Consider the following 144,179-nt stretch of genomic DNA (forward strand, 5'->3'; position numbering starts at 1 on the left):
CGAAATCTCCAAATGCAGACCACCCTTCCTACAGCGAACACATGCATGGGACAGCCACAGGATGCTACCCCATTGGAACGGGAAAAAAACATGAAAAGCCACCTCATCTTCTCATATCCTGGTGCTCGGTTTCAAGCTTTCAGCCGCTTTTCTGAAAATATCCCCACTTGGGGAAGTCAGCACTTTCAAAACACCCTTTCTTATAGCTTGGAATTGGTTCCATGGATGAACTACAACGGGGAAGAACAAGAGACGATGGCTATACATTTGGACAGGCACATGGTGCTCTAATTTCAAATGCTGAACAAGAATTGACCCAAGTCTAAGCTTGCTCTCAGAAGGAAAATTGGGCTTGAAAATTTCCTGCTGCTTTGGGAGCAGTTCCCAAAGTGGGAAGTTGAGCAGGGGATCTCAGGGAGCCTATAATTCATGGCCCTGCAGGATGGTAAAAGGCACCTAATGTGGAAAAATGACTTGGGTTGAACCAGAGAAAAGAACTTGAGAGGAAGGCAGAATTGCAAAACTGGGATTTCAAGAGGGAGATGCGTCTCGCCTGGTAAGAACCTAGAATGTGGCAGTACTTCTTCAACTATGCCTGTGTCGAAAATGGGTGTATGCCTTTATCCTGAATATATTCAGGATAAAGGCATACACCGTTCTTGGGCAAGCAGGCAGAGGGTCGGTGCAAATCAACACAACATAATGCTATCACTTCCCATCAAAACAAAGGGTCATGTACGAATAGTGTAAAGACCAGAAATGCAGGGTAACGTGGAGGTAAATCATACCCACATTTTGTGGATTGTGGGATGACCAATTGCAATCGGCACCCTGGTGAAGTCTATGGTGTATTCGAAGATAAAGTAAGAAACAAAGCTACAGCACATAGGACACTTCCACTCAAGGACGTATATTTTCAGGAAAACCAAAGAACCTCAGGTCACAGGCAACCCAACCTTTACTGCTGCTCTCTTTACAAAAGCCTCGACGAGGATACAATCTAAATTTCCTTGGACGGAAAACAGGGATGAAGAATATGTGATTCTTATGTACAATGATATATTACTGAGCCAGGAAATCAATGAAATAACGTCACTTGCTGCCACTGGAGTGTTCTTAGTTAAAATCATTCTCAGGAAATTTAGTCACATAGAAAAAAGTGGTTTATCAAAGATATGAGGTACAAGTGGAATATAAAATTGCGTCCCTTGAACGAAATTGCAGTCAACAGAAAGAATTACACATTTAGCAAACACACTTATGCCTGTAGGAGCGCAAAGGGCACTTGACGTGAGGAAAAACCAGGTGTTTTCAATGAGCACAGATACCATTCCATATAGACCAAAGAGGGAATCAAGACAACTTACTCTAAACCTCAAAGGACTGAACTCAGCCCACTTTACACACCAGAAAAGATTATTTACTACTGGTTAGAATTTGAAAAACTATTTATCGATGTCTCTCTAGAAGAGAATCAAGTGGATGCACAGCAGCAAGCAGCATAGCACTGAAAATCGGCTACACCCCGTGAGAAAAATAAACTGCAAAATAAAGGCAGTGAGTGACAGATAAATTCTTGGAGACTTTGTTCAGGGGCTGTCATTGAAGTTGTTTTGAGCATATATTAACACACAGAAGGATCGGACCTAACGGAGGACACTCGTGGGTCTGAGTGTCTTCATGAGCATGAGTCAGCAAATGCAGCCCTTGTAGAATAACACTGCCTTTTCCTGATTCCATGGACCCGAAATCTCCAAATGCAGACGACCCTTCGTACAGCGAACACATGCATGGGACAGCCACAGGATGCTACACCATTGGAATGGCAAAAAACAAGAAAAGCCAACTCATCTTCTCATATCGTGGGCCACGGGTTCAAGCTTCCAGCCACTTTTCTGAAAATATCCCCAATTGGGGAAGTCAGCACTTTCAAAACACTCTTACTTATAGCTTGGAATTGGTTCCATGGATGAACTACAATGGGGAAGAATAAGAGACGATGCCTATATATTTGGACAGGCACATGACGCTCTAATTTCCAAGGCTGAACAAGAATTGACCCAAGTCTAAGCTTGCTCTCAGAAGGAGAATAGGGCTTGAAAATTTCCTGCTGCTTTGGGACCAGTTCCGAAAGGGGGAAGTTGAGCAGGGGATCTCAGGGAGCCTATAATTCATCGCCCTGCAGGATGGTAAAAGGCACCTAATGTGGGAAAATGACTCGGGTTGAACCAGAGAAAAGCACTTGAGAGCTAGGCAGAATTGCAAAACTGGGATTTCAAGAGGGAGACGCGTCTTGCCTGGTAAGAACCTAGAATGTGGCAGTACTTCTTCAAACATGCCTTTGTCGAAAAAGGGTGTATGCCTTTATCCTGAATATATTCCGAATAAAGGCATACACCGTTTTTGGGCAACCAGGCAGGGGCTCGGTGCAAATCAACACTACATAGTGCTATCACTTCCCATCTAAACAAAGGGTCATCTACGAAAAGTGTAAAGACTAGAAATTCAGGGTAGCATGGAGGTAAATCGTACCCACATTTTGTGGATTCTTGGATGACCAATTGCAATCGGCACCCTGGCGAAGTCTATGGTGTATTCGAAGATAAAGTAAGTAACAAAGCTACAGCACATAGGACACTTCCACTCAAGGACGTATATTTTCAGGAAAACCAAAGAACCTCAAGTCACAGGCAACCCAACACTTACTGCTGCTCTCTTTACAAAAGCCTCGAATAGGATACAATCTAAATTTCCTTGGACGGAAAACATGGATGAAGAATATGTGATTCTTATCTACAATGATATATTACTGAGCCAGGAAATCAATGAAATAACGTCACTTGCCGCCACCGGAGTGTTCTTAGTTACAATCATTCTCAGTGAATTTAGTCACATAGAAAAAAGTGGTTTATCAAAGATATGAGGTACAGGTGGAATATAAAATTGCGTCCCTTGAACGAATTGGCAGACGACAGAGAGAATTACACATTTATCGAACACACTTATGCCTGTAGGAACGCAAAGGTCACATGAGGTGAGGAAAAACCAGGTGTTTTCAATGAGCACAGATACCATTCCATATAGACCAAGGAGGGAATCAAGACAACTTACTCTAAACCTGAAAGGACTGAACTCAGCCCACTTTACAAACCAGAAAAGATTATTGATAACTGGTCAGAATTTGAAAAACAATTTATCGATGTCTCTCTGGAAGAGAATCTAGTGGATGCACAGCAGCAAGCAACACAGCACGGAAAATCGGCTACACCCGGTGAGAAAAATAAACTGCAAAATAAAGGCAGTGAGTGACAGGAAAATTCTTCGAGACTTCGTTCAGGGGCTGTGATTGGAGTTGTTTTCAGCATATATTAACACACAGAAAGATGGGACTTAAGGGAGGACAATCGTGGGTCTGAGTGTCTTCGTGAGCATGAGTCAGCAAATGCAGCCCTTGTAGAATAACACTGCCTTGCCCTGATTCCATTGACCCGAAATCTCCAAATGTAGACGACCCTTCTACAGCGAACACATGCATGGGTCAGCCACAGGATGCTCCCCCATTGGAACGGGAAAAAACATGAAAAGGCACCTCATCTTCTCATGTCCTGGTGCTCGGGTTCAAGCTTCCAGCCACTTTCCTGAAAATATCCCCACTTGGGGAAGTCAGCACTTTCAAAACCTTCTTTCTTATAGCTTGGAATTGGTTCCATGGATGAACTACAACGGGGAAGAATAAGAAACGATGCCTATATATTTGGACAGGCATATGGTGCTCTAATTTCAACTGCTGAACAAGAATTGACCCAAGTCTAAGCTTGCTCTCAGAAGGAGAATAGGGCTTGAAAATTTCCCGCTGCTTTGTGATCAGTTCCAAAAGTGGGAAGTTCAGCAGGGGATCTCAGGGAGCCTATAATTCATGGCCCTACAGGATGGTAAAAGGCACGTAATGTGGAAAAATGACTTGGGATGAACCAGAGAAAAGAACTTGAGAGCAAGGCAGAATTGCAAAACTGGGATTTCAAGAGGGAGAAGCGTCTCGCCTGGTAAGAACCTAGGATGTGGCAGTACTTCTTCAAACATGCCTTTGTCGAAAAAGGGTGTATGCCTTTATCCTGAATATATTCCGAATAAAGGCATACACCGTTTTTGGGCAACCTGGCTGGGGCTCGGTGCAAATCAACACTACATAGTGCTATCACTTCCCATCTAAACAAAGGGTCATCTACGAAAAGTGTAAAGACTAGAAATTCAGGGTAGCATGGAGGTAAATCGTACCCACATTTTGTGGATTCCAGGATGAACAATGGCAATCGGCACCCTGGCGAAGTCTATGGTGTATTCAAAAATAATGTAAGAAACAAAGCTACAGCACATAGGACACTTCCACTCAAGGACGTATATTTTCAAGAAAACCAAAGAACCTCAGGTCACAGGCAACCCAACGTTTTCTGCTGCTCTCTTTACAAAAGCCTCGACTAGGATACAATCTAAATTTCCTTGGACGGAAAACATGGATGGAGAATATGTGATTCGTATCTACAATGATATATTACTGAGCCAGGAAATCAATGAAATAACGTCACTTGCCGCCAAAGGAGAGTTCGTAGTTACAATCATTCTCAGTAAATTTAGTCACATAGAAAAAAGTGGTTTATCAAAGATATGAGGTACAGGTGGAATACAAAATTGCGTCCTATGAATGAAATGGTAGACGAGAGAAAGCATCACACATTTAGCAAACACACTTATGCCTGTAGGAGCGCGAAGGTCACTTGAGGTGAGGAAGAAACAGGTGTTTTCAATGAGCACAGATACCATTCCATATAGACCAAAGAGGGCATCAAGACAACTTACTCTAAACCTCAAAGGACTGAACTCAGCCCACTTTACACACCAGAAAAGATTATTTACAACTGGTTAGAATTTGAAAAACAATTTATCGATGTCTCTCTGGAAGAGAATCAAGTGGATGCACAGCAGCAAGCAACACAGCACTGAAAATCGGCTACACCCCGTGAGAAAAATAAACTGCAAAATAAAGGCAGTGAGTGAGAGATAAATTCTTCGAGACTTCGTTCAGGGGCTGTCATTGAAGTTGTTTTGAGCAAATATTAACACACAGAAGGATGGGACCTAAGGGAGGACACTAGTGGGTCTGAGTGTCTTCGTGAGCATGAGTCAGCAAATGCAGCCCTTGTCGAATAACACTGCCTTTTCCTGATTCCATGGACCCGAAATCTCCAAATGCAGACGACCCTTCCTACAGCGAACACATGCATGGGACAGCCACAGGATGCTACCCCATTGGAACGGCAAAAAACATGAAAAGCCACCTCAACTTCTCATATCCTGGTGCTCGGGTTCAAGCTTTCAGCCGCTTTTCTGAAAATATACCCAATTGGGGAAGTCAGCACTTTCAAAACACTCTTACTTATAACTTGGAATTGGTTCATTGGATGAACTACAACGGGGAAGAGTAAGAGACGATGGCTATATATTTGGACAGGAACATGGCGCTCTAATTTCCAATGCTGAACAAGAATTGACCCAAGTCTAAGCTTGCTCTCAGAAGGAGAATTGGGCTTGAAAATTTCCTGCTGCTTTGGGACCTGTTCCGAAAGTGAGAAGTTGAGCCGGGGATCTCAGGGAGCCTATAATTCATGGCCCTACAGGATGGTAAAAGGCACGTAATGTGGAAAAATGACTTGGGTTGAACCAGAGAAAAGAACTTGAGAGCAAGGCAGAATTGCAAAACTGGGATTTCAAGAGGGAGAAGCGTCTCGCCTGGTAAGAACCTAGGATGTGGCAGTACTTCTTCAAACACGCCTTTGTCGAAAAGGGGTGTATGTCTTTATCCTGAATATCTTTAGGATAAAGGCATACACCGTTTTGGGGGAACCAGGCAGGGGCTCGGTGCAAATCAACACTACATAATGCTATCACTTCCCATCAAAACAAAGGGTCATGTACGAAAAGTGTAAAGACCAGAAATGCAGGGTAACGTGGAGGTAAATCGTACCCACATTTTGTGGATTGTGGGATGAACAATGGCAATTGGCACCCTGGCGAATTCTATGGTGTATTCGAAGATAAAGTAAGAAACAATTCTACAGCACATAGGACACTTCCACTCAAGGACGTATATTTTCAAGGAAACCAAAGAACCTCAGGTCACAGGCAACCCAACGTTTACTGCTGCTCTCTTTACAAAAGCCTCGACGAGGATACAATCTAAATTTCCTTGGACAGAAACATGGATGAAGAATATGTGATTCTTATCTGCAATGATATATTATTGAGCCAGGAAATCAATGAAATAACGTCACTTGCCGCCACTGGAGTGTTCTTAGTTACAATCATTCTCAGTGAATTTATTCACATAGAAAAAAGTGGTTTATCAAAGATATGAGGTACAGGTGGAATATAAAATTGCGTCCCTTGAACGAAATTTCAGACGACAGAAAGAATTACACATTTAGCAAACACACTTATGCCTGTAGGAGCGCAAAGGTCACTTGAGGTGAGGAAAAACCAGGTGTTTTCAATGAGCACTCATACCATTCCATATAGACCAAAGAGGGAATCAAGGCAACTTACTCTAAACCTCAAAGGACTGAACTCAGCCCACTTTACACACCAGAAAAGATTATTTACTACTGGTTAGAATTTGAAAAACTATTTATCGATGTCTCTCTGGAAGAGAATCAAGTGGATGCACAGCAGCAAGCAACACAGCACTGAAAATCGGCTACACCCCGTGAGAAAAATAAACTGCAAAATAAAGGCAGTGAGTGACAGATAAATTCTTGGAGACTTCGTTCAGGGGCTGTCATTGAAGTTGTTTTGAGCATATATTAACACACAGAAGGATCGGACCTAAGGGAGGACACTCGTGGGTCTGAGTGTCTTCGTGAGCATGAGTCAGCAAATGCAGCCCTTGTAGAATAACACTGCCTTTCCCTGATTCCATTGACCCGAAATCTCCAAATGCAGACCACCCTTCCTACAGCGAACACATGCATGGGACAGCCACAGGATGCTACCCCATTGGAACGGGAAAAAAACATGAAAAGCCACCTCATCTTCTCATATCCTGGTGCTCGGTTTCAAGCTTTCAGCCGCTTTTCTGAAAATATCCCCACTTGGGGAAGTCAGCACTTTCAAAACACCCTTTCTTATAGCTTGGAATTGGTTCCATGGATGAACTACAACGGGGAAGAACAAGAGACGATGGCTATACATTTGGACAGGCACATGGTGCTCTAATTTCAAATGCTGAACAAGAATTGACCCAAGTCTAAGCTTGCTCTCAGAAGGAGAATAGGGCTTGAAAATTTCCCGCTGCTTTGTGATCAGTTCCAAAAGTGGGAAGTTCAGCAGGGGATCTCAGGGAGCCTATAATTCATGGCCCTACAGGATGGTAAAAGGCACGTAATGTGGAAAAATGACTTGGGATGAACCAGAGAAAAGAACTTGAGAGCAAGGCAGAATTGCAAAACTGGGATTTCAAGAGGGAGAAGCGTCTCGCCTGGTAAGAACCTAGGATGTGGCAGTACTTCTTCAAACATGCCTTTGTCGAAAAAGGGTGTATGCCTTTATCCTGAATATATTCCGAATAAAGGCATACACCGTTTTTGGGCAACCTGGCTGGGGCTCGGTGCAAATCAACACTACATAGTGCTATCACTTCCCATCTAAACAAAGGGTCATCTACGAAAAGTGTAAAGACTAGAAATTCAGGGTAGCATGGAGGTAAATCGTACCCACATTTTGTGGATTCCAGGATGAACAATGGCAATCGGCACCCTGGTGAAGTCTATGGTGTATTCGAAGATAATGTAAGAAACAAAGCTACAGCACATAGGACACTTCCACTCAAGGACGTATATTTTCAGGAAAACCAAAGAACCTCAGGTCACAGGCAACCCAACCTTTACTGCTGCTCTCTTTACAAAAGCCTCGACGAGGATACAATCTAAATTTCCTTGGACGGAAAACAGGGATGAAGAATATGTGATTCTTATGTACAATGATATATTACTGAGCCAGGAAATCAATGAAATAACGTCACTTGCCGCCACTGGAGTGTTCTTAGTTACAATCATTCTCAGTGAACTTATTCACATAGAAAAAAGTGGTTTATCAAAGATATGAGGTACAGGTGGAATATAAAATTGCGTCCCTTGAACGAAATTTCAGACGACAGAAAGAATTACACATTTAGCAAACACACTTATGCCTGTAGGAGCGCAAAGGTCACTTGAGGTGAGGAAAAACCAGGTGTTTTCAATGAGCACACATACCATTCCATATAGACCAAAGAGGGAATCAAGGCAACTTACTCTAAACCTCAAAGGACTGAACTCAGCCCACTTTACACACCAGAAAAGATTATTTACTACTGGTTAGAATTTGAAAAACTATTTATCGATGTCTCTCTGGAAGAGAATCAAGTGGATGCACAGCAGCAAGCAACACAGCACTGAAAATCGGCTACACCCCGTGAGAAAAATAAACTGCAAAATAAAGGCAGTGAGTGACAGATAAATTCTTGGAGACTTCGTTCAGGGGCTGTCATTGAAGTTGTTTTGAGCATATATTAACACACAGAAGGATCGGACCTAAGGGAGGACACTCGTGGGTCTGAGTGTCTTCGTGAGCATGAGTCAGCAAATGCAGCCCTTGTAGAATAACACTGCCTTTCCCTGATTCCATTGACCCGAAATCTCCAAATGCAGACCACCCTTCCTACAGCGAACACATGCATGGGACAGCCACAGGATGCTACCCCATTGGAACGGGAAAAAAACATGAAAAGCCACCTCATCTTCTCATATCCTGGTGCTCGGTTTCAAGCTTTCAGCCGCTTTTCTGAAAATATCCCCACTTGGGGAAGTCAGCACTTTCAAAACACCCTTTCTTATAGCTTGGAATTGGTTCCATGGATGAACTACAACGGGGAAGAACAAGAGACGATGGCTATACATTTGGACAGGCACATGGTGCTCTAATTTCAAATGCTGAACAAGAATTGACCCAAGTCTAAGCTTGCTCTCAGAAGGAAAATTGGGCTTGAAAATTTCCTGCTGCTTTGGGAGCAGTTCCCAAAGTGGGAAGTTGAGCAGGGGATCTCAGGGAGCCTATAATTCATGGCCCTGCAGGATGGTAAAAGGCACCTAATGTGGAAAAATGACTTGGGTTGAACCAGAGAAAAGAACTTGAGAGGAAGGCAGAATTGCAAAACTGGGATTTCAAGAGGGAGATGCGTCTCGCCTGGTAAGAACCTAGAATGTGGCAGTACTTCTTCAACTATGCCTGTGTCGAAAATGGGTGTATGCCTTTATCCTGAATATATTCAGGATAAAGGCATACACCGTTCTTGGGCAAGCAGGCAGAGGGTCGGTGCAAATCAACACAACATAATGCTATCACTTCCCATCAAAACAAAGGGTCATGTACGAATAGTGTAAAGACCAGAAATGCAGGGTAACGTGGAGGTAAATCATACCCACATTTTGTGGATTGTGGGATGACCAATTGCAATCGGCACCCTGGTGAAGTCTATGGTGTATTCGAAGATAAAGTAAGAAACAAAGCTACAGCACACAGGACACTTCCACTCAAGGACGTATATTTTCAGGAAAACCAAAGAACCTCAGGTCACAGGCAACCCAACCTTTACTGCTGCTCTCTTTACAAAAGCCTCGACGAGGATACAATCTAAATTTCCTTGGACGGAAAACAGGGATGAAGAATATGTGATTCTTATGTACAATGATATATTACTGAGCCAGGAAATCAATGAAATAACGTCACTTGCTGCCACTGGAGTGTTCTTAGTTAAAATCATTCTCAGGAAATTTAGTCACATAGAAAAAAGTGGTTTATCAAAGATATGAGGTACAAGTGGAATATAAAATTGCGTCCCTTGAACGAAATTGCAGTCAACAGAAAGAATTACACATTTAGCAAACACACTTATGCCTGTAGGAGCGCAAAGGGCACTTGACGTGAGGAAAAACCAGGTGTTTTCAATGAGCACAGATACCATTCCATATAGACCAAAGAGGGAATCAAGACAACTTACTCTAAACCTCAAAGGACTGAACTCAGCCCACTTTACACACCAGAAAAGATTATTTACTACTGGTTAGAATTTGAAAAACTATTTATCGATGTCTCTCTAGAAGAGAATCAAGTGGATGCACAGCAGCAAGCAGCTTAGCACTGAAAATCGGCTACACCCCGTGAGAAAAATAAACTGCAAAATAAAGGCAGTGAGTGACAGATAAATTCTTGGAGACTTTGTTCAGGGGCTGTCATTGAAGTTGTTTTGAGCATATATTAACACACAGAAGGATCGGACCTAACGGAGGACACTCGTGGGTCTGAGTGTCTTCATGAGCATGAGTCAGCAAATGCAGCCCTTGTAGAATAACACTGCCTTTTCCTGATTCCATGGACCCGAAATCTCCAAATGCAGACGACCCTTCGTACAGCGAACACATGCATGGGACAGCCACAGGATGCTACACCATTGGAATGGCAAAAAACAAGAAAAGCCAACTCATCTTCTCATATCGTGGGCCACGGGTTCAAGCTTCCAGCCACTTTTCTGAAAATATCCCCAATTGGGGAAGTCAGCACTTTCAAAACACTCTTACTTATAGCTTGGAATTGGTTCCATGGATGAACTACAATGGGGAAGAATAAGAGACGATGCCTATATATTTGGACAGGCACATGACGCTCTAATTTCCAAGGCTGAACAAGAATTGACCCAAGTCTAAGCTTGCTCTCAGAAGGAGAATAGGGCTTGAAAATTTCCTGCTGCTTTGGGACCAGTTCCGAAAGGGGGAAGTTGAGCAGGGGATCTCAGGGAGCCTATAATTCATCGCCCTGCAGGATGGTAAAAGGCACCTAATGTGGGAAAATGACTCGGGTTGAACCAGAGAAAAGCACTTGAGAGCTAGGCAGAATTGCAAAACTGGGATTTCAAGAGGGAGACGCGTCTTGCCTGGTAAGAACCTAGAATGTGGCAGTACTTCTTCAAACATGCCTTTGTCGAAAAAGGGTGTATGCCTTTATCCTGAATATATTCCGAATAAAGGCATACACCGTTTTTGGGCAACCAGGCAGGGGCTCGGTGCAAATCAACACTACATAGTGCTATCACTTCCCATCTAAACAAAGGGTCATCTACGAAAAGTGTAAAGACTAGAAATTCAGGGTAGCATGGAGGTAAATCGTACCCACATTTTGTGGATTCTTGGATGACCAATTGCAATCGGCACCCTGGCGAAGTCTATGGTGTATTCGAAGATAAAGTAAGTAACAAAGCTACAGCACATAGGACACTTCCACTCAAGGACGTATATTTTCAGGAAAACCAAAGAACCTCAAGTCACAGGCAACCCAACACTTACTGCTGCTCTCTTTACAAAAGCCTCGAATAGGATACAATCTAAATTTCCTTGGACGGAAAACATGGATGAAGAATATGTGATTCTTATCTACAATGATATATTACTGAGCCAGGAAATCAATGAAATAACGTCACTTGCCGCCACCGGAGTGTTCTTAGTTACAATCATTCTCAGTGAATTTAGTCACATAGAAAAAAGTGGTTTATCAAAGATATGAGGTACAGGTGGAATATAAAATTGCGTCCCTTGAACGAATTGGCAGACGACAGAGAGAATTACACATTTATCGAACACACTTATGCCTGTAGGAACGCAAAGGTCACATGAGGTGAGGAAAAACCAGGTGTTTTCAATGAGCACAGATACCATTCCATATAGACCAAGGAGGGAATCAAGACAACTTACTCTAAACCTGAAAGGACTGAACTCAGCCCACTTTACAAACCAGAAAAGATTATTGATAACTGGTCAGAATTTGAAAAACAATTTAGCGATGTCTCTCTGGAAGAGAATCTAGTGGATGCACAGCAGCAAGCAACACAGCACGGAAAATCGGCTACACCCGGTGAGAAAAATAAACTGCAAAATAAAGGCAGTGAGTGACAGGAAAATTCTTCGAGACTTCGTTCAGGGGCTGTGATTGGAGTTGTTTTCAGCATATATTAACACACAGAAAGATGGGACTTAAGGGAGGACAATCGTGGGTCTGAGTGTCTTCGTGAGCATGAGTCAGCAAATGCAGCCCTTGTAGAATAACACTGCCTTGCCCTGATTCCATTGACCCGAAATCTCCAAATGTAGACGACCCTTCTACAGCGAACACATGCATGGGTCAGCCACAGGATGCTCCCCCATTGGAACGGGAAAAAACATGAAAAGGCACCTCATCTTCTCATGTCCTGGTGCTCGGGTTCAAGCTTCCAGCCACTTTCCTGAAAATATCCCCACTTGGGGAAGTCAGCACTTTCAAAACCTTCTTTCTTATAGCTTGGAATTGGTTCCATGGATGAACTACAACGGGGAAGAATAAGACACGATGCCTATATATTTGGACAGGCATATGGTGCTCTAATTTCAACTGCTGAACAAGAATTGACTCAAGTCTAAGCTTGCTCTCAGAAGGAGAATAGGGCTTTAAAATTTCCCGCTGATTTGTGACCAGTTCCGAAAGTGGGAAGTTGAGCAGGGCATCTCAGCGAGCCTATAATTCATGGGCCTGCAGGATGGTCAAAGACACCTAATGTGGACAAATGACTTGGGTTGAGCCAGAGAAAAGAACTTGAGAGCAAGGCAGAATTGCAAAAATGGGATTTCAAGAGGGAGAAGCGTCTCGCCTGGTAAGAACCTAGAATGTGGCAGTACTTCTTCAACCATGCCTTTGTCGAAAAACGGTGTATGCCTTTATCCTGAATATATTCCGAATAAAGGCATACACCGTTTTTGGGCAACCAGGCAGGGGCTCGGTGCAAATCAACACTACATAGTGCTATCACTTCCCATCTAAACAAAGGGTCATCTACGAAAATTGTAAAGACTAGAAATTCAAGGTAGCATGGAGGTAAATCGTACCCTCATTTTGTGGATTCCAGGATGAAAAATGGCAATCGGCACCCTGGCGAAGTCTATGGTGTATTCAAAAATAATGTAAGAAACAAAGCTACAGCACATAGGACACTTCCACTCAAGGATGTATATTTTCAAGAAAACCAAAGAACCTCAGGTCACAGGCAACCCAACGTTTACTGCTTCTCTCTTTACAAAAGCCTCGACTAGGATACAATCTAAATTTCCTTGGACGGAAAACATGGATGGAGAATATGTGATTCTTATCTACAATGATATATTACTGAGCCAGGAAATCAATGAAGTAACGTCACTTGCCGCCAAAGGAGTGTTCGTAGTTACAATCATTCTCAGTAAATTTAGTCACATAGAAAAAAGTGGTTTATCAAAGATATGAGGTACAGGTGGAATACAAAATTGCGTCCCATGAATGAAATGGCAGACGAGAGAAAGCATCACACATTTAGCAAACACACTTATGCCTGTAGGAGCGCGAAGGTCACTTGAGGTGAGGAAAAACCAGGTGTTTTCAATGAGCACAGATACCATTCCATATAGACCAAAGAGGGCATCAAGACAACTTACTCTAAACCTCAAAGGACTGAACTCAGCCCGGTTTACACACCAGAAAAGATTATTTACAACTGGTTAGAATTTGAAAAACAATTTATCGATGTCTCTCTGGAAGAGAATCAAGTGGATGCACAGCAGCAAGCAACACAGCACACAAAATCGGCTACACCCCGTGAGAAAAATAAACTGCAAAATAAAGGCAGTGAGTGAGAGATAAGTTCTTCAAGACTTCGTTCAGGGGCTGTCATTGAAGTTGTTTTGAGCATATATTAACACACAGAATGATCGGACCTAAGGAAGGACACTCGTGGGTCTGAGTGTCTTCGTGAGCATGAGTCAGCAAATGCAGCCCTTGTCGAATAACACTGCCTTTTCCTGATTCCATGGACCCGAAATCTCCAAATGCAGACGACCCTTCCTACAGCGAACACATGCATGGGACAGCCACAGGACGCTACCCCATTGGAACGGCAAATAAACATGAAAAGCCACCTCATCTTCTCATATCCTGGTGCTCGGGTTCAAGCTTTCAGCCGCTTTTCTGAAAATATACCCAATTGGGGAAGTCAGCACTTTCAAAACACTCTTACTTATAACTTGGAATTGGTTCCATGGATGAACTACAATGGGGAAGAATAAGAGACGATGGCTATATATTTGGACAGGAACATGGCGCTCTAATTTCCAATGCTGAACAAGAATTGACCCAAGTCTAAGCTTGCTCTCGGAAGGAGAATTGGGCTTGAAAATTTCCTGCTGCTTTGGGACCAGTTCCGAAAGTGGGAAGTTGAGCCGGGGATCTCAGGGAGCCTATAATTCATGGCTCTGCAGGATGGTAAAAGGCACGTAATGTGGAAAAATGACTTGGGTTGAACCAGAGAAAAGAACTTGAGAGCAAGGCAGAATTGCAAAACTGGGATTTCAAGAGGGAGAAGCGTCTCGCCTGGTAAGAACCTAGGATGTGGCAGTACTTCTTCAAACATGCCTTTGTCGAAAAAGGGTGTATGCCTTTATCCTGAATATCTTTAGGATAAAGGCATACACCGTTTTTGGGCAACCAGGCAGGGGCTCTGTGCAAATCAACACTACATAATGCTATCACTTCCCATCAAAACAAAGGGTCATGTACGAAAATTGTAAAGACCAGAAATGCAGGGTAACGTGGAGGTAAATCGTACCCACATTTTGTGGATAGTGGGATGACCAATTGCAATCGGCACCCTGGCGAATTCTATGGTGTATTCGAAGATAAAGTAAGAAACAATGCTACAGCACATAGGACACTTCCATTCAAGGACGTATATTTACAGGAAAACCAAAGAACCTCAGGTCACAGGCAACCCAACGTTTACTGCTGCTCTCTTTACAAAAGCCTCGACTAGGATACAATCTAAATTTCCTTGGACGGAATACATGGATGGAGAATATGTGCTTCTTATCTACAATGATATATTACAGAGCCAGGAAATCAATGAAATAACGTCACTTGCGCCACCGGAGTGTTCTTAGTTACAATCATTCTCAGTGAATTTAGTCACATAGAAAAAAGTGGTTTATCAAAGATATGAGGTACAGGTGGAATATAAAATTGCATCCCTTGAACGAAATGGCAGACGACAGAGAGAATTACACATTTAGCAAACACACTTATGCCTGTGGGAGCGCAAAGGTCACATGAGGTGAGGAAAAACCAGGTGTTTTCAATGAGCACAAATACCATTCCATATAGACCAAGGAGGGAATCAAGACAACTTACTCTAAACCTCAAAGGACTGAACTCAGCCCACTTTACACACCAGAAAAGATTATTGACAACTGGTCAGAATTTGAAAAACAATTTATCTATGTCTCTCTGGAAGAGAATCTAGTGGATGCACAGCAACAAGCAACACAGCACGGAAAATCGGCTACACCCGGTGAGAAAAATAAACTGCAAAATAAAGGCAGTGAGTGACAGATAAATTTTTCGAGACTTCGTTCAGGGGCTGTGATTGGAGTTGTTTTCAGCATATATTCACACACAGAAAGATGGGACCTAAGGGAGGACAATCGTGGGTCTGAGTGTCTTCGTGAGCATGAGTCAGCAAATGCAGCCCTTGTAGAATAACACTGCCTTGCCCTGATTCCATTGACCCGAAATCTCCAAATGTAGACGACCCTACTACAGCAAACACATGCATGGGTCAGCCACAGGATGCTACCCCATTGGAACGGGAAAAAACATGAAAAGGCACCTCATCGTCTCATATCCTGGTGCTCGGGTTCAAGCTTCCAGCCACTTTCCTGAAAATATCCCCACTTGCGGAAGTCAGCACTTTCAAAACCTTCTTTCTTATAGCTTGGAATTGGTTCCATGGATGAACTACAACGGGGAAGAATAAGACACGATGCCTATATATTTGGACAGGCATATGGTGCTCTAATTTCAACTGCTGAACAAGAATTGACCCAAGTCTAAGCTTGCTCTCAGAAAGAGAATAGGGCTTGAAAATTTCCCGCTGATTTGTGACCAGTTCCAAAAGTGGGAAGTTGAGCAGGGGATCTCAGCGAGCCTATAATTCATGGGCCTGCAGGATGGTCAAAGACACCTAATGTGGACAAATGACTTGGGTTGAGCCAGAGAAAAGAACTTGAGAGCAAGGCAGAATTGCAAAAATGGGATTTCAAGAGGGAGACGCGTCTCGCCTGGTAAGAACATAGAATGTGGCAGTACTTCTTCAACCATGCCTTTGTCGAAAAACGGTGTATGCCTTTATCCTGAATATATTCCGAATAAAGGCATACACCGTTTTTGGGCAACCAGGCAAGGGCTCGGTGCAAATCAACACTACATAGTGCTATCACTTCCCATCTAAACAAAGGGTCATCTACGAAAAGTGTAAAGACGAGAAATTCAGGGTAGCATGGAGGTAAATCGTACCCACATTTTGTGGATTCCAGGATGAACAATGGCAATCGGCACCCTGGCGAAGTCTATGGTGTATTCAAAAATAATGTAAGAAACAAAGCTACAGCACATAGGACACTTCCACTCAAGGACGTATATTTTCAAGAAAACCAAAGAACCTCAGGTCACAGGCAACCCAACGTTTACTGCTGCTCTCTTTACAAAAGCCTCGACTAGGATACAATCTAAATTTCCTTGGACGGAAAACATGGATGGAGAATATGTGATTCTTATCTACAATGATATATTACTGAGCCAGGAAATCAATGAAATAACGTCACTTGCCGCCAAAGGAGTGTTCGTAGTTACAATCATTCTCAGTAAATTTAGTCACATAGAAAAAAGTGGTTTATCAAAGATATGAGGTACAGGTGGAATACAAAATTGCGACCCATGAATGAAATGGCAGACGAGAGAAAGCATCACACATTTAGCAAACACACTTATGCCTGTAGGAGCGCGAAGGTCACTTGAGGTGAGGAAAAACCAGGTGTTTTCAATGAGCACAGATACCATTCCATATAGACCAAAGAGGGCATCAAGACAACTTACTCTAAACCTCAAAGGACTGAACTCAGCCCGGTTTACACACCAGAAAAGATTATTTACAACTGGTTAGAATTTGAAAAACAATTTATCGATGTCTCTCTGGAAGAGAATCAAGTGGATGCACAGCAGCAAGCAACACAGCACACAAAATCGGCTACACCCCGTGAGAAAAATAAACTGCAAAATAAAGGCAGTGAGTGAGAGATAAGTTCTTCAAGACTTCGTTCAGGGGCTGTCATTGAAGTTGTTTTGAGCATATATTAACACACAGAATGATCGGACCTAAGGAAGGACACTCGTGGGTCTGAGTGTCTTCGTGAGCATGAGTCAGCAAATGCAGCCCTTGTCGAATAACACTGCCTTTTCCTGATTCCATGGACCCGAAATCTCCAAATGCAGACGACCCTTCCTACAGCGAACACATGCATGGGACAGCCACAGGACGCTACCCCATTGGAACGGCAAATAAACATGAAAAGCCACCTCATCTTCTCATATCCTGGTGCTCGGGTTCAAGCTTTCGGCCGCTTTTCTGAAAATATACCCAATTGGGGAAGTCAGCACTTTCAAAACACTCTTACTTATAACTTGGAATTGGTTCCATGGATGAACTACAATGGGGAAGAATAAGAGACGATGGCTATATATTTGGACAGGAACATGGCGCTCTAATTTCCAATGCTGAACAAGAATTGACCCAAGTCTAAGCTTGCTCTCGGAAGGAGAATTGGGCTTGAAAATTTCCTGCTGCTTTGGTACCAGTTCCGAAAGTGGGAAGTTGAGCCGGGGATCTCAGGGAGCCTATAATTCATGGGCCTGCAGGATGGTAAAAGGCACGTAATGTGGAAAAATGACTTGGGTTGAACCAGAGAAAAGAACTTGAGAGCAAGGCAGAATTGCAAAACTGGGATTTCAAGAGGGAGAAGCGTCTCGCCTGGTAAGAACCTAGGATGTGGCAGTACTTCTTCAAACATGCCTTTGTCGAAAAAGGGTGTATGCCTTTATCCTGAATATCTTTAGGATAAAGGCATACACCGTTTTTGGGCAACCAGGCAGGGGCTCTGTGCAAATCAACACTACATAATGCTATCACTTCCCATCAAAACAAAGGGTCATGTACGAAAAGTGTAAAGACCAGAAATGCAGGGTAACGTGGAGGTAAATCGTACCCACATTTTGTGGATTGTGGGATGACCAATTGCAATCGGCACCCTGGCGAATTCTATGGTGTATTCGAAGATAAAGTAAGAAACAATGCTACAGCACATAGGACACTTCCATTCAAGGACGTATATTTACAGGAAAACCAAAGAACCTCAGGTCACAGGCAACCCAACGTTTACTGCTGCTCTCTTTACAAAAGCCTCGACTAGGATACAATCTAAATTTCCTTGGACGGAATACATGGATGGAGAATATGTGCTTCTTATCTACAATGATATATTACAGAGCCAGGAAATCAATGAAATAACGTCACTTGGGGCCACCGGAGTGTTCTTAGTTACAATCATTCTCAGTGAATTTAGTCACATAGAAAAAAGTGGTTTATCAAAGATATGAGGTACAGGTGGAATATAAAATTGCATCCCTTGAACGAAATGGCAGACGACAGAGAGAATTACACATTTAGCAAACACACTTATGCCTGTGGGAGCGCAAAGGTCACATGAGGTGAGGAAAAACCAGGTGTTTTCAATGAGCACAAATACCATTCCATATAGACCAAGGAGGGAATCAAGACAACTTACTCTAAACCTCAAAGGACTGAACTCAGCCCACTTTACACACCAGAAAAGATTATTGACAACTGGTCAGAATTTGAAAAACAATTTATCTATGTCTCTCTGGAAGAGAATCTAGTGGATGCACAGCAGCAAGCAACACAGCACGGAAAATCGGCTACACCCGGTGAGAAAAATAAACTGCAAAATAAAGGCAGTGAGTGACAGATAAATTCTTCGAGACTTCGTTCAGGGGCTGTGATTGGAGTTGTTTTCAGCATATATTCACACACAGAATGGTGGGACCTAAGGGAGGACAATCGTTGGTCTGAGCGTCTTCGTGAGCATGAGTCAGCAAATGCAGCCCTTGTAGAATAACACTGCCTTGCCCTGATTCCATGGACCCGAAATCTCCCAATGTAGACGACCTTTCTACAGTGAACACATGCATGGGTCAGCCACAGGATGCTACCCCATTGGAACGGGAAAAAACATGAAAAGGCACCTCATCGTCTCATATCCTGGTGCTCGGGTTCAAGCTTCCAGCCACTTTCCTGAAAATATCCCCACTTGCGGAAGTCAGCACTTTCAAAACCTTCTTTCTTATAGCTTGGAATTGGTTCCATGGATGAACTACAACGGGGAAGAATAAGACACGATGCCTATATATTTGGACAGGCATATGGTGCTCTAATTTCAACTGCTGAACAAGAATTGACCCAAGTCTAAGCTTGCTCTCAGAAAGAGAATAGGGCTTGAAAATTTCCCGCTGATTTGTGACCAGTTCCAAAAGTGGGAAGTTGAGCAGGGGATCTCAGCGAGCCTATAATTCATGGGCCTGCAGGATGGTCAAAGACACCTAATGTGGACAAATGACTTGGGTTGAGCCAGAGAAAAGAACTTGAGAGCAAGGCAGAATTGCAAAAATGGGATTTCAAGAGGGAGACGCGTCTCGCCTGGTAAGAACATAGAATGTGGCAGTACTTCTTCAACCATGCCTTTGTCGAAAAACGGTGTATGCCTTTATCCTGAATATATTCCGAATAAAGGCATACACCGTTTTTGGGCAACCAGGCAAGGGCTCGGTGCAAATCAACACTACATAGTGCTATCACTTCCCATCTAAACAAAGGGTCATCTACGAAAAGTGTAAAGACGAGAAATTCAGGGTAGCATGGAGGTAAATCGTACCCACATTTTGTGGATTCCAGGATGAACAATGGCAATCGGCACCCTGGCGAAGTCTATGGTGTATTCAAAAATAATGTAAGAAACAAAGCTACAGCACATAGGACACTTCCACTCAAGGACGTATATTTTCAAGAAAACCAAAGAACCTCAGGTCACAGGCAACCCAACGTTTACTGCTGCTCTCTTTACAAAAGCCTCGACTAGGATACAATCTAAATTTCCTTGGACGGAAAACATGGATGGAGAATATGTGATTCTTATCTACAATGATATATTACTGAGCCAGGAAATCAATGAAATAACGTCAATTGCCGCCAAAGGAGTGTTCGTAGTTACAATCATTCTCAGTAAATTTAGTCACATAGAAAAAAGTGGTTTATCAAAGATATGAGGTACAGGTGGAATACAAAATTGCGACCCATGAATGAAATGGCAGACGAGAGAAAGCATCACACATTTAGCAAACACACTTATGCCTGTAGGAGCGCGAAGGTCACTTGAGGTGAGGAAAAAACAGGTGTTTTCAATGAGCACAGATACCATTCCATATAGACCAAAGAGGGAATCAAGACAACTTACTCTAAACCTCAAAGGCCTGAACTCAGCCCATTTTACACACCAGAAAAGATTATTTACAACTGGTTAGAATTTGAAAAACAATTTATCGATGTCTCTCTGGAAGAGAATCAAGTGGATGCACAGCAGCAAGCAACACAGCACTGAAAATCGGCTACACCCCGTGAGAAAAATAAACTGCAAAATAAAGGCAGTGAGTGAGAGATAAATTCTTCGAGACTTCGTTCAGGGGCTGTCATTGAAGTTGTTTTGAGCATATATTAACACACAGAATGATCGGACCTAAGGAAGGACACTCGTGGGTCTGAGTGTCTTCGTGAGCATGAGTCAGCAAATGCAGCCCTTGTCGAATAACACTGCCTTTTCCTGATTCCATGGACCCGAAATCTCCAAATGCAGACGACCCTTCCTACAGCGAACACATGCATGGGACAGCCACAGGACGCTACCCCATTGGAACGGCAAATAAACATGAAAAGCCACCTCATCTTCTCATATCCTGGTGCTCGGGTTCAAGCTTTCAGCCGCTTTTCTGAAAATATACCCAATTGGGGAAGTCAGCACTTTCAAAACACTCTTACTTATAACTTGGAATTGGTTCCATGGATGAACTACAATGGGGAAGAATAAGAGACGATGGCTATATATTTGGACAGGCACATGGCGCTCTAATTTCCAATGCTGAACAAGAATTGACCCAAGTCTAAGCTTGCTCTCGGAAGGAGAATTGGGCTTGAAAATTTCCTGCTGCTTTGGGACCAGTTCCGAAAGTGGGAAGTTGAGCCGGGGATCTCACGGAGCCTATAATTCATGGCCCTGCAGGATGGTAAAAGGCACGTAATGTGGAAAAATGACTTGGGTTGAACCAGAGAAAAGAACTTGAGAGCAAGGCAGAATTGCAAAACTGGGATTTCAAGAGGGAGAAGCGTCTCGCCTGGTAAGAACCTAGAATGTGGCAGTACTTCTTCAAACATGCCTTTGTCGAAAAAGGGTGTATGCCTTTATCCTGAATATCTTTAGGATAAAGGCATACACCGTTTTTGGGCAACCAGGCAGGGGCTCTGTGCAAATCAACACTACATAATGCTATCACTTCCCATCAAAACAAAGGGTCATGTACGAAAAGTGTAAAGACCAGAAATGCAGGGTAACGTGGAGGTAAATCGTACCCACATTTTGTGGATTGTGGGATGACCAATTGCAATCGGCACCCTGGCGAATTCTATGGTGTATTCGAAGATAAAGTAAGAAACAATGCTACAGCACATAGGACACTTCCATTCAAGGACGTATATTTTCAGGAAAACCAAAGAACCTCAGGTCACAGGCAACCCAACGTTTACTGCTGCTCTCTTTACAAAAGCCTCGACTAGGATACAATCTAAATTTCCTTGGACGGAATACATGGATGGAGAATATGTGCTTCTTATCTACAATGATATATTACAGAGCCAGGAAATCAATGAAATAACGTCACTTGGCGCCACCGGAGTGTTCTTAGTTACAATCATTCTCAGTGAATTTAGTCACATAGAAAAAAGTGGTTTATCAAAGATATGAGGTACAGGTGGAATATAAAATTGCGTCCCTTGAACGAAATGGCAGACGACAGAGAGAATTACACATTTAGCAAACACACTTATGCCTGTGGGAGCGCAAAGGTCACATGAGGTGAGGAAAAACCAGGTGTTTTCAATGAGCACAAATACCATTCCATATAGACCAAGGAGTGAATCAAGACAACTTACTCTAAACCTCAAAGGACTGAACTCAGCCCACTTTACACACCAGAAAAGATTATTGACCACTGGTCAGAATTTGAAAAACAATTTATCTATGTCTCTCTGGAAGAGAATCTAGTGGATGCACAGCAACAAGCAACACAGCACGGAAAATCGGCTACACCCGGTGAGAAAAATAAACTGCAAAATAAAGGCAGTGAGTGACAGATAAATTTTTCGAGACTTCGTTCAGGGGCTGTGATTGGAGTTGTTTTCAGCATATATTCACACACAGAAAGATGGGACCTAAGGGAGGACAATCGTGGGTCTGAGTGTCTTCGTGAGCATGAGTCAGCAAATGCAGCCCTTGTAGAATAACACTGCCTTGCCCTGATTCCATTGACCCGAAATCTCCAAATGTAGACGACCCTTCTACAGCAAACACATGCATGGGTCAGCCACAGGATGCTACCCCATTGGAACGGGAAAAAACATGAAAAGGCACCTCATCGTCTCATATCCTGGTGCTCGGGTTCAAGCTTCCAGCCACTTTCCTGAAAATATCCCCACTTGCGGAAGTCAGCACTTTCAAAACCTTCTTTCTTATAGCTTGGAATTGGTTCCATGGATGAACTACAACGGGGAAGAATAAGACACGATGCCTATATATTTGGACAGGCATATGGTGCTCTAATTTCAACTGCTGAACAAGAATTGACCCAAGTCTAAGCTTGCTCTCAGAAAGAGAATAGGGCTTGAAAATTTCCCGCTGATTTGTGACCAGTTCCAAAAGTGGGAAGTTGAGCAGGGGATCTCAGCGAGCCTATAATTCATGGGCCTGCAGGATGGTCAAAGACACCTAATGTGGACAAATGACTTGGGTTGAGCCAGAGAAAAGAACTTGAGAGCAAGGCAGAATTGCAAAAATGGGATTTCAAGAGGGAGACGCGTCTCGCCTGGTAAGAACATAGAATGTGGCAGTACTTCTTCAACCATGCCTTTGTCGAAAAACGGTGTATGCCTTTATCCTGAATATATTCCGAATAAAGGCATACACCGTTTTTGGGCAACCAGGCAAGGGCTCGGTGCAAATCAACACTACATAGTGCTATCACTTCCCATCTAAACAAAGGGTCATCTACGAAAAGTGTAAAGACGAGAAATTCAGGGTAGCATGGAGGTAAATCGTACCCACATTTTGTGGATTCCAGGATGAACAATGGCAATCGGCACCCTGGCGAAGTCTATGGTGTATTCAAAAATAATGTAAGAAACAAAGCTACAGCACATAGGACACTTCCACTCAAGGACGTATATTTTCAAGAAAACCAAAGAACCTCAGGTCACAGGCAACCCAACGTTTACTGCTGCTCTCTTTACAAAAGCCTCGACTAGGATACAATCTAAATTTCCTTGGACGGAAAACATGGATGGAGAATATGTGATTCTTATCTACAATGATATATTACTGAGCCAGGAAATCAATGAAATAACGTCACTTGCCGCCAAAGGAGTGTTCGTAGTTACAATCATTCTCAGTAAATTTAGTCACATAGAAAAAAGTGGTTTATCAAAGATATGAGGTACAGGTGGAATACAAAATTGCGACCCATGAATGAAATGGCAGACGAGAGAAAGCATCACACATTTAGCAAACACACTTATGCCTGTAGGAGCGCGAAGGTCACTTGAGGTGAGGAAAAACCAGGTGTTTTCAATGAGCACAGATACCATTCCATATAGACCAAAGAGGGCATCAAGACAACTTACTCTAAACCTCAAAGGACTGAACTCAGCCCGGTTTACACACCAGAAAAGATTATTTACAACTGGTTAGAATTTGAAAAACAATTTATCGATGTCTCTCTGGAAGAGAATCAAGTGGATGCACAGCAGCAAGCAACACAGCACACAAAATCGGCTACACCCCGTGAGAAAAATAAACTGCAAAATAAAGGCAGTGAGTGAGAGATAAGTTCTTCAAGACTTCGTTCAGGGGCTGTCATTGAAGTTGTTTTGAGCATATATTAACACACAGAATGATCGGACCTAAGGAAGGACACTCGTGGGTCTGAGTGTCTTCGTGAGCATGAGTCAGCAAATGCAGCCCTTGTCGAATAACACTGCCTTTTCCTGATTCCATGGACCCGAAATCTCCAAATGCAGACGACCCTTCCTACAGCGAACACATGCATGGGACAGCCACAGGACGCTACCCCATTGGAACGGCAAATAAACATGAAAAGCCACCTCATCTTCTCATATCCTGGTGCTCGGGTTCAAGCTTTCAGCCGCTTTTCTGAAAATATACCCAATTGGGGAAGTCAGCACTTTCAAAACACTCTTACTTATAACTTGGAATTGGTTCCATGGATGAACTACAATGGGGAAGAATAAGAGACGATGGCTATATATTTGGACAGGAACATGGCGCTCTAATTTCCAATGCTGAACAAGAATTGACCCAAGTCTAAGCTTGCTCTCGGAAGGAGAATTGGGCTTGAAAATTTCCTGCTGCTTTGGGACCAGTTCCGAAAGTGGGAAGTTGAGCCGGGGATCTCAGGGAGCCTATAATTCATGGGCCTGCAGGATGGTAAAAGGCACGTAATGTGGAAAAATGACTTGGGTTGAACCAGAGAAAAGAACTTGAGAGCAAGGCAGAATTGCAAAACTGGGATTTCAAGAGGGAGAAGCGTCTCGCCTGGTAAGAACCTAGGATGTGGCAGTACTTCTTCAAACATGCCTTTGTCGAAAAAGGGTGTATGCCTTTATCCTGAATATCTTTAGGATAAAGGCATACACCGTTTTTGGGCAACCAGGCAGGGGCTCTGTGCAAATCAACACTACATAATGCTATCACTTCCCATCAAAACAAAGGGTCATGTACGAAAAGTGTAAAGACCAGAAATGCAGGGTAACGTGGAGGTAAATCGTACCCACATTTTGTGGATTGTGGGATGACCAATTGCAATCGGCACCCTGGCGAATTCTATGGTGTATTCGAAGATAAAGTAAGAAACAATGCTACAGCACATAGGACACTTCCATTCAAGGACGTATATTTACAGGAAAACCAAAGAACCTCAGGTCACAGGCAACCCAACGTTTACTGCTGCTCTCTTTACAAAAGCCTCGACTAGGATACAATCTAAATTTCCTTGGACGGAATACATGGATGGAGAATATGTGCTTCTTATCTACAATGATATATTACAGAGCCAGGAAATCAATGAAATAACGTCACTTGGGGCCACCGGAGTGTTCTTAGTTACAATCATTCTCAGTGAATTTAGTCACATAGAAAAAAGTGGTTTATCAAAGATATGAGGTACAGGTGGAATATAAAATTGCATCCCTTGAACGAAATGGCAGACGACAGAGAGAATTACACATTTAGCAAACACACTTATGCCTGTGGGAGCGCAAAGGTCACATGAGGTGAGGAAAAACCAGGTGTTTTCAATGAGCACAAATACCATTCCATATAGACCAAGGAGGGAATCAAGACAACTTACTCTAAACCTCAAAGGACTGAACTCAGCCCACTTTACACACCAGAAAAGATTATTGACAACTGGTCAGAATTTGAAAAACAATTTATCTATGTCTCTCTGGAAGAGAATCTAGTGGATGCACAGCAGCAAGCAACACAGCACGGAAAATCGGCTACACCCGGTGAGAAAAATAAACTGCAAAATAAAGGCAGTGAGTGACAGATAAATTTTTCGAGACTTCGTTCAGGGGCTGTGATTGGAGTTGTTTTCAGCATATATTCACACACAGAAAGATGGGACCTAAGGGAGGACAATCGTGGGTCTGAGTGTCTTCGTGAGCATGAGTCAGCAAATGCAGCCCTTGTAGAATAACACTGCCTTGCCCTGATTCCATTGACCCGAAATCTCCAAATGTAGACGACCCTTCTACAGCAAACACATGCATGGGTCAGCCACAGGATGCTACCCCATTGGAACGGGAAAAAACATGAAAAGGCACCTCATCGTCTCATATCCTGGTGCTCGGGTTCAAGCTTCCAGCCACTTTCCTGAAAATATCCCCACTTGCGGAAGTCAGCACTTTCAAAACCTTCTTTCTTATAGCTTGGAATTGGTTCCATGGATGAACTACAACGGGGAAGAATAAGACACGATGCCTATATATTTGGACAGGCATATGGTGCTCTAATTTCAACTGCTGAACAAGAATTGACCCAAGTCTAAGCTTGCTCTCAGAAAGAGAATAGGGCTTGAAAATTTCCCGCTGATTTGTGACCAGTTCCAAAAGTGGGAAGTTGAGCAGGGGATCTCAGCGAGCCTATAATTCATGGGCCTGCAGGATGGTCAAAGACACCTAATGTGGACAAATGACTTGGGTTGAGCCAGAGAAAAGAACTTGAGAGCAAGGCAGAATTGCAAAAATGGGATTTCAAGAGGGAGACGCGTCTCGCCTGGTAAGAACATAGAATGTGGCAGTACTTCTTCAACCATGCCTTTGTCGAAAAACGGTGTATGCCTTTATCCTGAATATATTCCGAATAAAGGCATACACCGTTTTTGGGCAACCAGGCAAGGGCTCGGTGCAAATCAACACTACATAGTGCTATCACTTCCCATCTAAACAAAGGGTCATCTACGAAAAGTGTAAAGACGAGAAATTCAGGGTAGCATGGAGGTAAATCGTACCCACATTTTGTGGATTCCAGGATGAACAATGGCAATCGGCACCCTGGCGAAGTCTATGGTGTATTCAAAAATAATGTAAGAAACAAAGCTACAGCACATAGGACACTTCCACTCAAGGACGTATATTTTCAAGAAAACCAAAGAACCTCAGGTCACAGGCAACCCAACGTTTACTGCTGCTCTCTTTACAAAAGCCTCGACTAGGATACAATCTAAATTTCCTTGGACGGAAAACATGGATGGAGAATATGTGATTCTTATCTACAATGATATATTACTGAGCCAGGAAATCAATGAAATAACGTCACTTGCCGCCAAAGGAGTGTTCGTAGTTACAATCATTCTCAGTAAATTTAGTCACATAGAAAAAAGTGGTTTATCAAAGATATGAGGTACAGGTGGAATACAAAATTGCGACCCATGAATGAAATGGCAGACGAGAGAAAGCATCACACATTTAGCAAACACACTTATGCCTGTAGGAGCGCGAAGGTCACTTGAGGTGAGGAAAAAACAGGTGTTTTCAATGAGCACAGATACCATTCCATATAGACCAAAGAGGGAATCAAGACAACTTACTCTAAACCTCAAAGGCCTGAACTCAGCCCATTTTACACACCAGAAAAGATTATTTACAACTGGTTAGAATTTGAAAAACAATTTATCGATGTCTCTCTGGAAGAGAATCAAGTGGATGCACAGCCGCAAGCAACACAGCACTGAAAATCGGCTACACCCCGTGAGAAAAATAAACTGCAAAATAAAGGCAGTGAGTGAGAGATAAATTCTTCGAGACTTCGTTCAGGGGCTGTCATTGAAGTTGTTTTGAGCATATATTAACACACAGAATGATCGGACCTAAGGAAGGACACTCGTGGGTCTGAGTGTCTTCGTGAGCATGAGTCAGCAAATGCAGCCCTTGTCGAATAACACTGCCTTTTCCTGATTCCATGGACCCGAAATCTCCAAATGCAGACGACCCTTCCTACAGCGAACACATGCATGGGACAGCCACAGGACGCTACCCCATTGGAACGGCAAATAAACATGAAAAGCCACCTCATCTTCTCATATCCTGGTGCTCGGGTTCAAGCTTTCAGCCGCTTTTCTGAAAATATACCCAATTGGGGAAGTCAGCACTTTCAAAACACTCTTACTTATAACTTGGAATTGGTTCCATGGATGAACTACAATGGGGAAGAATAAGAGACGATGGCTATATATTTGGACAGGCACATGGCGCTCTAATTTCCAATGCTGAACAAGAATTGACCCAAGTCTAAGCTTGCTCTCGGAAGGAGAATTGGGCTTGAAAATTTCCTGCTGCTTTGGGACCAGTTCCGAAAGTGGGAAGTTGAGCCGGGGATCTCACGGAGCCTATAATTCATGGCCCTGCAGGATGGTAAAAGGCACGTAATGTGGAAAAATGACTTGGGTTGAACCAGAGAAAAGAACTTGAGAGCAAGGCAGAATTGCAAAACTGGGATTTCAAGAGGGAGAAGCGTCTCGCCTGGTAAGAACCTAGAATGTGGCAGTACTTCTTCAAACATGCCTTTGTCGAAAAAGGGTGTATGCCTTTATCCTGAATATCTTTAGGATAAAGGCATACACCGTTTTTGGGCAACCAGGCAGGGGCTCTGTGCAAATCAACACTACATAATGCTATCACTTCCCATCAAAACAAAGGGTCATGTACGAAAAGTGTAAAGACCAGAAATGCAGGGTAACGTGGAGGTAAATCGTACCCACATTTTGTGGATTGTGGGATGACCAATTGCAATCGGCACCCTGGCGAATTCTATGGTGTATTCGAAGATAAAGTAAGAAACAATGCTACAGCACATAGGACACTTCCATTCAAGGACGTATATTTTCAGGAAAACCAAAGAACCTCAGGTCACAGGCAACCCAACGTTTACTGCTGCTCTCTTTACAAAAGCCTCGACTAGGATACAATCTAAATTTCCTTGGACGGAATACATGGATGGAGAATATGTGCTTCTTATCTACAATGATATATTACAGAGCCAGGAAATCAATGAAATAACGTCACTTGGCGCCACCGGAGTGTTCTTAGTTACAATCATTCTCAGTGAATTTAGTCACATAGAAAAAAGTGGTTTATCAAAGATATGAGGTACAGGTGGAATATAAAATTGCGTCCCTTGAACGAAATGGCAGACGACAGAGAGAATTACACATTTAGCAAACACACTTATGCCTGTGGGAGCGCAAAGGTCACATGAGGTGAGGAAAAACCAGGTGTTTTCAATGAGCACAAATACCATTCCATATAGACCAAGGAGGGAATCAAGACAACTTACTCTAAACCTCAAAGGACTGAACTCAGCCCACTTTACACACCAGAAAAGATTATTGACAACTGGTCAGAATTTGAAAAACAATTTATCTATGTCTCTCTGGAAGAGAATCTAGTGGATGCACAGCAGCAAGCAACACAGCACGGAAAATCGGCTACACCCGGTGAGAAAAATAAACTGCAAAATAAAGGCAGTGAGTGACAGATAAATTTTTCGAGACTTCGTTCAGGGGCTGTGATTGGAGTTGTTTTCAGCATATATTCACACACAGAAAGATGGGACCTAAGGGAGGACAATCGTGGGTCTGAGTGTCTTCGTGAGCATGAGTCAGCAAATGCAGCCCTTGTAGAATAACACTGCCTTGCCCTGATTCCATTGACCCGAAATCTCCAAATGTAGACGACCCTTCTACAGCAAACACATGCATGGGTCAGCCACAGGATGCTACCCCATTGGAACGGGAAAAAACATGAAAAGGCACCTCATCGTCTCATATCCTGGTGCTCGGGTTCAAGCTTCCAGCCACTTTCCTGAAAATATCCCCACTTGCGGAAGTCAGCACTTTCAAAACCTTCTTTCTTATAGCTTGGAATTGGTTCCATGGATGAACTACAACGGGGAAGAATAAGACACGATGCCTATATATTTGGACAGGCATATGGTGCTCTAATTTCAACTGCTGAACAAGAATTGACCCAAGTCTAAGCTTGCTCTCAGAAAGAGAATAGGGCTTGAAAATTTCCCGCTGATTTGTGACCAGTTCCAAAAGTGGGAAGTTGAGCAGGGGATCTCAGCGAGCCTATAATTCATGGGCCTGCAGGATGGTCAAAGACACCTAATGTGGACAAATGACTTGGGTTGAGCCAGAGAAAAGAACTTGAGAGCAAGGCAGAATTGCAAAAATGGGATTTCAAGAGGGAGACGCGTCTCGCCTGGTAAGAACATAGAATGTGGCAGTACTTCTTCAACCATGCCTTTGTCGAAAAACGGTGTATGCCTTTATCCTGAATATATTCCGAATAAAGGCATACACCGTTTTTGGGCAACCAGGCAAGGGCTCGGTGCAAATCAACACTACATAGTGCTATCACTTACCATCTAAACAAAGGGTCATCTACGAAAAGTGTAAAGACGAGAAATTCAGGGTAGCATGGAGGTAAATCGTACCCACATTTTGTGGATTCCAGGATGAACAATGGCAATCGGCACCCTGGCGAAGTCTATGGTGTATTCAAAAATAATGTAAGAAACAAAGCTACAGCACATAGGACACTTCCACTCAAGGACGTATATTTTCAAGAAAACCAAAGAAACTCAGGTCACAGGCAACCCAACGTTTACTGCTGCTCTCTTTACAAAAGCCTCGACTAGGATACAATCTAAATTTCCTTGGACGGAAAACATGGATGGAGAATATGTGATTCTTATCTACAATGATATATTACTGAGCCAGGAAATCAATGAAATAACGTCACTTGCCGCCAAAGGAGTGTTCGTAGTTACAATCATTCTCAGTAAATTTAGTCACATAGAAAAAAGTGGTTTATCAAAGATATGAGGTACAGGTGGAATACAAAATTGCGACCCATGAATGAAATGGCAGACGAGAGAAAGCATCACACATTTAGCAAACACACTTATGCCTGTAGGAGCGCGAAGGTCACTTGAGGTGAGGAAAAAACAGGTGTTTTCAATGAGCACAGATACCATTCCATATAGACCAAAGAGGGAATCAAGACAACTTACTCTAAACCTCAAAGGCCTGAACTCAGCCCATTTTACACACCAGAAAAGATTATTTACAACTGGTTAGAATTTGAAAAACAATTTATCGATGTCTCTCTGGAAGAGAATCAAGTGGATGCACAGCCGCAAGCAACACAGCACTGAAAATCGGCTACACCCCGTGAGAAAAATAAACTGCAAAATAAAGGCAGTGAGTGAGAGATAAATTCTTCGAGACTTCGTTCAGGGGCTGTCATTGAAGTTGTTTTGAGCATATATTAACACACAGAATGATCGGACCTAAGGAAGGACACTCGTGGGTCTGAGTGTCTTCGTGAGCATGAGTCAGCAAATGCAGCCCTTGTCGAATAACACTGCCTTTTCCTGATTCCATGGACCCGAAATCTCCAAATGCAGACGACCCTTCCTACAGCGAACACATGCATGGGACAGCCACAGGACGCTACCCCATTGGAACGGCAAATAAACATGAAAAGCCACCTCATCTTCTCATATCCTGGTGCTCGGGTTCAAGCTTTCAGCCGCTTTTCTGAAAATATACCCAATTGGGGAAGTCAGCACTTTCAAAACACTCTTACTTATAACTTGGAATTGGTTCCATGGATGAACTACAATGGGGAAGAATAAGAGACGATGGCTATATATTTGGACAGGCACATGGCGCTCTAATTTCCAATGCTGAACAAGAATTGACCCAAGTCTAAGCTTGCTCTCGGAAGGAGAATTGGGCTTGAAAATTTCCTGCTGCTTTGGGACCAGTTCCGAAAGTGGGAAGTTGAGCCGGGGATCTCACGGAGCCTATAATTCATGGCCCTGCAGGATGGTAAAAGGCACGTAATGTGGAAAAATGACTTGGGTTGAACCAGAGAAAAGAACTTGAGAGCAAGGCAGAATTGCAAAACTGGGATTTCAAGAGGGAGAAGCGTCTCGCCTGGTAAGAACCTAGAATGTGGCAGTACTTCTTCAAACATGCCTTTGTCGAAAAAGGGTGTATGCCTTTATCCTGAATATCTTTAGGATAAAGGCATACACCGTTTTTGGGCAACCAGGCAGGGGCTCTGTGCAAATCAACACTACATAATGCTATCACTTCCCATCAAAACAAAGGGTCATGTACGAAAAGTGTAAAGACCAGAAATGCAGGGTAACGTGGAGGTAAATCGTACCCACATTTTGTGGATTGTGGGATGACCAATTGCAATCGGCACCCTGGCGAATTCTATGGTGTATTCGAAGATAAAGTAAGAAACAATGCTACAGCACATAGGACACTTCCATTCAAGGACGTATATTTTCAGGAAAACCAAAGAACCTCAGGTCACAGGCAACCCAACGTTTACTGCTGCTCTCTTTACAAAAGCCTCGACTAGGATACAATCTAAATTTCCTTGGACGGAATACATGGATGGAGAATATGTGCTTCTTATCTACAATGATATATTACAGAGCCAGGAAATCAATGAAATAACGTCACTTGGCGCCACCGGAGTGTTCTTAGTTACAATCATTCTCAGTGAATTTAGTCACATAGAAAAAAGTGGTTTATCAAAGATATGAGGTACAGGTGGAATATAAAATTGCGTCCCTTGAACGAAATGGCAGACGACAGAGAGAATTACACATTTAGCAAACACACTTATGCCTGTGGGAGCGCAAAGGTCACATGAGGTGAGGAAAAACCAGGTGTTTTCAATGAGCACAAATACCATTCCATATAGACCAAGGAGGGAATCAAGACAACTTACTCTAAACCTCAAAGGACTGAACTCAGCCCACTTTACACACCAGAAAAGATTATTGACAACTGGTCAGAATTTGAAAAACAATTTATCTATGTCTCTCTGGAAGAGAATCTAGTGGATGCACAGCAGCAAGCAACACAGCACGGAAAATCGGCTACACCCGGTGAGAAAAATAAACTGCAAAATAAAGGCAGTGAGTGACAGATAAATTTTTCGAGACTTCGTTCAGGTGCTGTGATTGGAGTTGTTTTCAGCATATATTCACACACAGAAAGATGGGACCTAAGGGAGGACAATCGTGGGTCTGAGTGTCTTCGTGAGCATTAGTCAGCAAATGCAGCCCTTGTAGAATAACACTGCCTTGCCCTGATTCCATTGACCCGAAATCTCCAAATGTAGACGACCCTTCTACAGCAAACACATGCATGGGTCAGCCACAGGATGCTACCCCATTGGAACGGGAAAAAACATGAAAAGGCACCTCATCGTCTCATATCCTGGTGCTCGGGTTCAAGCTTCCAGCCACTTTCCTGAAAATATCCCCACTTGCGGAAGTCAGCACTTTCAAAACCTTCTTTCTTATAGCTTGGAATTGGTTTCATGGATGAACTACAACGGGGAAGAATAAGACACGATGCCTATATATTTGGACAGGCATATGGTGCTCTAATTTCAACTGCTGAACAAGAATTGAACCAAGTCTAAGCTTGCTCTCAGAAAGAGAATAGGGCTTGAAAATTTCCCGCTGATTTGTGACCAGTTCCAAAAGTGGGAAGTTGAACAGGGGATCTCAGCGAGCCTATAATTCATGGGCCTGCAGGATGGTCAAAGACACCTAATGTGGACAAATGACTTGGGTTGAGCCAGAGAAAAGAACTTGAGAGCAAGGCAGAATTGCAAAAATGGGATTTCAAGAGGGAGACGCGTCTCGCCTGGTAAGAACCTAGAATGTGGCAGTACTTCTTCAACCATGCCTTTGTCGAAAAACGGTGTATGCCTTTATCCTGAATATATTCCGAATAAAGGCATACACCGTTTTTGGGCAACCAGGCAAGGGCTCGGTGCAAATCAACACTACATAGTGCTATCACTTCCCATCTAAACAAAGGGTCATCTACGAAAAGTGTAAAGACTAGAAATTCAGGGTAGCATGGAGGTAAATCGTACCCACATTTTGTGGATTCCAGGATGAACAATGGCAATCGGCACCCTGGCGAAGTCTATGGTGTATTCAAAAATAATGTAAGAAACAAAGCTACAGCACATAGGACACTTCCACTCAAGGACGTATATTTTCACGAAAACCAAAGAACCTCAGGTCACAGGCAACCCAACGTTTACTGCTGCTCTCTTTACAAAAGCCTCGACTAGGATACAATCTAAATTTCCTTGGATGGAAAACATGGATGGAGAATATGTGATTCTTATCTACAATGATATATTACTGAGCCAGGAAATCAATGAAATAACGTCACTTGCCGCCAAAGGAGTGTTCGTAGTTACAATCATTCTCAGTAAATTTAGTCACATAGAAAAAAGTGGTTTATCAAAGATATGAGGTACAGGTGGAATACAAAATTGCGTCCCATGAATGAAATGGCAGACGAGAGAAAGCATCACACATTTAGCAAACACACTTATGCCTGTAGGAGCGCGAAGGTCACTTGAGGTGAGGAAAAACCAGGTGTTTTCAATGAGCACAGATACCATTCCATATAGACCAAAGAGGGCATCAAGACAACTTACTCTAAACCTCAAAGGACTGAACTCAGCCCACTTTACACACCAGAAAAGATTATTTACAACTGGTTAGAATTTGAAAAACAATTTATCGATGTCTCTCTGGAAGAGAATCAAGTGGATGCACAGCACCAAGCAACACAGCACTCAAAATCGGCTACACCCCGTGAGAAAAATAAACTGCAAAATAAAGGCAGTGAGTGAGAGATAAGTTCTTCGAGACTTCGTTCAGGGGCTGTCATTGAAGTTGTTTTGAGCATATATTAACACACAGAAGGATCGGACCTAAGGGAGGACACTCGTGGGTCTGAGTGTCTTCGTGAGCATGAGTCAGCAAATGCAGCCCTTGTCGAATAACACTGCCTTTTCCTGATTCCATTGACCCGAAATCTCCAAATGCAGACGACCCTTCCTACAGCGAACACATGCATGGGACAGCCACAGGATGCTACCCCATTGGAACGGCAAAAAAACATGAAAAGCCACCTCATCTTCTCATATCCTGGTGCTCGGGTTCAAGCTTTCAGCCGCTTTTCTGAAAATATACCCAATTGGGGAAGTCAGCACTTTCAAAACACTCTTACTTATAACTTGGAATTGGTTCCATGGATGAACTACAATGGGGAAGAATAAGAGACGATGGCTATATATTTGGACAGGCACATGGCGCTCTAATTTCCAATGCTGAACAAGAATTGACCCAAGTCTAAGCTTGCTCTCGGAAGGAGAATTGGGCTTGAAAATTTCCTGCTGCTTTGGGACCAGTTCCGAAAGTGGGAAGTTGAGCCGGGGATCTCAGGGAGCCTATAATTCATGGCCCTGCAGGATGGTCAAAGACACCTAATGTGGACAAATGACTTGGGTTGAGCCAGAGAAAAGAACTTGAGAGCAAGGCAGAATTGCAAAAATGGGATTTCAAGAGGGAGACGCGTCTCGCCTGGTAAGAACCTAGAATGTGGCAGTACTTCTTCAACCATGCCTTTGTCGAAAAACGGTGTATGCCTTTATCCTGAATATATTCCGAATAAAGGCATACACCGTTTTTGGGCAACCAGGCAGGGGCTCGGTGCAAATCAACACTACATAGTGCTATCACTTCCCATCTAAACAGAGGGTCATCTACGAAAAGTGTAAAGGCTAGAAATTCAGGGTAGCATGGAGGTAAATCGTACCCACATTTTGTGGATTCCAGGATGAACAATGGCAATCGGCACCCTGGCGAAGTCTATGGTGTATTCAAAAATAATGTAAGAAACAAAGCTACAGCACATAGGACACTTCCACTCAAGGACGTATATTTTCACGAAAACCAAAGAACCTCAGGTCACAGGCAACCCAACGTTTACTGCTGCTCTCTTTACAAAAGCCTCGACTAGGATACAATCTAAATTTCCTTGGATGGAAAACATGGATGGAGAATATGTGATTCTTATCTACAATGATATATTACTGAGCCAGGAAATCAATGAAATAACGTCACTTGCCGCCAAAGGAGTGTTCGTAGTTACAAACATTCTCAGTAAATTTAGTCACATAGAAAAAAGTGGTTTATCAAAGATATGAGGTACAGGTGGAATACAAAATTGCGTCCCATGAATGAAATGGCAGACGAGAGAAAGCATCACACATTTAGCAAACACACTTATGCCTGTAGGAGCGCGAAGGTCACTTGAGGTGAGGAAAAACCAGGTGTTTTCAATGAGCACAGATACCATTCCATATAGACCAAAGAGGGCATCAAGACAACTTACTCTAAACCTCAAAGGACTGAACTCAGCCCACTTTACACACCAGAAAAGATTATTTACAACTGGTTAGAATTTGAAAAACAATTTATCGATGTCTCTCTGGAAGAGAATCAAGTGGATGCAGAGCACCAAGCAACACAGCACTCAAAATCGGCTACACCCCGTGAGAAAAATAAACTGCAAAATAAAGGCAGTGAGTGAGAGATAAGTTCTTCGAGACTTCGTTCAGGGGCTGTCATTGAAGTTGTTTTGAGCATATATTAACACACAGAAGGATCGGACCTAAGGGAGGACACTCGTGGGTCTGAGTGTCTTCGTGAGCATGAGTCAGCAAATGCAGCCCTTGTCGAATAACACTGCCTTTTCCTGATTCCATTGACCCGAAATCTCCAAATGCAGACGACCCTTCCTACAGCGAACACATGCATGGGACAGCCACAGGATGCTACCCCATTGGAACGGCAAAAAAACATGAAAAGCCACCTCATCTTCTCATATCCTGGTGCTCGGGTTCAAGCTTTCAGCCGCTTTTCTGAAAATATACCCAATTGGGGAAGTCAGCACTTTCAAAACACTCTTACTTATAACTTGGAATTGGTTCCATGGATGAACTACAATGGGGAAGAATAAGAGACGATGGCTATATATTTGGACAGGCACATGGCGCTCTAATTTCCAATGCTGAACAAGAATTGACCCAAGTCTAAGCTTGCTCTCGGAAGGAGAATTGGGCTTGAAAATTTCCTGCTGCTTTGGGACCAGTTCCGAAACTGGGAAGTTGAGCCGGGGATCTCAGGGAGCCTATAATTCATGGCCCTGCAGGATGGTCAAAGACACCTAATGTGGACAAATGACTTGGGTTGAGCCAGAGAAAAGAACTTGAGAGCAAGGCAGAATTGCAAAAATGGGATTTCAAGAGGGAGACGCGTCTCGCCTGGTAAGAACCTAGAATGTGGCAGTACTTCTTCAACCATGCCTTTGTCGAAAAACGGTGTATGCCTTTATCCTGAATATATTCCGAATAAAGGCATACACCGTTTTTGGGCAACCAGGCAGGGGCTCGGTGCAAATCAACACTACATAGTGCTATCACTTCCCATCTAAACAAAGGGTCATCTACGAAAAGTGTAAAGACTAGAAATTCAGGGTAGCATGGAGGTCAATCGTACCCACATTTTGTGGATTCCAGGATGAACAATGGCAATCGGCACACTGGCGAAGTCTATGGTGTATTCAAAAATAATGTAAGAAACAAAGCTACAGCACATAGGACACTTCCACTCAAGGACGTATATTTTCACGAAAACCAAAGAACCTCAGGTCACAGGCAACCCAACGTTTACTGCTGCTCTCTTTACAAAAGCCTCGACTAGGATACAATCTAAATTTCCTTGGATGGAAAACATGGATGGAGAATATGTGATTCTTATCTACAATGATATATTACTGAGCCAGGAAATCAATGAAATAACGTCACTTGCCGCCAAAGGAGTGTTCGTAGTTACAATCATTCTCAGTAAATTTAGTCACATAGAAAAAAGTGGTTTATCAAAGATATGAGGTACAGGTGGAATACAAAATTGCGTCCCATGAATGAATTGGCAGACGAGAGAAAGCATCACACATTTAGCAAACACACTTATGCCTGTAGGAGCACGAAGGTCACTTGAGGTGAGGAAAAACCAGGTGTTTTCAATGAGCACAGATACCATTCCATATAGACCAAAGAGGGCATCAAGACAACATACTCTAAACCTCAAAGGACTGAACTCAGCCCACTTTACACACCAGAAAAGATTATTTACAACTGGTTAGAATTTGAAAAACAATTTATCGATGTCTCTCTGGAAGAGAATCAAGTGGATGCACAGCACCAAGCAACACAGCACTCAAAATCGGCTACACCCCGTGAGAAAAATAAACTGCAAAATAAAGGCAGTGAGTGAGAGATAAGTTCTTCGAGACTTCGTTCAGGGGCTGTCATTGAAGTTGTTTTGAGCATTTATTAACACACAGAAGGATCGGACCTAAGGGAGGACACTCGTGGGTCTGAGTGTCTTCGTGAGCATGAGTCAGCAAATGCAGCCCTTGTCGAATAACACTGCCTTTTCCTGATTCCATTGACCCGAAATCTCCAAATGCAGACGACCCTTCCTACAGCGAACACATGCATGGGACAGCCACAGGATGCTACCCCATTGGAACGGCAAATAAACATGAAAAGCCACCTCATCTTCTCATATCCTGGTGCTCGGGTTCAAGCTTTCTACCGCTTTTCTGAAAATATACCCAATTGGGGAAGTCAGCACTTTCAAAACACTCTTACTTATAACTTGGAATTGGTTCCATGGATGAACTACAATGGGGAAGAATAAGAGACGATGGCTATATATTTGGACAGGCACATGGCGCTCTAATTTCCAATGCTGAACAAGAATTGACCCAAGTCTAAGCTTGCTCTCGGAAGGAGAATTGGGCTTGAAAATTTCCTGCTGCTTTGGGACCAGTTCCGAAAGTGGGAAGTTGAGCCGGGGATCTCAGGGAGCCTATAATTCATGGCCCTGCAGGATGGTCAAAGGCACGTAATGTGGAAAAATGACTTGGGTTGAACCAGAGAAAAGAACTTGAGAGCAAGGCAGAATTGCAAAACTGGGATTTCAAGAGGGAGAAGCGTCTCGCCTGGTAAGAACCTAGGATGTGGCAGTACTTCTTCAAACATGCCTTTGTCGAAAAAGGGTGTATGCCTTTATCCTGAATATCTTTAGGATAAAGGCATACACCGTTTTTGGGCAACCAGGCAGGGGCTCTGTGCAAATCAACACTACATAATGCTATCACTTCCCATCAAAACAAAGGGTCATGTACGAAAAGTGTAAAGACCAGAAATGCAGGGTAACGTGGAGGTAAATCGTACCCACATTTTGTGGATTGTGGGATGACCAATTGCAATCGGCACCCTGGCGAATTCTATGGTGTATTCGAAGATAAAGTAAGAAACAATGCTACAGCACATAGGACACTTCATTTCAAGGACGTATATTTTCAGGAAAACCAAAGAACCTCAGGTCACAGGCAACCCAACGTTTACTGCTGCTCTCTTTACAAAAGCCTCGACTAGGATACAATCTAAATTTCCTTGGACGGAATACATGGATGGAGAATATGTGCTTCTTATCTACAATGATATATTACAGAGCCAGGAAATCAATGAAATAACGTCACTTGGCGCCACCGGAGTGTTCTTAGTTACAATCATTCTCAGTGAATTTAGTCACATAGAAAAAAGTGGTTTATCAAAGATATGAGGTACAGGTGGAATATAAAATTGCGTCCCTTGAACGAAATGGCAGACGACAGAGAGAATTACACATTTAGCAAACACACTTATGCCTGTGGGAGCGCATAGGTCACATGAGGTGAGGAAAAACCAGGTGTTTTCAATGAGCACAAATACCATTCCATATAGACCAAGGAGGGAATCAAGACAACTTACTCTAAACTTCAAAGGACTGAACTCAGCCCACTTTACACACCAGAAAAGATTATTGACAACTGGTCAGAATTTGAAAAACAATTTATCTATGTCTCTCTGGAAGAGAATCTAGTGGATGCACAGCAGCAAGCAACACAGCACGGAAAATCGGCTACACCCGGTGAGAAAAATAAACTGCAAAATAAAGGCAGTGAGTGACAGATAAATTTTTCGAGACTTCGTTCAGGGGCTGTGATTGGAGTTGTTTTCAGCATATATTCACACACAGAAAGATGGGACCTAAGGGAGGACAATCGTGGGTCTGAGTGTCTTCGTGAGCATGAGTCAGCAAATGCAGCCCTTGTAGAATAACACTGCCTTGCCCTGATTCCATTGACCCGAAATCTCCAAATGTAGACGACCCTTCTACAGCAAACACATGCATGGGTCAGCCACAGGATGCTACCCCATTGGAACGGGAAAAAACATGAAAAGGCACCTCATCGTCTCATATCCTGGTGCTCGGGTTCAAGCTTCCAGCCACTTTCCTGAAAATATCCCCACTTGCGGAAGTCAGCACTTTCAAAACCTTCTTTCTTATAGCTTGGAATTGGTTCCATGGATGAACTACAACGGGGAAGAATAAGACACGATGCCTATATATTTGGACAGGCATATGGTGCTATAATTTCAACTGCTGAACAAGAATTGACCCAAGTCTAAGCTTGCTCTCAGAAAGAGAATAGGGCTTGAAAATTTCCCGCTGATTTGTGACCAGTTCCAAAAGTGGGAAGTTGAGCAGGGGATCTCAGCGAGCCTATAATTCATGGGCCTGCAGGATGGTCAAAGACACCTAATGTGGACAAATGACTTGGGTTGAGCCAGAGAAAAGAACTTGAGAGCAAGGCAGAATTGCAAAAATGGAATTTCAAGAGGGAGACGCGTCTCGCCTGGTAAGAACATAGAATGTGGCAGTACTTCTTCAACCATGCTTTTGTCAAAAAACGGTGTATGCCTTTATCCTGAATATATTCCGAATAAAGGCATACACCGTTTTTGGGCAACCAGGCAAGGGCTCGGTGCAAATCAACACTACATAGTGCTATCACTTCCCATCTAAACAAAGGGTCATCTACGAAAAGTGTAAAGACTAGAAATTCAGGGTAGCATGGAGGTAAATCGTACCCACATTTTGTGGATTCCAGGATGAACAATGGCAATCGGCACCCTGGCGAAGTCTATGGTGTATTCAAAAATAATGTAAGAAACAAAGCTACAGCACATAGGACACTTCCACTCAAGGACGTATATTTTCACGAAAACCAAAGAACCCCAGGTCACAGGCAACCCAACGTTTACTGCTGCTCTCTTTACAAAAGCCTCGACTAGGATACAGTCTAAATTTCCTTGGACGGAAAACATGGATGGAGAATATGTGATTCTTATCTACAATGATATATTACTGAGCCAGGAAATCAATGAAATAACGTCACTTGCCGCCAAAGGAGTGTTCGTAGTTACAATCATTCTCAGTAAAGTTAGTCACATAGAAAAAAGTGGTTTATCAAAGATATGAAGTACAGGTGGAATACAAAATTGCGTCCCATGAATGAAATGGCAGACGAGAGAAAGCATCACACATTTAGCAAACACACTTATGCCTGTAGGAGTGCGAAGGTCACTTGAGGTGAGGAAAAAACAGGTGTTTTCAATGAGCACAGATACCATTCCATATAGACCAAAGAGGGAATCAAGACAACTTACTCTAAACCTCAAAGGCCTGAACTCAGCCCACTTTACACACCAGAAAAGATTATTTACAACTGGTTAGAATTTGAAAAACAATTTATCGATGTCTCTCTGGAAGAGAATCAAGTGGATGCACAGCAGCAAGCAACACAGCACTGAAAATCGGCTACACCCCGTGAGAAAAATAAACTGCAAAATAAAGGCAGTGAGTGAGAGGTAAATTCTTCGAGACTTCGTTCAGGGGCTGTCATTGAAGTTGTTTTGAGCATATATTAACACACAGAATGATCGGACCTAAGGAAGGACACTCGTGGGTCTGAGTGTCTTCGTGAGCATGAGTCAGCAAATGCAGCCCTTGTCGAATAACACTGCCTTTTCCTGATTCCATGGACCCGAAACCTCCAAATGCAGACGACCCTTCCTACAGCGAACACATGCATGGGACAGACACAGGACGCTACCCCATTGGAACGGCAAATAAACATGAAAAGCCACCTCATCTTCTCATATCCTGGTGCTCGGGTTCAAGCTTTCAGCCGCTTTTCTGAAAATATACCCAATTGGGGAAGTCAGCACTTTCAAAACACTCTTACTTATAACTTGGAATTGGTTCCATGGATGAACTACAACGGGGAAGAATAAGACACGATGCCTATATATTTGGACAGGCATATGGTGCTATAATTTCAACTGCTGAACAAGAATTGACCCAAGTCTAAGCTTGCTCTCAGAAAGAGAATAGGGCTTGAAAATTTCCCGCTGATTTGTGACCAGTTCCAAAAGTGGGAAGTTGAGCAGGGGATCTCAGCGAGCCTATAATTCATGGGCCTGCAGGATGGTCAAAGACACCTAATGTGGACAAATGACTTGGGTTGAGCCAGAGAAAAGAACTTGAGAGCAAGGCAGAATTGCAAAAATGGAATTTCAAGAGGGAGACGCGTCTCGCCTGGTAAGAACATAGAATGTGGCAGTACTTCTTCAACCATGCTTTTGTCAAAAAACGGTGTATGCCTTTATCCTGAATATATTCCGAATAAAGGCATACACCGTTTTTGGGCAACCAGGCAAGGGCTCGGTGCAAATCAACACTACATAGTGCTATCACTTCCCATCTAAACAAAGGGTCATCTACGAAAAGTGTAAAGACTAGAAATTCAGGGTAGCATGGAGGTAAATCGTACCCACATTTTGTGGATTCCAGGATGAACAATGGCAATCGGCACCCTGGCGAAGTCTATGGTGTATTCAAAAATAATGTAAGAAACAAAGCTACAGCACATAGGACACTTCCACTCAAGGACGTATATTTTCACGAAAACCAAAGAACCTCAGGTCACAGGCAACCCAACGTTTACTGCTGCTCTCTTTACAAAAGCCTCGACTAGGATACAGTCTAAATTTCCTTGGACGGAAAACATGGATGGAGAATATGTGATTCTTATCTACAATGATATATTACTGAGCCAGGAAATCAATGAAATAACGTCACTTGCCGCCAAAGGAGTGTTCGTAGTTACAATCATTCTCAGTAAAGTTAGTCACATAGAAAAAAGTGGTTTATCAAAGATATGAGGTACAGGTGGAATACAAAATTGCGTCCCATGAATGAAATGGCAGACGAGAGAAAGCATCACACATTTAGCAAACACACTTATGCCTGTAGGAGTGCGAAGGTCACTTGAGGTGAGGAAAAAACAGGTGTTTTCAATGAGCACAGATACCATTCCATATAGACCAAAGAGGGAATCAAGACAACTTACTCTAAACCTCAAAGGCCTGAACTCAGCCCACTTTACACACCAGAAAAGATTATTTACAACTGGTTAGAATTTGAAAAACAATTTATCGATGTCTCTCTGGAAGAGAATCAAGTGGATGCACAGCAGCAAGCAACACAGCACTGAAAATCGGCTACACCCCGTGAGAAAAATAAACTGCAAAATAAAGGCAGTGAGTGAGAGGTAAATTCTTCGAGACTTCGTTCAGGGGCTGTCATTGAAGTTGTTTTGAGCATATATTAACACACAGAATGATCGGACCTAAGGAAGGACACTCGTGGGTCTGAGTGTCTTCGTGAGCATGAGTCAGCAAATGCAGCCCTTGTCGAATAACACTGCCTTTTCCTGATTCCATGGACCCGAAACCTCCAAATGCAGACGACCCTTCCTACAGCGAACACATGCATGGGACAGCCACAGGACGCTACCCCATTGGAACGGCAAATAAACATGAAAAGCCACCTCATCTTCTCATATCCTGGTGCTCGGGTTCAAGCTTTCAGCCGCTTTTCTGAAAATATACCCAATTGGGGAAGTCAGCACTTTCAAAACACTCTTACTTATAACTTGGAATTGGTTCCATGGATGAACTACAATGGGGAAGAATAAGAGACGATGGCGATATATTTGGACAGGAACATGGCGCTCTAATTTCCAATGCTGAACAAGAATTGACCCAAGTCTAAGCTTGCTCTCGGAAGGAGAATTGGGCATGAAAATTTCCTGCTGCTTTGGGACCAGTTCCGAAAGTGGGAAGTTGAGCCCGGGATCTCAGGGAGCCTATAATTCATGGCCCTGCAGGATGGTAAAAGGCACGTAATGTGGAAAAATGACTTGGGTTGAACCAGAGAAAAGAACTTGAGAGCAAGGCAGAATTGCAAAACTGGGATTTCAAGAGGGAGAAGCGTCTCGCCTGGTAAGAACCTAGGATGTGGCAGTACTTCTTCAAACATGCCTTTGTCGAAAAAGGGTGTATGCCTTTATCCTGAATATCTTTAGGATAAAGGCATACACCGTTTTTGGGCAACCAGGCAGGGGCTCTGTGCAAATCAACACTACATAATTCTATCACTTCCCATCAAAACAAAGGGTCATGTACGAAAAGTGTAAAGACCAGAAATGCAGGGTAACGTGGAGGTAAATCGTACCCACATTTTGTGGATTGTGGGATGACCAATTGCAATCGGCACCCTGGTGAATTCTATGGTGTATTCGAAGATAAAGTAAGAAACAATGCTACAGCACATAGGACACTTCATTTCAAGGACGTATATTTTCAGGAAAACCAAAGAACCTCAGGTCACAGGCAACCCAACGTTTACTGCTGCTCTCTTTACAAAAGCCTCGACTAGGATACAATCTAAATTTCCTTGGACGGAATACATGGATGGAGAATATGTGCTTCTTATCTACAATGATATATTACAGAGCCAGGAAATCAATGAAATAACGTCACTTGGCGCCACCGGAGTGTTCTTAGTTACAATCATTCTCAGTGAATTTAGTCACATAGAAAAAAGTGGTTTATCAAAGATATGAGGTACAGGTGGAATATAAAATTGCGTCCCTTGAACAAAATGGCAGACGACAGAGAGAATTACACATTTAGCAAACACACTTATGCCTGTGGGAGCGCAAAGGTCACATGAGGTGAGGAAAAACCAGGTGTTTTCAATGAGCACAAATACCATTCCATATAGACCAAGGAGGGAATCAAGACAACTTACTCTAAACCTCAAAGGACTGAACTCAGCCCACTTTACACACCAGAAAAGATTATTGACAACTGGTCAGAATTTGAAAAACAATTTATCTATGTCTCTCTGGAAGAGAATCTAGTGGATGCACAGCAGCAAGCAACACAGCACGGAAAATCGGCTACACCCGGTGAGAAAAATAAACTGCAAAATAAAGGCAGTGAGTGACAGATAAATTCTTCGAGACTTCGTTCATGGGCTGTGATTGGAGTTGTTTTCAGCATATATTCACACACAGAAAGATGGGACCTAAGGGAGGACAATCGTGGGTCTGAGTGTCTTCGTGAGCATGAGTCAGCAAATGCAGCCCTTGTAGAATAACACTGCCTTGCCCTGATTCCATTGACCCGAAATCTCCAAATGTAGACGACCCTTCTACAGCAAACACATGCATGGGTCAGCCACAGGATGCTACCCCATTGGAACGGGAAAAAACATGAAAAGGCACCTCATCGTCTCATATACTGGTGCTCGGGTTCAAGCTTCCAGCCACTTTCCTGAAAATATCCCCACTTGCGGAAGTCAACACTTTCAAAACCTTCTTTCTTTTTTTTTTTTTTTTTTTTTTTTTTTTTTTTTTTTTTTTGCGGTACGCGGGCCTCTCACTGTTGTGGCCTCTCCCGTTGAGGAGCACAGGCTCCGGACGCGCAGGCTCAGCGGCCATGGCTCACGGGCCCAGTCGCTCCGCGGCACGTGGGATCTTCCCGGACCGGGGCATGAACCCGTATCCCCTGCATCGGCAGGCGGACTCTCAACCACTGCGCCACCAGGGAAGCCCAAAACCTTCTTTCTTATAGCTTGAAATTGGTTCCATGGATGAACTACAACGGGGAAGAATAAGACAGGATGCCTATATATTTGGACAGGCATATGGTGCTCTAATTTCAACTGCTGAACAAGAATTGACCCAAGTCTAAGCTTGCTCTCAGAAAGAGAATAGGGCCTGAAAATTTCCCGCTGATTTGTGACCAGTTCCAAAAGTGGGAAGTTGAACAGGGGATCTCAGCGAGCCTATAATTCATGGGCCTGCAGGATGGTCAAAGACACCTAATGTGGACAAATGACTTGGGTTGAGCCAGAGAAAAGAACTTGAGAGCAAGGCAGAATTGCAAAAATGGGATTTCAAGAGGGAGACGCGTCTCGCCTGGTAAGAACCTAGAATGTGGCAGTACTTCTTCAACCATGCCTTTGTCGAAAAACGGTGTATGCCTTTATCCTGAATATATTCCGAATAAAGGCATACACCGTTTTTGGGCAACCAGGAAGGGGCTCGGTGCAAATCAACACTACATAGTGCTATCACTTCCCATCTAAACAAAGGGTCATCTACGAAAAGTGTAAAGACGAGAAATTCAGGGTAGCATGGAGGTAAATCGTACCCACATTTTGTGGATTCCAGGATGAACAATGGCAATCGGCACCCTGGCGAAGTCTATGGTGTATTCAAAAATAATGTAAGAAACAAAGCTACAGCACATAGGACACTTCCACTCAAGGACGTATATTTTCAAGAAAACCAAAGAACCTCAGGTCACAGGCAACCCAACGTTTACTGCTGCTCTCTTTACAAAAGCCTCGACTAGGATACAATCTAAATTTCCTTGGATGGAAAACATGGATGGAGAATATTTGATTCTTATCTACAATGATATATTACTGAGCCAGGAAATCAATGAAATAACGTCACTTGCCGCCAAAGGAGTGTTCGTAGTTACAATCATTCTCAGTAAATTTAGTCACATAGAAAAAAGTGGTTTATCAAAGATATGAGGTACAGGTGGAATACAAAATTGCGACCCATGAATGAAATGGCAGACGAGAGAAAGCATCACACATTTAGCAAACACATTTATGCCTGTAGGAGCGCGAAGGTCACTTGAGGTGAGGAAAAACCAGGTGTTTTCAATGAGCACAGATACCATTCCATATGGACCAAAGAGGGCATCAAGACAACTTACTCTAAACCTCAAAGGACTGAACTCAGCCCACTTTACACACCAGAAAAGATTATTTACAACTGGTTAGAATTTGAAAAACAATTTATCGATGTCTCTCTGGAAGAGAATCAAGTGGATGCACAGCACCAAGCAACACAGCACTCAAAATCGGCTACACCCCGTGAGAAAAATAAACTGCAAAATAAAGGCAGTGAGTGAGAGATAAGTTCTTCGAGACTTCGTTCAGGGGCTGTCATTGAAGTTGTTTTGAGCATATATTAACACACAGAAGGATCGGACCTAAGGGACGACACTCGTGGGTCTGAGTGTCTTCGTGAGCATGAGTCAGCAAATGCAGCCCTTGTCGAATAACACTGCCTTTTCCTGATTCCATTGACCCGAAATCTCCAAATGCAGACGACCCTTCCTACAGCGAACACATGCATGGGACAGCCACAGGATGCTACCCCATTGCAACGGCAAAAAAACATGAAAAGCCACCTCATCTTCTCATATCCTGGTGCTCGGGTTCAAGCTTTCTACCGCTTTTCTGAAAATATACCCAATTGGGGAAGTCAGCACTTTCAAAACACTCTTACTTATAACTTGGAATTGGTTCCATGGATGAACTACAATGGGGAAGAATAAGAGACGATGGCTATATATTTGGACAGGCACATGGCGCTCTAATTTCCAATGCTGAACAAGAATTGACCCAAGTCTAAGCTTGCTCTCGGAAGGAGAATTGGGCTTGAAAATTTCCTGCTGCTTTGGGACCAGTTCCGAAAGTGGGAAGTTGAGCCGGGGATCTCAGGGACCCTATAATTCATGGCCCTGCAGGATGGTCAAAGACACCTAATGTGGACAAATGACTTGGGTTGAGCCAGAGAAAAGAACTTGAGAGCAAGGCAGAATTGCAAAAATGGGATTTCAAGAGGGAGACGCGTCTCGCCTGGTAAGAACCTAGAATGTGGCAGTGCTTCTTCAACCATGCCTTTGTCGAAAAACGGTGTATGCCTTTATCCTGAATACATTCCGAATAAAGGCATACACCGTTTTTGGGCAACCAGGCAGGGGCTCGGTGCAAATCAACACTACATAGTGCTATCACTTCCCATCTAAACAAAGGGTCATCTACGAAAAGTGTAAAGACTAGAAATTCAGGGTAGCATGGAGGTAAATCGTACCCACATTTTGTGGATTCCAGGATGAACAATGGCAATCGGCACCCTGGCGAAGTCTATGGTGTATTCAAAAATAATGTAAGAAACAAAGCTACAGCACATAGGACACTTCCACTCAAGGACGTATATTTTCAAGAAAACCAAAGAACCTCAGGTCACAGGCAACCCAACGTTTACTGCTGCTCTCTTTACAAAAGCCTCGACTAGGATACAAACAAAATTTCCTTGGATGGAAAACATGGATGGAGAATATGTGATTCTTATCTACAATGATATATTACTGAGCCAGGAAATCAATGAAATAACGTCACTTGCCGCCAAAGGAGTGTTCGTAGTTACCATCATTATCAGTAAATTTAGTCACATACAAAAAAGTGGTTTATCAAAGATATGAGGTACAGGTGGAATACAAAATTGCGTCCCTTGAACGAAATGGCAGACGACAGAGAGAATTACACATTTAGCAAAAACACTTATGCCTGTGGGAGCGCAAAGGTCACATGAGGTGAGGAAAAACCAGGTGTTTTCAATGAGCACAGATACCATTCCATATAGACCAAGGAGGGAATCAAGACAACTTACTCTAAACCTCAAAGGACTGAACTCAGCCCACTTTACACACCAGAAAAGATTATTGACAACTGGTCAGAATTTGAAAAACAATTTATCGATGTCTCTCTGGAAGAGAATCTAGTGGATGCACAGCAGCAAGCAACACAGCACGGAAAATCGGCTACACCCGGTTAGAAAAATAAACTGCAAAATAAAGGCAGTGAGTGACAGATAAATTTTTCGAGACTTCGTTCAGGGGCTGTGATTGGAGTTGTTTTCAGCACATATTCACACACAGAAAGATGGGACCTAAGGGAGGACAATCGTGGGTCTGAGTGTCTTCGTGAGCATGAGTCAGCAAATGCAGCCCTTGTAGAATAACACTGCCTTGCCCTGATTCCATTGACCCGAAATCTCCAAATGTTGATGACCCTTCTACAGCAAACACATGCATGGGTCAGCCACAGGATGCTACCCCATTGGAACGGGAAGAAAACATGAAAAGGCACCTCATCTTCTCATATCCTGGTGCTCGGGTTCAAGCTTCCAGCCACTTTCCTGAAAATATCCCCACTTGGGGAAGTCAGCACTTTTAAAACCTTCTTTCTTATAGCTTGGAATTGGTTCCATGGATGAACTACAACGGGGAAGAATAAGACACGATGCCTATATATTTGGACAGGCATATGGTGCTCTAATTTCAACTGCTGAACAAGAATTGACCCAAGTCTAAGCTTGCTCTCAGAAGGAGAATAGGGCTTGAAAATTTCCCGCTGATTTGTGACCAGTTCCAAAAGTGGGAAGTTGAGCAGGGGATCTCAGCGAGCCTATAATTCATGGGCCTGCAGGATGGTCAAAGACACCTAATGTGGACAAATGACTTGGGTTGAGCCAGAGAAAAGAACTTGAGAGCAAGGCAGAATTGCAAAAATGGGATTTCAAGAGGGAGACGCGTCTCGCCTGGTAAGAACCTAGAATGTGGCAGTACTTCTTCAACCATGCCTTTGTCGAAAAACGGTGTATGCCTTTATCCTGAATATATTCCGAATAAAGGCATACACCGTTTTTGGGCAACCAGGCAGGGGCTCGGTGCAAATCAACACTAAATAGTGCTATCACTTCCCATCTAAACAAAGGGTCATCTACGAAAAGTGTAAAGACTAGAAATTCAGGGTAGCATGGAGGTAAATCGTACCCACATTTTGTGGATTCCAGGATGAACAATGGCAATCGGCACCCTGGCGAAGTCTATGGTGTATTCAAAAATAATGTAAGAAACAAAGCTACAGCACATAGGACACTTCCACTCAAGGACGTATATTTTCAAGAAAACCAAAGAACCTCAGGTCACAGGCAACCCAACGTTTACTGCTGCTCTCTTTACAAAAGCCTCGACTAGGATACAATCAAAATTTCCTTGGATGGAAAACATGGATGGAGAATATGTGATTCTTATCTACAATGATATATTACTGAGCCAGGAAATCAATGAAATAACGTCACTTGCCGCCAAAGGAGTGTTCGTAGTTACCATCATTCTCAGTAAATTTAGTCACATAGAAAAAAGTGGTTTATCAAAGATATGAGGTACAGGTGGAATACAAAATTTGGTCCCATGAATGAAATGGCAGACGAGAGAAAGCATCACACATTTAGCAAACACAGTTATGCCTGTAGGAGCGCAAAGGTCACTTGAGGTGCGGAAAAAACAGGTGTTTTCAATGAGCACAGATACCATTCCATATAGACCAAAGAGGGAATCAAGACAACTTACTCTAAACCTCAAAGGACTGAACTCAGCCCGGTTTACACACCAGAAAAGATTATTTACAACTGGTTAGAATTTGAAAAACAATTTATCGATGTCTCTCTGGAAGAGAATCAAGTGGATGCACAGCAGCAAGCAACACAGCACACAAAATCGGCTACACCCCGTGAGAAAAATAAACTGCAAAATAAAGGCAGTGAGTGAGAGATAAATTCTTCGAGACTTCGTTCAGGGGCTGTCATTGAAGTTGTTTTGAGCATATATTAACACACAGAATGATCGGACCTAAGGAAGGACACTCGTGGGTCTGAGTGTCTTCATGAGCATGAGTCAGCAAATGCAGCCCTTGTCGAATAACACTGCCTTTTCCTGATTCCATGGACCCGAAATCTCCAAATGCAGACGACCCTTCCTACAGCGAACACATGCATGGGACAGCCACAGGACGCTACCCCATTGGAACGGCAAATAAACATGAAAAGCCACCACATCTTCTCATATCCTGGTGCTCGGGTTCAAGCTTTCAGCCGCTTTTCTGAAAATATACCCAATTGGGGAAGTCAGCACTTTCAAAACACTCTTACTTATAACTTGGAATTGGTTCCATGGATGAACTACAATGGGGAAGAATAAGAGACGATGGCTATATATTTGGACAGGCACATGGCGCTCTAATTTCCAATGCTGAACAAGAATTGACCCAAGTCTAAGCTTGCTCTCGGAAGGAGAATAGGGCTTGAAAATGTCCTGCTGCTTTGGGACCAGTTCCGAAAGTGGGAAGTTGAGCCGGGGATCTCAGGGAGCCTATAATTCATGGCCCTGCAGGATGGTAAAAGGCACGTAATGTGGAAAAATGACTTGGGTTGAACCAGAGAAAAGAACTTGAGAGCAAGGCAGAATTGCAAAACTGGGATTTCAAGAGGGAGAAGCGTCTCGCCAGGTAAGAACGTAGGATGTGGCAGTACTTCTTCAAACATTCCTTTGTCGAAAAAGGGTGTATGCCTTTATCCTGAATACCTTTAGGATAAAGGCATACACCGTTTTTGGGCAACCAGGCAGGGGCTCTGTGCAAATCAACACTACATAATGCTATCACTTCCCATCAAAACAAAGGGTCATGTACGAAAAGTGTAAAGACCAGAAATGCAGGGTAACGTGGAGGTAAATCGTACCCACATTTTGTGGATTGTGGGATGACCAATTGCAATCGGCACCCTGGCGAATTCTATGGTGTATTCGAAGATAAAGTAAGAAACAAAGCTACAGCACATAGGACACTTCCATTCAAGGACGTATATTTTCAGGAAAACCAAAGAACCTCAGGTCACAGACAACCCAACGTTTACTGCTGCTCTCTTTACAAAAGCCTCGACTAGGATACAATCTAAATTTCCTTGGACGGAATACATGGATGGAGAATATGTGATTCTTATCTACAATGATATATTACAGAGCCAGGAAATCAATGAAATAACGTCACTTGGCGCCACCGGAGTGTTCTTAGTTACAATCATTCTCAGTGAATTTAGTCACATAGAAAAAAGTGGTTTATCAAAGATATGAGGTACAGGTGGAATATAAAATTGCGTCCCTTGAACGAAATGGCAGACGACAGAGAGAATTACACATTTAGCAAACACACTTATGCCTGTGGGAGCGCAAAGGTCACATGAGGTGAGGAAAAACCAGGTGTTTTCAATGAGCACAGATACCATTCCATATAGACCAAGGAGGGAATCAAGACAACTTACTCTAAACCTCAAAGGACTGAACTCAGCCCACTTTACACACCAGAAAAGATTATTGACAACTGGTCAGAATTTGAAAAACTATTTATCTATGTCTCTCTGGAAGAGAATCTAGTGGATGCACAGCAGCAAGCAACACAGCACGGAAAATCGGCTACACCCGGTGAGAAAAATAAACTGCAAAATAAAGGCAGTGAGTGACAGATAAATTCTTCGAGACTTCGTTCAGGTGCTGTGATTGGAGTTGTTTTCAGCATATATTCACACACAGAAAGATGGGACCTAAGGGAGGACAATCGTGGGTCTGAGTGTCTTCGTGAGCATGAGTCAGCAAATGCAGCCCTTGTAGAATAACACTGCCTTGCCCTGATTCCATTGACCCGAAATCTCCAAATGTAGACGACCCTTCTACAGCAAACACATGCATGGGTCAGCCACAGGATGCTACCCCATTGGAACGGGAAAAAACATGAAAAGGCACCTCATCGTCTCATATCCTGGTGCTCGGGTTCAAGCTTCCAGCCACTTTCCTGAAAATATCCCCACTTGCGGAAGTCAGCACTTTGAAAACCTTCTTTCTTATAGCTTGGAATTGGTTCCATGGATGAACTACAAGGGGGAAGAATAAGACACGATGCCTATATATTTGGACAGGCATATGGTGCTCTAATTTCAACTGCTGAGCAAGAATTGACCCAAGTCTAAGCTTGCTCTCAGAAGGAGAATAGGGCTTGAAAATTTCCCACTGATTTGTGACCAGTTCCAAAAGTGGGAAGTTGAGCAGGGGATCTCAGCGAGCCTATAATTCATGGGCCTGCAGGATGGTCAAAGACACCTAATGTGGACAAATGACTTGGGTTGAGCCAGAGAAAAGAACTTGAGAGCAAGGCAGAATTGCAAAAATGGGATTTCAAGAGGGAGACGCGTCTCGCCTGGTAAGAACCTAGAATGTGGCAGTACTTCTTCAACCATGCCTTTGTCGAAAAACGGTGTATTCCTTTATCCTGAATATATTCCGAATAAAGGCATACACCGTTTTTGGACAACCAGGCAGGGGCTCGGTGCAAATCAACACTACATAGTGCTATCACTTCCCATCTAAACAAAGGGTCATCTACGAAAAGTGTAAAGACTAGAAATTCAGGGTAGCATGGAGGTAAATCGTACCCACATTTTGTGGATTCCAGGATGAACAATGGCAATCGGCACCCTGGCGAAGTCTATGGTGTATTCAAAAATAATGTAAGAAACAAAGCTACAGCACATAGGACACTTCCACTCAAGGACGTATATTTTCAAGAAAACCAAAGAACCTCAGGTCACAGGCAACTCAACGTTTACTGCTGCTCTCTTTACAAAAGCCTCGACTAGGATACAATCTAAATTTCCTTGGACGGAAAACATGGATGGAGAATATGTGATTCTTATCTACAATGATATGTTACTGAGCCAGGAAATCAATGAAATAACGTCACTTGCCGCCAAAGGAGTGTTCGTAGTTACAATCATTCTCAGTAAATTTAGTCACATAGAAAAAAGTGGTTTATCAAAGATATGAGGTACAGGTGGAATACAAAATTGCGTCCTATGAATGAAATGGCAGACGAGAGAAAGCATCACACATTTAGCAAACACACTTATGCCTGTAGGAGCGCGAAGGTCACTTGAGGTGAGGAAGAAACAGGTGTTTTCAATGAGCACAGATACCATTCCATATAGACCAAGGAGGGAATCAAGACAACTTACTCTAAACCTCAAAGGACTGAACTCAGCCCACTTTACACACCAGAAAAGATTATTTACAACTGGTTAGAATTTGAAAAACAATTTATCGATGTCTCTCTGGAAGAGAATCAAGTGGATGCACAGCAGCAAGCAACACAGCACACAAAATCGGCTACACCCCGTGAGAAAAATAAACTGCAAAATAAAGGCAGTGAGTGAGAGATAAATTCTTCAAGACTTCGTTCAGGGGCTGTCATTGAAGTTGTTTTGAGCATATATTAACACACAGAATGATCGGACCTAAGGAAGGACACTCGTGGGTCTGAGTGTCTTCGTGAGCATGAGTCAGCAAATGCAGCCCTTGTCGAATAACACTGCCTTTTCCTGATTCCATGGACCCGAAATCTCCAAATGCAGACGACCCTTCCTACAGCGAACACATGCATGGGACAGCCACAGGACGCTACCCCATTGGAACGGCAAATAAACATGAAAAGCCACCTCATCTTCTCATATCCTGGTGCTCGGGTTCAAGCTTTCAGCCGCTTTTCTGAAAATATACCCAATTGGGGAAGTCAGCACTTTCAAAACACTCTTACTTATAACTTGGAATTGGTTCCATGGATGAACTACAATGGGGAAGAATAAGAGACGATGGCTATATATTTGGACAGGCACATGGCGCTCTAATTTCCAATGCTGAACAAGAATTGACCCAAGTCTAAGCTTGCTCTCGGAAGGAGAATTGGGCTTGAAAATGTCCTGCTGTTTTGGGACCAGTTCCGAAAGTGGGAAGTTGAGCCGGGGATCTCAGGGAGCCTATAATTCATGGCCCTGCAGGATGGTAAAAGGCACGTAATGTGGACAAATGACTTGGGTTGAGCCAGAGAAAAGAACTTGAGAGCAAGGCAGAATTGCAAAACTGGGATTTCAAGAGGGAGAAGCGTCTCGCCTGGTAAGAACCTAGGATGTGGCAGTACTTCTTCAAACATGCCTTTGTCGAAAAAGGGTGTATGCCTTTATCCTGAATATCTTTAGGATAAAGGCATACACCGTTTTTGGGCAACCAGGCAGGGGCTCTGTGCAAATCAACACTACATAATGCTATCACTTCCCATCAAAACAAAGGGTCATGTACGAAAAGTGTAAAGACCAGAAATGCAGGGTAACGTGGAGGTAAATCGTACCCACATTTTGTGGATTGTGGGATGACCAATTGCAATCGGCACCCTGGCGAATTCTATGGTGTATTCAAAGATAAAGTAAGAAACAATGCTACAGCACATAGGACACTTCCATTCAAGGACGTATATTTTCAGGAAAGCCAAAGAACCTCAGGTCACAGGCAACCCAACGTTTACTGCTGCTCTCTTTACAAAAGCCTCGACTAGGATACAATCTAAATTTCCTTGGACGGAATACATGGATGGAGAATATGTGCTTCTTATCTACAATGATATATTACAGAGCCAGGAAATCAATGAAATAACGTCACTTGGTGCCACCGGAGTGTTCTTAGTTACAATCATTCTCAGTGAATTTAGTCACATAGAAAAAAGTGGTTTATCAAAGATATGAGGTACAGGTGGAATATAAAATTGCGTCCCTTGAACGAAATGGTAGACGACAGAGAGAATTACACATTTAGCAAACACACTTATGCCTGTGGGAGCGCAAAGGTCACATGAGGTGAGGAAAAACCAGGTGTTTTCAATGAGCACAGATACCATTCCATATAGACCAAGGAGGGAATCAAGACAACTTACTCTAAACCTCAAAGGACTGAACTCAGCCCACTTTACACACCAGAAAAGATTATTGACAACTGGTCAGAATTTGAAAAACAATTTATCTATGTCTCTCTGGAAGAGAATCTAGTGGATGCACAGCAGCAAGCAACACAGCACGGAAAATCGGCTACACCCGGTGAGAAAAATAAACTGCAAAATAAAGGCAGTGAGTGACAGATAAATTTTTCGAGACTTCGTTCAGGGGCTGTGATTGGAGTTGTTTTCAGCACATATTCACACACAGAAAGATGGGACCTAAGGGAGGACAATCGTGGGTCTGAGTGTCTTCGTGAGCATGAGTCAGCAAATGCAGCCCTTGTAGAATAACACTGCCTTGCCCTGATTCCATTGACCCGAAATCTCCAAATGTTGACGACCCTTCTACAGCAAACACATGAATGGGTCAGCCACAGGATGCTACCCCATTGGAACGGGAAGAAAACATGAAAAGGCACCTCATCTTCTCATATCCTGGTGCTCGGGTTCAAGCTTCCAGCCACTTTCCTGAAAATATCCCCACTTGGGGAAGTCAGCACTTTTAAAACCTTCTTTCTTATAGCTTGGAATTGGTTCCATGGATGAACTACAACGGGGAAGAATAAGACACGATGCCTATATATTTAGACAGGCATATGGTGCTCTAATTTCAACTGCTGAACAAGAATTGACCCAAGTCTAAGCTTGCTCTCAGAAGGAGAATAGGGCTTGAAAATTTCCCGCTGATTTGTGACCAGTTCCAAAAGTGGGAAGTTGAGCAGGGGATCTCAGCGAGCCTATAATTCATGGGCCTGCAGGATGGTCAAAGACACCTAATGTGGACAAATGACTTGGGTTGAGCCAGAGAAAAGAACTTGAGAGCAAGGCAGAATTGCAAAAATGGGATTTCAAGAGGGAGACGCGTGTCGCCTGGTAAGAACCTAGAATGTGGCAGTACTTCTTCAACCATGCCTTTGTCGAAAAACGGTGTATGCCTTTATCCTGAATATATTCCGAATAAAGGCATACACCGTTTTTGGGCAACCAGGCAGGGGCTCGGTGCAAATCAACAGTACATAGTGCTATCACTTCCCATCTAAACAAAGGGTCATCTACGAAAAGTGTAAACACTAGAAATTCAGGGTAGCATGGAGGTAAATCGTACCCACATTTTGTGGATTCCAGGATGAACAATGGCAATCGGCACCCTGGCGAAGTCTATGGTGTATTCAAAAATAATGTAAGAAACAAAGCTACAGCACATAGGACACTTCCACTCAAGGACGTATATTTTCAAGAAAACCAAAGAACCTCAGGTCACAGGCAACCCAACGTTTACTGCTGCTCTCTTTACAATAGCCTCGACTAGGATACAATCTAAATTTCCTTGGACGGAAAACATGGATGGAGAATATGTGATTCTTATCTACAATGATATATTACTGAGCCAGGAAATCAATGAAATAACGTCACTTGCCGCCAAAGGGGTGTTCGTAGTTACAATCATTCTCAGTAAATTTAGTCACATAGAAAAAAGTGGTTTATCAAAGATATGAGGTACAGGTGGAATACAAAATTGCGTCCTATGAATGAAATGGCAGACGAGAGAAAGCATCACACATTTAGCAAACACACTTATGCCTGTAGGAGCGCGAAGGTCACTTGAGGTGCGGAAAAAACAGGTGTTTTCAATGAGCACAGATACCATTCCATATAGACCAAAGAGGGAATCAAGACAACTTACTCTAAACCTCAAAGGACTGAACTCAGCCCACTTTACACACCAGAAAAGATTATTTACAACTGGTTAGAATTTGAAAAACAATTTATCGATGTCTCTCTGGAAGAGAATCAAGTGGATGCACAGCAGCAAGCAACACAGCACACAAAATCGGCTACACCCCGTGAGAAAAATAAACTGCAAAATAAAGGCAGTGAGTGAGAGATAAATTCTTCGAGACTTCGTTCAGGGGCTGTCATTGAAGTTGTTTTGAGCATATATTAACACACAGAATGATCGGACCTAAGGAAGGACACTCGTGGGTCTGAGTGTCTTCGTGAGCATGAGTCAGCAAATGCAGCCCTTGTCGAATAACACTGCCTTTTCCTGATTCCATGGACCCGAAATCTCCAAATGCAGACGACCCTTCCTACAGCGAACACATGCATGGGACAGCCACAGGACGCTACCCCATTGGAACGGCAAATAAACATGAAAAGCCACCTCATCTTCTCATATCCTGGTGCTCGAGTTCAAGCTTTCAGCCGCTTTTCTGAAAATATACCCAATTGGGGAAGTCAGCACTTTCAAAACACTCTTACTTATAACTTGGAATTGGTTCCATGGATGAACTACAATGGGGAAGAATAAGAGACGATGGCTATATATTTGGACAGGAACATGGCGCTCTAATTTCCAATGCTGAACAAGAATTGACCCAAGTCTAAGCTTGCTCTCGGAAGGAGAATTGGGCTTGAAAATGTCCTGCTGCTTTGGGACCAGTTCCGAAAGTGGGAAGTTGAGCCGGGGATCTCAGGGAGCCTATAATTCATGGCCCTGCAGGATGGTAAAAGGCACGTAATGTGGAAAAATGACTTGGGTTGAACCAGAGAAAAGAACTTGAGAGCAAGGCAGAATTGCAAAACTGGGATTTCAAGAGGGAGAAGCGTCTCGCCAGGTAAGAACGTAGGATGTGGCAGTACTTCTTCAAACATGCCTTTGTCGAAAAAGGGTGTATGCCTTTATCCTGAATACCTTTAGGATAAAGGCATACACCGTTTTTGGGCAACCAGGCAGGGGCTCTGTGCAAATCAACACTACATAATGCTATCACTTCCCATCAAAACAAAGGGTCATGTACGAAAAGTGTAAAGACCAGAAATGCAGGGTAACGTGGAGGTAAATCGTACCCACATTTTGTGGATTGTGGGATGACCAATTGAAATCGGCACCCTGGCGAATTCTATGGTGTATTCGAAGATAAAGTAAGAAACAATGCTACAGCACATAGGACACTTCCATTCAAGGATGTATATTTTCAGGAAAACCAAAGAACCTCAGGTCACAGGCAACCCAACGTTTACTGCTGCTCTCTTTACAAAAGCCTCGACTAGGATACAATCTAAATTTCCTTGGACGGAATACATGGATGGAGAATATGTGCTTCTTATCTACAATGATATATTACAGAGCCAGGAAATCAATGAAATAACGTCACTTGGCGCCACCGGAGTGTTCTTAGTTACAATCATTCTCAGTGAATTTAGTCACATAGAAAAAAGTGGTTTATCAAAGATATGAGGTACAGGTGGAATATAAAATTGCGTCCCTTGAACGAAATGGCAGATGACAGAGAGAATTACACATTTAGCAAACACACTTATGCCTGTGGGAGCGCAAAGGTCACATGAGGTGAGGAAAAACCAGGTGTTTTCAATGAGCACAAATACCATTCCATATAGACCAAGGAGGGAATCAAGACAACTTACTCTAAACCTCAAAGGACTGAACTCAGCCCACTTTACACACCAGAAAAGATTATTGACAACTGGTCAGAATTTGAAAAACAATTTATCTATGTCTCTCTGGAAGAGAATCTAGTGGATGCACAGCAGCAAGCAACACAGCACGGAAAATCGGCTACACCCGGTGAGAAAAATAAACTGCAAAATAAAGGCAGTGAGTGACAGATAAATTTTTCGAGACTTCGTTCAGGTGCTGTGATTGGAGTTGTTTTCAGCATATATTCACACACAGAAAGATGGGACCTAAGGGAGGACAATCGTGGGTCTGAGTGTCTTCGTGAGCATGAGTCAGCAAATGCAGCCCTTGTAGAATAACACTGCCTTGCCCAGATTCCATGGACCCGAAATCTCCAAATGTAGACGACCCTTCTACAGCAAACACATGCATGGGTCAGCCACAGGATGCTACCCCATTGGAACGGGAAAAAACATGAAAAGGCACCTCATCGTCTCATATCCTGGTGCTCGGGTTCAAGCTTCCAGCCACTTTCCTGAAAATATCCCCACTTGCGGAAGTCAGCACTTTCAAAACCTTCTTTCTTATAGCTTGGAATTGGTTCCATGGATGAACTACAAGGCGGAAGAATAAGACACGATGCCTATATATTTGGACAGGCATATGGTGCTCTAATTTCAACTGCTGAGCAAGAATTGACCCAAGTCTAAGCTTGCTCTCAGAAGGAGAATAGGGCTTGAAAATTTCCCACTGATTTGTGACCAGTTCCAAAAGTGGGAAGTTGAGCAGGGGATCTCAGCGAGCCTATAATTCATGGGCCTGCAGGATGGTCAAAGACACCTAATGTGGACAAATGACTTGGGTTGAGCCAGAGTAAAGAACTTGAGAGCAAGGCAGAATTGCAAAAATGGGATTTCAAGAGGGAGACGCGTCTCGCCTGGTAAGAACATAGCATGTGGCAGTACTTCTTCAACCATGCCTTTGTCGAAAAACGGTGTATGCCTTTATCCTGAATATATTCCGAATAAAGGCATACACCGTTTTTGGGCAACCAGGCAGGGGCTCAGTGCAAATCAACACTACATAGTGCTATCACTTCCCATCTAAACAAAGGGTCATCTACGAAAAGTGTAAAGACTAGAAATTCAGGGTAGCATGGAGGTAAATCGTACCCACATTTTGTGGATTCCAGGATGAACAATGGCAATCGGCACCCTGGCGAAGTCTATGGTGTATTCAAAAATAATGTAAGAAACAAAGCTACAGCACATAGGACACTTCCACTCAAGGACGTATATTTTCAAGAAAACCAAAGAACCTCAGGTCACAGGCAACCCAACGTTTACTGCTGCTCTCTTTACAAAAGCCTCGACTAGGATACAATCTAAATTTCCTTGGATGGAAAACATGGATGGAGAATATGTGATTCTTATCTACAATGATATATTACTGAGCCAGGAAATCAATGAAATAACGTCACTTGGCACCACCGGAGTGTTCTTAGTTACAATCATACTCAGTGAATTTAGTCACATAGAAAAAAGTGGTTTATCAAAGATATGAGGTACAGGTGGAATATAAAATTGTGTCCCTTGAACGAAATGGCAGAGGACAGAGAGAATTACACATTTAGCAAACACACTTATGCCTGTAGGAGCGCAAAGGTCACATGAGGTGAGGAAAAACCAGGTGTTTTCAATGAGCACAGATACCATTCCATATAGACCAAGGAGGGAATCAAGACAACTTACTCTAAACCTCAAAGGACTGAACTCAGCCCACTTTACACACCAGAAAAGATTATTGACAACTGGTCAGAATTTAAAAAACAATTTATCTATGTCTCTCTGGAAGAGAATCTAGTGGATGCACAGCAGCAAGCAACACAGCACGGAAAATCGGCTACACCCGGTGAGAAAAATAAACTGCAAAATAAAGGCAGTGAGTGACAGATAAATTCTTCGAGACTTGGTTCAGGGTCTGTCATTGAAGTTGTTTTGAGCATATATTAACACACAGAAGGATCGGACCTAAGGGAGGACCTCGTGGGTCTGAGTGTCTTTGTGAGCATGAGTCAGCAAATGCAGCCCTTGTCGAATAACACTGCCTATTCCTGATTCCATGGACCCGAAATCTCCAAATGCAGACGACCCTTCCTACAGCGAACACATGCATGTGACAGCCACAGCATGCTACCCCATTGGAACGGCAAAAAAACATGAAAAGCCACCTCATCTTCTCATATCCTGGTGCTCGGGTTCAAGCTTTCAACCACTTTTCTGAAAATATACCCAATTGGGGAAGTCAGCACTTTCAAAACACTCTTACTTATAACTTGGAATTGGTTCCATGGATGAACTACAATGGGGAAGAATAAGAGACGATGGCTATATATTTGGACAGGCACATGGTGCTCTAATTTCCAATGCTGAACAAGAATTGACCCAAGTCTAAGCTTGCTCTCGGAAGGAGAATTGGGCTTGAAAATGTCCTGCTGCTTTGGGACCAGTTCCGAAAGTGGGAAGTTGAGCCGGGGATCTCAGGGAGCCTATAATTCATGGCCCTGCAGGATGGTAAAAGGCACGTAATGTGGAAAAATGACTTGGGTTGAACCAGAGAAAAGAACTTGAGAGCAAGGCAGAATTGCAAAACTGGGATTTCAAGAGGGAAAAGCGTCTCGCCTGGTAAGAACTTAGGATGTGGCAGTACTTCTTCAAACATGCCTTTGTCGAAAAAGGGTGTATGCCTTTATCCTGAATATATTCCGAATAAAGGCATACACCGTTTTTGGGCAACCAGGCAGGGGCTCGGTGCAAATCAACACTACATAGTGCTATCACTTCCCATCTAAACAAAGGGTCATCTACGAAAAGTGTAAAGACTAGAAATTCAGGGTAGCATGGAGGTAAATCGTACCCACATTTTGTGGATTCCAGGATGAACAATGGCAATCGGCACCCTGGCGAAGTCTATGGTGTATTCAAAAATAATGTAAGAAACAAAGCTACAGCACATAGGACACTTCCACTCAAGGACGTATATTTTCAACAAAACCAAAGAACCTCAGGTCACAGGCAACCCAACGTTTACTGCTGCTCTCTTTACAAAAGCCTCGACTAGGATACAATCTAAATTTCCTTGGACGGAAAACATGGATGGAGAATATGTGATTCTTATCTACAATGATATATTACTGAGCCAGGAAATCAATGAAATAACGTCACTTGCCGCCAAAGGAGTGTTCGTAGTTACAATCATTCTCAGTAAATTTAGTCACATAGAAAAAAGTGGTTTATCAAAGATATGAGGTACAGGTGGAATACAAAATTGCGTCCCATGAATGAAATGGCAGACGAGAGAAAGCATCACACATTTAGCAAACACACTTATGCCTGTAGGAGCGCGAAGGTCACTTGAGGTGAGGAAAAACCAGGTGTTTTCAATGAGCACAGATACCATTCCATATAGACCAAAGAGGGCATCAAGACAACTTACTCTAAACCTCAAAGGACTGAACTCAGCCCGCTTTACACACCAGAAAAGATTATTTACAACTGGTTATAATTTGAAAAACACTTTATCGATGTCTCTCTGGAAGTGAATCAAGAGGATGCACAGCAGCAAGCAACACAGCACTGAAAATCGGCTACACCCCGTGAGAAAAATAAACTGCAAAATAAAGGCAGTGAGTGAGATATAAATTCTTCGAGACTTCGTTCAGGGTCTGTCATTGAAGTTGTTTTGAGCATATATTAACACACAGAAGGATCGGACCTAAGGGAGGACCTCGTGGGTCTGAGTGTCTTTGTGAGCATGAGTCAGCAAATGCAGCCCTTGTCGAATAACACTGCCTATTCCTGATTCCATGGACCCGAAATCTCCAAATGCAGACGACCCTTCCTACAGCGAACACATGCATGTGACAGCCACAGCATGCTACCCCATTGGAACGGCAAAAAAACATGAAAAGCCACCTCATCTTCTCATATCCTGGTGCTCGGGTTCAAGCTTTCAACCACTTTTCTGAAAATATACCCAATTGGGGAAGTCAGCACTTTCAAAACACTCTTACTTATAACTTGGAATTGGTTCCATGGATGAACTACAATGGGGAAGAATAAGAGACGATGGCTATATATTTGGACAGGCACATGGCGCTCTAATTTCCAATGCTGAACAAGAATTGACCCAAGTCTAAGCTTGCTCTCGGAAGGAGAATTGGGCTTGAAAATGTCCTGCTGCTTTGGGACCAGTTCCGAAAGTGGGAAGTTGAGCCGGGGATCTCAGGGAGCCTATAATTCATGGCCCTGCAGGATGGTAAAAGGCACGTAATGTGGAAAAATGACTTGGGTTGAACCAGAGAAAAGAACTTGAGAGCAAGGCAGAATTGCAAAACTGGGATTTCAAGAGGGAGAAGCGTCTCGCCAGGTAAGAACGTAGGATGTGGCAGTACTTCTTCAAACATGCCTTTGTCGAAAAAGGGTGTATGCCTTTATCCTGAATATATTCCGAATAAAGGCATACACCGTTTTTGGGCAACCAGGCAGGGGCTCGGTGCAAATCAACACTACATAGTGCTATCACTTCCCATCTAAACAAAGGGTCATCTACGAAAAGTGTAAAGACTAGAAATTCAGGGTAGCATGGAGGTAAATCGTACCCACATTTTGTGGATTCCAGGATGAACAATGGCAATCGGCACCCTGGCGAAGTCTATGGTGTATTTAAAAATAATGTAAGAAACAAAGCTACAGCACATAGGACACTTCCACTCAAGGACGTATATTTTCAACAAAACCAAAGAACCTCAGGTCACAGGCAACCCAACGTTTACTGCTGCTCTCTTTACAAAAGCCTCGACTAGGATACAATCTAAACTTCCTTGGACGGAATACATGGATGAAGAATATGTGATTCTTATCTACAATGATATATTACAGAGCCAGGAAATCAATGAAATAACGTCACTTGGCGCCACCGGAATGTTCTTAGTTACAATCATTCTCAGTGAATTTAGTCACATAGAAAAAAGTGGTTTATCAAAGATATGAGGTACAGGTGGAATATAAAATTGCGTCCCTTGAACGAAATGGCAGACGACAGAGAGATTTACACATTTAGCAAACACACTTATGCCTGTAGGAGCGCAAAGGTCACATGAGGTGAGGAAAAACCAGGTGTTTTCAATGAGCACAGATACCATTCCATATAGACCAAGGAGGGAATCAAGACAACTTACTCTAAACCTCAAAGGACTGAACTCAGCCCACTTTACACACCAGAAAAGATTATTGACAACTGGTCAGAATTTGAAAAACAATTTATCTATGTCTCTCTGGAAGAGAATCTAGTGGATGCACAGCAGCAAGCAACACAGCACGGAAAATCGGCTACACCCGGTGAGAAAAATAAACTGCAAAATAAAGGCAGTGAGTGACAGATAAATTTTTCGAGACTTCGTTCAGGGGCTGTGATTGGAGTTGTTTTCAGCATATATTCACACACAGAAAGATGGGACCTAAGGGAGGACAATCGTGGGTCTGAGTGTCTTCGTGAGCATGAGTCAGCAAATGCAGCCCTTGTAGAATAACACTGCCTTGCCCTGATTCCATTGACCCGAAATCTCCAAATGTAGACGACCCTTCTACAGCAAACACATGCATGGGTCAGCCACAGGATGCTACCCCATTGGAACGGGAAAAAACATGAAAAGGCACCTCATCTTCTCATATCCTGGTGCTCGGGTTCAAGCTTCCAGCCACTTTCCTGAAAATATCCCCACTTGGGTAAGTCAGCACTTTCAAAACCTTCTTTCTTATAGCTTGGAATTGGTTCCATGGATGAACTACAATGGGGAAGAATAAGACACGATGCCTATATATTTGGACAGGCATATGGTGCTCTAATTTCAACTGCTGAACAAGAATTGACCCAAGTCTAAGCTTGCTCTCAGAAGGAGAATAGGGCTTGAAAATTTCCCGCTGATTTGTGACCAGTTCCAAAAGTGGGAAGTTGAGCAGGGGATCTCAGCGAGCCTATAATTCATGGGCCTGCAGGATGGTCAAAGACACCTAATGTGGACAAATGACTTGGGTTGAGCCAGAGAAAAGAACTTGAGAGCAATGCAGAATTGCAAAAATGGGATTTCAAGAGGGAGAGGCGTCTCGCCTGGTAGGAACCTAGGATGTGGCAGTACTTCTTCAAACATGCCTTTGTCGAAAAAGGGTGTATGCCTTTATCCTGAATACCTTTAGGATAAAGGCATACACCGTTTTTGGGCAACCAGGCAGGGGCTCTGTGCAAATCAACACTACATAATGCTATCACTTCCCATCAAAACAAAGGGTCATGTACGAAAAGTGTAAAGACCAGAAATGCAGGGTAACGTGGAGGTAAATCGTACCCACATTTTGTGGATTGTGGGATGACCAATTGAAATCGGCACCCTGGCGAATTCTATGGTGTATTCGAAGATAAAGTAAGAAACAATGCTACAGCACATAGGACACTTCCACTCAAGGACGTATATTTTCAAGGAAACCAAAGAACCTTAGGTCACAGGCAACCCACCGTTTACTGCTGCTCTCTTTACAAAAGCCTCGACTAGGATACAATCTAAATTTCCTTGGACGGAAACATGGATGAAGAATATGTGATTCTTATCTACAATGATATATTACAGAGCCAGGAAATCAATGAAATAACGTCACTTCCCGCCACCGGAGTGTTCTTAGTTACAATCATTCTCAGTGAATATAGTCACATAGAAAAAAGTGGTTTATCAAAGATATGAGGTACAGGTGGAATATAAAATTGCATCCCTTGAAAGAAATGGCAGACGACAGAGAGAATTACACATTTAGCAAACACACTTATGCCTGTAGGAGCGCAAAGGTCACATGAGGTGAGGAAAAACCAGGTGTTTTCAATGAGCACAGATACCATTCCGTATAGACCAAGAAGGGAATCAAGACAACTTACTCTAAACCTCAAAGGACTGAACTCAGCCCACTTTACACACCAGAAAAGATTATTGACAACTGGTCAGAATTTGAAAAACAATTTATCTATGTCTCTCTTGAAGAGAAACTTGTGGATGCACAGCAGCAAGCAACACAGCACTGAAAATCTGCTACACCACGTGAGAAAAATAAACTGCAAAATAAAGGCAGTGAGTGACAGATAAATTCATCGAGACTTCGTTCAGGGGCTGTCATTGAAGTTGTTTGAGCATATATTAACACACAGAAGGATCGGAGCTAAGGGAGGACACTCGTGGGTCTGAGTGTCTTCGTGAGCATGAGTCAGCAAATGCAGCCCTTGTCGAATAACACTGCCTTTTCCTGATTCCATGGACCCGAAATCTCCAAATGCAGACGACCCTTCCTACAGCGAACACATGCATGGGACAGCCACAGGATGCTACCCCATTGGAACGGCAAAAAACATGAAAAGCCACCTCATCTTCTCATATCCTGGTGCTCGGGTTCAAGCTTTCAGCCGCTTTTCTGAAAATATACCCAATTGGGGAAGTCAGCACTTTCAAAACACTCTTACTTATAACTTGGAATTGGTTCCATGGATGAACTACAACGGGGAAGAATAAGAGACGATGGCTATATATTTGGACAGAAACATGGCGCTCTAATTTCCAATGCTGAACAAGAATTGACCCAAGTCTAAGCTTGCTCTCGGAAGGAGAATTGGGCTTGAAAATGTCCTGCTGCTTTGGGACCAGTTCCGAAAGTGGGAAGTTGAGCCGGGGATCTCAGGGAGCCTATAATTCATGGCCCTGCAGGATGGTAAAAGGCACGTAATGTGGAACAATGACTTGGGTTGAACCAGAGAAAAGAACTTGAGAGCAAGGCAGAATTGCAAAACTGGGATTTCAAGAGGGAGAAGCGTCTCGCCAGGTAAGAACGTAGGATGTGGCAGTACTTCTTCAAACATGCCTTTGTCGAAAAAGGGTGTATGCCTTTATCCTGAATATATTCCGAATAAAGGCATACACCGTTTTTGGGCAACCAGGCAGGGGCTCGGTGCAAATCAACACTACATAGTGCTATCACTTCCCATCTAAACAAAGGGTCATCTACGAAAAGTGTAAAGACTAGAAATTCAGGGTAGCATGGAGGTAAATCGTACCCACATTTTGTGGATTCCAGGATGAACAATGGCAATCGGCACCCTGGCGAAGTCTATGGTGTATTTAAAAATAATGTAAGAAACAAAGCTACAGCACATAGGACACTTCCACTCAAGGACGTATATTTTCAACAAAACCAAAGAACCTCAGGTCACAGGCAACCCAACGTTTACTGCTGCTCTCTTTACAAAAGCCTCGACTAGGATACAATCTAAACTTCCTTGGACGGAATACATGGATGAAGAATATGTGATTCTTATCTACAATGATATATTACAGAGCCAGGAAATCAATGAAATAACGTCACTTGGCGCCACCGGAATGTTCTTAGTTACAATCATTCTCAGTGAATTTAGTCACATAGAAAAAAGTGGTTTATCAAAGATATGAGGTACAGGTGGAATATAAAATTGCGTCCCTTGAACGAAATGGCAGACGACAGAGAGAATTACACATTTAGCAAACACACTTATGCCTGTAGGAGCGCAAAGGTCACATGAGGTGAGGAAAAACCAGGTGTTTTCAATGAGCACAGATACCATTCCATATAGACCAAGGAGGGAATCAAGACAACTTACTCTAAACCTCAAAGGACTGAACTCAGCCCACTTTACACACCAGAAAAGATTATTGACAACTGGTCAGAATTTGAAAAACAATTTATCTATGTCTCTCTGGAAGAGAATCTAGTGGATGCACAGCAGCAAGCAACACAGCACGGAAAATCGGCTACACCCGGTGAGAAAAATAAACTGCAAAATAAAGGCAGTGAGTGACAGATAAATTTTTCGAGACTTCGTTCAGGGGCTGTGATTGGAGTTGTTTTCAGCATATATTCACACACAGAAAGATGGGACCTAAGGGAGGACAATCGTGGGTCTGAGTGTCTTCGTGAGCATGAGTCAGCAAATGCAGCCCTTGTAGAATAACACTGCCTTGCCCTGATTCCATTGACCCGAAATCTCCAAATGTAGACGACCCTTCTACAGCAAACACATGCATGGGTCAGCCACAGGATGCTACCCCATTGGAACGGGAAAAAACATGAAAAGGCACCTCATCTTCTCATATCCTGGTGCTCGGGTTCAAGCTTCCAGCCACTTTCCTGAAAATATCCCCACTTGGGTAAGTCAGCACTTTCAAAACCTTCTTTCTTATAGCTTGGAATTGGTTCCATGGATGAACTACAATGGGGAAGAATAAGACACGATGCCTATATATTTGGACAGGCATATGGTGCTCTAATTTCAACTGCTGAACAAGAATTGACCCAAGTCTAAGCTTGCTCTCAGAAGGAGAATAGGGCTTGAAAATTTCCCGCTGATTTGTGACCAGTTCCAAAAGTGGGAAGTTGAGCAGGGGATCTCAGCGTGGCTATAATTCATGGGCCTGCAGGATGGTCAAAGACACCTAATGTGGACAAATGACTTGGGTTGAGCCAGAGAAAAGAACTTGAGAGCAAGGCAGAATTGCAAAAATGGGATTTCAAGAGGGAGAGGCGTCTCGCCTGGTAGGAACCTAGGATGTGGCAGTACTTCTTCAAACATGCCTTTGTCGAAAAAGGGTGTATGCCTTTATCCTGAATATCTTTAGGATAAAGGCATACACCGATTTTGGGGAACCAGGCAGGGGCTCGGTGCAAATCAACACTACATAATGCTATCACTTCCCATCAAAACAAAGGGTCATGTACGAAAATTGTAAAGAGCAGAAATGCAGGGTAACGTGGAGGTAAATCGTACCCACATTTTGTGGATTGTGGGATGACCAATTGCAATCGGCACCCTGGCGAATTCTATGGTGTATTCGAAGATAAAGTAAGAAACAATGCTACAGCACATAGGACACTTCCACTCAAGGACGTATATTTTCAAGGAAACCAAAGAACCTTAGGTCACAGGCAACCCAACGTTTACTGCTGCTCTCTTTACAAAAGCCTCGACTAGGATACAATCTAAACTTCCTTGGACGGAATACATGGATGAAGAATATGTGATTCTTATCTACAATGATATATTACAGAGCCAGGAAATCAATGAAATAACGTCACTTGGCGCCACCGGAATGTTCTTAGTTACAATCATTCTCAGTGAATTTAGTCACATAGAAAAAAGTGGTTTATCAAAGATATGAGGTACAGGTGGAATATAAAATTGCGTCCCTTGAACGAAATGGCAGACGACAGAGAGAATTACACATTTAGCAAACACACTTATGCCTGTAGGAGCGCAAAGGTCACATGAGGTGAGGAAAAACCAGGTGTTTTCAATGAGCACAGATACCATTCCATATAGACCAAGGAGGGAATCAAGACAACTTACTCTAAACTTCAAAGGACTGAACTCAGCCCACTTTACACACCAGAAAAGATTATTGACAACTGGTCAGAATTTGAAAAACAATTTATCTATGTCTCTCTGGAAGAGAATCTAGTGGATGCACAGCAGCAAGCAACACAGCACGGAAAATCGGCTACACCCGGTGAGAAAAATAAACTGCAAAATAAAGGCAGTGAGTGACAGATAAATTTTTCGAGACTTCGTTCAGGGGCTGTGATTGGAGTTGTTTTCAGCATATATTCACACACAGAAAGATGGGACCTAAGGGAGGACAATCGTGGGTCTGAGTGTCTTCGTGAGCATGAGTCAGCAAATGCAGCCCTTGTAGAATAACACTGCCTTGCCCTGATTCCATTGACCCGAAATCTCCAAATGTAGACGACCCTTCTACAGCAAACACATGCATGGGTCAGCCACAGGATGCTACCCCATTGGAACGGGAAAAAACATGAAAAGGCACCTCATCTTCTCATATCCTGGTGCTCGGGTTCAAGCTTCCAGCCACTTTCCTGAAAATATCCCCACTTGGGTAAGTCAGCACTTTCAAAACCTTCTTTCTTATAGCTTGGAATTGGTTCCATGGATGAACTACAATGGGGAAGAATAAGACACGATGCCTATATATTTGGACAGGCATATGGTGCTCTAATTTCAACTGCTGAACAAGAATTGACCCAAGTCTAAGCTTGCTCTCAGAAGGAGAATAGGGCTTGAAAATTTCCCGCTGATTTGTGACCAGTTCCAAAAGTGGGAAGTTGAGCAGGGGATCTCAGCGAGGCTATAATTCATGGGCCTGCAGGATGGTCAAAGACGCCTAATGTGGACAAATGACTTGGGTTGAGCCAGAGAAAAGAACTTGAGAGCAAGGCAGAATTGCAAAAATGGGATTTCAAGAGGGAGAGGCGTCTCGCCTGGTAAGAACCTAGGATGTGGCAGTACTTCTTCAAACATGCCTTTGTCGAAAAAGGGTGTATGCCTTTATCCTGAATATCTTTAGGATAAAGGCATACACCGATTTTGGGGAACCAGGCAGGGGCTCGGTGCAAATCAACACTACATAATGCTATCACTTCCCATCAAAACAAAGGGTCATGTACGAAAAGTGTAAAGAGCAGAAATGCAGGGTAACGTGGAGGTAAATCGTACCCACATTTTGTGGATTGTGGGATGACCAATTGCAATCGGCACCCTGGCGAATTCTATGGTGTATTCGAAGATAAAGTAAGAAACAATGCTACAGCACATAGGACACTTCCACTCAAGGACGTATATTTTCAAGGAAACCAAAGAACCTTAGGTCACAGGCAACCCAACGTTTACTGCTGCTCTCTTTACAAAAGCCTCGACTAGGATACAATCTAAATTTCCTTGGACGGAAACATGGATGAAGAATATGTGATTCTTATCTACAATGATATATTACAGAGCCAGGAAATCAATGAAATAACGTCACTTCCCGCCACCGGAGTGTTCTTAGTTACAATCATTCTCAGTGAATATAGTCACATAGAAAAAAGTGGTTTATCAAAGATATGAGGTACAGGTGGAATATAAAATTGCATCCCTTGAAAGAAATGGCAGACGACAGAGAGAATTACACATTTAGCAAACACACTTATGCCTGTAGGAGCGCAAAGGTCACATGAGGTGAGGAAAAACCAGGTGTTTTCAATGAGCACAGATACCATTCCGTATAGACCAAGAAGGGAATCAAGACAACTTACTCTAAACCTCAAAGGACTGAACTCAGCCCACTTTACACACCAGAAAAGATTATTGACAACTGGTCAGAATTTGAAAAACAATTTATCTATGTCTCTCTTGAAGAGAAACTTGTGGATGCACAGCAGCAAGCAACACAGCACTGAAAATCTGCTACACCACGTGAGAAAAATAAACTGCAAAATAAAGGCAGTGAGTGACAGATAAATTCATCGAGACTTCGTTCAGGGGCTGTCATTGAAGTTGTTTGAGCATATATTAACACACAGAAGGATCGGAGCTAAGGGAGGACACTCGTGGGTCTGAGTGTCTTCGTGAGCATGAGTCAGCAAATGCAGCCCTTGTCGAATAACACTGCCTTTTCCTGATTCCATGGACCCGAAATCTCCAAATGCAGACGACCCTTCCTACAGCGAACACATGCATGGGACAGCCACAGGATGCTACCCCATTGGAACGGCAAAAAACATGAAAAGCCACCTCATCTTCTCATATCCTGGTGCTCGGGTTCAAGCTTTCAGCCGCTTTTCTGAAAATATACCCAATTGGGGAAGTCAGCACTTTCAAAACACTCTTACTTATAACTTGGAATTGGTTCCATGGATGAACTACAACGGGGAAGAATAAGAGACGATGGCTATATATTTGGACAGAAACATGGCGCTCTAATTTCCAATGCTGAACAAGAATTGACCCAAGTCTAAGCTTGCTCTCGGAAGGAGAATTGGGCTTGAAAATGTCCTGCTGCTTTGGGACCAGTTCCGAAAGTGGGAAGTTGAGCCGGGGATCTCAGGGAGCCTATAATTCATGGCCCTGCAGGATGGTAAAAGGCACGTAATGTGGAAAAATGACTTGGGTTGAACCAGAGAAAAGAACTTGAGAGCAAGGCAGAATTGCAAAACTGGGATTTCAAGAGGGAGAAGCGTCTCGCCAGGTAAGAACGTAGGATGTGGCAGTACTTCTTCAAACATGCCTTTGTCGAAAAAGGGTGTATGCCTTTATCCTGAATACCTTTAGGATAAAGGCATACACCGTTTTTGGGCAACCAGGCAGGGGCTCTGTGCAAATCAACACTACATAATGCTATCACTTCCCATCAAAACAAAGGGTCATGTACGAAAAGTGTAAAGACCAGAAATGCAGGGTAACGTGGAGGTAAATCGTACCCACATTTTGTGGATTGTGGGATGACCAATTGAAATCAGCACCCTGGCGAATTCTATGGTGTATTCGAAGATAAAGTAAGAAACAATGCTACAGCACATAGGACACTTCCATTCAAGGATGTATATTTTCAGGAAAACCAAAGAACCTCAGGTCACAGGCAACCCAACGTTTACTGCTGCTCTCTTTACAAAACCCTCGACTAGGATACAATCTAAATTTCCTTGGACGGAATACATGGATGGAGAATATGTGCTTCTTATCTACAATGATATATTACAGAGCCAGGAAATCAATGAAATAACGTCACTTGGCGCCACCGGAGTGTTCTTAGTTACAATCATTCTCAGTGAATTTAGTCACATAGAAAAAAGTGGTTTATCAAAGATATGAGGTACAGGTGGAATATAAAATTGCGTCCCTTGAACGAAAGGGCAGATGACAGAGAGAATTACACATTTAGCAAACACACTTATGCCTGTGGGAGCGCCAAGGTCACATGAGGTGAGGAAAAACCAGGTGTTTTCAATGAGCACAAATACCATTCCATATAGACCAAGGAGGGAATCAAGACAACTTACTCTAAACCTCAAAGGACTGAACTCAGCCCACTTTACACACCAGAAAAGATTATTGACAACTGGTCAGAATTTGAAAAACAATTTATCTATGTCTCTCTGGAAGAGAATCTAGTGGATGCACAGCAGCAAGCAACACAGCACGGAAAATCGGCTACACCCGGTGAGAAAAATAAACTGCAAAATAAAGGCAGTGAGTGACAGATAAATTTTTCGAGACTTCGTTCAGGTGCTGTGATTGGAGTTGTTTTCAGCATATCTTCACACACAGAAAGATGGGACCTAAGGGAGGACAATCGTGGGTCTGAGTGTCTTCGTGAGCATGAGTCAGCAAATGCAGCCCTTGTAGAATAACACTGCCTTGCCCAGATTCCATGGACCCGAAATCTCCAAATGTAGACGACCCTTCTACAGCAAACACATGCATGGGTCAGCCACAGGATGCTACCCCATTGGAACGGGAAAAAACATGAAAAGGCACCTCATCGTCTCATATCCTGGTGCTCGGGTTCAAGCTTCCAGCCACTTTCCTGAAAATATCCCCACTTGCGGAAGTCAGCACTTTCAAAACCTTCTTTCTTATAGCTTGGAATTGGTTCCATGGATGAACTACAAGGGGGAAGAATAAGACACGATGCCTATATATTTGGACAGGCATATGGTGCTCTAATTTCAACTGCTGAGCAAGAATTGACCCAAGTCTAAGCTTGCTCTCAGAAGGAGAATAGGGCTTGAAAATTTCCCACTGATTTGTGACCAGTTCCAAAAGTGGGAAGTTGAGCAGGGGATCTCAGCGAGCCTATAATTCATGGGCCTGCAGGATGGTCAAAGACACCTAATGTGGACAAATGACTTGGGTTGAGCCAGAGAAAAGAACTTGAGAGCAAGGCAGAATTGCAAAAATGGGATTTCAAGAGGGAGACGCGTCTCGCCTGGTAAGAACATAGCATATGGCAGTACTTCTTCAACCATGCCTTTGTCGAAAAACGGTCTATGCCTTTATACTGAATATATTCCGAATAAAGGCATACACCGTTTTTGGGCAACCAGGCAGGGGCTCGGTGCAAATCAACACTACATAGTGCTATCACTTCCCATCTAAACAAAGGGTCATCTACGAAAAGTGTAAAGACTAGAAATTCAGGGTAGCATGGAGGTAAATCGTACCCACATTTTGTGGATTCCAGGATGAACAATGGCAATCGGCACCCTGGTGAAGTCTATGGTGTATTCAAAAATAATGTAAGAAACAAAGCTACAGCACATAGGACACTTCCACTCAGGGACGTATATTTTCAAGAAAACCAAAGAACCTCAGGTCACAGGCAACCCAACGTTTACTGCTGCTCTCTTTACAAAAGCCTCGACTAGGATACAATCTAAATTTCCTTGGATGGAAAACATGGATGGAGAATATGTGATTCTTATCTACAATGATATATTACTGAGCCAGGAAATCAATGAAATAACGTCACTTGGCGCCACCGGAGTGTTCTTAGTTACAATCATACTCAGTGAATTTAGTCACATAGAAAAAAGTGGTTTATCAAAGATATGAGGTACAGGTGGAATATAAAATTGTGTCCCTTGAACGAAATGGCAGAGGACAGAGAGAATTACACATTTAGCAAACACACTTATGCCTTTAGGAGCGCAAAGGTCACATGAGGTGAGGAAAAACCAGGTGTTTTCAATGAGCACAGATACCATTCCATATAGACCAAGGAGGGAATCAAGACAACTTACTCTAAACCTCAAAGGACTGAACTCAGCCCACTTTACACACCAGAAAAGATTATTGACAACTGGTCAGAATTTAAAAAACAATTTATCTATGTCTCTCTGGAAGAGAATCTAGTGGATGCACAGCAGCAAGCAACACAGCACGGAAAATCGGCTACACCCGGTGAGAAAAATAAACTGCAAAATAAAGGCAGTGAGTGACAGATAAATTCTTCGAGACTTCGTTCAGGGGCTGTGATTGGAGTTGTTTTCAGCATATATTAACACACAGAAAGATGGGACCTAAGGGAGGACAATCGTGGGTCTGAGTGTCTTCGTGAGCATGAGTCAGCAAATGCAGCCCTTGTAGAATAACACTGCATTGCCCAGATTCCATTGACCCGAAATCTCCAAATGTAGACGACCCTTCTACAGCGAACACATGCATGGGTCAGCCACAGGATGCTACCCCATTGGAACGGGAAAAAACATGAAAAGGCACCTCATCTTCTCATATCCTGGTGCTTGGGTTCAAGCTTCCAGCCACATTCCTGAAAATATCCCAACTTGGGGAAGTCAGCACTTTCAAAACCTTCTTTCTTATAGCTTGGAATTGGTTCCATGGATGAACTACAATGGGGAAGAATAAGACACGATGCCTATATATTTGGACAGGCATATGGTGCTCTAATTTCAACTGCTGAACAAGAATTGACCCAAGTCTAAGCTTGCTCTCAGAAGGAGAATAGGGCTTGAAAATTTCCCGCTGATTTGTGACCAGTTCCAAAAGTGGGAAGTTGAGCAGGGGATCTCAGCGAGCCTATAATTCATGGGCCTGCAGGATGGTCAAAGACACCTAATGTGGACAAATGACTTGGGTTGAGCCAGAGAAAAGAACTTGAGAGCAAGGCAGAATTGCAAAAATGGGATTTCAAGAGGGAGACGCGTCTCGCCTGGTAAGAAACTAGAATGTGGCAGTACTTCTTCAACCATGCCTTTGTCGAAAAACGGTGTATGCCTTTATCCTGAATATATTCCGAATAAAGGCATACACCGTTTTTGGGCAACCAGGCAGGGGCTCGGTGCAAATCAACACTACATAGTGCTATCACTTCCCATCTAAACAAAGGGTCATCTACGAAAAGTGTAAAGACTAGAAATTCAGGGTAGCATGGAGGTAAATCGTACCCACATTTTGTGGATTCCAGGATGAACAATGGCAATCGGCACCCTGGCGAAGTCTATGGTGTATTCAAAAATAATGTAAGAAACAAAGCTACAGCACATAGGACACTTCCACTCAAGGACGTATATTTTCAAGAAAACCAAAGAACCTCAGGTCACAGGCAACCCAACGTTTACTGCTGCTCTCTTTACAAAAGCCTCGACTAGGATACAATCTAAATTTCCTTGGACGGAAAACATGGATGGAGAATATGTGATTCTTATCTACAATGATATATTACTGAGCCAGGAAATCAATGAAATAACGTCACTTGCCGCCAAAGGAGTGTTCGTAGTTACAATCATTCTCAGTAAATTTAGTCACATAGAAAAAAGTGGTTTATCAAAGATATGAGGTACAGGTGGAATACAAAATTGCGTCCCATGAATGAAATGGCAGACGAGAGAAAGCATCACACATTTAGCAAACACACTTATGCCTGTAGGAGCGCGAAGGTCACTTGAGGTGAGGAAAAACCAGGTGTTTTCAATGAGCACAGATACCATTCCATATAGACCAAAGAGGGCATCAAGACAACTTACTCTAAACCTCAAAGGACTGAACTCAGCCCGCTTTACACACCAGAAAAGATTATTTACAACTGGTTATAATTTGAAAAACACTTTATCGATGTCTCTCTGGAAGTGAATCAAGAGGATGCACAGCAGCAAGCAACACAGCACTGAAAATCGGCTACACCCCGTGAGAAAAATAAACTGCAAAATAAAGGCAGTGAGTGAGATATAAATTCTTCGAGACTTCGTTCAGGGTCTGTCATTGAAGTTGTTTTGAGCATATATTAACACACAGAAGGATCGGACCTAAGGGAGGACACTCGTGGGTCTGAGTGTCTTCGTGAGCATGAGTCAGCAAATGCAGCCCTTGTCGAATAACACTGCCTATTCCTGATTCCATGGACCCGAAATCTCCAAATGCAGACGACCCTTCCTACAGCGAACACATGCATGGGACAGCCACAGCATGCTACCCCATTGGAACGGCAAAAAAACATGAAAAGCCACCTCATCTTCTCATATCCTGGTGCTCGGGTTCAAGCTTTCAACCACTTTTCTGAAAATATACCCAATTGGGGAAGTCAGCACTTTCAAAACACTCTTACTTATAACTTGGAATTGGTTCCATGGATGAACTACAATGGGGAAGAATAAGAGACGATGGCTATATATTTGGACAGGCACATGGCGCTCTAATTTCCAATGCTGAACAAGAATTGACCCAAGTCTAAGCTTGCTCTCGGAAGGAGAATTGGGCTTGAAAATGTCCTGCTGCTTTGGGACCAGTTCCGAAAGTGGGAAGTTGAGCCGGGGATCTCAGGGAGCCTATAATTCATGGCCCTGCAGGATGGTAAAAGGCACGTAATGTGGAAAAATGACTTGGGTTGAACCAGAGAAAAGAACTTGAGAGCAAGGCAGAATTGCAAAACTGGGATTTCAAGAGGGAGAAGCGTCTCGCCTGGTAAGAACCTAGGATGTGGCAGTACTTCTTCAAACATGCCTTTGTCGAAAAAGGGTTTATGCCTTTATCCTGAATATATTCCGAATAAAGGCATACACCGTTTTGGGGCAACCAGGCAGGGGCTCGGTGCAAATCAACACTACATAGTGCTATCACTTCCCATCTAAACAAAGGGTCATCTACGAAAAGTGTAAAGACTAGAAATTCAGGGTAGCATGGAGGTAAATCGTACCCACATTTTGTGGATTCCAGGATGAACAATGGCAATCGGCACCCTGGCGAAGTCTATGGTGTATTTAAAAATAATGTAAGAAACAAAGCTACAGCACATAGGACACTTCCACTCAAGGACGTATATTTTCAAGAAAACCAAAGAACCTCAGGTCACAGGCAACCCAACGTTTACTGCTGCTCTCTTTACAAAAGCCTCGACTAGGATACAATCTAAACTTCCTTGGACGGAATACATGGATGAAGAATATGTGATTCTTATCTACAATGATATATTACAGAGCCAGGAAATCAATGAAATAACGTCACTTGGCGCCACCGGAATGTTCTTAGTTACAATCATTCTCAGTGAATTTAGTCACATAGAAAAAAGTGGTTTATCAAAGATATGAGGTACAGGTGGAATATAAAATTGCGTCCCTTGAACGAAATGGCAGACGACAGAGAGAATTACACATTTAGCAAACACACTTATGCCTGTAGGAGCGCAAAGGTCACATGAGGTGAGGAAAAACCAGGTGTTTTCAATGAGCACAGATACCATTCCATATAGACCAAGGAGGGAATCAAGACAACTTACTCTAAACCTCAAAGGACTGAACTCAGCCCACTTTACACACCAGAGAAGATTATTGACAACTGGTCAGAATTTAAAAAACAATTCATCTATGTCTCTCTGGAAGAGAATCTAGTTGATGCACAGCAGCAAGCAACACAGCACGGAAAATCGGCTACACCCGGTGAGAAAAATAAACTGCAAAATAAAGGCAGTGAGTGAGAGATAAATTCTTCGAGACTTCGTTCAGGGGCTGTGATTGGAGTTGTTTTCAGCATATATTAACACACAGAAAGATGGGACCTAAGGGAGGACAATCGTGGGTCTGAGTGTCTTCGTGAGCATGAGTCAGCAAATGCAGCCCTTGTAGAATAACACTGCATTGCCCAGATTCCATTGACCCGAAATCTCCAAATGTAGACGACCCTTCTACAGCGAACACATGCATGGGTCAGCCACAGGATGCTACCCCATTGGAACGGGAAAAAACATGAAAAGGCACCTCATCTTCTCATATCCTGGTGCTTGGGTTCAAGCTTCCAGCCACATTCCTGAAAATATCCCCACTTGGGGAAGTCAGCACTTTCAAAACCTTCTTTCTTATAGCTTGGAATTGGTTCCATGGATGAACTACAATGGGGAAGAATAAGACACGATGCCTATATATTTGGACAGGCATATGGTGCTCTAATTTCAACTGCTGAACAAGAATTGACCCAAGTCTAAGCTTGCTCTCAGAAGGAGAATAGGGCTTGAAAATTTCCCGCTGATTTGTGACCAGTTCCAAAAGTGGGAAGTTGAGCAGGGGATCTCAGCGAGCCTATAATTCATGGGCCTGCAGGATGGTCAAAGACACCTAATGTGGACAAATGACTTGGGTTGAGCCAGAGAAAAGAACTTGAGAGCAAGGCAGAATTGCAAAAATGGGATTTCAAGAGGGAGACGCGTCTCGCCTGGTAAGAACCTAGAATGTGGCAGTACTTCTTCAACCATGCCTTTGTCGAAAAACGGTGTATGCCTTTATCCTGAATATATTCCGAATAAAGGCATACACCGTTTTTGGGCAACCAGGCAGGGGCTCGGTGCAAATCAACACTACATAGTGCTATCACTTCCCATCTAAACAAAGGGTCATCTACGAAAAGTGTAAAGACTAGAAATTCAGGGTAGCATGGAGGTAAATCGTACCCACATTTTGTGGATTCCAGGATGAACAATGGCAATCGGCACCCTGGCGAAGTCTATGGTGTATTCAAAAATAATGTAAGAAACAAAGCTACAGCACATAGGACACTTCCACTCAAGGACGTATATTTTCAAGAAAACCAAAGAACCTCAGGTCACAGGCAACCCAACGTTTACTGCTGCTCTATTTACAAAAGCCTCGACTAGGATACAATCTAAATTTCCTTGGACGGAAAACATGGATGGAGAATATGTGATTCTTATCTACAATGATATATTACTTAGCCAGGAAATCAATGAAATAACGTCACTTGCCGCCAAAGGAGTGTTCGTAGTTACAATCATTCTCAGTAAATTTAGTCACATAGAAAAAAGTGGTTTATCAAAGATATGAGGTACAGGTGGAATACAAAATTGCGTCCCATGAATGAAATGGCAGACGAGAGAAAGCATCACACATTTAGCAAACACACTTATGCCTGTAGGAGCGCGAAGGTCACTTGAGGTGAGGAAAAACCAGGTGTTTTCAATGAGCACAGATACCATTCCATATAGACCAAAGAGGGCATCAAGACAACTTACTCTAAACCTCAAAGGACTGAACTCAGCCCGCTTTACACACCAGAATAGATTATTTACAACTGGTTATAATTTGAAAAACACTTTATCGATGTCTCTCTGGAAGTGAATCAAGAGGATGCACAGCAGCAAGCAACACAGCACTGAAAATCGGCTACACCCCGTGAGAAAAATAAACTGCAAAATAAAGGCAGTGAGTGAGATATAAATTCTTCGAGACTTCGTTCAGGGTCTGTCATTGAAGTTGTTTTGAGCATATATTAACACACAGAAGGATCGGACCTAAGGGAGGACACTCGTGGGTCTGAGTGTCTTCGTGAGCATGAGTCAGCAAATGCAGCCCTTGTCGAATAACACTGCCTATTCCTGATTCCATGGACCCGAAATCTCCAAATGCAGACGACCCTTCCTACAGCGAACACATGCATGGGACAGCCACAGCATGCTACCCCATTGGAACGGCAAAAAAACATGAAAAGCCACCTCATCTTCTCATATCCTGGTGCTCGGGTTCAAGCTTTCAACCACTTTTCTGAAAATATACCCAATTGGGGAAGTCAGCACTTTCAAAACACTCTTACTTATAACTTGGAATTGGTTCCATGGATGAACTACAATGGGGAAGAATAAGAGACGATGGCTATATATTTGGACAGGAACATGGCGCTCTAATTTCCAATGCTGAACAAGAATTGACCCAAGTCTAAGCTTGCTCTCGGAAGGAGAATTGGGCTTGAAAATGTCCTGCTGCTTTGGGACCAGTTCCGAAAGTGGGAAGTTGAGCCGGGGATCTCAGGGAGCCTATAATTCATGGCCCTGCAGGATGGTAAAAGGCACGTAATGTGGAAAAATGACTTGGGTTGAACCAGAGAAAAGAACTTGAGAGCAAGGCAGAATTGCAAAACTGGGATTTCAAGAGGGAGAAGCGTCTCGCCTGGTAAGAACCTAGGATGTGGCAGTACTTCTTCAAACATGCCTTTGTCGAAAAAGGGTTTATGCCTTTATCCTGAATATATTCCGAATAAAGGCATACACCGTTTTGGGGCAACCAGGCAGGGGCTCGGTGCAAATCAACACTACATAGTGCTATCACTTCCCATCTAAACAAAGGGTCATCTACGAAAAGTGTAAAGACTAGAAATTCAGGGTAGCATGGAGGTAAATCGTACCCACATTTTGTGGATTCCAGGATGAACAATGGCAATCGGCACCCTGGCGAAGTCTATGGTGTATTTAAAAATAATGTAAGAAACAAAGCTACAGCACATAGGACACTTCCACTCAAGGACGTATATTTTCAAGAAAACCAAAGAACCTCAGGTCACAGGCAACCCAACGTTTACTGCTGCTCTCTTTACAAAAGCCTCGACTAGGATACAATCTAAACTTCCTTGGACGGAATACATGGATGAAGAATATGTGATTCTTATCTACAATGATATATTACAGAGCCAGGAAATCAATGAAATAACGTCACTTGGCGCCACCGGAATGTTCTTAGTTACAATCATTCTCAGTGAATTTAGTCACATAGAAAAAAGTGGTTTATCAAAGATATGAGGTACAGGTGGAATATAAAATTGCGTCCCTTGAACGAAATGGCAGACGACCGAGAGAATTACACATTTAGCAAACACACTTATGCCTGTAGGAGCGCAAAGGTCACATGAGGTGAGGAAAAACCAGGTGTTTTCAATGAGCACAGATACCATTCCATATAGACCAAGGAGGGAATCAAGACAACTTACTCTAAACTTCAAAGGACTGAACTCAGCCCACTTTACACACCAGAAAAGATTATTGACAACTGGTCAGAATTTGAAAAACAATTTATCTATGTCTCTCTGGAAGAGAATCTAGTGGATGCACAGCAGCAAGCAACACAGCACGGAAAATCGGCTACACCCGGTGAGAAAAATAAACTGCAAAATAAAGGCAGTGAGTGACAGATAAATTTTTCGAGACTTCGTTCAGGGGCTGTGATTGGAGTTGTTTTCAGCATATATTCACACACAGAAAGATGGGACCTAAGGGAGGACAATCGTGGGTCTGAGTGTCTTCGTGAGCATTAGTCAGCAAATGCAGCCCTTGTAGAATAACACTGCCTTGCCCTGATTCCATTGACCCGAAATCTCCAAATGTAGACGACCCTTCTACAGCAAACACATGCATGGGTCAGCCACAGGATGCTACCCCATTGGAACGGGAAAAAACATGAAAAGGCACCTCATCTTCTCATATCCTGGTGCTCGGGTTCAAGCTTCCAGCCACTTTCCTGAAAATATCCCCACTTGGGTAAGTCAGCACTTTCAAAACCTTCTTTCTTATAGCTTGGAATTGGTTCCATGGATGAACTACAATGGGGAAGAATAAGACACGATGCCTATATATTTGGACAGGCATATGGTGCTCTAATTTCAACTGCTGAACAAGAATTGACCCAAGTCTAAGCTTGCTCTCAGAAGGAGAATAGGGCTTGAAAATTTCCCGCTGATTTGTGACCAGTTCCAAAAGTGGGTAGTTGAGCAGGGGATCTCAGCGAGGCTATAATTCATGGGCCTGCAGGATGGTCAAAGACACCTAATGTGGACAAATGACTTGGGTTGAGCCAGAGAAAAGAACTTGAGAGCAAGGCAGAATTGCAAAAATGGGATTTCAAGAGGGAGAGGCGTCTCGCCTGGTAGGAACCTAGGATGTGGCAGTACTTCTTCAAACATGCCTTTGTCGAAAAAGGGTGTATGCCTTTATCCTGAATATCTTTAGGATAAAGGCATACACCGATTTTGGGGAACCAGGCAGGGGCTCGGTGCAAATCAACACTACATAATGCTATCACTTCCCATCAAAACAAAGGGTCATGTACGAAAAGTGTAAAGAGCAGAAATGCAGGGTAACGTGGAGGTAAATCGTACCCACATTTTGTGGATTGTGGGATGACCAATTGCAATCGGCACCCTGGCGAATTCTATGGTGTATTCGAAGATAAAGTAAGAAACAATGCTACAGCACATAGGACACTTCCACTCAAGGACGTATATTTTCAAGGAAACCAAAGAACCTTAGGTCACAGGCAACCCAACGTTTACTGCTGCTCTCTTTACAAAAGCCTCGACTAGGATACAATCTAAACTTCCTTGGACGGAATACATGGATGAAGAATATGTGATTCTTATCTACAATGATATATTACAGAGCCAGGAAATCAATGAAATAACGTCACTTGGCGCCACCGGAATGTTCTTAGTTACAATCATTCTCAGTGAATTTAGTCACATAGAAAAAAGTGGTTTATCAAAGATATGAGGTACAGGTGGAATATAAAATTGCGTCCCTTGAACGAAATGGCAGACGACAGAGAGAATTACACATTTAGCAAACACACTTATGCCTGTAGGAGCGCAAAGGTCACATGAGGTGAGGAAAAACCAGGTGTTTTCAATGAGCACAGATACCATTCCATATAGACCAAGGAGGGAATCAAGACAACTTACTCTAAACTTCAAAGGACTGAACTCAGCCCACTTTACACACCAGAAAAGATTATTGACAACTGGTCAGAATTTGAAAAACAATTTATCTATGTCTCTCTGGAAGAGAATCTAGTGGATGCACAGCAGCAAGCAACACAGCACGGAAAATCGGCTACACCCGGTGAGAAAAATAAACTGCAAAATAAAGGCAGTGAGTGACAGATAAATTCTTCGAGACTTCGTTCAGGGGCTGTGATTGGAGTTGTTTTCAGCATATATTAACACACAGAAAGATGGGACCTAAGGGAGGACAATCGTGGGTCTGAGTGTCTTCGTGAGCATGAGTCAGCAAATGCAGCCCTTGTAGAATAACACTGCATTGCCCAGATTCCATTGACCCGAAATCTCCAAATGTAGACGACCCTTCTACAGCGAACACATGCATGGGTCAGCCACAGGATGCTACCCCATTGGAACGGGAAAAAACATGAAAAGGCACCTCATCTTCTCATATCCTGGTGCTTGGGTTCAAGCTTCCAGCCACTTTCCTGAAAATATCCCCACTTGGGGAATTCAGCACTTTCAAAACCTTCTTTCTTATAGCTTGGAATTGGTTCCATGGATGAACTACAATGGGGAAGAATAAGACACGATGCCTATATATTTGGACAGGCATATGGTGCTCTAATTTCAACTGCTGAACAAGAATTGACCCAAGTCTAAGCTTGCTCTCAGAAGGAGAATAGGGCTTGAAAATTTCCCGCTGATTTGTGACCAGTTCCAAAAGTGGGAAGTTGAGCAGGGGATCTCAGCGAGCCTATAATTCATGGGCCTGCAGGATGGTCAAAGACACCTAATGTGGACAAATGACTTGGGTTGAGCCAGAGAAAAGAACTTGAGAGCAAGGCAGAATTGCAAAAATGGGATTTCAAGAGGGAGACGCGTCTCGCCTGGTAAGAACCTAGAATGTGGCAGTACTTCTTCAACCATGCCTTTGTCGAAAAACGGTGTATGCCTTTATCCTGAATATATTCCGAATAAAGGCATACACCGTTTTTGGGCAACCAGGCAGGGGCTCGGTGCAAATCAACACTACATAGTGCTATCACTTCCCATCTAAACAAAGGGTCATCTACGAAAAGTGTAAAGACTAGAAATTCAGGGTAGCATGGAGGTAAATCGTACCCACATTTTGTGGATTCCAGGATGAACAATGGCAATCGGCACCCTGGCGAAGTCTATGGTGTATTCAAAAATAATGTAAGAAACAAAGCTACAGCACATAGGACACTTCCACTCAAGGACGTATATTTTCAAGAAAACCAAAGAACCTCAGGTCACAGGCAACCCAACGTTTACTGCTGCTCTATTTACAAAAGCCTCGACTAGGATACAATCTAAATTTCCTTGGACGGAAAACATGGATGGAGAATATGTGATTCTTATCTACAATGATATATTACTGAGCCAGGAAATCAATGAAATAACGTCACTTGCCGCCAAAGGAGTGTTCGTAGTTACAATCATTCTCAGTAAATTTAGTCACATAGAAAAAAGTGGTTTATCAAAGATATGAGGTACAGGTGGAATACAAAATTGCGTCCCATGAATGAAATGGCAGACGAGAGAAAGCATCACACATTTAGCAAACACACTTATGCCTGTAGGAGCGCGAAGGTCACTTGAGGTGAGGAAAAAACAGGTGTTTTGAATGAGCACAGATACCATTCCATATAGACCAAAGAGGGCATCAAGACAACTTACTTTAAACCTCAAAGGACTGAACTCAGCCCACTTTACACACCAGAAAAGATTATTTACAACTGGTTAGAATTTGAAAAACAATTTATCGATGTCTCTCTGGAAGAGAATCAAGTGGATGCACAGCAGCAAGCAACACAGCACTGAAAATCGGCTACACCCCGTGAGAAAAATAAACTGCAAAATAAAGGCAGTGAGTGAGATATAAATTCTTCGAGACTTCGTTCAGGGTCTGTCATTGAAGTTGTTTTGAGCATATATTAACACACAGAAGGATCGGACCTAAGGGAGGACACTCGTGGGTCTGAGTGTCTTCGTGAGCATGAGTCAGCAAATGCAGCCCTTGTCGAATAACACTGCCTATTCCTGATTCCATGGACCCGAAATCTCCAAATGCAGACGACCCTTCCTACAGCGAACACATGCATGGGACAGCCACAGCATGCTACCCCATTGGAACGGCAAAAAAACATGAAAAGCCACCTCATCTTCTCATATCCTGGTGCTCGGGTTCAAGCTTTCAACCACTTTTCTGAAAATATACCCAATTGGGGAAGTCAGCACTTTCAAAACACTCTTACTTATAACTTGGAATTGGTTCCATGGATGAACTACAATGGGGAAGAATAAGAGACGATGGCTATATATTTGGACAGGCACATGGCGCTCTAATTTCCAATGCTGAACAAGAATTGACCCAAGTCTAAGCTTGCTCTCGGAAGGAGAATTGGGCTTGAAAATGTCCTGCTGCTTTGGGACCAGTTCCGAAAGTGGGAAGTTGAGCCGGGGATCTCAGGGAGCCTATAATTCATGGCCCTGCAGGATGGTAAAAGGCACGTAATGTGGAAAAATGACTTGGGTTGAACCAGAGAAAAGAACTTGAGAGCAAGGCAGAATTGCAAAACTGGGATTTCAAGAGGGAGAAGCGTCTCGCCTGGTAAGAACCTAGGATGTGGCAGTACTTCTTCAAACATGCCTTTGTCGAAAAAGGGTTTATGCCTTTATCCTGAATATATTCCGAATAAAGGCATACACCGTTTTGGGGCAACCAGGCAGGGGCTCGGTGCAAATCAACACTACATAGTGCTATCACTTCCCATCTAAACAAAGGGTCATCTACGAAAAGTGTAAAGACTAGAAATTCAGGGTAGCATGGAGGTAAATCGTACCCACATTTTGTGGATTCCAGGATGAACAATGGCAATCGGCACCCTGGCGAAGTCTATGGTGTATTTAAAAATAATGTAAGAAACAAAGCTACAGCACATAGGACACTTCCACTCAAGGACGTATATTTTCAAGAAAACCAAAGAACCTCAGGTCACAGGCAACCCAACGTTTACTGCTGCTCTCTTTACAAAAGCCTCGACTAGGATACAATCTAAACTTCCTTGGACGGAATACATGGATGAAGAATATGTGATTCTTATCTACAATGATATATTACAGAGCCAGGAAATCAATGAAATAACGTCACTTGGCGCCACCGGAATGTTCTTAGTTACAATCATTCTCAGTGAATTTAGTCACATAGAAAAAAGTGGTTTATCAAAGATATGAGGTACAGGTGGAATATAAAATTGCGTCCCTTGAACGAAATGGCAGACGACAGAGAGAATTACACATTTAGCAAACACACTTATGCCTGTAGGAGCGCAAAGGTCACATGAGGTGAGGAAAAACCAGGTGTTTTCAATGAGCACAGATACCATTCCATATAGACCAAGGAGGGAATCAAGACAACTTACTCTAAACTTCAAAGGACTGAACTCAGCCCACTTTACACACCAGAAAAGATTATTGACAACTGGTCAGAATTTGAAAAACAATTTATCTATGTCTCTCTGGAAGAGAATCTAGTGGATGCACAGCAGCAAGCAACACAGCACGGAAAATCGGCTACACCCGATGAGAAAAATAAACTGCAAAATAAAGGCAGTGAGTGACAGATAAATTTTTCGAGACTTCGTTCAGGGGCTGTGATTGGAGTTGTTTTCAGCATATATTCACACACAGAAAGATGGGACCTAAGGGAGGACAATCGTGGGTCTGAGTGTCTTCGTGAGCATTAGTCAGCAAATGCAGCCCTTGTAGAATAACACTGCCTTGCCCTGATTCCATTGACCCGAAATCTCCAAATGTAGACGACCCTTCTACAGCAAACACATGCATGGGTCAGCCACAGGATGCTACCCCATTGGAACGGGAAAAAACATGAAAAGGCACCTCATCTTCTCATATCCTGGTGCTCGGGTTCAAGCTTCCAGCCACTTTCCTGAAAATATCCCCACTTGGGTAAGTCAGCACTTTCAAAACCTTCTTTCTTATAGCTTGGAATTGGTTCCATGGATGAACTACAATGGGGAAGAATAAGACACGATGCCTATATATTTGGACAGGCATATGGTGCTCTAATTTCAACTGCTGAACAAGAATTGACCCAAGTCTAAGCTTGCTCTCAGAAGGAGAATAGGGCTTGAAAATTTCCCGCTGATTTGTGACCAGTTCCAAAAGTGGGTAGTTGAGCAGGGGATCTCAGCGAGGCTATAATTCATGGGCCTGCAGGATGGTCAAAGACACCTAATGTGGACAAATGACTTGGGTTGAGCCAGAGAAAAGAACTTGAGAGCAAGGCAGAATTGCAAAAATGGGATTTCAAGAGGGAGAGGCGTCTCGCCTGGTAGGAACCTAGGATGTGGCAGTACTTCTTCAAACATGCCTTTGTCGAAAAAGGGTGTATGCCTTTATCCTGAATATCTTTAGGATAAAGGCATACACCGATTTTGGGGAACCAGGCAGGGGCTCGGTGCAAATCAACACTACATAATGCTATCACTTCCCATCAAAACAAAGGGTCATGTACGAAAAGTGTAAAGAGCAGAAATGCAGGGTAACGTGGAGGTAAATCGTACCCACATTTTGTGGATTGTGGGATGACCAATTGCAATCGGCACCCTGGCGAATTCTATGGTGTATTCGAAGATAAAGTAAGAAACAATGCTACAGCACATAGGACACTTCCACTCAAGGACGTATATTTTCAAGGAAACCAAAGAACCTTAGGTCACAGGCAACCCAACGTTTATTGCTGCTCTCTTTACAAAAGCCTCGACTAGGATACAATCTAAACTTCCTTGGACGGAATACATGGATGAAGAATATGTGATTCTTATCTACAATGATATATTACAGAGCCAGGAAATCAATGAAATAACGTCACTTGGCGCCACCGGAATGTTCTTAGTTACAATCATTCTCAGTGAATTTAGTCACATAGAAAAAAGTGGTTTATCAAAGATATGAGGTACAGGTGGAATATAAAATTGCGTCCCTTGAACGAAATGGCAGACGACAGAGAGAATTACACATTTAGCAAACACACTTATGCCTGTAGGAGCGCAAAGGTCACATGAGGTGAGGAAAAACCAGGTGTTTTCAATGAGCACAGATACCATTCCATATAGACCAAGGAGGGAATCAAGACAACTTACTCTAAACTTCAAAGGACTGAACTCAGCCCACTTTACACACCAGAAAAGATTATTGACAACTGGTCAGAATTTGAAAAACAATTTATCTATGTCTCTCTGGAAGAGAATCTAGTGGATGCACAGCAGCAAGCAACACAGCACGGAAAATCGGCTACACCCGGTGAGAAAAATAAACTGCAAAATAAAGGCAGTGAGTGACAGATAAATTCTTCGAGACTTCGTTCAGGGGCTGTGATTGGAGTTGTTTTCAGCATATATTAACACACAGAAAGATGGGACCTAAGGGAGGACAATCGTGGGTCTGAGTGTCTTCGTGAGCATGAGTCAGCAAATGCAGCCCTTGTAGAATAACACTGCATTGCCCAGATTCCATTGACCCGAAATCTCCAAATGTAGACGACCCTTCTACAGCGAACACATGCATGGGTCAGCCACAGGATGCTACCCCATTGGAACGGGAAAAAACATGAAAAGGCACCTCATCTTCTCATATCCTGGTGCTTGGGTTCAAGCTTCCAGCCACATTCCTGAAAATATCCCCACTTGGGGAAGTCAGCACTTTCAAAACCTTCTTTCTTATAGCTTGGAATTGGTTCCATGGATGAACTACAATGGGGAAGAATAAGACACGATGCCTATATATTTGGACAGGCATATGGTGCTCTAATTTCAACTGCTGAACAAGAATTGACCCAAGTCTAAGCTTGCTCTCAGAAGGAGAATAGGGCTTGAAAATTTCCCGCTGATTTGTGACCAGTTCCAAAAGTGGGAAGTTGAGCAGGGGATCTCAGCGAGCCTATAATTCATGGGCCTGCAGGATGGTCAAAGACACCTAATGTGGACAAATGACTTGGGTTGAGCCAGAGAAAAGAACTTGAGAGCAATGCAGAATTGCAAAAATGGGATTTCAAGAGGGAGACGCGTCTCGCCTGGTAAGAACCTAGAATGTGGCAGTACTTCTTCAACCATGCCTTTGTCGAAAAACGGTGTATGCCTTTATCCTGAATATATTCCGAATAAAGGCATACACCGTTTTTGGGCAACCAGGCAGGGGCTCGGTGCAAATCAACACTACATAGTGCTATCACTTCCCATCTAAACAAAGGGTCATCTACGAAAAGTGTAAAGACTAGAAATTCAGGGTAGCATGGAGGTAAATCGTACCCACATTTTGTGGATTCCAGGATGAACAATGGCAATCGGCACCCTGGCGAAGTCTATGGTGTATTCAAAAATAATGTAAGAAACAAAGCTACAGCACATAGGACACTTCCACTCAAGGACGTATATTTTCAAGAAAACCAAAGAACCTCAGGTCACAGGCAACCCAACGTTTACTGCTGCTCTATTTACAAAAGCCTCGACTAGGATACAATCTAAATTTCCTTGGACGGAAAACATGGATGGAGAATATGTGATTCTTATCTACAATGATATATTACTGAGCCAGGAAATCAATGAAATAACGTCACTTGCCGCCAAAGGAGTGTTCGTAGTTACAATCATTCTCAGTAAATTTAGTCACATAGAAAAAAGTGGTTTATCAAAGATATGAGGTACAGGTGGAATACAAAATTGCGTCCCATGAATGAAATGGCAGACGAGAGAAAGCATCACACATTTAGCAAACACACTTATGCCTGTAGGAGCGCGAAGGTCACTTGAGGTGAGGAAAAACCAGGTGTTTTCAATGAGCACAGATACCATTCCATATAGACCAAAGAGGGCATCAAGACAACTTACTCTAAACCTCAAAGGACTGAACTCAGCCCGCTTTACACACCAGAAAAGATTATTTACAACTGGTTATAATTTGAAAAACACTTTATCGATGTCTCTCTGGAAGTGAATCAAGAGGATGCACAGCAGCAAGCAACACAGCACTGAAAATCGGCTACACCCCGTGAGAAAAATAAACTGCAAAATAAAGGCAGTGAGTGAGATATAAATTCTTCGAGACTTCGTTCAGGGTCTGTCATTGAAGTTGTTTTGAGCATATATTAACACACAGAAGGATCGGACCTAAGGGAGGACACTCGTGGGTCTGAGTGTCTTCGTGAGCATGAGTCAGCAAATGCAGCCCTTGTCGAATAACACTGCCTATTCCTGATTCCATGGACCCGAAATCTCCAAATGCAGACGACCCTTCCTACAGCGAACACATGCATGGGACAGCCACAGCATGCTACCCCATTGGAACGGCAAAAAAACATGAAAAGCCACCTCATCTTCTCATATCCTGGTGCTCGGGTTCAAGCTTTCAACCACTTTTCTGAAAATATACCCAATTGGGGAAGTCAGCACTTTCAAAACACTCTTACTTATAACTTGGAATTGGTTCCATGGATGAACTACAATGGGGAAGAATAAGAGACGATGGCTATATATTTGGACAGGCACATGGCGCTCTAATTTCCAATGCTGAACAAGAATTGACCCAAGTCTAAGCTTGCTCTCGGAAGGAGAATTGGGCTTGAAAATGTCCTGCTGCTTTGGGACCAGTTCCGAAAGTGGGAAGTTGAGCCGGGGATCTCAGGGAGCCTATAATTCATGGCCCTGCAGGATGGTAAAAGGCACGTAATGTGGAAAAATGACTTGGGTTGAACCAGAGAAAAGAACTTGAGAGCAAGGCAGAATTGCAAAACTGGGATTTCAAGAGGGAGAAGCGTCTCGCCTGGTAAGAACCTAGGATGTGGCAGTACTTCTTCAAACATGCCTTTGTCGAAAAAGGGTTTATGCCTTTATCCTGAATATATTCCGAATAAAGGCATACACCGTTTTGGGGCAACCAGGCAGGGGCTCGGTGCAAATCAACACTACATAGTGCTATCACTTCCCATCTAAACAAAGGGTCATCTACGAAAAGTGTAAAGACTAGAAATTCAGGGTAGCATGGAGGTAAATCGTACCCACATTTTGTGGATTCCAGGATGAACAATGGCAATCGGCACCCTGGCGAAGTCTATGGTGTATTTAAAAATAATGTAAGAAACAAAGCTACAGCACATAGGACACTTCCACTCAAGGACGTATATTTTCAAGAAAACCAAAGAACCTCAGGTCACAGGCAACCCAACGTTTACTGCTGCTCTCTTTACAAAAGCCTCGACTAGGATACAATCTAAACTTCCTTGGACGGAATACATGGATGAAGAATATGTGATTCTTATCTACAATGATATATTACAGAGCCAGGAAATCAATGAAATAACGTCACTTGGCGCCACCGGAATGTTCTTAGTTACAATCATTCTCAGTGAATTTAGTCACATAGAAAAAAGTGGTTTATCAAAGATATGAGGTACAGGTGGAATATAAAATTGCGTCCCTTGAACGAAATGGCAGACGACAGAGAGAATTACACATTTAGCAAACACACTTATGCCTGTAGGAGCACAAAGGTCACATGAGGTGAGGAAAAACCAGGTGTTTTCAATGAGCACAGATACCATTCCATATAGACCAAGGAGGGAATCAAGACAACTTACTCTAAACCTCAAAGGACTGAACTCAGCCCACTTTACACACCAGAAAAGATTATTGACAACTGGTCAGAATTTAAAAAACAATTCATCTATGTCTCTCTGGAAGAGAATCTAGTGGATGCACAGCAGCAAGCAACACAGCACGGAAAATCGGCTACACCCGGTGAGAAAAATAAACTGCAAAATAAAGGCAGTGAGTGAGAGATAAATTCTTCGAGACTTCGTTCAGGGGCTGTGATTGGAGTTGTTTTCAGCATATATTAACACACAGAAAGATGGGACCTAAGGGAGGACAATCGTGGGTCTGAGTGTCTTCGTGAGCATGAGTCAGCAAATGCAGCCCTTGTAGAATAACACTGCATTGCCCAGATTCCATTGACCCGAAATCTCCAAATGTAGACGACCCTTCTACAGCGAACACAGGCATGGGTCAGCCACAGGATGCTACCCCATTGGAACGGGAAAAAACATGAAAAGGCACCTCATCTTCTCATATCCTGGTGCTTGGGTTCAAGCTTCCAGCCACATTCCTGAAAATATCCCCACTTGGGGAAGTCAGCACTTTCAAAACCTTCTTTCTTATAGCTTGGAATTGGTTCCATGGATGAACTACAATGGGGAAGAATAAGACACGATGCCTATATATTTGGACAGGCATATGGTGCTCTAATTTCAACTGCTGAACAAGAATTGACCCAAGTCTAAGCTTGCTCTCAGAAGGAGAATAGGGCTTGAAAATTTCCCGCTGATTTGTGACCAGTTCCAAAAGTGGGAAGTTGAGCAGGGGATCTCAGCGAGCCTATAATTCATGGGCCTGCAGGATGGTCAAAGACACCTAATGTGGACAAATGACTTGGGTTGAGCCAGAGAAAAGAACTTGAGAGCAAGGCAGAATTGCAAAAATGGGATTTCAAGAGGGAGACGCGTCTCGCCTGGTAAGAACCTAGAATGTGGCAGTACTTCTTCAACCATGCCTTTGTCGAAAAACGGTGTATGCCTTTATCCTGAATATATTCCGAATAAAGGCATACACCGTTTTTGGGCAACCAGGCAGGGGCTCGGTGCAAATCAACACTACATAGTGCTATCACTTCCCATCTAAACAAAGGGTCATCTACGAAAAGTGTAAAGACTAGAAATTCAGGGTAGCATGGAGGTAAATCGTACCCACATTTTGTGGATTCCAGGATGAACAATGGCAATCGGCACCCTGGCGAAGTCTATGGTGTATTCAAAAATAATGTAAGAAACAAAGCTACAGCACATAGGACACTTCCACTCAAGGACGTATATTTTCAAGAAAACCAAAGAACCTCAGGTCACAGGCAACCCAACGTTTACTGCTGCTCTATTTACAAAAGCCTCGACTAGGATACAATCTAAATTTCCTTGGACGGAAAACATGGATGGAGAATATGTGATTCTTATCTACAATGATATATTACTGAGCCAGGAAATCAATGAAATAACGTCACTTGCCGCCAAAGGAGTGTTCGTAGTTACAATCATTCTCAGTAAATTTAGTCACATAGAAAAAAGTGGTTTATCAAAGATATGAGGTACAGGTGGAATACAAAATTGCGTCCCATGAATGAAATGGCAGACGAGAGAAAGCATCACACATTTAGCAAACACACTTATGCCTGTAGGAGCGCGAAGGTCACTTGAGGTGAGGAAAAACCAGGTGTTTTCAATGAGCACAGATACCATTCCATATAGACCAAAGAGGGCATCAAGACAACTTACTCTAAACCTCAAAGGACTGAACTCAGCCCGCTTTACACACCAGAATAGATTATTTACAACTGGTTATAATTTGAAAAACACTTTATCGATGTCTCTCTGGAAGTGAATCAAGAGGATGCACAGCAGCAAGCAACACAGCACTGAAAATCGGCTACACCCCGTGAGAAAAATAAACTGCAAAATAAAGGCAGTGAGTGAGATATAAATTCTTCGAGACTTCGTTCAGGGTCTGTCATTGAAGTTGTTTTGAGCATATATTAACACACAGAAGGATCGGACCTAAGGGAGGACACTCGTGGGTCTGAGTGTCTTCGTGAGCATGAGTCAGCAAATGCAGCCCTTGTCGAATAACACTGCCTATTCCTGATTCCATGGACCCGAAATCTCCAAATGCAGACGACCCTTCCTACAGCGAACACATGCATGGGACAGCCACAGCATGCTACCCCATTGGAACGGCAAAAAAACATGAAAAGCCACCTCATCTTCTCATATCCTGGTGCTCGGGTTCAAGCTTTCAACCACTTTTCTGAAAATATACCCAATTGGGGAAGTCAGCACTTTCAAAACACTCTTACTTATAACTTGGAATTGGTTCCATGGATGAACTACAATGGGGAAGAATAAGAGACGATGGCTATATATTTGGACAGGCACATGGCGCTCTAATTTCCAATGCTGAACAAGAATTGACCCAAGTCTAAGCTTGCTCTCGGAAGGAGAATTGGGCTTGAAAATGTCCTGCTGCTTTGGGACCAGTTCCGAAAGTGGGAAGTTGAGCCGGGGATCTCAGGGAGCCTATAATTCATGGCCCTGCAGGATGGTAAAAGGCACGTAATGTGGAAAAATGACTTGGGTTGAACCAGAGAAAAGAACTTGAGAGCAAGGCAGAATTGCAAAACTGGGATTTCAAGAGGGAGAAGCGTCTCGCCTGGTAAGAACCTAGGATGTGGCAGTACTTCTTCAAACATGCCTTTGTCGAAAAAGGGTTTATGCCTTTATCCTGAATATCTTTAGGATAAAGGCATACACCGATTTTGGGGAACCAGGCAGGGGCTCGGTGCAAATCAACACTACATAATGCTATCACTTCCCATCAAAACAAAGGGTCATGTACGAAAAGTGTAAAGAGCAGAAATGCAGGGTAACGTGGAGGTAAATCGTACCCACATTTTGTGGATTGTGGGATGACCAATTGCAATCGGCACCCTGGCGAATTCTATGGTGTATTCGAAGATAAAGTAAGAAACAATGCTACAGCACATAGGACACTTCCACTCAAGGACGTATATTTTCAAGGAAACCAAAGAACCTTAGGTCACAGGCAACCCAACGTTTACTGCTGCTCTCTTTACAAAAGCCTCGACTAGGATACAATCTAAACTTCCTTGGACGGAATACATGGATGAAGAATATGTGATTCTTATCTACAATGATATATTACAGAGCCAGGAAATCAATGAAATAACGTCACTTGGCGCCACCGGAATGTTCTTAGTTACAATCATTCTCAGTGAATTTAGTCACATAGAAAAAAGTGGTTTATCAAAGATATGAGGTACAGGTGGAATATAAAATTGCGTCCCTTGAACGAAATGGCAGACGACAGAGAGAATTACACATTTAGCAAACACACTTATGCCTGTAGGAGCGCAAAGGTCACATGAGGTGAGGAAAAACCAGGTGTTTTCAATGAGCACAGATACCATTCCATATAGACCAAGGAGGGAATCAAGACAACTTACTCTAAACTTCAAAGGACTGAACTCAGCCCACTTTACACACCAGAAAAGATTATTGACAACTGGTCAGAATTTGAAAAACAATTTATCTATGTCTCTCTGGAAGAGAATCTAGTGGATGCACAGCAGCAAGCAACACAGCACGGAAAATCGGCTACACCCGGTGAGAAAAATAAACTGCAAAATAAAGGCAGTGAGTGACAGATAAATTCTTCGAGACTTCGTTCAGGGGCTGTGATTGGAGTTGTTTTCAGCATATATTAACACACAGAAAGATGGGACCTAAGGGAGGACAATCGTGGGTCTGAGTGTCTTCGTGAGCATGAGTCAGCAAATGCAGCCCTTGTAGAATAACACTGCATTGCCCAGATTCCATTGACCCGAAATCTCCAAATGTAGACGACCCTTCTACAGCGAACACATGCATGGGTCAGCCACAGGATGCTACCCCATTGGAATGGGAAAAAACATGAAAAGGCACCTCATCTTCTCATATCCTGGTGCTTGGGTTCAAGCTTCCAGCCACATTCCTGAAAATATCCCCACTTGGGGAAGTCAGCACTTTCAAAACCTTCTTTCTTATAGCTTGGAATTGGTTCCATGGATGAACTACAATGGGGAAGAATAAGACACGATGCCTATATATTTGGACAGGCATATGGTGCTCTAATTTCAACTGCTGAACAAGAATTGACCCAAGTCTAAGCTTGCTCTCAGAAGGAGAATAGGGCTTGAAAATTTCCCGCTGATTTGTGACCAGTTCCAAAAGTGGGAAGTTGAGCAGGGGATCTCAGCGAGCCTATAATTCATGGGCCTGCAGGATGGTCAAAGACACCTAATGTGGACAAATGACTTGGGTTGAGCCAGAGAAAAGAACTTGAGAGCAAGGCAGAATTGCAAAAATGGGATTTCAAGAGGGAGACGCGTCTCGCCTGGTAAGAACCTAGAATGTGGCAGTACTTCTTCAACCATGCCTTTGTCGAAAAACGGTGTATGCCTTTATCCTGAATATATTCCGAATAAAGGCATACACCGTTTTTGGGCAACCAGGCAGGGGCTCGGTGCAAATCAACACTACATAGTGCTATCACTTCCCATCTAAACAAAGGGTCATCTACGAAAAGTGTAAAGACTAGAAATTCAGGGTAGCATGGAGGTAAATCGTACCCACATTTTGTGGATTCCAGGATGAACAATGGCAATCGGCACCCTGGCGAAGTCTATGGTGTATTCAAAAATAATGTAAGAAACAAAGCTACAGCACATAGGACATTTCCACTCAAGGACGTATATTTTCAAGAAAACCAAAGAACCTCAGGTCACAGGCAACCCAACGTTTACTGCTGCTCTATTTACAAAAGCCTCGACTAGGATACAATCTAAATTTCCTTGGACGGAAAACATGGATGGAGAATATGTGATTCTTATCTACAATGATATATTACTGAGCCAGGAAATCAATGAAATAACGTCACTTGCCGCCAAAGGAGTGTTCGTAGTTACAATCATTCTCAGTAAATTTAGTCACATAGAAAAAAGTGGTTTATCAAAGATATGAGGTACAGGTGGAATACAAAATTGCGTCCCATGAATGAAATGGCAGACGAGAGAAAGCATCACACATTTAGCAAACACACTTATGCCTGTAGGAGCGCGAAGGTCACTTGAGGTGAGGAAAAACCAGGTGTTTTCAATGAGCACAGATACCATTCCATATAGACCAAAGAGGGCATCAAGACAACTTACTCTAAACCTCAAAGGACTGAACTCAGCCCGCTTTACACACCAGAAAAGATTATTTACAACTGGTTATAATTTGAAAAACACTTTATCGATGTCTCTCTGGAAGTGAATCAAGAGGATGCACAGCAGCAAGCAACACAGCACTGAAAATCGGCTACACCCCGTGAGAAAAATAAACTGCAAAATAAAGGCAGTGAGTGAGATATAAATTCTTCGAGACTTCGTTCAGGGTCTGTCATTGAAGTTGTTTTGAGCATATATTAACACACAGAAGGATCGGACCTAAGGGAGGACACTCGTGGGTCTGAGTGTCTTCGTGAGCATGAGTCAGCAAATGCAGCCCTTGTCGAATAACACTGCCTATTCCTGATTCCATGGACCCGAAATCTCCAAATGCAGACGACCCTTCCTACAGCGAACACATGCATGGGACAGCCACAGCATGCTACCCCATTGGAACGGCAAAAAAACATGAAAAGCCACCTCATCTTCTCATATCCTGGTGCTCGGGTTCAAGCTTTCAACCACTTTTCTGAAAATATACCCAATTGGGGAAGTCAGCACTTTCAAAACACTCTTACTTATAACTTGGAATTGGTTCCATGGATGAACTACAATGGGGAAGAATAAGAGACGATGGCTATATATTTGGACAGGCACATGGCGCTCTAATTTCCAATGCTGAACAAGAATTGACCCAAGTCTAAGCTTGCTCTCGGAAGGAGAATTGGGCTTGAAAATGTCCTGCTGCTTTGGGACCAGTTCCGAAAGTGGGAAGTTGAGCCGGGGATCTCAGGGAGCCTATAATTCATGGCCCTGCAGGATGGTAAAAGGCACGTAATGTGGAAAAATGACTTGGGTTGAACCAGAGAAAAGAACTTGAGAGCAAGGCAGAATTGCAAAACTGGGATTTCAAGAGGGAGAAGCGTCTCGCCTGGTAAGAACCTAGGATGTGGCAGTACTTCTTCAAACATGCCTTTGTCGAAAAAGGGTTTATGCCTTTATCCTGAATATATTCCGAATAAAGGCATACACCGTTTTGGGGCAACCAGGCAGGGGCTCGGTGCAAATCAACACTACATAGTGCTATCACTTCCCATCTAAACAAAGGGTCATCTACGAAAAGTGTAAAGACTAGAAATTCAGGGTAGCATGGAGGTAAATCGTACCCACATTTTGTGGATTCCAGGATGAACAATGGCAATCGGCACCCTGGCGAAGTCTATGGTGTATTTAAAAATAATGTAAGAAACAAAGCTACAGCACATAGGACACTTCCACTCAAGGACGTATATTTTCAAGAAAACCAAAGAACCTCAGGTCACAGGCAACCCAACGTTTACTGCTGCTCTCTTTACAAAAGCCTCGACTAGGATACAATCTAAACTTCCTTGGACGGAATACATGGATGAAGAATATGTGATTCTTATCTACAATGATATATTACAGAGCCAGGAAATCAATGAAATAACGTCACTTGGCGCCACCGGAATGTTCTTAGTTACAATCATTCTCAGTGAATTTAGTCACATAGAAAAAAGTGGTTTATCAAAGATATGAGGTACAGGTGGAATATAAAATTGCGTCCCTTGAACGAAATGGCAGACGACAGAGAGAATTACACATTTAGCAAACACACTTATGCCTGTGGGAGCGCAAAGGTCACATGAGGTGAGGAAAAACCAGGTGTTTTCAATGAGCACAGATACCATTCCATATAGACCAAGGAGGGAATCAAGACAACTTACTCTAAACCTCAAAGGACTGAACTCAGCCCACTTTACACACCAGAAAAGATTATTGACAACTGGTCAGAATTTAAAAAACAATTCATCTATGTCTCTCTGGAAGAGAATCTAGTGGATGCACAGCAGCAAGCAACACAGCACGGAAAATCGGCTACACCCGGTGAGAAAAATAAACTGCAAAATAAAGGCAGTGAGTGAGAGATAAATTCTTCGAGACTTCGTTCAGGGGCTGTGATTGGAGTTGTTTTCAGCATATATTAACACACAGAAAGATGGGACCTAAGGGAGGACAATCGTGGGTCTGAGTGTCTTCGTGAGCATGAGTCAGCAAATGCAGCCCTTGTAGAATAACACTGCATTGCCCAGATTCCATTGACCCGAAATCTCCAAATGTAGACGACCCTTCTACAGCGAACACAGGCATGGGTCAGCCACAGGATGCTACCCCATTGGAACGGGAAAAAACATGAAAAGGCACCTCATCTTCTCATATCCTGGTGCTTGGGTTCAAGCTTCCAGCCACATTCCTGAAAATATCCCCACTTGGGGAAGTCAGCACTTTCAAAACCTTCTTTCTTATAGCTTGGAATTGGTTCCATGGATGAACTACAATGGGGAAGAATAAGACACGATGCCTATATATTTGGACAGGCATATGGTGCTCTAATTTCAACTGCTGAACAAGAATTGACCCAAGTCTAAGCTTGCTCTCAGAAGGAGAATAGGGCTTGAAAATTTCCCGCTGATTTGTGACCAGTTCCAAAAGTGGGAAGTTGAGCAGGGGATCTCAGCGAGCCTATAATTCATGGGCCTGCAGGATGGTCAAAGACACCTAATGTGGACAAATGACTTGGGTTGAGCCAGAGAAAAGAACTTGAGAGCAAGGCAGAATTGCAAAAATGGGATTTCAAGAGGGAGACGCGTCTCGCCTGGTAAGAACCTAGAATGTGGCAGTACTTCTTCAACCATGCCTTTGTCGAAAAACGGTGTATGCCTTTATCCTGAATATATTCCGAATAAAGGCATACACCGTTTTTGGGCAACCAGGCAGGGGCTCGGTGCAAATCAACACTACATAGTGCTATCACTTCCCATCTAAACAAAGGGTCATCTACGAAAAGTGTAAAGACTAGAAATTCAGGGTAGCATGGAGGTAAATCGTACCCACATTTTGTGGATTCCAGGATGAACAATGGCAATCGGCACCCTGGCGAAGTCTATGGTGTATTCAAAAATAATGTAAGAAACAAAGCTACAGCACATAGGACACTTCCACTCAAGGACGTATATTTTCAAGAAAACCAAAGAACCTCAGGTCACAGGCAACCCAACGTTTACTGCTGCTCTATTTACAAAAGCCTCGACTAGGATACAATCTAAATTTCCTTGGACGGAAAACATGGATGGAGAATATGTGATTCTTATCTACAATGATATATTACTGAGCCAGGAAATCAATGAAATAACGTCACTTGCCGCCAAAGGAGTGTTCGTAGTTACAATCATTCTCAGTAAATTTAGTCACATAGAAAAAAGTGGTTTATCAAAGATATGAGGTACAGGTGGAATACAAAATTGCGTCCCATGAATGAAATGGCAGACGAGAGAAAGCATCACACATTTAGCAAACACACTTATGCCTGTAGGAGCGCGAAGGTCACTTGAGGTGAGGAAAAACCAGGTGTTTTCAATGAGCACAGATACCATTCCATATAGACCAAAGAGGGCATCAAGACAACTTACTCTAAACCTCAAAGGACTGAACTCAGCCCGCTTTACACACCAGAATAGATTATTTACAACTGGTTATAATTTGAAAAACACTTTATCGATGTCTCTCTGGAAGTGAATCAAGAGGATGCACAGCAGCAAGCAACACAGCACTGAAAATCGGCTACACCCCGTGAGAAAAATAAACTGCAAAATAAAGGCAGTGAGTGAGATATAAATTCTTCGAGACTTCGTTCAGGGTCTGTCATTGAAGTTGTTTTGAGCATATATTAACACACAGAAGGATCGGACCTAAGGGAGGACACTCGTGGGTCTGAGTGTCTTCGTGAGCATGAGTCAGCAAATGCAGCCCTTGTCGAATAACACTGCCTATTCCTGATTCCATGGACCCGAAATCTCCAAATGCAGACGACCCTTCCTACAGCGAACACATGCATGGGACAGCCACAGCATGCTACCCCATTGGAACGGCAAAAAAACATGAAAAGCCACCTCATCTTCTCATATCCTGGTGCTCGGGTTCAAGCTTTCAACCACTTTTCTGAAAATATACCCAATTGGGGAAGTCAGCACTTTCAAAACACTCTTACTTATAACTTGGAATTGGTTCCATGGATGAACTACAATGGGGAAGAATAAGAGACGATGGCTATATATTTGGACAGGCACATGGCGCTCTAATTTCCAATGCTGAACAAGAATTGACCCAAGTCTAAGCTTGCTCTCGGAAGGAGAATTGGGCTTGAAAATGTCCTGCTGCTTTGGGACCAGTTCCGAAAGTGGGAAGTTGAGCCGGGGATCTCAGGGAGCCTATAATTCATGGCCCTGCAGGATGGTAAAAGGCACGTAATGTGGAAAAATGACTTGGGTTGAACCAGAGAAAAGAACTTGAGAGCAAGGCAGAATTGCAAAACTGGGATTTCAAGAGGGAGAAGCGTCTCACCTGGTAAGAACCTAGGATGTGGCAGTACTTCTTCAAACATGCCTTTGTCGAAAAAGGGTTTATGCCTTTATCCTGAATATATTCCGAATAAAGGCATACACCGTTTTGGGGCAACCAGGCAGGGGCTCGGTGCAAATCAACACTACATAGTGCTATCACTTCCCATCTAAACAAAGGGTCATCTACGAAAAGTGTAAAGACTAGAAATTCAGGGTAGCATGGAGGTAAATCGTACCCACATTTTGTGGATTCCAGGATGAACAATGGCAATCGGCACCCTGGCGAAGTCTATGGTGTATTTAAAAATAATGTAAGAAACAAAGCTACAGCACATAGGACACTTCCACTCAAGGACGTATATTTTCAAGAAAACCAAAGAACCTCAGGTCACAGGCAACCCAACGTTTACTGCTGCTCTCTTTACAAAAGCCTCGACTAGGATACAATCTAAACTTCCTTGGACGGAATACATGGATGAAGAATATGTGATTCTTATCTACAATGATATATTACAGAGCCAGGAAATCAATGAAATAACGTCACTTGGCGCCACCGGAATGTTCTTAGTTACAATCATTCTCAGTGAATTTAGTCACATAGAAAAAAGTGGTTTATCAAAGATATGAGGTACAGGTGGAATATAAAATTGCGTCCCTTGAACGAAATGGCAGACGACTGAGAGAATTACACATTTAGCAAACACACTTATGCCTGTAGGAGCGCAAAGGTCACATGAGGTGAGGAAAAACCAGGTGTTTTCAATGAGCACAGATACCATTCCATATAGACCAAGGAGGGAATCAAGACAACTTACTCTAAACTTCAAAGGACTGAACTCAGCCCACTTTACACACCAGAAAAGATTATTGACAACTGGTCAGAATTTGAAAAACAATTTATCTATGTCTCTCTGGAAGAGAATCTAGTGGATGCACAGCAGCAAGCAACACAGCACGGAAAATCGGCTACACCCGGTGAGAAAAATAAACTGCAAAATAAAGGCAGTGAGTGACAGATAAATTTTTCGAGACTTCGTTCAGGGGCTGTGATTGGAGTTGTTTTCAGCATATATTCACACACAGAAAGATGGGACCTAAGGGAGGACAATCGTGGGTCTGAGTGTCTTCGTGAGCATTAGTCAGCAAATGCAGCCCTTGTAGAATAACACTGCCTTGCCCTGATTCCATTGACCCGAAATCTCCAAATGTAGACGACCCTTCTACAGCAAACACATGCATGGGTCAGCCACAGGATGCTACCCCATTGGAACGGGAAAAAACATGAAAAGGCACCTCATCTTCTCATATCCTGGTGCTCGGGTTCAAGCTTCCAGCCACTTTCCTGAAAATATCCCCACTTGGGTAAGTCAGCACTTTCAAAACCTTCTTTCTTATAGCTTGGAATTGGTTCCATGGATGAACTACAATGGGGAAGAATAAGACACGATGCCTATATATTTGGACAGGCATATGGTGCTCTAATTTCAACTGCTGAACAAGAATTGACCCAAGTCTAAGCTTGCTCTCAGAAGGAGAATAGGGCTTGAAAATTTCCCGCTGATTTGTGACCAGTTCCAAAAGTGGGTAGTTGAGCAGGGGATCTCAGCGAGGCTATAATTCATGGGCCTGCAGGATGGTCAAAGACACCTAATGTGGACAAATGACTTGGGTTGAGCCAGAGAAAAGAACTTGAGAGCAAGGCAGAATTGCAAAAATGGGATTTCAAGAGGGAGAGGCGTCTCGCCTGGTAGGAACCTAGGATGTGGCAGTACTTCTTCAAACATGCCTTTGTCGAAAAAGGGTGTATGCCTTTATCCTGAATATCTTTAGGATAAAGGCATACACCGATTTTGGGGAACCAGGCAGGGGCTCGGTGCAAATCAACACTACATAATGCTATCACTTCCCATCAAAACAAAGGGTCATGTACGAAAAGTGTAAAGAGCAGAAATGCAGGGTAACGTGGAGGTAAATCGTACCCACATTTTGTGGATTGTGGGATGACCAATTGCAATCGGCACCCTGGCGAATTCTATGGTGTATTCGAAGATAAAGTAAGAAACAATGCTACAGCACATAGGACACTTCCACTCAAGGAGGTATATTTTCAAGGAAACCAAAGAACCTTAGGTCACAGGCAACCCAACGTTTACTGCTGCTCTCTTTACAAAAGCCTCGACTAGGATACAATCTAAACTTCCTTGGACGGAATACATGGATGAAGAATATGTGATTCTTATCTACAATGATATATTACAGAGCCAGGAAATCAATGAAATAACGTCACTTGGCGCCACCGGAATGTTCTTAGTTACAATCATTCTCAGTGAATTTAGTCACATAGAAAAAAGTGGTTTATCAAAGATATGAGGTACAGGTGGAATATAAAATTGCGTCCCTTGAACGAAATGGCAGACGACAGAGAGAATTACACATTTAGCAAACACACTTATGCCTGTAGGAGCGCAAAGGTCACATGAGGTGAGGAAAAACCAGGTGTTTTCAATGAGCACAGATACCATTCCATATAGACCAAGGAGGGAATCAAGACAACTTACTCTAAACTTCAAAGGACTGAACTCAGCCCACTTTACACACCAGAAAAGATTATTGACAACTGGTCAGAATTTGAAAAACAATTTATCTATGTCTCTCTGGAAGAGAATCTAGTGGATGCACAGCAGCAAGCAACACAGCACGGAAAATCGGCTACACCCGGTGAGAAAAATAAACTGCAAAATAAAGGCAGTGAGTGACAGATAAATTTTTCGAGACTTCGTTCAGGGGCTGTGATTGGAGTTGTTTTCAGCATATATTCACACACAGAAAGATGGGACCTAAGGGAGGACAATCGTGGGTCTGAGTGTCTTCGTGAGCATGAGTCAGCAAATGCAGCCCTTGTAGAATAACACTGCCTTGCCCTGATTCCATTGACCCGAAATCTCCAAATGTAGACGACCCTTCTACAGCAAACACATGCATGGGTCAGCCACAGGATGCTACCCCATTGGAACGGGAAAAAACATGAAAAGGCACCTCATCTTCTCATATCCTGGTGCTCGGATTCAAGCTTCCAGCCACTTTCCTGAAAATATCCCCACTTGGGTAAGTCAGCACTTTCAAAACCTTCTTTCTTATAGCTTGGAATTGGTTCCATGGATGAACTACAATGGGGAAGAATAAGACACGATGCCTATATATTTGGACAGGCATATGGTGCTCTAATTTCAACTGCTGAACAAGAATTGACCCAAGTCTAAGCTTGCTCTCAGAAGGAGAATAGGGCTTGAAAATTTCCCGCTGATTTGTGACCAGTTCAAAAAGTGGGAAGTTGAGCAGGGGATCTCAGCGAGGCTATAATTCATGGGCCTGCAGGATGGTCAAAGACGCCTAATGTGGACAAATGACTTGGGTTGAGCCAGAGAAAAGAACTTGAGAGCAAGGCAGAATTGCAAAAATGGGATTTCAAGAGGGAGAGGCGTCTCGCCTGGTAAGAACCTAGGATGTGGCAGTACTTCTTCAAACATGCCTTTGTCGAAAAAGGGTGTATGCCTTTATCCTGAATATCTTTAGGATAAAGGCATACACCGATTTTGGGGAACCAGGCAGGGGCTCGGTGCAAATCAACACTACATAATGCTATCACTTCCCATCAAAACAAAGGGTCATGTACGAAAAGTGTAAAGAGCAGAAATGCAGGGTAACGTGGAGGTAAATCGTACCCACATTTTGTGGATTGTGGGATGACCAATTGCAATCGGCACCCTGGCGAATTCTATGGTGTATTCGAAGATAAAGTAAGAAACAATGCTACAGCACATAGGACACTTCCACTCAAGGACGTATATTTTCAAGGAAACCAAAGAACCTTAGGTCACAGGCAACCCAACGTTTACTGCTGCTCTCTTTACAAAAGCCTCGACTAGGATACAATCTAAACTTCCTTGGACGGAATACATGGATGAAGAATATGTGATTCTTATCTACAATGATATATTACAGAGGCAGGAAATCAATGAAATAACGTCACTTGGCGCCACCGGAATATTCTTAGTTACAATCATTCTCAGTGAATTTAGTCACATAGAAAAAAGTGGTTTATCAAAGATATGAGGTACAGGTGGAATATAAAATTGCGTCCCTTGAACGAAATGGCAGACGACAGAGAGAATTACACATTTAGCAAACACACTTATGCCTGTAGGAGCGCAAAGGTCACATGAGGTGAGGAAAAACCAGGTGTTTTCAATGAGCACAGATACCATTCCGTATAGACCAAGGAGGGAATCAAGACAACTTACTCTAAACCTCAAAGGACTGAACTCAGCCCACTTTACACACCAGAAAAGATTATTGACAACTGGTCAGAATTTGAAAAACAATTTATCGATGTCTCTCTGGAAGAGAAACTTGTGGATGCACAGCAGCAAGCAACACAGCACTGAAAATCGGCTACACCCCGTGAGAAAAATAAACTGCAAAATGAAGGCTGTGAGTGAGAGATAAATTCTTAGAGACTTCGTTCAGGGGCTGTCATTGAAGTTGTTTTGAGCATATATTAACACACAGAAGGATCGGACCTAAGGGAGGACACTCGTGGGTCTGAGTGTCTTCGTGAGCATGAGTCAGCAAACGCAGCCCTTGTCGAATAACACTGCCTTTTCCTGATTCCATGGACCGGAAATTTCGAAATGCAGACGACCCTTCCTACAGCGAACACATGCATGGGACAGCCACAGGATGCTACCCCATTGGAACGGCAAAAAACATGAAAAGCCACCTCATCGTCTCATATCCTGGTGCTCGGGTTCAAGCTTTCAGCCGCTTTTCTGAAAATATACCCAATTGGGGAAGTCAGCACTTTCAAAACACTCTTACTTATAACTTGGAATTGGTTCCATGGATGAACTACAATGGGGAAGAATAAGAGACGATGGCTATATATTTTGACAGGAACATGGCGCTCTAATTTCCAATGCTGAACAAGAATTGACCCAAGTCTAAGCTTGCTCTCAGAAGGAGAATAGGGCTTGAAAATTCCTTGCTGCTTTGGGACCAGTTCCGAAAGTGGGAAGTTGAGCCGGGGATCTCAGGGATCCTATAATTCATGGCCCTGCAGGATGGTAAAAGGCACGGAATGTGGAAAAATGACTTGGGTTGAACCAGAGAAAAGAACTTGAGAGCAAGGCAGAATTGCAAAACTGGGATTTCAAGAGGGAGAAGCGTCTCGCCTGGTAAGAACCTAGGATGTGGCAGTACTTCTTCAAACATGCCTTTGTCGAAAAAGGGTGTATGCCTTTATCCTGAATATCTTTCGGATAAAGGCATACACCGTTTTTGGGGAACCAGGCAGGGGCTCGGTGCAAATCAACACTACATAATGCTATCACTTCCCATCAAAACAAAGGGTCATGTACGAAAAGTGTAAAGACCAGAAATGCAGGGTAACGTGGAGGTAAATCATACCCACATTTTGTGGATTGTGGGATGACCAATTGCAATCGGCACCCTGGCGAATTCTATGGTGTATTCGAAGATAAAGTAAGACACAATGCTACAGCACATAGGACACTTCCACTCAAGGACGTATATTTTCAAGGAAACCAAAGAACCTTAGGTCACAGCAACCCAACGTTTACTGCTGCTCTCTTTACAAAAGCCTCGACTAGGATACAATCTAAATTTCCTTGGACGGAAACGTGGATGAAGAATATATGATTCTTATCTACAATGATATATTACAGAGCCAGGAAATCAATGAAATAACGTCACTTGGCGCCACCGGAGTGTTCTTAGTTACAATCATTCTCAGTGAACATAGTCACATAGAAAAAAGTGGTTTATCAAAGATATGAGGTACAGGTGGAATATAAAATTGCATCCCTTGAACGAAATGGCAGACGACAGAGAGAATTACACATTTAGCAAACACACTTATGCCTGTAGGAGCGCAAAGGTTACATGAGGTGAGGAAAAACCAGGTGTTTTCCATGAGCACAGATACCATTCCGTATAGACCAAGGAGGGAATCAAGACAACTTACTCTAAACCTCAAAGAACTGAACTCAGCCCACTTTACACACCAGAAAAGATTATTGACAACAGGTCAGAATTTGAAAAACAATTTATCTATGTCTCTCTGGAAGAGAATCTAGTGGATGCACAGCAGCAAGCAACACAGCACGGAAAATCGGCTACACCCGGTGAGAAAAATAAACTGCAAAATAAAGGCAGTGAGTGAGAGATAAATTCTTCGAGACTTCGTTCAGGGGCTGTGATTGGAGTTGTTTTCAGCATATATTAACACACAGAATGATGGGAACTAAGGGAGGACAATCGTGGGTCTGAGCGTCTTCATGAGCATGAGTCAGCAAATGCAGCCCTTGTAGAATAACACTGCCTTGCCCTGATTCCATGGACCCGAAATCTCCAAATGTAGACGACCTTTCTACAGTGAACACAGGCATGGGTCAGCCACAGGATGCTACCCCATTGGAACGGGAAAAAACATGAAAAGGCACCTCATCTTCTCATATCCTGGTGCTCGGGTTCAAGCTTCCAGCCACTTTCCTGAAAATATCCCCACTTGGGGAAGTCAGCACTTTCAAAACCTTCTTTCTTATAGCTTGGAATTGGTTCCATGGATGAACTACAACGGGGAAGAATAAGACACGATGCCTATATATTTGGACAGGCATATGGCGCTCTAATTTCAACTGCTGAACAAGAATTGACCCAAGTCTAAGCTTGCTCTCAGAAGGAGAATAGGGCTTGAAAATTTCCCGCTGATTTGTGACCAGTTCCAAAAGTGGGAAGTTGAGCAGGGGATCTCAGCGAGCCTATAATTCATGGGCCTGCAGGATGGTCAAAGACACCTAATGTGGACAAATGACTTGGGTTGAGCCAGAGAAAAGAACTTGAGAGCAAGGCAGAATTGCAAAAATGGGATTTCAAGAGGGAGACGCGTCTCGCCTGGTAAGAACCTAGGATGTGGCAGTACTTCTTCAAACATGCCTTTGTCGAAAAAGGGTGTATGCCTTTATCCTGAATATCTTTAGGATAAAGGCATACACCGTTTTTGGGCAACCAGGCAGGGGCTCTGTGCAAATCAACACTACATAATGCTATCACTTCCCATCAAAACAAAGGGTCATGTACGAAAAGTGTAAAGACCAGAAATGCAGGGTAACGTGGAGGTAAATCGTACCCACATTTTGTGGATTGTGGGATGACCAATTGCAATCGGCACCCTGGCGAATTCTATGGTGTATTCGAAGATAAAGTAAGAAACAATGCTACAGCACATAGGACACTTCCATTCAAGGACGTATATTTTCAGGAAAACCAAAGAACCTCAGGTCACAGGCAACCCAACGTTTACTGCTGCTCTCTTTACAAAAGCCTCGACTAGGATACAATCTAAATTTCCTTGGACGGAATACATGGATGGAGAATATGTGATTCTTATCTACAATGATATATTACAGAGCCAGGAAATCAATGAAATAACGTCACTTGGCGCCACCGGAGTGTTCTTAGTTACAATCATTCTCAGTGAATTTAGTCACATAGAAAAAAGTGGTTTATCAAAGATATGATGTACAGGTGGAATATAAAATTGCATCCCTTGAACGAAATGGCAGATGACAGAGAGAATTACACATTTAGCAAACACACTTATGCCTGTAGGAGCGCAAAGGTCACATGAGGTGAGGAAAAACCAGGTGTTTTCATTGAGCACAGATACCATTCCATATAGACCAAGGAGGGAATCAAGACAACTTACTCTAAACCTCAAAGGACTGAACTCAGCCCACTTTACACACCAGAAAAGATTATTGACAACTGGTCAGAATTTGAAAAACAATTTATCCATGTCTCTCTGGAAGAGAATCTAGTGGATGCACAGCAGCAAGCAACACAGCACGGAAAATCGGGTACACCCGGTGAGAAAAATAAACTGCAAAATAAAGGCAGTGAGTGACAGATAAATTTTTCAAGACTTCGTTCAGGGGCTGTGATTGGAGTTGTTTTCAGCATATATTCACACACAGAAAGATGGGACCTAAGGGAGGACAATCGTGGGTCTGAGTGTCTTCGTGAGCATGAGTCAGCAAATGCAGCCCTTGTAGAATAACACTGCCTTGCCCTGATTCCATTGACCCGAAATCTCCAAATGTAGACGACCCTTCTACAGCAAACACATGCATGGGTCAGCCACAGGATGCTACCCCATTGGAACGGCAAAAAAACATGAAAAGGCACCTCATCTTCTCATATCCTGGTACTCGGGTTCAAGCTTCCAGCCACTTACCTGAAAATATCCCCCCTTGGGGAAGTCAGCACTTTCAAAACCTTCTTTCTTATAGCTTGGAATTGGTTCCATGGATGAACTACAACGGGGAAGAATAAGACACGATGCCTATATATTTGGACAGGCATATGGTGCTCTAATTTCAACTGCTGAACAAGAATTGACCCAAGTCTAAGCTTGCTCTCAGAAGGAGAATAGGGCTTGAAAATTTCCCGCTGATTTGTGACCAGTTCCAAAAGTGGGAAGTTGAGCAGGGGATCTCAGGGAGCCTATAATTCATGGCCCTGCAGGATGGTCAAAGGCACCTAATGTGGACAAATGACTTGGGTTGAGCCAGAGAAAAGAACTTGAGAGCAAGGCAGAATTGCAAAAATGGGATTTCAAGAGGGAGACGCGTCTCGCCTGGTAAGAACCTAGAATGTGGCAGTACTTCTTCAACCATGCCTTTGTCGAAAAACGGTGTATGCCTTTATCCTGAATATATTCCGAATAAAGGCATACACCGTTTTTGGGCAACCAGGCAGGGGCTCGGTGCAAATGAACACTACATAGTGCTATCACTTCCCATCTAAACAAAGGGTCATCTACGAAAAGTGTAAAGACTAGAAATTCAGGGTAGCATGGAGGTAAATCGTACCCACATTTTGTGGATTCCGGGATGAACAATGGCAATCGGCACCCTGGCGAAGTCTATGGTGTATTCAAAAATAATGTAAGAAACAAAGCTACAGCACATAGGACACTTCCACTCAAGGACGTATATTTTCAAGAAAACCAAAGAACCTCAGGTCACAGGCAACCCAACGTTTACTGCTTCTCTCTTTACAAAAGCCTCGACTAGGATACAATCTAAATTTCCTTGGACGGAAAACATGGATGGAGAATATGTGATTCATATCTACAATGATATATTACTGAGCCAGGAAATCAATGAAGTAACGTCACTTGCCGCCAAAGGAGTGTTCGTAGTTACAATCATTCTCAGTAAATTTAGTCACATAGAAAAAAGTGGTTTATCAAAGATATGAGGTACAGGTGGAATACAAAATTGCGTCCCATGAATGAAATGGCAGACGAGAGAAAGCATCACACATTTAGCAAACACACTTATGCCTCTGGGCGCGTGAAGGTCACTTGAGGTGAAGAAAAACCAGGTGTTTTCAATGAGCACAGATACCATTCCATATAGACCAAGGAGGGAATCAAGACAACTTACTCTAAACCTCCAAGGACTGAACTCAGCCCACTTTACACACCAGAAAAGATTATTTACAACTGGTTAGAATTTGAAAAACAATTTATCGATGTCTCTCTGGAAGAGAATCAAGTGGATGCACAGCAGCAAGCAACACAGCACTCAAAATCAGCTACAACCCGTGAGAAAAATAAACTGCAAAATAAAGGCAGTGAGTGAGAGATAAATTCTTCGAGACTTCGTTCAGGGGCTGTCATTGAAGTTGTTTTGAGCATATATTAACACACAGAATGATCGGACCTAAGGAAGGACACTCGTGGGTCTGAGTGTCTTCGTGAGCATGAGTCAGCAAATGCAGCCCTTGTCGAATAACACTGCCTTTTCCTGATTCCATGGACCCGAAATTTCCAAATGCAGACGACCCTTCCTACAGCGAACACATGCATGGGACAGCCACAGGATGCTACCCCATTGGAACGGCAAAAAAACATGAAAAGCCACCTCATCTTCTCATATCCTGGTGCTCGGGTTCAAGCTTTCAGCCGCTTTTCTGAAAATATACCCAATTGGGGAAGTCAGCACTTTCAAAACACTCTTACTTATAACTTGGAATTGGTTCCATGGATGAACTACAATGGGGAAGATTAAGAGACGATGGCTATATATTTGGACAGGCACATGGCGCTCTAATTTCCAATGCTGAACAAGAATTGACCCAAGTCTAAGCTTGCTCTCGGAAGGAGAATTGGGCTTGAAAATTTCCTGCTGCTTTGGGACCAGTTCCAAAAGTGGGAAGTTGAGCCGGGGATCTCAGGGAGCCTATAATTCATGGCCCTGCAGGATGGTAAAAGACACCTAATGTGGACAAATGACTTGGGTTGAGCCAGAGAAAAGAACTTGAGAGCAAGGCAGAATTGCAAAAATGGGATTTCAAGAGGGAGACGCGTCTCGCCTGGTAAGAACCTAGGATGTGGCAGTACTTCTTCAAACATGCCTTTGTCGAAAAAGGGTGTATGCCTTTATCCTGAATATCTTTAGGATAAAGGCATACACCGTTTTTGGGCAACCAGGCAGGGGCTCTGTGCAAATCAACACTACATAATGCTATCACTTCCCATCAAAACAAAGGGTAACGTACGAAAAGTGTAAAGACCAGAAATGCAGGGTAACGTGGAGGTAAAGCGTACCCACATTTTGTGGATTGTGGGATGACCAATTGCAATCGGCACCCTGGCGAATTCTATGGTGTATTCGAAGATAAAGTAAGAAACAATGCTACAGCACATAGGACACTTCCATTCAAGGACGTATATTTTCAGGAAAACCAAAGAACCTCAGGTCACAGGCAACCCAACGTTTACTGCTGCTCTCTTTACAAAACCCTCGACTAGGATACAATCTAAATTTCCTTGGACGGAATACATGGATGGAGAATATGTGATTCTTATCTACAATGATATATTACTGAGCCAGGAAATCAATGAAATAACGTCACTTGCCGCCACCGGAGTGTTCTTAGTTACAATCATTCTCAGTGAATTTAGTCACATAGAAAAAAGTGGTTTATCAAAGATATGAGGTACAGGTGGAATATAAAATTGCATCCCTTGAACGAAATGGCAGATGACAGAGAGAATTACACATTTAGCAAACACACTTATGCCTGTAGGAGCGCAAAGGTCACATGAGGTGAGGAAAAACCAGGTGTTTTCAATGAGCACAGATACCATTCCATATAGACCAAGGAGGGAATCAAGACAACTTACTCTAAACCTCAAAGGACTGAACTCAGCCCACTTTACACACCAGAAAAGATTATTGACAACTCGTCAGAATTTGAAAAACAATTTATCTATGTCTCTCTGGAAGAGAATCTAGTGGATGCACAGCAGCAAGCAACACAGCACGGAAAATCGGGTACACCCGGTGAGAAAAATAAACTGCAAAATAAAGGCAGTGAGTGACAGATAAATTTTTCAAGACTTCGTTCAGGGGCTGTGATTGGAGTTGTTTTCAGCATATATTCACACACAGAAAGATGGGACCTAAGGGAGGACAATCGTGGGTCTGAGTGTCTTCGTGAGCATGAGTCAGCAAATGCAGCCCTTGTAGAATAACACTGCCTTGCCCTGATTCCATTGACCCGAAATCTCCAAATGTACACGACCCTTCTACAGCAAACACATGCATGGGTCAGCCACAGGATGCTACCCCATTGGAACGGGAAAAAACATGAAAAGACACCTCATCTTCTCATAACCTGGTACTCGGGATCAAGCTTCCAGCCACTTTCCTGAAAATATCCCCACTTGGGGAAGTCAGCACTTTCAAAACCTTCTTTCTTATAGCTTGGAATTGGTTCCATGGATGAACTACAACGGGGAAGAATAAGACACGATGCCTATATATTTGGACAGGCATATGGTGCTCTAATTTCAACTGCTGAACAAGAATTGACCAAAGTCTAAGCTTGCTCTCAGAAGGAGAATAGGGCTTGAAAATTTCCCGCTGATTTGTGACCAGTTCCAAAAGTGGGAAGTTGAGCAGGGGATCTCAGGGAGCCTATAATTCATGGCCCTGCAGGATGGTCAAAGGCACCTAATGTGGACAAATGACTTGGGTTGAGCCAGAGAAAAGAACTTGAGAGCAAGGCAGAATTGCAAAAATGGGATTTCAAGAGGGAGACGCGTCTCGCCTGGTAAGAACCTAGAATGTGGCAGTACTTCTTCAACCATGCCTTTGTCGAAAAACGGTGTATGCCTTTATCCTGAATATATTCCGAATAAAGGCATACACCGTTTTTGGGCAACCAGGCAGGGGCTCGGTGCAAATCAACACTACATAGTGCTATCACTTCCCATCTAAACAAAGGGTCATCTACGAAAAGTGTAAAGACTAGAAATTCAGGGTAGCATGGAGGTAAATCGTACCCACATTTGTGGATTGTGGGATGACCAATTGCAATCAGAACCCTGGCGAATTCTATTGTGTATTCAAAAATAATGTAAGAAACAAAGCTACAGCACATAGGACACTTCCACTCAAGGACGTATATTTTCAAGAAAACCAAAGAACCTCAGGTCACAGGCAACCCAACGTTTACTGCTTCTCTCTTTACAAAAGCCTCGACTAGGATACAATCTAAATTTCCTTGGACGGAAAACATGGATGGAGAATATGTGATTCTTATCTACAATGATATATTACTGAGCCAGGAAATCAATGAAGTAACGTCACTTGCCGCCAAAGGAGTGTTCGTAGTTACAATCATTCTCAGTAAATTTAGTCACATAGAAAAAAGTGGTTTATCAAAGATATGAGGTACAGGTGGAATACAAAATTGCGTCCCATGAATGAAATGGCAGACGAGAGAAAGCATCACACATTTAGCAAACACACTTATGCCTCTGGGCGCGCGAAGGTCACTTGAGGTGAAGAAAAACCAGGTGTTTTCAATGAGCACAGATACCATTCCATATAGACCAAGGAGGGAATCAAGACAACTTACTCTAAACCTCCAAGGACTGAACTCAGCCCACTTTACACACCAGAAAAGATTATTTACAACTGGTTAGAATTTGAAAAACAATTTATCGATGTCTCTCTGGAAGAGAATCAAGTGGATGCACAGCAGCAAGCAACACAGCACTCAAAATCGGCTACACCCCGTGAGAAAAATAAACTGCAAAATAAAGGCAGTGAGTGAGAGATAAATTCTTCGAGACTTCGTTCAGGGGCTGTCATTGAAGTTGTTTTGAGCATATATTAACACACAGAATGATCGGACCTAAGGAAGGACACTCGTGGGTCTGAGTGTCTTCGTGAGCATGAGTCAGCAAATGCAGCCCTTGTCGAATAACACTGCCTTTTCCTGATTCCATGGACCCGAAATTTCCAAATGCAGACGACCCTTCCTACAGCGAACACATGCATGGGACAGCCACAGGATGCTACCCCATTGGAACGGCCAAAAAACATGAAAAGCCACCTCATCTTCTCATATCCTGGTGCTCGGGTTCAAGCTTTCAGCCGCTTTTCTGAAAATATACCCAATTGGGGAAGTCAGCACTTTCAAAACACTCTTACTTATAACTTGGAATTGGTTCCATGGATGAACTACAATGGGGAAGAATAAGAGACGATGGCTATATATTTGGACAGGCACATGGCGCTCTAATTTCCAATGCTGAACAAGAATTGACCCAAGTCTAAGCTTGCTCTCGGAAGGAGAATTGGGCTTGAAAATTTCCTGCTGCTTTGGGACCAGTTCCGAAAGTGGGAAGTTGAGCCGGGGATCTCAGGGAGCCTATAATTCATGGCCCTGCAGGATGGTAAAAGACACCTAATGTGGACAAATGACTTGGGTTGAGCCAGAGAAAAGAATTTGAGAGCAAGGCAGAATTGCAAAAATGGGATTTCAAGAGGGAGACGCGTCTCGCCTGGTAAGAACCTAGGATGTGGCAGTACTTCTTCAAACATGCCTTTGTCGAAAAAGGGTGTATGCCTTTATCCTGAATATCTTTAGGATAAAGGCATACACCGTTTTTGGGCAACCAGGCAGGGGCTCTGTGCAAATCAACACTACATAATGCTATCATTTCCCATCAAAACAAAGGGTCATGTACGAAAAGTGTAAAGACCAGAAATGCAGGGTAACGTGGAGGTAAATCGTACCCACATTTTGTGGATTGTGGGATGACCAATTGCAATCGGCACCCTGGCGAATTCTATGGTGTATTCGAAGATAAAGTAAGAAACAATGCTACAGCACATAGGACACTTCCATTCAAGGACGTATATTTTCAGGAAAACCAAAGAACCTCAGGTCACAGGCAACCCAACGTTTACTGCTGCTCTCTTTACAAAAGCCTCGACTAGGATACAATCTAAATTTCCTTGGACGGAAAACATGGATGGAGAATATGTGATTCTTATCTACAATGATATATTACGGAGCCAGGAAATCAATGAAATAACGTCACTTGCCGCAAAAGGAGTGTTCGTAGTTACAATCATTCTCAGTAAATTTAGTCACATAGAAAAAAGTGGTTTATCAAAGATATGAGGTACAGGTGGAATACAAAATTGCGTCCCATGAATGAAATGGCAGACGAGAAAAAAGCATCACACATTTAGCAATCACACTTATGCCTGTAGGAGCGCGAAGGTCACTTGAGGTGAGGAAAAACCAGGTGTTTTCAATGAGCACAGATACCATTCCATATAGACCAAAGAGGGAATCAAGACAACTTACTCTAAACCTCAAAGGACTGAACTCAGCCCACTTTACACACCAGAAAAGATTATTTACAACTGGTTAGAATTTGAAAAACAATTTATCGATGTCTCTCTGGAAGAGAATCAAGTGGATGCACAGCAGCAAGCAACACAGCACTCAAAATCGGCTACACCCCGTGAGAAAAATAAACTGCAAAATAAAGGCAGTGAGTGAGAGATAAATTCTTCGAGACTTCGTTCAGGGGCTGTCATTGAAGTTGTTTTGAGCATATATTAACACACAGAAGGATCGGACCTAAGGGAGGACACTCGTGGGTCTGAGTGTCTTCGTGAGCATGAGTCAGCAAATGCAGCCCTTGTCGAATAACACTGCCTTTTCCTGTTTCCATGGACCCGAAATCTCCAAATGCAGACGACCCTTCCTACAGCGAACACATGCATGGGACAGCCACAGGATGCTACCCCATTGGAACGGCAAAAAAACATGAAAAGCCACCTCATCTTCTCATATCCTGGTGCTCGGGTTCAAGCTTTCAGCCGCTTTTCTGAAAATATACCCAATTGGGGAAGTCAGCACTTTCAAAACACTCTTACTTATAACTTGGAATTGGTTCCATGGATGAACTACAACGGGGAAGAATAAGAGACGATGGCTATATATTTGGACAGGCACATGGCGCTCTAATTTCCAATGCTGAACAAGAATTGACCCAAGTCTAAGCTTGCTCTCGGAAGGAGAATTGGGCTTGAAAATTACCCGCTGCTTTGGGACCAGTTCCGAAAGTGGGAAGTTGAGCCGGGGATCTCAGGGAGCCTATAATTCATGGCCCTGCAGGATGGTAAAAGGCACCTAATGTGGACAAATGACTTGGGTTGAGCCAGAGAAAAGAACTTGAGAGCAAGGCAGAATTGCAAAAATGGGATTTCAAGAGGGAGACGCGTCTCGCCTGGTAAGAACCTAGAATGTGGCAGTACTTCTTCAACCATGCCTTTGTCGAAAAACGGTGTATGCCTTTATCCTGAATATATTCCGAATAAAGGCATACACTGTTTTTGGGCAACCAGGCAGGGGCTCGGTGCAAATCAACACTACATAGTGCTATCACTTCCCATCTAAACAAAGGGTCATCTACGAAAAGTGTAAAGACTAGAAATTCAGGGTAGCATGGAGGTAAATCGTACCCACATTTTCTGGATTCCAGGATGAACAATGGCAATCGGCACCCTGGCGAAGTCTATGGTGTATTCAAAAATAATGTAAGAAACAAAGCTACAGCACATAGGACACTTCCACTCAAGGACGTATATTTTCAAGAAAACCAAAGAACCTCAGGTCACAGGCAACCCAACGTTTACTGCTGCTCTCTTTACAAAAGCCTCGACTAGGATACAATCTAAATTTCCTTGGACGGAAAACATGGATGGAGAATATGTGATTCTTATCTACAATGATATATTACTGAGCCAGGAAATCAATGAAGTAACGTCACTTGCCGCCACCGGAGTGTTCGTAGTTACAATCATTCTCAGTAAATTTAGTCACATAGAAAAAAGTGGTTTATCAAAGATATGAGGTACAGGTGGAATACAAAATTGCGTCCCATGAATGAAATGGCAGACGACAGAAAGCATCACACATTTAGCAAACACACTTATGCCTCTGGGAGCGCGAAGGTCACTTGAGGTGAAGAAAAACCAGGTGTTTTCAATGAGCACAGATACCATTCCATATAGACCAAGGAGGGAATCAAGACAACTTACTCTAAACCTCAAAGGACTGAACTCAGCCCACTTTACACACCAGAAAAGATTATTTACAACTGGTTAGAATTTGAAAAACAATTTATCGATGTCTCTCTGGAAGAGAAGCAAGTGGATGCACAGCCGCAAGCAACACACTACTGAAAATCGGCTACACCCCGTGAGAAAAATAAACTGCAAAATAAAGGCAGTGAGTGAGAGATAAATTTTTCGAGACTTCGTTCAGGGGCTGTCATTGACGTTGTTTTGAGCATATATTTACACACAGAATGATCGGATCTAAGGAAGGACACTCGTGGGTCTGAGTGTCTTCGTGAGCATGAGTCAGCAAATGCAGCCCTTGTCGAATAACACTGCCTTTTCCTGATTCCATGGACCCGAAATTTCCAAATGCAGACGACCCTTCCTACAGCGAACACATGCATGGGACAGCCACAGGATGCTACCCCATTGGAACGGCAAAAAAACATGAAAAGCCACCTCATCTTCTCATATCCTGGTGCTCGGCTTCAAGCTTTCAGCCGCTTTTCTGAAAATATACCCAATTGGGGAAGTCAGCACTTTCAAAACACTCTTATTTATAACTTGGAATTGGTTCCATGGATGAACTACAATGGGGAAGAATAAGAGACGATGGCTATATATTTGGACAGGCACATGGCGCTCTAATTTCCAATGCTGAACAAGAATTGACCCAAGTCTAAGCTTGCTCTCGGAAGGAGAATTGGGCTTGAAAATTTCCTGCTGCTTTGGGACCAGTTCCGAAAGTGGGAAGTTGAGCCGGGGATCTCAGGGAGCCTATAATTCATGGCCCTGCAGGATGGTAAAAGGCACGTAATGTGGAAAAATGACTTGGGTTGAGCCAGAGAAAAGAACTTGAGAGCAAGGCAGAATTGCAAAACTGGGATTTCAAGAGGGAGACGCGTCTCGCCTGGTAAGAACCTAGGATGTGGCAGTACTTCTTCAAACATGCCTTTGTCGAAAAAGGGTGTATGCCTTTATCCTGAATATCTTTAGGATAAAGGCATACACCGTTTTTGGGCAACCAGGCAGGGGCTCTGTGCAAATCAACACTACATAATGCTATCACTTCCCATCAAAACAAAGGGTCATGTACGAAAAGTGTAAAGACCAGAAATGCAGGGTAACGTGGAGGTAAATCGTACCCACATTTTGTGGATTGTGGGATGACCAATTGCAATCGGCACCCTGGCGAATTCTATGGTGTATTCGAAGATAAAGTAAGAAACAATGCTACAGCACATAGGACACTTCCATTCAAGGACGTATATTTTCAGGAAAACCAAAGAACCTCAGGTCACAGGCAACCCAACGTTTACTGCTGCTCTCTTTACAAAAGCCTCGACTAGGATACAATCTAAATTTCCTTGGACGGAATACATGGATGGAGAATATGTGATTCTTATCTACAATGATATATTACTGAGCCAGGAAATCAATGAAATAACGTCACTTGCCGCCACCGGAGTGTTCTTAGTTACAATCATTCTCAGTGAATTTAGTCACATAGAAAAAAGTGGTTTATCAAAGATATGAGGTACAGGTGGAATATAAAATTGCATCCCTTGAACGAAATGGCAGATGACAGAGAGAATTACACATTTAGCAAACACACTTATGCCTGTAGGAGCGCAAAGGTCACATGAGGTGAGGAAAAACCAGGTGTTTTCAATGAGCACAGATACCATTCCATATAGACCAAGGAGGGAATCAAGACAACTTACTCTAAACCTCAAAGGACTGAACTCAGCCCACTTTACACACCAGAAAAGATTATTGACAACTGGTCAGAATTTGAAAAACAATTTATCTATGTCTCTCTGGAAGAGAATCTAGTGGATGCACAGCAGCAAGCAACACAGCACGGAAAATCGGCTACACCCGGTGAGAAAAATAAACTGCAAAATAAAGGCAGTGAGTGACAGATAAATTTTTCAAGACTTCGTTCAGGGGCTGTGATTGGAGTTGTTTTCAGCATATCTTCACACACAGAAAGATGGGACCTAAGGGAGGACAATCGTGGGTCTGAGTGTCTTCGTGAGCATGAGTCAGCAAATGCAGCCCTTGTAGAATAACACTGCCTTGCCCTGATTCCATTGACCCGAAATCTCCAAATGTAGACGACCCTTCTACAGCAAACACATGCATGGGTCAGCCACAGGATGCTACCCCATTGGAACGGCAAAAAAACATGAAAAGGCACCTCATCTTCTCATATCCTGGTACTCGGGTTCAAGCTTCCAGCCACTTACCTGAAAATATCCCCACTTGGGGAAGTCAGCACTTTCAAAACCTTCTTTCTTATAGCTTGGAATTGGTTCCATGGATGAACTACAACGGGGAAGAATAAGACACGATGCCTATATATTTGGACAGGCATATGGTGCTCTAATTTCAACTGCTGAACAAGAATTGACCCAAGTCTAAGCTTGCTCTCAGAAGGAGAATAGGGCTTGAAAATTTCCCGCTGATTTGTGACCAGTTCCAAAAGTGGGAAGTTGAGCAGGGGATCTCAGGGAGCCTATAATTCATGGCCCTGCAGGATGGTCAAAGGCACCTAATGTGGACAAATGACTTGGGTTGAGCCAGAGAAAAGAACTTGAGAGCAAGGCAGAATTGCAAAAATGGGATTTCAAGAGGGAGACGCGTCTCGCCTGGTAAGAACCTAGAATGTGGCAGTACTTCTTCAACCATGCCTTTGTCGAAAAACGGTGTATGCCTTTATCCTGAATATATTCCGAATAAAGGCATACACCGTTTTTGGGCAACCAGGCAGGGGCTCGGTGCAAATGAACACTACATAGTGCTATCACTTCCCATCTAAACAAAGGGTCATCTACGAAAAGTGTAAAGACTAGAAATTCAGGGTAGCATGGAGGTAAATCGTACCCACATTTGTGGATTGTGGGATGACCAATTGCAATCGGAACCCTGGCGAATTCTATTGTGTATTCAAAAATAATGTAAGAAACAAAGCTACAGCACATAGGACACTTCCACTCAAGGACGTATATTTTCAAGAAAACCAAAGAACCTCAGGTCACAGGCAACCCAACGTTTACTGCTTCTCTCTTTACAAAAGCCTCGACTAGGATACAATCTAAATTTCCTTGGACGGAAAACATGGATGGAGAATATGTGATTCTTATCTACAATGATATATTACTGAGCCAGGAAATCAATGAAGTAACGTCACTTGCCGCCAAAGGAGTGTTCGTAGTTACAATCATTCTCAGTAAATTTAGTCACATAGAAAAAAGTGGTTTATCAAAGATATGAGGTACAGGTGGAATACAAAATTGCGTCCCATGAATGAAATGGCAGACGAGAGAAAGCATCACACATTTAGCAAACACACTTATGCCTCTGGGAGGGCGAAGGTCACTTGACGTGAAGAAAAACCAGGTGTTTTCAATGAGCACAGATACCATTCCATATAGACCAAGGAGGGAATCAAGACAACTTACTCTAAACCTCAAAGGACTGAACTCAGCCCACTTTACACACCAGAAAAGATTATTTACAACTGGTTAGAATTTGAAAAACAATTTATCGATGTCTCTCTGGAAGAGAATCAAGTGGATGCACAGCAGCAAGCAACACAGCACTCAAAATCGGCTACACCCCGTGAGAAAAATAAACTGTAAAATAAAGGCAGTGAGTGAGAGATAAATTCTTCGAGACTTCGTTCAGGGGCTGTCATTGAAGTTGTTTTGAGCATATATTAACACCCAGAATGATCGGACCTAAGGAAGGACACTCGTTGGTCTGAGTGTCTTCGTGAGCATGAGTCAGCAAATGCAGCCCTTGTCGAATAACACTGCCTTTTCCTGATTCCATGGACCCGAAATTTCCAAATGCAGACGACCCTTCCTACAGCGAACACATGCATGGGACAGCCACAGGATGCTACCCCATTGGAACGGCAAAAAAACATGAAAAGCCACCTCATCTTCTCATATCCTGGTGCTCGGGTTCAAGCTTTCAGCCGCTTTTCTGAAAATATACCCAATTGGGGAAGTCAGCACTTTCAAAACACTCTTACTTATAACTTGGAATTGGTTCCATGGATGAACTACAATGGGGAAGAATAAGAGACGATGGCTATATATTTGGACAGGCACATGGCGCTCTAATTTCCAATGCTGAACAAGAATTGACCCAAGTCTAAGCTTGCTCTCGGAAGGAGAATTGGGCTTGAAAATTTCCTGCTGCTTTGGGACCAGTTCCGAAAGTGGGAAGTTGAGCCGGGGATCTCAGGGAGCCTATAATTCATGGCCCTGCAGGATGGTAAAAGACACCTAATGTGGACAAATGACTTGGGTTGAGCCAGAGAAAAGAACTTGAGAGCAAGGCAGAATTGCAAAACTGGGATTTCAAGAGGGAGACGCGTCTCGCCTGGTAAGAACCTAGGATGTGGCAGTACTTCTTCAAACATGCCTTTGTCGAAAAAGGGTGTATGCCTTTATCCTGAATATCTTTAGGATAAAGGCATACACCGTTTTTGGGCAACCAGGCAGGGGCTCTGTGCAAATCAACACTACATAATGCTATCACTTCCCATCAAAACAAAGGGTCATGTACGAAAAGTGTAAAGACCAGAAATGCAGGGTAACGTGGAGGTAAATCGTACCCACATTTTGTGGATTGTGGGATGACCAATTGCAATCGGCACCCTGGCGAATTCTATGGTGTATTCGAAGATAAAGTAAGAAACAATGCTACAGCACATAGGACACTTCCATTCAAGGACGTATATTTTCAGGAAAACCAAAGAACCTCAGGTCACAGGCAACCCAACGTTTACTGCTTCTCTCTTTACAAAAGCCTCGACTAGGATACAATCTAAATTTCCTTGGACGGAAAACATGGATGGAGAATATGTGATTCTTATCTACAATGATATATTACTGAGCCAGGAAATCAATGAAGTAACGTCACTTGCCGCCACCGGAGTGTTCTTAGTTACAATCATTCTCAGTGAATTTAGTCACATAGAAAAAAGTGGTTTATCAAAGATATGAGGTACAGGTGGAATATAAAATTGCATCCCTTGAACGAAATGGCAGATGACAGAGAGGATTACACATTTAGCAAACACACTTATGCCTGTAGGAGCGCAAAGGTCACATGAGGTGAGGAAAAACCAGGTGTTTTCAATGAGCACAGATACCATTCCATATAGACCAAGGAGGGAATCAAGACAACTTACTCTAAACCTCAAAGGACTGAACTCAGCCCACTTTACACACCAGAAAAGATTATTGACAACTGGTCAGAATTTGAAAAACAATTTATCTATGTCTCTCTGGAAGAGAATCTAGTGGATGCACAGCAGCAAGCAACACAGCACGGAAAATCGGCTACAGCCGGTGAGAAAAATAAACTGCAAAATAAAGGCAGTGAGTGACAGATAAATTTTTCAAGACTTCGTTCAGGGGCTGTGATTGGAGTTGTTTTCAGCATATCTTCACACACAGAAAGATGGGACCTAAGGGAGGACAATCGTGGGTCTGAGTGTCTTCGTGAGCATGAGTCAGCAAATGCAGCCCTTGTAGAATAACACTGCCTTGCCCTGATTCCATTGACCCGAAATCTCCAAATGTAGACGACCCTTCTACAGCAAACACATGCATGGGTCAGCCACAGGATGCTACCCCATTGGAACGGCAAAAAAACATGAAAAGGCACCTCATCTTCTCATATCCTGGTACTCGGGTTCAAGCTTCCAGCCACTTACCTGAAAATATCCCCACTTGGGGAAGTCAGCACTTTCAAAACCTTCTTTCTTATAGCTTGGAATTGGTTCCATGGATGAACTACAACGGGGAAGAATAAGACACGATGCCTATATATTTGGACAGGCATATGGTGCTCTAATTTCAACTGCTGAACAAGAATTGACCCAAGTCTAAGCTTGCTCTCAGAAGGAGAATAGGGCTTGAAAATTTCCCGCTGATTTGTGACCAGTTCCAAAAGTGGGAAGTTGAGCAGGGGATCTCAGGGAGCCTATAATTCATGGCCCTGCAGGATGGTCAAAGGCACCTAATGTGGACAAATGACTTGGGTTGAGCCAGAGAAAAGAACTTGAGAGCAAGGCAGAATTGCAAAAATGGGATTTCAAGAGGGAGACGCGTCTCGCCTGGTAAGAACCTAGAATGTGGCAGTACTTCTTCAACCATGCCTTTGTCGAAAAACGGTGTATGCCTTTATCCTGAATATATTCCGAATAAAGGCATACACCGTTTTTGGGCAACCAGGCAGGGGCTCGGTGCAAATGAACACTACATAGTGCTATCACTTCCCATCTAAACAAAGGGTCATCTACGAAAAGTGTAAAGACTAGAAATTCAGGGTAGCATGGAGGTAAATCGTACCCACATTTGTGGATTGTGGGATGACCAATTGCAATCGGAACCCTGGCGAATTCTATTGTGTATTCAAAAATAATGTAAGAAACAAAGCTACAGCACATAGGACACTTCCACTCAAGGACGTATATTTTCAAGAAAACCAAAGAACCTCAGGTCACAGGCAACCCAACGTTTACTGCTTCTCTCTTTACAAAAGCCTCGACTAGGATACAATCTAAATTTCCTTGGACGGAAAACATGGATGGAGAATATGTGATTCTTATCTACAATGATATATTACTGAGCCAGAAAATCAATGAAGTAACGTCACTTGCCGCCAAAGGAGTGTTCGTAGTTACAATCATTCTCAGTAAATTTAGTCACATAGAAAAAAGTGGTTTATCAAAGATATGAGGTACAGGTGGAATACAAAATTGCGTCCCATGAATGAAATGGCAGACGAGAGAAAGCATCACACATTTAGCAAACACACTTATGCCTCTGGGAGCGCGAAGGTCACTTGAGGTGAAGAAAAACCAGGTGTTTTCAATGAGCACAGATACCATTCCATATAGACCAAGGAGGGAATCAAGACAACTTACTCTAAACCTCAAAGGACTGAACTCAGCCCACTTTACACACCAGAAAAGATTATTTACAACTGGTTAGAATTTGAAAAACAATTTATCGATGTCTCTCTGGAAGAGAATCAAGTGGATGCACAGCAGCAAGCAACACAGCACTGAAAATAGGCTACACCCCGTGAGAAAAATAAACTGCAAAATAAAGGCAGTGAGTGAGAGATAAATTCTTCGAGACTTCGTTCAGGGGCTGTCATTGAAGTTGTTTTGAGCATATATTAACACACAGAATGATCGGACCTAAGGAAGGACACTCGTGGGTCTGAGTGTCTTCGTGAGCATGAGTCAGCAAATGCAGCCCTTGTCGAATAACACTGCCTTTTCCTGATTCCATGGACCCAAAATTTCCAAATGCAGACGACCCTTCCTACAGCGAACACATGCATGGGACAGCCACAGGATGCTACCCCATTGGAACGGCAAAAAAACATGAAAAGCCACCTCATCTTCTCATATCCTGGTGCTCGGGTTCAAGCTTTCAGCCGCTTTTCTGAAAATATACCCAATTGGGGAAGTCAGCACTTTCAAAACACTCTTACTTATAACTTGGAATTGGTTCCATGGATGAACTACAATGGGGAAGAATAAGAGACGATGGCTATATATTTGGACAGGCACATGGCGCTCTAATTTCCAATGCTGAACAAGAATTGACCCAAGTCTAAGCTTGCTCTCGGAAGGAGAATTGGGCTTGAAAATTTCCTGCTGCTTTGGGACCAGTTCCGAAAGTGGGAAGTTGAGCCGGGGATCTCAGGGAGCCTATAATTCATGGCCCTGCAGGATGGTAAAAGACACCTAATGTGGACAAATGACTTGGGTTGAGCCAGAGAAAAGAACTTGAGAGCAAGGCAGAATTGCAAAACTGGGATTTCAAGAGGGAGACGCGTCTCGCCTGGTAAGAACCTAGGATGTGGCAGTACTTCTTCAAACATGCCTTTGTCGAAAAAGGGTGTATGCCTTTATCCTGAATATCTTTAGGATAAAGGCATACACCGTTTTTGGGCAACCAGGCAGGGGCTCGGTGCAAATCAACACTACATAATGCTATCACTTCCCATCAAAACAAAGGGTCATGTACGAAAAGTGTAAAGACCAGAAATGCAGGGTAACGTGGAGGTAAATCGTACCCACATTTTGTGGATTGTGGGATGACCAATTGCAATCGGCACCCTGGCGAATTCTATGGTGTATTCGAAGATAAAGTAAGAAACAATGCTACAGCACATAGGACACTTCCATTCAAGGACGTATATTTTCAGGAAAACCAAAGAACCTCAGGTCACAGGCAACCCAACGTTTACTGCTGCTCTCTTTACAAAAGCCTCGACTAGGATACAATCTAAATTTCCTTGGACGGAATACATGGATGGAGAATATGTGATTCTTATCTACAATGATATATTACTGAGCCAGGAAATCAATGAAATAACGTCACTTGCCGCCACCGGAGTGTTCTTAGTTACAATCATTCTCAGTGAATTTAGTCACATAGAAAAAAGTGGTTTATCAAAGATATGAGGTACAGGTGGAATATAAAATTGCATCCCTTGAACGAAATGGCAGATGACAGAGAGAATTACACATTTAGCAAACACACTTATGCCTGTAGGAGCGCAAAGGTCACATGAGGTGAGGAAAAACCAGGTGTTTTCAATGAGCACAGATACCATTCCATATAGACCAAGGAGGGAATCAAGACAACTTACTCTAAACCTCAAAGGACTGAACTCAGCCCACTTTACACACCAGAAAAGATTATTGACAACTGGTCAGAATTTGAAAAACAATTTATCTATGTCTCTCTGGAAGAGAATCTAGTGGATGCACAGCAGCAAGCAACACAGCACGGAAAATCGGCTACACCCGGTGAGAAAAATAAACTGCAAAATAAAGGCAGTGAGTGACAGATAAATTTTTCAAGACTTCGTTCAGGGGCTGTGATTGGAGTTGTTTTCAGCATATCTTCACACACAGAAAGATGGGACCTAAGGGAGGACAATCGTGGGTCTGAGTGTCTTCGTGAGCATGAGTCAGCAAATGCAGCCCTTGTAGAATAACACTGCCTTGCCCTGATTCCATTGACCCGAAATCTCCAAATGTAGACGACCCTTCTACAGCAAACACATGCATGGGTCAGCCACAGGATGCTACCCCATTGGAACGGCAAAAAAACATGAAAAGGCACCTCATCTTCTCATATCCTGGTACTCGGGTTCAAGCTTCCAGCCACTTACCTGAAAATATCCCCACTTGGGGAAGTCAGCACTTTCAAAACCTTCTTTCTTATAGCTTGGAATTGGTTCCATGGATGAACTACAACGGGGAAGAATAAGACACGATGCCTATATATTTGGACAGGCATATGGTGCTCTAATTTCAACTGCTGAACAAGAATTGACCCAAGTCTAAGCTTGCTCTCAGAAGGAGAATAGGGCTTGAAAATTTCCCGCTGATTTGTGACCAGTTCCAAAAGTGGGAAGTTGAGCAGGGGATCTCAGGGAGCCTATAATTCATGGCCCTGCAGGATGGTCAAAGGCACCTAATGTGGACAAATGACTTGGGTTGAGCCAGAGAAAAGAACTTGAGAGCAAGGCAGAATTGCAAAAATGGGATTTCAAGAGGGAGACGCGTCTCGCCTGGTAAGAACCTAGAATGTGGCAGTACTTCTTCAACCATGCCTTTGTCGAAAAACGGTGTATGCCTTTATCCTGAATATATTCCGAATAAAGGCATACACCGTTTTTGGGCAACCAGGCAGGGGCTCGGTGCAAATGAACACTACATAGTGCTATCACTTCCCATCTAAACAAAGGGTCATCTACGAAAAGTGTAAAGACTAGAAATTCAGGGTAGCATGGAGGTAAATCGTACCCACATTTGTGGATTGTGGGATGACCAATTGCAATCGGAACCCTGGCGAATTCTATTGTGTATTCAAAAATAATGTAAGAAACAAAGCTACAGCACATAGGACACTTCCACTCAAGGACGTATATTTTCAAGAAAACCAAAGAACCTCAGGTCACAGGCAACCCAACGTTTACTGCTTCTCTCTTTACAAAAGCCTCGACTAGGATACAATCTAAATTTCCTTGGACGGAAAACATGGATGGAGAATATGTGATTCTTATCTACAATGATATATTACTGAGCCAGGAAATCAATGAAGTAACGTCACTTGCCGCCAAAGGAGTGTTCGTAGTTACAATCATTCTCAGTAAATTTAGTCACATAGAAAAAAGTGGTTTATCAAAGATATGAGGTACAGGTGGAATACAAAATTGCGTCCCATGAATGAAATGGCAGACGAGAGAAAGCATCACACATTTAGCAAACACACTTATGCCTCTGGGAGGGCGAAGGTCACTTGACGTGAAGAAAAACCAGGTGTTTTCAATGAGCACAGATACCATTCCATATAGACCAAGGAGGGAATCAAGACAACTTACTCTAAACCTCAAAGGACTGAACTCAGCCCACTTTACACACCAGAAAAGATTATTTACAACTGGTTAGAATTTGAAAAACAATTTATCGATGTCTCTCTGGAAGAGAATCAAGTGGATGCACAGCAGCAAGCAACACAGCACTCAAAATCGGCTACACCCCGTGAGAAAAATAAACTGTAAAATAAAGGCAGTGAGTGAGAGATAAATTCTTCGAGACTTCGTTCAGGGGCTGTCATTGAAGTTGTTTTGAGCATATATTAACACCCAGAATGATCGGACCTAAGGAAGGACACTCGTGGGTCTGAGTGTCTTCGTGAGCATGAGTCAGCAAATGCAGCCCTTGTCGAATAACACTGCCTTTTCCTGATTCCATGGACCCGAAATTTCCAAATGCAGACGACCCTTCCTACAGCGAACACATGCATGGGACAGCCACAGGATGCTACCCCATTGGAACGGCAAAAAAACATGAAAAGCCACCTCATCTTCTCATATCCTGGTGCTCGGGTTCAAGCTTTCAGCCGCTTTTCTGAAAATATACCCAATTGGGGAAGTCAGCACTTTCAAAACACTCTTACTTATAACTTGGAATTGGTTCCATGGATGAACTACAATGGGGAAGAATAAGAGACGATGGCTATATATTTGGACAGGCACATGGCGCTCTAATTTCCAATGCTGAACAAGAATTGACCCAAGTCTAAGCTTGCTCTCGGAAGGAGAATTGGGCTTGAAAATTTCCTGCTGCTTTGGGACCAGTTCCGAAAGTGGGAAGTTGAGCCGGGGATCTCAGGGAGCCTATAATTCATGGCCCTGCAGGATGGTAAAAGACACCTAATGTGGACAAATGACTTGGGTTGAGCCAGAGAAAAGAACTTGAGAGCAAGGCAGAATTGCAAAACTGGGATTTCAAGAGGGAGACGCGTCTCGCCTGGTAAGAACCTAGGATGTGGCAGTACTTCTTCAAACATGCCTTTGTCGAAAAAGGGTGTATGCCTTTATCCTGAATATCTTTAGGATAAAGGCATACACCGTTTTTGGGCAACCAGGCAGGGGCTCTGTGCAAATCAACACTACATAATGCTATCACTTCCCATCAAAACAAAGGGTCATGTACGAAAAGTGTAAAGACCAGAAATGCAGGGTAACGTGGAGGTAAATCGTACCCACATTTTGTGGATTGTGGGATGACCAATTGCAATCGGCACCCTGGCGAATTCTATGGTGTATTCGAAGATAAAGTAAGAAACAATGCTACAGCACATAGGACACTTCCATTCAAGGACGTATATTTTCAGGAAAACCAAAGAACCTCAGGTCACAGGCAACCCAACGTTTACTGCTTCTCTCTTTACAAAAGCCTCGACTAGGATACAATCTAAATTTCCTTGGACGGAAAACATGGATGGAGAATATGTGATTCTTATCTACAATGATATATTACTGAGCCAGGAAATCAATGAAGTAACGTCACTTGCCGCCACCGGAGTGTTCTTAGTTACAATCATTCTCAGTGAATTTAGTCACATAGAAAAAAGTGGTTTATCAAAGATATGAGGTACAGGTGGAATATAAAATTGCATCCCTTGAACGAAATGGCAGATGACAGAGAGGATTACACATTTAGCAAACACACTTATGCCTGTAGGAGCGCAAAGGTCACATGAGGTGAGGAAAAACCAGGTGTTTTCAATGAGCACAGATACCATTCCATATAGACCAAGGAGGGAATCAAGACAACTTACTCTAAACCTCAAAGGACTGAACTCAGCCCACTTTACACACCAGAAAAGATTATTGACAACTGGTCAGAATTTGAAAAACAATTTATCTATGTCTCTCTGGAAGAGAATCTAGTGGATGCACAGCAGCAAGCAACACAGCACGGAAAATCGGCTACAGCCGGTGAGAAAAATAAACTGCAAAATAAAGGCAGTGAGTGACAGATAAATTTTTCAAGACTTCGTTCAGGGGCTGTGATTGGAGTTGTTTTCAGCATATCTTCACACACAGAAAGATGGGACCTAAGGGAGGACAATCGTGGGTCTGAGTGTCTTCGTGAGCATGAGTCAGCAAATGCAGCCCTTGTAGAATAACACTGCCTTGCCCTGATTCCATTGACCCGAAATCTCCAAATGTAGACGACCCTTCTACAGCAAACACATGCATGGGTCAGCCACAGGATGCTACCCCATTGGAACGGCAAAAAAACATGAAAAGGCACCTCATCTTCTCATATCCTGGTACTCGGGTTCAAGCTTCCAGCCACTTACCTGAAAATATCCCCACTTGGGGAAGTCAGCACTTTCAAAACCTTCTTTCTTATAGCTTGGAATTGGTTCCATGGATGAACTACAACGGGGAAGAATAAGACACGATGCCTATATATTTGGACAGGCATATGGTGCTCTAATTTCAACTGCTGAACAAGAATTGACCCAAGTCTAAGCTTGCTCTCAGAAGGAGAATAGGGCTTGAAAATTTCCCGCTGATTTGTGACCAGTTCCAAAAGTGGGAAGTTGAGCAGGGGATCTCAGGGAGCCTATAATTCATGGCCCTGCAGGATGGTCAAAGGCACCTAATGTGGACAAATGACTTGGGTTGAGCCAGAGAAAAGAACTTGAGAGCAAGGCAGAATTGCAAAAATGGGATTTCAAGAGGGAGACGCGTCTCGCCTGGTAAGAACCTAGAATGTGGCAGTACTTCTTCAACCATGCCTTTGTCGAAAAACGGTGTATGCCTTTATCCTGAATATATTCCGAATAAAGGCATACACCGTTTTTGGGCAACCAGGCAGGGGCTCGGTGCAAATGAACACTACATAGTGCTATCACTTCCCATCTAAACAAAGGGTCATCTACGAAAAGTGTAAAGACTAGAAATTCAGGGTAGCATGGAGGTAAATCGTACCCACATTTGTGGATTGTGGGATGACCAATTGCAATCGGAACCCTGGCGAATTCTATTGTGTATTCAAAAATAATGTAAGAAACAAAGCTACAGCACATAGGACACTTCCACTCAAGGACGTATATTTTCAAGAAAACCAAAGAACCTCAGGTCACAGGCAACCCAACGTTTACTGCTTCTCTCTTTACAAAAGCCTCGACTAGGATACAATCTAAATTTCCTTGGACGGAAAACATGGATGGAGAATATGTGATTCTTATCTACAATGATATATTACTGAGCCAGAAAATCAATGAAGTAACGTCACTTGCCGCCAAAGGAGTGTTCGTAGTTACAATCATTCTCAGTAAATTTAGTCACATAGAAAAAAGTGGTTTATCAAAGATATGAGGTACAGGTGGAATACAAAATTGCGTCCCATGAATGAAATGGCAGACGAGAGAAAGCATCACACATTTAGCAAACACACTTATGCCTCTGGGAGCGCGAAGGTCACTTGAGGTGAAGAAAAACCAGGTGTTTTCAATGAGCACAGATACCATTCCATATAGACCAAGGAGGGAATCAAGACAACTTACTCTAAACCTCAAAGGACTGAACTCAGCCCACTTTACACACCAGAAAAGATTATTTACAACTGGTTAGAATTTGAAAAACAATTTATCGATGTCTCTCTGGAAGAGAATCAAGTGGATGCACAGCAGCAAGCAACACAGCACTGAAAATAGGCTACACCCCGTGAGAAAAATAAACTGCAAAATAAAGGCAGTGAGTGAGAGATAAATTCTTCGAGACTTCGTTCAGGGGCTGTCATTGAAGTTGTTTTGAGCATATATTAACACACAGAATGATCGGACCTAAGGAAGGACACTCGTGGGTCTGAGTGTCTTCGTGAGCATGAGTCAGCAAATGCAGCCCTTGTCGAATAACACTGCCTTTTCCTGATTCCATGGACCCAAAATTTCCAAATGCAGACGACCCTTCCTACAGCGAACACATGCATGGGACAGCCACAGGATGCTACCCCATTGGAACGGCAAAAAAACATGAAAAGCCACCTCATCTTCTCATATCCTGGTGCTCGGGTTCAAGCTTTCAGCCGCTTTTCTGAAAATATACCCAATTGGGGAAGTCAGCACTTTCAAAACACTCTTACTTATAACTTGGAATTGGTTCCATGGATGAACTACAATGGGGAAGAATAAGAGACGATGGCTATATATTTGGACAGGCACATGGCGCTCTAATTTCCAATGCTGAACAAGAATTGACCCAAGTCTAAGCTTGCTCTCGGAAGGAGAATTGGGCTTGAAAATTTCCTGCTGCTTTGGGACCAGTTCCGAAAGTGGGAAGTTGAGCCGGGGATCTCAGGGAGCCTATAATTCATGGCCCTGCAGGATGGTAAAAGACACCTAATGTGGACAAATGACTTGGGTTGAGCCAGAGAAAAGAACTTGAGAGCAAGGCAGAATTGCAAAACTGGGATTTCAAGAGGGAGACGCGTCTCGCCTGGTAAGAACCTAGGATGTGGCAGTACTTCTTCAAACATGCCTTTGTCGAAAAAGGGTGTATGCCTTTATCCTGAATATCTTTAGGATAAAGGCATACACCGTTTTTGGGCAACCAGGCAGGGGCTCGGTGCAAATCAACACTACATAATGCTATCACTTCCCATCAAAACAAAGGGTCATGTACGAAAAGTGTAAAGACCAGAAATGCAGGGTAACGTGGAGGTAAATCGTACCCACATTTTGTGGATTGTGGGATGACCAATTGCAATCGGCACCCTGGCGAATTCTATGGTGTATTCGAAGATAAAGTAAGAAACAATGCTACAGCACATAGGACACTTCCATTCAAGGACGTATATTTTCAGGAAAACCAAAGAACCTCAGGTCACAGGCAACCCAACGTTTACTGCTGCTCTCTTTACAAAAGCCTCGACTAGGATACAATCTAAATTTCCTTGGACGGAATACATGGATGGAGAATATGTGATTCTTATCTACAATGATATATTACAGAGCCAGGAAATCAATGAAATAACGTCACTTGCCGCCACCGGAGTGTTCTTAGTTACAATCATTCTCAGTGAATTTAGTCACATAGAAAAAAGTGGTTTATCAAAGATATGAGGTACAGGTGGAATATAAAATTGCATCCCTTGAACGAAATGGCAGATGACAGAGAGAATTACACATTTAGCAAACACACTTATGCCTGTAGGAGCGCAAAGGTCACATGAGGTGAGGGAAAACCAGGTGTTTTCAATGAGCACAGATACCATTCCATATAGACCAAGGAGGGAATCAAGACAACTTACTCTAAACCTCAAAGGACTGAACTCAGCCCACTTTACACACCAGAAAAGATTATTGACAACTGGTCAGAATTTGAAAAACAATTTATCTATGTCTCTCTGGAAGAGAATCTAGTGGATGCACAGCAGCAAGCAACACAGCACGGAAAATCGGCTACACCCGGTGAGAAAAATAAACTGCAAAATAAAGGCAGTGAGTGACAGATAAATTTTTCAAGACTTCGTTCAGGGGCTGTGATTGGAGTTGTTTTCAGCATATATTCACACACAGAAAGATGGGACCTAAGGGAGGACAATCGTGGGTCTGAGTGTCTTCGTGAGCATGAGTCAGCAAATGCAGCCCTTGTAGAATAACACTGCCTTGCCCTGATTCCATTGACCCGAAATCTCCAAATGTAGACGACCCTTCTACAGCAAACACATGCATGGGTCAGCCACAGGATGCTACCCCATTGGAACGGCAAAAAAACATGAAAAGGCACCTCATCTTCTCATATCCTGGTACTCGGGTTCAAGCTTCCAGCCACTTACCTGAAAATATCCCCACTTGGGGAAGTCAGCACTTTCAAATCCTTCTTTCTTATAGCTTGGAATTGGTTCCATGGATGAACTACAACGGGGAAGAATAAGACACGATGCCTATATATTTGGACAGGCATATGGTGCTCTAATTTCAACTGCTGAACAAGAATTGACCCAAGTCTAAGCTTGCTCTCAGAAGGAGAATAGGGCTTGAAAATTTCCCGCTGATTTGTGACCAGTTCCAAAAGTGGGAAGTTGAGCAAGGGATCTCAGGGAGCCTATAATTCATGGCCCTGCAGGATGGTCAAAGGCACCTAATGTGGACAAATGACTTGGGTTGAGCCAGAGAAAAGAACTTGAGAGCAAGGCAGAATTGCAAAAATGGGATTTCAAGAGGGAGACGCGTCTCGCCTGGTAAGAACCTAGAATGTGGCAGTACTTCTTCAACCATGCCTTTGTCGAAAAACGGTGTATGCCTTTATCCTGAATATATTCCGAATAAAGGCATACACCGTTTCTGGGCAACCAGGCAGGGGCTCGGTGCAAATCAACACTACATAGTGCTATCACTTCCCATCTAAACAAAGGGTCATCTACGAAAATTGTAAAGACTAGAAATTCAGGGTAGCATGGAGGTAAATCGTACCCACATTTTGTGGATTCCAGGATGAAAAATGGCAATCGGCACCCTGGCGAAGTCTATGGTATATTCAAAAATAATGTAAGAAACAAAGCTACAGCACATAGGACACTTCCACTCAAGGATGTATATTTTCAAGAAAACCAAAGAACCTCAGGTCACAGGCAACCCAACGTTTACTGCTTCTCTCTTTACAAAAGCTTCGACTAGGATACAATCTAAATTTCCTTGGATGGAAAACATGGATGGAGAATATGTGATTCTTATCTACAATGATATATTACTGAGCCAGGAAATCAATGAAATAACGTCACTTGCCGCCAAAGGAGTGTTCGTAGTTACAATCATTCTCAGTAAATTTAGTCACATAGAAAAAAGTGGTTTATCAAAGATATGAGGTACAGGTGGAATACAAAATTGCGTCCCATGAATGAAATGGCAGACGAGAGAAAGCATCACACATTTAGCAAACACACTTATGCCTGTAGGAGGGCGAAGGTCACTTGAGGTGAGGAAAAACCAGGTGTTTTCAATGAGCACAGATACCATTCCATATAGACCAAAGAGGGCATCAAGACAACTTACTCTAAACCTCAAAGGACTGAACTCAGCCCACTTTACACACCAGAAAAGATTATTTACAACTGGTTAGAATTTGAAAAACAATTTATCGATGTCTCTCTGGAAGAGAATCAAGTGGATGCACAGCAGCAAGCAACACAGCACTCAAAATCGGCTACACCCCGTGAGAAAAATAAACTGCAAATTAAAGGCAGTGAGTGAGAGATAAATTCTTCGAGACTTCGTTCAGGGGCTGTCATTGAAGTTGTTTTGAGCATATATTAACACACAGAATGATCGGACCTAAGGGAGGACACTCGTGGGTCTGAGTGTCTTCGTGAGCATGAGTCAGCAAATGCAGCCCTTGTCGAATAACACTGCCTTTTCCTGATTCCATGGACCCGAAATTTCCAAATGCAGACGACCCTTCCTACAGCGAACACATGCATGGGACAGCCACAGGATGCTACCCCATTGGAACGGCAAAAAAACATGAAAAGCCACCTCATCTTCTCATATCCTGGTGCTCGGCTTCAAGCTTTCAGCCGCTTTTCTGAAAATTTACCCAATTGGGGAAGTCAGCACTTTCAAAACACTCTTACTTATAACTTGGAAATGGTTCCATGGATGAACTACAATGGGGAGGAATAAGAGACGATGGCTATATATTTGGACAGGCACATGGCGCTCTAATTTCCAATGCTGAACAAGAATTGACCCAAGTCTAAGCTTGCTCTCGGAAGGAGAATTGGGCTTGAAAATTTCCTGCTGCTTTGGGACCAGTTCCGAAAGTGGGAAGTTGAGCCGGGGATCTCAGGGAGCCTATAATTCATGGCCCTGCAGGATGGTAAAAGACACCTAATGTGGACAAATGACTTGGGTTGAGCCAGAGAAAAGAACTTGAGAGCAAGGCAGAATTGCAAAAATGGGATTTCAAGAGGGAGACGCGTCTCGCCTGGTAAGAACCTAGGATGTGGCAGTACTTCTTCAAACATGCCTTTGTCGAAAAAGGGTGTATGCCTTTATCCTGAATATCTTTAGGATAAAGGCATACACCGTTTTGCGGCAACCAGGCAGGGGCTCTGTGCAAATCAACACTACATAATGCTATCACTTCCCATCAAAACAAAGGGTCATGTACGAAAAGTTTAAAGACCAGAAATGCAGGGTAACGTGGAGGTAAATCGTACCCACATTTTGTGGATTGTGGGATGAACAATTGCAATCGGCACCCTGGCGAATTCTATGGTGTATTCGAAGATAAAGTAAGAAACAATGCTACAGCACATAGGACACTTCCATTCAAGGACGTATATTTTCAGGAAAACCAAAGAACCTCAGGTCACAGGCAACCCAACGTTTACTGCTGCTCTCTTTACAAAAGCCTCGACTAGGATACAATCTAAATTTCCTTGGACGGAATACATGAATGGAGAATATGTGATTCTTATCTACAATGATATATTACAGAGCCAGTAAATCAATGAAATAACGTCACTTGGCGCCACCGGAGTGTTCTTAGTTACAATCATTCTCAGTGAATTTAGTCACATAGAAAAAAGTGGTTTATCAAAGATATGAGGTACAGGTGGAATATAAAATTGCATCCCTTGAACGAAATGGCAGATGACAGAGAGAATTACACATTTAGCAAACACACTTATGCCTGTAGGAGCGCAAAGGTCACATGAGGTGAGGAAAAACCAGGTGTTTTCAATGAGCACAGATACCATTCCATATAGACCAAGGAGGGAATCAAGACAACTTACTCTAAACCTCAAAGGACTGAACTCAGCCCACTTTACACACCAGAAAAGATTATTGACAACTGGTCAGAATTTGAAAAACAATTTATCTATGTCTCTCTGGAAGAGAATCTAGTGGATGCACAGCAGCAAGCAACACAGCACGGAAAGTCGGCTACACCCGGTGAGAAAAATAAACTGCAAAATAAAGGCAGTGAGTGACAGATAAATTTTTCAAGACTTCGTTCATGGGCTGTGATTGGAGTTGTTTTCAGCATATATTCACACACAGAAAGATGGGACCTAAGGGAGGACAATCGTGGGTCTGAGTGTCTTCGTGAGCATGAGTCAGCAAATGCAGCCCTTGTAGAATAACACTGCCTTGCCCTGATTCCATTGACCCGAAATCTCCAAATGTAGACGACCCTTCTACAGCAAACACATGCATGGGTCAGCCACAGGATGCTACGCCATTGGGACGGCAAAAGAACATGAAAAGGCACCTCATCTTCTCATATCCTGGTACTCGGGTTCAAGCTTCCAGCCACTTTCCTGAAAATATCCCCACTTGGGGAAGTCAGCACTTTCAAAACCTTCTTTCTTATAGCTTGGAATTGGTTCCATGGATGAACTACAACGGGGAAGAATAAGACACGATGCCTATATATTTGGACAGGCATATGGTGCTCTAATTTCAACTGCTGAACAAGAATTGACCCAAGAGTAAGCTTGCTCTCAGAAGGAGAATAGGGCTTGAAAATTTCCCGCTGATTTGTGACCAGTTCCAAAAGTGGGAAGTTGAGCAGGGGATCTCAGGGAGCCTATAATTCATGGCCCTGCAGGATGGTCAAAGGCACCTAATGTGGACAAATGACTTGGGTTGAGCCAGAGAAAAGAACTTGAGAGCAAGGCAGAATTGCAAAAATGGGATTTCAAGAGGGAGACGCGTCTCGCCTGGTAAGAACCTAGAATGTGGCAGTACTTCTTCAACCATGCCTTTGTCGAAAAACGGTGTATGCCTTTATCCTGAATATATTCCGAATAAAGGCATACACCGTTTTTGGGCAACCAGGCAGGGGCTCGGTGCAAATCAACACTACATAGTGCTATCACTTCCCATCTAAACAAAGGGTCATCTACGAAAAGTGTAAAGGCTAGAAATTCAGGGTAGCATGGAGGTAAATCGTACCCACATTTTGTGCATTCCAGGATGAACAATGGCAATCGGCACCCTGGCGAAGTCTATGGTGTATTCAAAAATAATGTAAGAAACAAAGCTACAGCACATAGGAAATTTCCACTCAAGGACGTATATTTTCAAGAAAACCAAAGAACCTCAGGTCACAGGCAACCCAACGTTTACTGCTTCTCTCTTTACAAAAGCCTCGACTAGGATACAATCTAAATTTCCTTGGACGGAAAACATGGATGGAGAATATGTGATTCTTATCTACAATGATATATTACTGAGCCAGGAAATCAATGAAATAACGTCACTTGCCACCAAAGGAGTGTTCGTAGTTACAATCATTCTCAGTAAATTTAGTCACATAGAAAAAAGTGGTTTATCAAAGATATGAGGTACAGGTGGAATACAAAATTGCGTCCCATGAATGAAATGGCAGACGAGAGAAAGCATCACACATTTAGCAAACACACTTATGCCTGTAGGAGCGCGAAGGTCACTTGAGGTGAGGAAAAACCAGGTGTTTTCAATGAGCACAGATACCATTCCATATAGACCAAAGAGGGCATCAAGACAACTTACTCTAAACCTCAAAGGACTGAACTCAGCCCACTTTACACACCAGAAAAGATTATTTACAACTGGTTAGAATTTGAAAAACAATTTATCGATGTCTCTCTGGAAGAGAATCAAGTGGATGCACAGCAGCAAGCAACACAGCACTCAAAATCGGCTACACCCCGTGAGAAAAATGAACTGCAAATTAAAGGCAGTGAGTGAGAGATAAATTCTTCGAGACTTCGTTCAGGGGCTGTCATTGAAGTTGTTTTGAGCATATATTAACACACAGAAGGATCGGACCTAAGGGAGGACACTCGTGGGTCTGAGTGTCTTCGTGAGCATGAGTCAGCAAATGCAGCCCTTGTTGAATAACACTGCCTTTTCCTGATTCCATGGACCCGAAATCTCCAAATGTAGACGACCCTTCCTACAGCGAACACATGCATGGGACAGCCACAGGATGCTACCCCATTGGAACGGCAAAAAAACATGAAAAGCCACCTCATCTTCTCATATCCTGGTGCTCGGGTTCAAGCTTTCAGCCGCTTTTCTGAAAATTTACCCAATTGGGGAAGTCAGCACTTTCAAAACACTCTTACTTATAACTTGGAATTGGTTCCATGGATGAACTACAATGGGGAGGAATAAGAGACGATGGCTATATATTTGGACAGGCACATGGCGCTCTAATTTCCAATGCTGAACAAGAATTGACCCAAGTCTAAGCTTGCTCTCGGAAGGAGAATTGGGCATAAAAATTTCCTGCTGCTTTGGGACCAGTTCCGAAAGTGGGAAGTTGAGCAGGGGATCTCAGGGAGCCTATAATTCATGGCCCTGCACATGGTAAAAGGCACGTAATGTGGAAAAATGACTTGGGTTGAACCAGAGAAAAGAACTTGAGAGCAAGGCAGAATTGCAAAACTGGGATTCCAAGAGGGAGAAGCGTCTCGCCTGGTAAGAACCTAGGATGTGGCAGTACTTCTTCAAACATGCCTTTGTCGAAAAAGGGTGTATGCCTTTATCCTGAATATCTTTAGGATAAAGGCATACACCGTTTTTGGGCAACCAGGCAGGGGCTCGGTGCAAATCAACACTACATAATGCTATCACTTCCCATCAAAACAAAGGGTCATGTACGAAAAGTGTAAAGACCAGAAATGCAGGGTAACGTGGAGGTAAATCGTACCCACATTTTGTGGATTGTGGGATGACCAATTGCAATCGGCACCCTGGCGAATTCTATGGTGTATTCGAAGATAAAGTAAGAAACAATGCTACAGCACATAGGACACTTCCATTCAAGGACGTATATTTTCAGGAAAACCAAAGAACCTCAGGTCACAGGCAACCCAACGTTTACTGCTGCTCTCTTTACAAAAGCCTCGACTAGGATACAATCTAAATTTCCTTGGACGGAAAACATGGATGGAGAATATGTGATTCTTATCTACAATGATATATTACGGAGCCAGGAAATCAATGAATTAACGTCACTTTGCGCCAAAGGAGTGTTCGTAGTTACAATCATTCTCAGTAAATTTAGTCACATAGAAAAAAGTGGTTTATCAAAGATATGAGGTACAGGTGGAATACAAAATTGCGTCCCATGAATGAAATGGCAGACGAGAGAAAAGCATCACACATTTAGCAAACACACTTATGCCTGTAGGAGCGCGAAGGTCACTTGAGGTGAGGAAAAAACAGGTGTTTTCAATGAGCACAGATACCATTCCATATAGACCAAAGAGGGAATCAAGACAACTTACTCTAAACCTCAAAGGACTGAACTCAGCCCACTTTACACACCAGAAAAGATTATTTACAACTGGTTAGAATTTGAAAAACAATTTATCGATGTCTCTCTGGAAGAGAATCAAGTGGATGCACAGCAGCAAGCAACACAGCACTCAAAATCGGCTACACCCCGTGAGAAAAATAAACTGCAAAATAAAGGCAGTGAGTGAGAGATAAATTCTTCGAGACTTCGTTCAGGGGCTGTCATTGAAGTTGTTTTGAGCATATATTAACACACAGAAGGATCGGACCTAAGGAAGGACACTCGTGGGTCTGAGTGTCTTCGTGAGCATGAGTCAGCAAATGCAGCCCTTGTCGAATAACACTGCCTTTTCCTGTTTCCATGGACCCGAAATCTCCAAATGCAGACGACCCTTCCTACAGCGAACACATGCATGGGACAGCCACAGGATGCTACCCCATTGGAAAGGCAAAAAAACATGAAAATCCACCTCATCTTCTCATATCCTGGTGCTCGGGTTCAAGCTTTCAGCCGCTTTTCTGAAAATATACCCAATTGGGGAAGTCAGCACTTTCAAAACACTCTTACTTATAACTTGGAATTGGTTCCATGGATGAACTACAATGGGGAAGAATAAGAGACGATGGCTATATATTTGGACAGGCACATGGCGCTCTAATTTCCAATGCTGAACAAGAATTGACCCCAGTCTAAGCTTGCTCTCGGAAGGAGAATTGGGCTTGAAAATGTCCTGCTGCTTTGGGACCAGTTCCGAAAGTGGGAAGTTGAGCCGGGGATCTCAGGGAGCCTATAATTCATGGCCCTGCAGGATGGTAAAAGGCACGTAATGTGGAAAAATGACTTGGGTTGAACCAGAGAAAAGAACTTGAGAGCAAGGCAGAATTGCAAAACTGGGATTTCAAGAGGGAGAAGCGTCTCGCCTGGTAAGAACCTAGGATGTGGCAGTACTTCTTCAAACATGCCTTTGTCGAAAAAGGGTGTATGCCTTTATCCTGAATATATTCCGAATAAAGGCATACACCGTTTTTGGGCAACCAGGCAGGGGCTCGGTGCAAATCAACACTACATAGTGCTATCACTTCCCATCTACACAAAGGGTCATCTACGAAAAGTGTAAAGACTAGAAATTCAGGGTAGCATGGAGGTAAATCGTACCCACATTTTGTGGATTCCAGGATGAACAATGGCAATCGGCACCGTGGCGAAGTCTATGGTGTATTCAAAAATAATGTAAGAAACAAAGCTACAGCACATAGGACACTTCCACTCAAGGACGTATATTTTCAAGAAAACCAAGGAACCTCAGGTCACAGGCAACCCAACGTTTACTGCTGCTCTCTTTACAAAAGCCTCGACTAGGATACAATCTAAATTTCCTTGGACGGAAAACATGGATGGAGAATATGTGATTCTTATCTACAATGATATATTACTGAGCCAGGAAATCAATGAAGTAACGTCACTTGCCGCCAAAGGAGTGTTTGTAGTTACAATCATTCTCAGTAAATTTAGTCACATAGAAAAAAGTGGTTTATCAAAGATTTGAGGTTCAGGTGGAATACAAAATTGCGTCCCATGAATGAAATGGCAGACGAGAGAAAGCATCACACATTTAGCAAACACACTTATGCCTGTAGGAGCGCGAAGGTCACTTGAGGTGAGGAAAAACCAGGTGTTTTCAATGAGCACAGATACCATTCCATATAGACCAAGGAGGGAATCAAGACAACTTACTCTAAACCTCAAAGGACTGAACTCAGCCCACTTTACACACCAGAAAAGATTATTGACAACTGGTCAGAATTTGAAAAACAATTTATCTATGTCTCTCTGGAAGAGAATCTAGTGGATGAACAGCAGCAAGCAACACAGCACGGAAAATCGGCTACACCCGGTGAGAAAAATAAACTGCAAAATAAAGGCAGTGAGTGACAGATACATTCTTCGAGACTTCGTTCAGGGGCTGTGATTGGAATTGTTTTCAGCATATATTCACACACAGAAAGATGGGACCTAAGGGAGGACAATCGTGGGTCTGAGTGTCTTCGTGAGCATGAGTCAGCAAATGCAGCCCTTGTAGAATAACACTGCCTTGCCCAGATTCCATTGACCCGAAATCTCCAAATGTAGACGACCCTTCTACAGCGAACACATGCATGGGTCAGCCACAGGATGCTACCCCATTGGAACGGGAAAAAACATGAAAAGGCACCTCATCTTCTCATATCCTGGTGCTCGGGTTCAAGCTTCCAGCCACTTTCCTGAAAATATCCCCACTTGGGTAAGTCAGCACTTTCAAAACCTTCTTTCTTATAGCTTGGAATTGGTTCCATGGATGAACTACAACGGGGAAGAATAAGACACGATGCCTATATATTTGGACAGGCATATGGTGCTCTAATTTCAAATGCTGAACAAGAATTGACCCAAGTCTAAGCTTACTCTCAGAAGGAGAATAGGGCTTGAAAATTTCCCGCTGCTTTGTGACCAGTTCCAAAAGTGGGAAGTTGAGCAGGGGATCTCAGGGAGCCTATAATTCATAGGCCTGCAGGATGGTCAAAGACACCTAATGTGGACAAATGACTTGGGTTGAGCCAGAGAAAAGAACTTGAGAGCAAGGCAGAATTGCAAAAATGGGATTTCAAGAGGGAGACGAGTCTCGCCTGATAAGAACCTAGAATGTGGCAGTACTTCTTCAACCATGCCTTTGTCGAAAAACGGTGTATGCCTTTATCCTGAATATATTCCGAATAAAGGCATACACCGTTTTTCGGCAACCAGGCAGGGGCTCAGTGCAAATCAACACTACATAGTGCTATCACTTCCCATCAAAACAAAGGGTCATCTACGAAAAGTGTAAAGACTAGAAATTCAGGGTAGCATGGAGGTAAATCGTACCCACATTTTGTGGATTCCGGGATGAACAATGGCAATCGGCACCCTGGCGAAGTCTATGGTGTATTCAAAAATAATGTAAGAAACAAAGCTACAGCAAATAGGACACTTCCACTCAAGGACGTATATTTTCAAGAAAACCAAACAA

The sequence above is a fragment of the Kogia breviceps genome, chromosome 20, assembly GCF_026419965.1.
Source record: "Kogia breviceps isolate mKogBre1 chromosome 20, mKogBre1 haplotype 1, whole genome shotgun sequence".
Taxonomy (NCBI): domain Eukaryota; kingdom Metazoa; phylum Chordata; class Mammalia; order Artiodactyla; family Physeteridae; genus Kogia; species Kogia breviceps.